This window comes from Vidua chalybeata, chromosome 6, assembly GCF_026979565.1.
Source record: "Vidua chalybeata isolate OUT-0048 chromosome 6, bVidCha1 merged haplotype, whole genome shotgun sequence".
NCBI classification, from domain to species: Eukaryota; Metazoa; Chordata; class Aves; order Passeriformes; family Viduidae; genus Vidua; species Vidua chalybeata.
The window spans coordinates 2,544,188-2,666,192 of record NC_071535.1 but is presented as its reverse complement, the minus strand read 5'-3'; the positions used below and the strand labels follow the sequence as shown (position 1 = coordinate 2,666,192).

Genomic DNA, 122,005 nt, shown 5'->3' with positions numbered 1-122,005 from the left:
GAGGGAGCTGGGAAGGGGCTGAGCCTGGAGCAAAGGAGGCTCAGGGGGGACCTTGTGGCTCTGGACAGCTCCTGACAGGAGGGGACAGCCGGGGGGGTCGGGCTCTGCTCCAGGGAACAGGGACAGGAGGAGAGAAAATGACCCCAAATTGCACCAGGGGAGGTTTAGATTGGATATTAGGGAAAATTCCTTCATGGAAAGGATTGTCCAGACCCCACCAGCCCCTTCTCTCTCCGAGGATTAGGCTGCCTCTGTTTGGTATAGGAGAACTCCAATCCTTACACCAGAGAAAAGTTGCTCCTCAAACTCAGAAGACACAAAATTCACCTCTCTGTGAGAGCTACACAGAAAATCCACCAGGATAAACGGTTTTAAACAGGTTTTATTCATAAACTGTTTGGGGAAAGGAGATTTACTGATATACAAAAAGTCAAGAAATGAACTGACTTTTGTTTGTGAATCCCTTCAAGCACATTTATAAATTCCCACCATAATTGCAAAGAGAACAACACATCTCTACACATTTTTACTGAGCCTGGGCTGTAATGAACATTGCATTTCAGAATTGTACAGAAAACACACTCCTGTAGCCAACTTGCAACTAGCATTCCCAAAATTACTAGCTACATGCTACACAAACACCTTACAATGATAATCAAGAGGAACATTATTTCTCTTTTTTTTTTTTTTATGCATTAACCCAGTAGGATGTGTACAATCAATCACAAATTCTATAATTTAATTTACACAGGTTTGTAGTCAAGCTTGGACTCCAGCTTCTTGGAATCAGCCACTTTCCTGACAGCTTTCATGAAATCTTCCTGAACTACGAAGTCATGATCAGCACGGATTGCAAACATCCCTGGGAGAGAGGATTTAACAGTGTGAAGAGACACAACATGAAGTTTCACTCAAATTCAAATGAAAACGGATCCAGGTTACACTGTCTGCACGACCTTCCCATGTCCTGGATGTTGGGAAGAGAAGGGAATTCACCTTTCTGAACTAAGGGAGTACTAAAAAGAAAACTTGTTTAAACTCTGAGTGTGCATTTACTGTGTTAATCAGCCTGCCCATGCAGGCAAACTCCACAAATTTTCATGTGAAAAAAGCATAAAATAGCATCAACTCTGCAGGTAAATGGGTACCAAGAGCCCTGAATTATCTCCAAAAAGGAGAAAAATGGGTACAATCCCTGTTTCTGGAATGTATCTGGTTCTAATGAGACACTGGGACACATCATGATCAGCCAACAAGTGGCTGGCTCAGATCAGCTCAAGTGAAATGTTCCAGTAGAATGTTTTTGAGCTCCTGGGTTTAATCCACAGAGGAACAGCTCCAAGATTCAGCATTATCCAAGATTTTGCACATCCAAATGAAGAGTTAAAGAATTACCTGCTTCAGTACAGACGTTTCTCAAGTCTGCTCCGTTGAAGCCATCTGAAAGCTTCACGATTGCTTCATAATCTGTTCACAAAACACCAGCACCCGTTAGGAATAAATCACCCTTCCCCTTAGGGATGCCAATAAAATACAGATCCAGCTACCAAACTTGGATTTCAGTGCAAACAGAGCTGCCCATTGGGCTGATAAATTAACTGGAATCAGCAGCTGTATCAGCCCTTCCATTAAAACAGAAATGTGTGGCAGCCAAAAGCTCGTGTTATATAATTAAATCCCAAAGTTACCAATTTGTGGTTACAAGAATCAACATGAAGTGCAAAAGCTCCATCAAGGCAATGTTCTTATCATTTAAATGCTGTAAAAAGCCAGAAAACTCATCTCCAAGTGGTCATAACTCAGTCCCTTTCCACTTCCAACACTCCATCTACTAAAGGCACTTAGTGTCTTAATATATTAAGCCTGATGTTTTATGCACATTTATTTCCTAAAAGAGTGGCCATGGTTATAATTCAGTGGAAATCAATTTCTAAACCACTGCTGAGCCTCCAGTAAGTTCTGATTTTTGCAAGGCTGCTTATTAAAATTATCAACTCCCTGGAAAACTTTTCAGTTTCCCTTCCGTATAAAATTCAAAACATTTGAATTGAATGTTTTTATCTCAAGAATCCAAAAGCTCCTAAAGATGAGTCATTCTTCAGCTGTATTTTAATTCCATGTAGTACAATGTCATATAAAAATTGGAAAGTTAAAAAACCTAAGTGAGGGGAATGAGCAAGGTTGAACAGTGCAAGGTTTGTGAGTTTAGGGTTTTCAGCAGACACCAGGTCTGAAGCAGGAGAATCTCATGCTTGAACCTGAGCAAATCCTCATCTTTGGATTTCAATCCAATTTCTACCTCACCCTTCCTTTTGGGGATCAAAGCTGAGCATCACAGTCTTTCCACATTACATGCAGGAATTTAGCAAGGACCTGACACCTCACCTTGCTGAACAGCAGAAGGAACGATCCCACCCTGCTCCACTGCAGTGCCAAAGACACGAGAACAGGATGGAGCAGAATTCCAGAATCCCACAATGGCTTGGGTTGGAAGAGACCTTCAAGAGCATCTCGTTCCAACCCCTGCCATGGCCAGGGGCACCTTTCACTTTCTCCAAGCCCATTCAACCTGGCCTGGAACACTTCCAGGGATCCAGAGGCAGCCACAGCTGCTCTGGGACAACTGAGCCAGGGCCTCACTGTCCTCACAGTGAAGAGTTTCTTCCCACCATCCCACCTCTCCCTGCCCTCTGGCAGTGGGAAGCCATTCCCCCTTGTGCTGTCACTCCATGCCTTGTAAGAAGTTTCTCTCCAAAAACTTTACCTCAGGCTCATGATTTCCTTTGAGCTCCTTCTCTCCTTAGCCTGCAGCCACGTGCAGGTTTAAGCCAACACTGCTGCTAAGAAAAGCAGTGCCCAGCCCTGGCCCTCCCCCAGCTCCCTCCTGCTGTCCCTGAGCTGAGCTGCAGCTGTTGATGCAGCCAGATGGTGACTGGGATCAGCTCCAGGGGCTGCAGGAATCGCTGCTGTCAGCACAGAGGGGGTGGGGGTGGCACAGGGCCCTGGGGCACTGCTGCACTCCCAGGCAGCCAGCGCTGCTTTAAAGGCAAATCCCAGCCCCAGCTTCCTCCAGGAAAGCTGGGAGGAGTGGCTGTGAAAGCAGGACTCTGGGCAGCTCAGAGTAACACAGTCCTTAAATAAACCCTCCCCGTTTTATCCTATTATTCTGCCCTTACACTCCTGACAGAATGATCCACACTACTACCAGACAACAATTTTGCTTATGCCATCTCCAGGATTTCTCCCTGACTTTTAAAGATTGTTGCTTTCAGACTTCTTCATTAGCAATATTTCTTTCATTGAGGGGTGAATGAAAACACTCTTTACTTGCACTAAGCCATTCCATTAGAAACAGGAAACTGCCTGATGAGAACCTTGTTGATTTTCCAGTTTCCAGCTGGGCTCCAAGGGTTTATATTCAGTTTTCCTTTTCAAAGACTTAACAACGGTTCAATCAGGATGCATTTAAAAATAAAACAAGTAGACTTCCAAGAGGGGAAGTTGTGTGGGCAATGTAAAGGTGGGAATACAATCAGAATCACTGTAACAACTCACCCTCTTCCCATCCCTACGAACAGCAGCAGGAATGACATCCAGGGAACTTCTACTTACCTATCTCACCATGTTTAGTGATAGGACCTGCATGAATCTTCAAAATATCTAATCTGGCTTGTTCATTTGGTAGATCGATATCTAGAAAGAATTAGAGCTTCAATCAAAGCAGAAACCCACAATTCCCATGGATTACATCCTCCTTCCAGCCACTGGGAAGCAGAAACTCACGGATTTTTCTATCCAGCCTTCCGGGCCGCAGCAGGGCAGGGTCCAGGGTGTCAGGTCTGTTGGTAGCCATGATCATTTTAACTCTGTGCAGAGTGTCAAATCCATCCATCTGATTCAACAACTAACAGGGAACAGAACTTTGGTTTTAAACAGCCCCAAATCTTCCCAGGTTTGTTTTCCTACCTAAGTATTCTTCAAGATGAAAAGCTCTGAAGTAAAAAAGAATCCTACAAGGCCTTGAGCTCCCTGAATATTCCATCCCAAGCAGTGAAGAGCTGAAGAGACACTGAAAATGCTTTGCCCACGGAAAAGGACATTGAGCAAAGCTGAGCTCAAACGTGAAACACTTGACTGAAACAATGAGGTAAAGAAAATATTGCAAGGACTGAAGGAGCCAATGGCTGCCTGACACATTTGGACTGTAGTGCACCAAGGCCAGGACATTCCAATTAGACTTGAAGAACAGCCTCTGGAATACTAATCCACACGCAGGAAGGCATTTCATTGTGAACACTCAAAGCACTTGCTCTTTGATCACAGTGATTTAATTCTCTATGGAAAGCAGACACATTCTTTTGAACCAGGCAAAATGTTTGCAAACACAGGCCAAGGAAGGTTCCCATTAGCTTCAGAATTCCTAATTGTCACCAGTGGTTTTAATATTCTCTTCACACAACCCAGTTTATCAAAGCAATGAATACAGAAACAAAGAAATACAAGTGCTCCTCCTAGCTTTGAAAATCCAACTGCAAGAGTCCAAAAATGTTATACACTGGGTGCCTTTGGGACTAAGAGAGACAGAAAGGGGGGTTCTGCAAACCTTCAAAGAAGCAGGGAGCAGCAGTAAGCAGAAGAAAATATCCCAAATCATTTCAGCAATTTAAAAGATTCCATTAGTCTCCACACTGAACTCATGACTGAGTTATCAGGATGTGCAGAACGTGCCATTTGTAAAAGCAGCAATTAGTTCACTTCTAGTTTAAGATTATTAACCCAGAAAAGGTACTGCAAAGCCAGATCCCAGGTAACAATTCACACCTGTACTATTATTTACCGTGGCTGTTCAGGCCACAGCCAGAATTGGACACTCACCTCCATCAGAGTCCTCTGAATTTCTCTATCAGCTGATGTGCCTTCGGAAAAGCGGCGCCCACCTGCAGCACACCAAACCCATCAGTTCTACTACTTGAATTTTGCCTTTTAAACGGGGGGAATTGGCTTTATAGCTGACTCCACCCTTAAAAGGAGAGCCCAGCCACCCCCCAGGCCACGAGCCTTACCAATAGCATCGATCTCATCCATGAAAATGATGCAGGGCTGATGATCTCGGGCATAATTGAACATCTCTCGGATCAGCCGAGCGCTCTCGCCGATGTATTTGTCCACTATGGAACTGGACACCACCTTGGGAAGGACAGAGGGCCTGGATGAGGAGACTGGAGAGAAAACAGACCCCATGTGTGTGGGGGCAGTGCTATTACACACCTTGAGGAAGTTGCAATCCAGCTGGCTGGCAACTGCTCTGGCCAAAAGGGTTTTTCCTGTGCCTGCATAAACAAGAGATTGAAGCTGTTTAATTACTGACTCAACACTGCCTGCCAGTGAGTTAGGAAGGAGGGGGGAAAAAGGGAAAGGGAAAAAAAGGGAAAGGGAAAAAAAGGGAAAGGGAAAAAAAGGGAAAGGGAAAGGAAGAGGGAGAAAAAGAAGAAAGTAAAAGAGAAAAGGGAAAGGAAAAGGAAAAAAAAAGAAAAAAGGGGAAAGAAAAAAGGGAAAGGAAAAAACAAAGATGAGATGGAGAGAGGAAAGGGAGAGGAAAGGGAGAGGAAAGGGAGAGGAAAGGGAGAGGAAAGGGAGAGGAAAGGGAGAGGAAAGGGAGAGGAAAGGGAGAGGAAACAGAGAGGAAACAGAGAGGAAACAGAGAGGAAACAGAGAGGAAACAGAGGAAAGGAAAAAAGGAAGAAAAGAGGAAAAAAGAGAAAGGAAAAAGAGAAGAAAGAAAATAGAAAAATTAAAAAGAAAAAAGGAAAAAATAAAAATTAAAAGGGAAAGAAGGAGAATCAAAGAAGGCTCTGGTCACAGTCTGAAAGCAACAACCAAACACTTGTTGCCCTTTGCTGAGACTCACCAGGGGGGCCGTACAGCAGGCAGCCTTTTGGAGGGATAATTCCCACACGCTGGAATAATTCTGGGTTTGTAAGTGGCAGTTCAATGACCTGTGAAGGGACAGAGAGCAAACTGAGCCTCTGAGTTTTAAAACAGTTAGTGGTGCACATGCCAGCCTGTTTTTCACCTATCTGCATTATTTATTGGCAGCATTTTTGTGTGAGAAACAGCTCAGTAAGAAAATGTGAGATCCCATGGATCAATCCACTCCCCTGCCCTGGCTCTGCAATTGCTGCTTCCTCTCAATGCTCTTTGCTCAAATCACATCCCTGCTGTCCTAATTCTATACCCCAGAGCAATCCTGGCAGTTTTTGAGCAAAATTCCAGCCTGCTTTGCTGGCCCTCCCACTTGACTTCAAGGCACTCCCACAGCCTAAAGCATCCTGGATCCTTTAAACCCTCTTCTCTAAAGGATCATCTTCATTTTAATCCCAGTCCAAGCACTTTAAATGAAACATGAAAAGCACTGATCTGAGAGGATCCTTGAACAGCCCCATGCTGGTGGAGGACAAACATCAAAGAGGTGGTTTTGCCCTGAAAAGCTTCACTGAGAGCATGGATCAGGATCTGATGGGGGTTTGAGGCACTGGGTACCTCCCGTAACTCTCGGATTTGTTCCGACAAGCCTCCGATCTCAGAGTAGGAAACATCTCCTGGGTCTTCATGAGACATGTTATAAACCAGTGGATCCACTTCCCTGGGCAAGTATCTGGAAAACAAGAGTTAAGAGGAGATATTTTTATGGTGTAGACACATTTATAAATTCATAAAGTTATTCCCATGCATTTTACAGCAATATGAACATTATTTCTTCTCTTCCCACCTCACCTGCTGAAAAAACAGAAAAAAACCCCAAACCTAGCAAACTTTTTGAAGTTTTAAAACACAGCTTAAAACATGGCTGAAAATACTGTAATTATTTCTCTAAAGAAAAACCAATTACTTTTTAAATCATATAAAACAGACACACAAGTCTTCCCTCAAAATAACTGTCCTTACTTAAGCATTGCTTTGCAGAAAATGCTCACAAAATATTGCAGAAGTGATTATTCAAGTCTTTGTGTAATGTTTTTCCCTCTTTTTATGGTGAGAAGAGCAGAATCCTACCTCATAATAGTCAGAGTGGTCATGTCCAGAGCAACTCTCGTCCCTGGCTTCAGCTTACTCTTGTCAAGCTAATCTCAAAAAAAAGAATTCTGTTAGAACCCCACTCCAAACCCTGATTTTAGCCAAAATGTTCACTGGAGTTTGCACTCCTTGCTCCATCACACACAAGAAAAAAGAAGGCTACAGAGTGACACATCAAGCAGTCATTACCTTACCTCCACCTCCTTTAAAACAAAGACTGTTTTCTGGTCCATCATTAATTTTTCATTTTACTGCTGTCAATCTGACTGCATCAGTGGGATCTAATCCTCTCCCCTCTGCTCCACACAGGAACAGCTGTTTCAGAATAACTAAACAACCCTCACAAAAAGTTTAACATTTTCCTGTGTCATTACTTCCCCTCTTTGAAGTCAGCTGTTCAATTATTACTCTTTCACCTTGGATGCCTCCTCTCCTGCCTCAGCAGTTTTTGTCTGCTTATTCCATTTTTATGGGATTTTAAAACACATTCCAGCACACCCTACTAAATTTTGCTGGAATTAAAAGAGGATTTTGACAATCCTTTTCCAGGACTGCTGGAAGTTTCCCACTGTCCCTGCTGGGGGATTTATAAGGTGCCTTGCCAGGTCCTTGACCCTCTGGAAGGGTTTAGGATCAAGCTGTCCCCTCTCCCTTACTCCAGTCACTACTAAGGCCTCTTTCCAGCTTCCTTATCCAAAAAACTTTATAACAACTTGGAATCTCTCAGATTCAACTCTGCCCAACAGACTGAAGTTATTTTGCAGTGAGAAGAAAACAAAGAGAAACCACTTGACCTTCTTAACTAATGCACTTGAGATAGGGAAGTTATTTTGCTCCCACTTAAGCAGCCTTGCTCTCCTCCCTCCTGAGCAGCAGCAGCTCAGCCAGGAGGGCTTTGATCAAAAACTTGTCCTTCTAGTCCAGAAGAAATTGTTTGTCTTTGATATTTTGACATTTTGAAAACAATCAGGGTTTTATTTTTTTTGAGCCTCTGGTAGCAAATCAAGGATCTTTTAAGATAAAAGAGTGTTTTTAGTGAAGAATAAACTCCAAAGTGCTGGTTCATCCAAGGACAACCTATCCCTTAGGATTCAGCTCTGTTTCAACATCAAGATTACCTCACATGCCCCATAGTGGAATTCATTTTACTTATGTCCCAAAATTCTGCAATGAACATCAGTTTCTCTCCAGAAAGAGGAAAAAAAAAAAGATATGGATAAAGATAATGGCTTTAAACAGACAGAGAGTAGGTCTGGATGGGATTTTGGGAAGGAATTCCTGGCTGTGAGAGTGGGCAGGCCCTGGCCCAGGGTGCCCAGAGAAGCTGTGGCTGCCCCTGGATCCCTGGAAGTGCCCAAGGCCAGGTTGGAGCAACCTGGGATGGTGGAAGGTGTCCCTGCCATGACAGAAGGTGGAATGGGATGGGCTTTTAAGGTCTCTTTCAACCCAAGCTATTCCATGATTATGATATAAGGTGAAATAACATCAAATCTAAAACTCAGCAGCAAGACAGCAACAGTCACAGCACAGCAACTGTGAAATTACACAATCAATTATCATCATAATTAATTTTCAGAGAGTCCAAAATCAGGCAGAAGGACAGAGTTTTGACTCAAGAAAAATCATAAAACACATGCAAGGTCCTGGGAATGCTGTGGATTATTTTGTCTCCACCAGAAGTTACACTGCTACCACTACAAAGGGAGAGGGGAGCAGGTACCAGTGTAAAATAGTGGTGTGCACATTAAAGAAGAGAAAAACACTCCACTAAGGACCCAGTGGATGAAAAGTAATGCTTATATTCCACAGGAAAGCAAATTTTAAATGAATATTGACACAGATCAATTACCTGACGGCGACAGCCAACCACGTATCTTGGTCCATTTGTAGCCTTCACAATGACTGGAGAAAGAAAATTAAAGAAAAACCCCAAATTTACTCAATTCACCCTCTGAGCTTTCATTCTGAATTAACCAGAAAGATTTTTGCCAATAATCTGATCACCAACACTTTAATTCTTTACTTCTCCATAACTTAAAAAGGATTTAAACTTCAAAAGCTTTTTGTTTTATGGCTGCCCCATCCCTGGAAGTGTTCCATGCCAGGTGGGACAGGGCTTGGAGCAGCCTGGGATAGTGGAAGGTTGGAATGAGATGCTCTTTAAGGTCTCTTCCAACCCAAACCATGCCATGGTTCCATGATTTCCAGACTCTCAGAGAATATAACAGTTGAGTGTACTCACACTTCTCCTCTGTCAGCTGTTTAAGAACCTCACCGACGATCTGTAAAACAGTAAATACAGCATCAGCCTCAAGGGAAATGAACACTGCAGGGCTCAGACACCCTGTAACCCATCCCTAACCCATCGGTTCCTGCTGTCAAAGCCCCTGTTTGTTTGCTCCCACTTCCTAGTTCTTGCTGCTAAAAATGCATGTAAAGGTTGCTGCAAGAGGCAGCACAGGATGCCAACACCTCGCTTCCCTCACGTACCTGCCCGACGCTCTGCAAGGCCTTGAGGTCATTTTCTGACTTCTCATACTGCTTGGTGAGCTCTTTCAGCTGTTCCCTTACTAGGAGAGGAAAGAAACACAGGGTTTTGGTAACCTTCAACCCCACAAGAGCACAGGACCAGACCCTTTTCCAGCAGCAGAGCTGCAGGTAGAGTGAGACTGGGAGACCAGCAAGGAGCCTTGAGCTAATGTGGAGAAGGGAATGGAGCTGGGAAGAGGCTGAGGGAGCTGGGGAAGGGGCTGGAGCTCCAGGAGAGGCTGAGGGAGCTGGGAAGGGGCTGAGCCTGGAGCAAAGGAGGCTCAGGGGGGACCTTGTGGCTCTGGACAGCTCCTGACAGGAGGGGACAGCCGGGGGGGTCGGGCTCTGCTCCAGGGAACAGGGACAGGACAAGGAGAAACAGCCACAAGTTGTGCCAGGGTAAGTTTAAACTAGATATTAGGGACATTTTTTTTCATGGAAAGGGTGAAAAAAAGTCCCTGGGGAAAGGCTGCTAAGAAAGACAGTGGAGTCTCCATCCCTGGAGGTGATAGTAAAAGGGTTCTAAAATCATGGGGATTTGGGGAGTTAGAAGGAAAATTAAGCTTAGTAGGCCCTGGGAAAATACCCTGGGAAAGTATAGGCCTTGTACTTGCTAGAACTGCACCTCTGTAGCTAGTATATGATAAACGGTATAATTGTTAGATATGATGATTGGATATAATTATTGTTTAATCGTGAGAATAATCATGAGAAACTGTGGTCAGGGGCTTGAGAAAGATCGCGAGAAACTCATGCTTGAATGAAGTCAATGTATATAATAGAACAATATAAGTTTAATAATTAATATGTAAGATAGAATATAAAATACGTTCGGCTCGAAAGCCATGTCGGAGTCAGATTTGGGTCTGTAGCCCTGATTCCCAGAGCTCTACAATAAAAGCACCAGCATATAACCACATTCCGTGGTTATGTGTGCTCCTGAACGCTAACAGAGGTGTCCAAGGAACGACTGGACGCGGCTCTCGGTGCTGACAAGGCGCTGACAGTCACGACTTGGTCCCGCTCATCCCAGAGATCTTTTCAAAGCTGAAGGACTCCGTGACTCTGTGACCCTCCGGAGCTCTCCCGAGGGGACCGGGACCCAGCGGCGGCGCTGGCCGCGCCCAGCCCCGTCCGCCCCCCGCTCCCCAGGGCCCGGCCAGGCCCATGACGAAGCGCGGGCAGCGCCGCGCTCCCTCTCGGGGGCTCCGCGGGGCGCTCAGAGGCGCCCACCCCCCCCGCCCCGTCCCCTCACGGCCCGCCGTGCCCGCGCTCACACTCCTTGAGGCGGCCGTCGATCTCCTTGTGCTCCAGCAGCTTCTTGCGGTAGTCCTGCAGCGCCTTGTCTCTGGGGTCCGCCATGGTGAGCAGCCGCGGCTCACAGGGAATGCCGGGAAGGGCCACGGCGGCGGGGCCGGCGCTCGGCGCCGCGCAGCGCCCCCTGCCGGCGCGGAGGACTGCGGCTGTCGCGACAGGCGGCGGCTGTCGTGAGGGGCCGCGGGTGTCGCAGACATGGGCTGCGGCGGGCACGGGCTGTGCCGCCGCTCAGAGCGCGGCCTAAAGGGCGGCCGCGGAGTGTGGGCGGAGGCGGAGGGGCGAGGAGGTGCGGGCAGAGCTCATGGAGGTTAAGGAGTCGTGGAATGGTTGGGTTGGAAAGTCCATCCCACCCCTTCCATGGGGTGTTCATCCCGCCCTTCCACTGCCCCAGGGTGCTCCAAGCCCTGTCCAGCCTGGCCTTGGGCACCTCAAGGATCCAGGGGCAGCCACAGCTTCTGTGGGCACCCTGCGCCAGGGCCTGCCCACCCTCCCAGAGAATTCCTTCCCAATCTCCCATCCATCCCTGCCCTTGGGAAGCCAAGAAAAACCTTGGAGTTTTGTTCCCATCCCTACGGCTCTGCCAGGGCCCTAAGTCACGAGCAGCTGCTCCCCCCAAATCCTGCTTTACCCCTGGAGCTCATCCCAAAACGTGTGCCGGGGCAGGCTGGTGGCACGGAAGCGCTTTTGGCTGCTGTGGAAAACGCACATTGCATGGCTCTCCGCAGATAGTTACCGTATGTATTATGTGGTAGTGATTTGTTGTGCTGTATTGACATTTTAATAGTATGGTGAATGTAGTTTTGTAGTTAAAACGAAGCTTTAGTAGTTAAAATAGAAACTATGTATGTGGGGTTTTTAAAACCCCTTCAAGGTAACAGTCACAGAACACCCAAATCTTCCAAAGAAGAGGAATTGATGGTTTTCTTATCAGAAGAAGCAAATTTCTTCAGGCCTTGCTCAGACTCAAAAATGCCGTGGGGATTAAAGGAAGCAGTTGAAATATAACAGAATTTCTTGTTTTAAGTAGAATGTATGCATAACCAGGAGGTATATCTGAATATGCAACAGTGTATGGTTTTAAAGGTTATTCCTTTGTTCACAAGGCATGCTTGTCGTGGCTGAAGTGCCCGAGAGCATCCAGACATCCGAATTCTTTGCTTTTTATTGTCTTGTAATTGTCCTAACTCTAAATTTTATTACTTTTAATTGTATTACTATTTTTTAATAACCGTTTTATTATTATTAAACTTTAAAAATTTTAAAAACCAAGTGATTGGCGTTCTTCACAGCTGCTGTCACTGCCAGGGAGGGGTCAGACACTTCTGCTCATGCTCTGCCTCAGAGTGGAACTAGTCTGGGTGAAACCTGGAAGGTTTGGTGTCCTGGCATCCCAGACTGATTTGGGCTGGAAGGGGCTTTAGATCCCATCCCATCCCACCCCTATCCCTTCCCCTATCCCAGGGACACCTTCCCCTATCCCAGGCTGCTCCAAGCCCTGTCCAACCTGGCCTTGGAAACCTCCAGGATGGGGCAGCCCACAAAATAAAAAGCTTTTGTAATTTAAGTCTGCTTAATGATTTTGAGGAGCAAAGAATTAAAGTATTGGTGATCAGATTACTGGCAGAAAACCACAGTGGATAGTCCCGAACCACACCTCAGAGGGCGAATGAAGTAAATTTCTTTTTTTCTCTAATTTTCTCTCTCCAGTCATTGTGAAGGCAAAAAAAATGAACCGTGATACAAGTGTACCGAATGTCTGGCTGTCGCTGTCAGGTAATTAATATGTGTGAATATTCATTAACGTTGGCTTTGGTCTGGATTATTGGCATTGCTTTTCATCCTTAGTGGGGTGAAGTGTTTTCTCTTCTGTGACGTGCACATCACTTTTATATTGGCACCTGCTCCTCCCTCCCTTTGTAGCTGGTAGTGCTGTAACTTCCTGGTGGAGACAAAACAGCCCACGACACGCTGGGGACCTTGCAGGTGTTTTACTATTTTTAATAATAAAAATTTGGATCTGATCTTGATCTGTCAGCCCCTCGGGGCTGCACCCCGAGCCCCCCTGGTTCAGAGTGGGGCAGGGAGCACTGCCAGCCCCTCCAGTGCTACTGTGTGACTGTGAAAAATGACCAGATGATATTGGCTTTTGCATTTATGTATTAGATTTTGCATGTTGTTAGTGATCATAAGTAAATTATTATTAGTATTAAATTAAATTATTAAATTGAATTAATTAAATTATTATTATAATTGGCAAAAAGTACCAGTTACAACTCTTTTTAGCTGCTTGTTAATATAATCTATCAGCTGAAGTACGCACTGTGTTGCTCATAGAAATAGTAGTGTAATGAATATAATATCTATGTATCACTTGTGGAAACAACAATGTGATTAATGTATTGTTCTATATGTGAAAAGGTTTTTGGGTAACTAAAACCAGTGTAAGGCCATCCACTGTCCAAGTGATAACCGTGACACAAACCAGAGCAATTACAGAACACCATGTTAAATTTAATTTAATTTAATACCAAAACCTTATCAGAGGATGTGAGGCAGCAGGATGGAGACACAAGAAGAAATAAAATACAATGACCTGACACCCAGGATCCCACGCAGACAAGCCGGAGTGTGAAGAAGTCAAACAAAGGAGTTCCCAAAACGACAGAAAGTCCGCAAGAACGTTTGAATAATGCATGAAGCTCATGAATATGCATGTGCCTCAGCAGTGTAGCCGGATAAAGGTGACAATGTGTGCTCTGCGGTGCGGGCCAGGAGCACCCCAGCTGGAAATGCTGTCCTTCTTTTAGCATGGGAGGAATCGGTCCGTAGAAAATCCTTAGACCTGATAGAAGGATTATAAAGTATGTATTTGTATATAAATTTTAAGGTAAGAGATCTTAATTTACAAATGTTATGGGATCGGAGTAATATTGTTGAGACGGAAATAGGAATAAGTTTTAAAGGATGGCCTTACAAAAAAAAAAAAAAAAACACTTTAGAAAAATAGAACTATGAAAGATACATTGTAATGAAACCCACAAAAAGGAATTTTAAATGATTAGCTTTAAAACATTTACAGTATGGTGTGGCAAAAACTGATAGGCCAAGAAACACTTATAGTGTATTATATAATGTAATTAAGAAATATACACTATAATATGTATAATATAATATAATATAAGTATATTATATACATACATATAATAATATACATCTATTATATTATATATTACATATATATACACATATATACATATAATAGTATATATTGTATGTTACATATATAATATTATATATTACATATATATATATACACACCTATGTAGTATATATACATATATATACATACTGGGATGATGTATTACATTACATTATATATTACATATTAATATATACGTATTAATATATGTATATATTATATATACATAGATATGTATAATATATATACATTAATATACTATAATAATATAATATAATATAATATAATATAATATAATATAATATAATATAATATATATAATATAATATAATAATATAATGTAATATAACATAATATAAAATAACATAACATAATAGAATGTAATAGAATATAATGTAACATAACGTAATATAATTTAATATGGTATAACATAATATAATATGGCATAACGTAATATAATATGATATAACATAATATAACATGTATATTTTATTGTAATTAAGAAATAATAAGCTTCTGATTGTAATGGCGTGAATTGTAACATCTGCCTTATCTCACCCTTCAAACGAAACTCAAACTAGAACGAAAGTTCTTAAAACGCCTCTGAGTCAAAAAAAAAAAAAAAAAAAAACAAACAAAAAAAAAAAAAAAAAAGCAGCTTGCTCCGCCCGGCTGAATGACCGCGGTTACCGCGCTGCTTAAGCGAGAAGCGGAAGGAAGGCCGCGCTGCTCTCAGGTGTCTCGGGCGCTGCCCGCGCTCCGTGCGGCTCCGCGCGTCGCCGCCGGGGCCGCGCCCCGGGCGGGGCGGTGCGAGCGGGGCGGCCCCGGCGGAGCGGCCGGGCCCGGCCGCGGAGATGGCGGCGCGGACGGTGCTGCCGGCGCTGCTGGCGCTGCTGGCGCTGCCCGCCGCGCTGCCCCGCGGCGCCGAGCGGCGCTGCTTCTGCCAGGTGGGCGCGGGGCGGCTGCGGGGTGGAGGCCGGGCTGCCCGCGGGAGGAGGGAGGGGGGATCGGGTGGGTTCGGTGGGCAGCTCTGCGGGGCTCAGCGTGGGAAGGGAGTGGAGCTGCTGCGGAGGGCGAGGAGATGCTCCGAGGGCTGCAGGAGCTTTCCTGTGTGGAAAGGCTGGGAGAGCTGGGGGTGCTCACCTGGAGAAGGCTCCAGGGAGAGCTCAGAGCCCCTTGCAGGGCCTGAAGGGGCTCCAGGAGAGCTGGAGAGGGACTGGGGACAAGGGATGGAGGGACAGGACACAGGGAATGGCTCCCACTGCCAGAGGGCAGGGATGGAGGGGAGATTGGGAAGGAATTCCTGGCTGTGAGGGTGGGCAGGCCCTGGCACGGGGTGCCCAGAGCAGCTGTGGCTGCCCCTGGATCCCTGGCAGTGTCCAAGGCCAGGTTGGACAGGGCTTGGAGCAGCCTGGGATGGTGGAAGGTGTCCCTGCAATGGCAGGGGGTGGAATGGGATGAGCTTTGAAGTCCCTTCTAACCCAAACCATTCTGGGATTTTGTGGTTCTCTTCCATGCCATCTTAACTGTATCCTCTCCCTGCTCCCATCAGTAGAGGGGAGTGCTCCAACTTTTTGAGCATTTCTTCCCCAGCTCCCCAGCTGCCTCTCCTGGGATGTTTCAGGGATATCATTGCTATCCCTGGCAGCTGCTTCATCCCCTCTCCTGCCTTGCTGTTCTCCCAGCTCTGCTGTCCAGGAGAGAGCGTGGCTGCCCTGGCTCCTGCCACCCTGCCCTGCCATGCCCAGGTGGGAGCTGGGCTGCTCTGCTCCCTAAAACTCTTCCAGGGTTAATTCCTCTTGTGTGCCACTGTGCACTCAGTGCAGCTTCTGCTGAGGTACAGAAATGAGAGAACTGGGTACAGTCAACCGAGCATCTGGGTTTAAGGAAGAGATCACTCTGCAGTTCCTTCTGACACCACTTTGCACAAGCAAAGTGGCTGCCCCTGGATCCCTGGAAGTGTCCAAGGCCAGGTTGGACAGGGCTTGGAGCAGCCTGGGATAGTGGAAGGTGTCCCTGCCCATGACATGGGGTGACATAAGATAGTGTTTGAGGTCCCTTGCAACCTGAATAATTCCTGTGATAAGCACATTTGCAAGATCAAGGAGTGAAGATGTCACAATGTCTTTAGTCCTTTATTTTGTTGCCTTTAAAAACAGGAAGCTTTTATAAAGGCTACTCTTGCTGTATTAAATTTCTAGCCCTTAAATGTGGGTCAGGAATTGAGAGTGGAGAAAGAAAACAAATGGAATTACACTCTTGGCTTTGGCTTTGCCTTCTGGGGTGGCTCTTGACACTTTCAGCATCCTGTGGAAATGGTAAATAAAAGCTCTGCTGATAAAAAATTGAGAAACATACATTTAGACTCTGGATCTCTGCAGGGTTTTTCCTTGCAGCTTCCTGTAAGCAGAGAAATTTGAATGTTGAGTCAGGAGTGTGGAATGGGACAGGGAGCTGTAACCACTAACTGAACTGGCATCCTGGCATGGCAGTGACTGGCAGGCTCTTTTCCTTGGGCTGGAGGAGCTGCCCTGGTGCTCGGTGCACTGCTGGGTTGTTGCAACACACTTTTCATTCTGTGGAGCAGCCTGGTTTTCCCTACAAATGTTTAGGGCAGGGTTTTTTATTGCCTTTAGGAAAAGGTGCCATGTAGGGCAGGATTTCTCACCCTCTCTAACCACCAAACCTTTTAAATCACACCCGAGGGCTGCCTCATCTTTTGGTTAAAAATAATCTGCTGATCTCCTTGTGCAGAGCTGGCCTGGTGGTTTTTATTTGCCACCAAAGAAAATACAGGGCCAGCCTTAAATGATCTGGTTTGCCCTCCTTTGTTTAGCTCCTTGAAGGACTGGTCCAGCTCTTGGTTTCCTGCTGTGAACCAACTCCTGCTGTCTGATGTGAGTGACTGGAAGAGCTCTGACTTGTCTGCCAGCCTGTGCTGGGACAGGTGACAAGGGCCACTTTTGGGAGCGCTGCTCCAGCAATATTCCAAGTGCTGACTTCAGCAGGCTGTGATTCTGGAATGGGTGTTGCACTCCTGTCTGCCTGCACCCAGGGCAATGCCTCACCTGCTTTTTGTCACTGTTATTTTACCTCCCTTCCTTAGAGACCAAGCAGCCCTGAAACTTTTATTAGAAACATCCATCTGTTGCTCCAAACACTTTTCAAATACTGTTTTCTGCTTCCCAGCCTCTGATTAACATTCCAGTATCAAAATCCCCTCAAATTTTACAGACAGCTCATCCCCCCCCTCGAGATATTCCTGTGTGCATCACAGCTTTAGTCAGCCGTGGATGTCTTCTGTATATTCCTGGTAATTATTGTTCATTTGCTGTTTACAGGCTGATGCAGCTGCATTAAGGATGTGCTGCAGGTGTTTGGCAGACGGGGATTTTGTGAAGGTTTCCGGTCTGGCACAGGGCTGGTTCCCTTTGGGAATGTTTCTGTGGGCAGGATGCTGTCATTAGGGGTGAGTCTGGCCATGGAGATTTTCCTCCTTGGCACCTGGGCAGGTTTTCAGGCTGTCCTTGTGTTCCTGTGGATTGGTGTTGCCTGGGCAGCCTCCAGGGCAGGAATTCATTCCTAGCACATTTCCCATTTCTCTGGGAAAGAGGAGGTTCCTCTCTTCAGGAGGAGCTTCCAGGTGGAGAGAAGCAGATTTTGGAGGTACATTCTGCCCCTCTGCTCTGCCCTGGTGAGATCCCTCCTGGAAAACTGTGTCCTTGCAGACAGGAGGGACATGGAGCTGTTGGAGTGAGTTCAGAGGAGGCCACCAAGGTGATCAGAGCAGCTCCCCTGTGAGGAAAGGCTGGGAGAGTTGGGATTGTTCAGCCTGGAGAAGAGAAGGCTTCAGGGTGGCCTAATTGTGACCTTCCTGTACCTGAAGGGAGATGACAGGAAGGATGGAGAGAGAGGATTCACAAGGGATGGAGGGACAGGACACAGGGAATGGCTTGCACTGCCAGAGGGCAGCGTTAGATGGGATATTGGGAAGGGATTCTTGGCTGTGAGGGTGGAGAGGCCCTGGCACAGGGTGCCCAGAGAAGCTGTGGCTGCCCCTGGATCCCTGGAAGTGTCCAAAGCCAGGTTGGATGAGGTTTGGAGCAACCTGGGATGGTGGAAGGTGTCCCTGCCCATGGCAGGGGGTGGAACTAAATGGTCTTTAGGCTCCCTTCCAACCCAAACCATTCTGGGATGCTGTGACAGCCCTTCAGGCCCTGTGGTTTGACCCCATCCTGAGGGTCCCACGTGAGATTCACTTCTGTGGGAGTTCTGGAAAACCTAGTCCTTGTTTTCTGGGCAGAAGATGGGGACAAAGCACCTGGAATGGCAGATAATGCTTCCAGAGCAGGTGCAGCAGTGACTGTCCTCAGCTGCCTGCCAGCAACTTGCTCCAAGTGCACTGGCAAGGATGAAAGGGAAATAATCTCACAGAACCGTAGAATATCCTGAGTTGGAAGGGACCCACAAGGATCATGGAAGTCCAACTCCTTTGTGCCAGGGAGCTTCTGCTGGGGGAACAGGGAAGGCATCTGCTCACCATCAGCCTGGGACTTGTCCAGAAGAGCAGGCAGTGCCAGGAAAGTTGGTACAGACTAAACCCCAACCCCTCAGCCTCTGTGGCATTCCCTTCCCTGTCCCCTCCCTGTTGTGGCTGTGGGGGGAGATGCAGGGAAAAGTTCTCCTTCTTTCCTGCCTGGCTGTGGTGTGGGACACAGCGAGAAGAAATCCCAAAATCCACTACTCAGGGGATGTTCCTGTGACACTCAGGGCAGCAGAAAGAGGTGAGAGGAGGAGGCTGGCATGGAGGGGAAGGAGGCTGAAGCAGAGGCCAAGCCCAGGGATTTCAGAGTCCCTGCTGTTGGTGTTCCCAGCACACGAGGTGGAGGCTGGATTTTGGGATTGCAGCGTTTCACCCTGGGAGCTTACTCAGCACCCATCCCGGCGCTCCCTTGCCTCTCTTCCCAGTGGGACAGCCCAGCCCTGCCCCTCAGCCTCCTGCCAGCTTCTCACACCCAGGGCAGGTGGAGCAAAACCCCTCAGCTGGGTGATTCACGGTGCCAGCGAGCTCGTGGCACGTGCTGGGGACTGGATCCATCCCTGCTTTGTCTCAAGCAGCTGCTCTCCTTGGCACAGGCTGAGGATGTAGGTAAATGTTTTGTTTGTGGGGTGGGAGGAAGTGTTTTGAGGTACCACCCACTGGAGGGCACGTTTGGTACAGAGCTCAGCTGCTCTGGCAGCAGGAGGTGAAGTCCCAAACCAAGTGAGGGCTGAAAAATGGGTTCTGGTGGGGTCAGGGAGCAAGAGGGAACCTCTGAAATGAAGACAAGTCCTGCCAAATGATCTGACACTGCCACTTCCCTGAGTCTTGACGTGGCTCAGCTTCAAGTGGGGGCATCACTGGAGCTTTCACCAGGGCTCTGAGGAGCCTCAGCTCTGGATGTTCTTGGTGCTGCTTCTCTTCTGTGCTCCTTTGGCTGGGAGCTTTGCTAGGCTGGGCACACACAGGCTGGGGAAATTGCTCATTTCTGGGCAATTTCTGACTGAAATCCTTGGAGGAAGAAAGATTGAGCAGATGTGGAGTTTTCCCAGCACCTTTCCCTTTGCCCCTTGCCCCCACAGGTGTGTTCAGGGTGACCCTGAGGCTGATCCCGCCAGTAAACTGGAATTTGGAGAGCTCCAAAGCACAACCCCCATCCAGTCCTAAGGATTTTGGGATCATCTGCAGTGCTTCCCTGCTGGGGTGAAGCACAGACAAGAGCTCCTGGTGGAAGAAGTAGTGCAGTGATATTATCCACCTTAATGCATTTATTTCCAGCTCCTCTTGCACTGTTGTCCTGTTTTCTGACATCTTTTCCTACTACTAAAAGACCAAGTTAGGTTAGAAGCTTGCAGCTGAAGCCCCAAGCTCAGATCTTTCAGGGTATAACTTTCATGTCTTGGGTCAGTGTTCAGCCTGCAAACTGAAATGATTTAATTGCAAACTGAACGATTTAATTGCAGGGCATGCAAAGCAAATAAAATTAAGTCCACGTGAGCTACTGTCATCTCTTTTGGCTTGACAAGAAGAAAAGTGATGTTAGTTTTGCATCTCTGGGTTATTTATATTCAGGATGAGGTTGGTTCTGGCTTGAATTGGTCACCAGACACAGCAAAACCAGACCTGGCCCAAAAGGTGCTTCCAGTGGGTGGGATAGTGGGAGCTCCAATGTTCCCACTTTTACAGGAATATTCCTTTGGAGTGACATCTTTGTCAAGCATGGAGAGAGGGAGCAGCTGAAGATTGTCCCCAGATCTTTTTTTAGGTCACTTTTAGACCCAACCTTTAAGCTTCCTGCCTTGAAGGATGCCAAGATTTCAGGAAATAAAAATGTGGTTGGTTGGTGGTTTGCTGTGTTTTGTTGTTTTGATGGTTTTTTTTGGTTTTTTTTAATGTATATATAAATTTGCAACAGCTTTAAATTGGGTAACTGGATTAGCAAATTGCTACTGTTTGTTTTTACAAGGGTGATTCAGGCTAGTGGAAATCTTAAATCACTGCTAATCTTCATTACTGTGCAAAATGCAGGACAGAATTCAGCAAATGTGTGAGGGTGACACACTGAGCTTCAGTGTAAACACTTAAAATATGAGTGAGCCTCCAAATCATGCTGCCTCAACAAAACAGAGTTGTTCCAGTGGGGTAGGGAATTCTGGCTATTTTTTCCCCCACCTCCCCATTTCATGTGACTCTGTGCTCCATTTCTGCCATCCTCCTCTCAGCTCCATTTCCTTGGTGGTAAATATCATTTTATTTAAGTTGTTGTGTAGCTCTTGCTGAATTGTGAGGAGCAGCTGAGGGAGCTGGGAAGGGACTGAGCCTGGAGAAAAGGAGGCTCAGGGGGGACCTTGTGGCTCTGCACAGCTCCTGACAGGAGGGGACAGCCGGGGGGGTCGGGCTCTGCTCCAGGGAACAGGGACAGGACAAGGGGAAATAACCTCAAGCTGTAGCAGAGGAGGTTTAAATTGGATATCAGGGAAAATTCCTTCATGGAAAGGGTTGTCCAGCCCTGGCAGAGCTGCCTGGGGCAGTGCTGGACTCACCATCCCTGGAGGGATTTAAAAGCTCTGTGGATGTGGCACCTGGGGACATGGTCAGTGCTGGGGGCATGGTTGAACTCAGTGATCTTTTCTAACCTGAATGATTCCAGGATTCTCTGATTTTCCCAAGGGCTCACTGAGGGTGTGGGGGAAGCAAAACTACTTCTGTGTTGAGCAACTTTGTCATCTGCCAGTAATGGATGTGTCAGGAAACCACAGCTGAGTTTGTACTACTTCTTTCTTTGGTTTTTTTTGTTGGTTTTTTTTTTTTCTTCAGGGCTTGCACAAAGCCTGTTGAGTTGTTCTGGATGATGCAAGAAGGATCCATCAGATGTAGAACAGATGTTTTTGTGCCAAATGTCTCTCTGAGGCCAGCAGAGGGACTGCTGCAGTTAATCACAGAATCATGGAATGGTGTGGCTTGGAAAGGACCTTAAATCCCATCCCATTCCACCCCCTGCCATGGGCAGGGACACCTTGGACACCATCCCAGGGTGTCCAAGCCCTGTCCAACCTGGCCTTGGGCACTTCCAGGGATACAGGGGCATCCACAGCTTCTCTGGGCACCCTGTTCCAGGGCCAGCCCATCCTCAGAACCAGGAATTCCTTCCCAATCTCCCATCCATCCCTGCCCTCTGGCACTGGGAAGCCATTCCCTGTGTCCTGTCCCTCCATCCCTTGTAAATCCTCTCTCCCCATCTTTCCTGTCAGCTCCTTCAGGCTCTGGGAAGCTGCAGTTGGGTCAGCCTGGAGCCTTCTCTTCTCCAGGCTGAACAATCTGAGACAGAGTAAAAATTTAACAGGGTAGAAACCTATTTAGATTTAGGTGAAATGTGCTGCTTTGAGCTTGCTAACATAAGTAAAATGTGCTGTTTAGTCTGGTAACTGCAGCACTAGCAAAACTGCCCCAGCTAAGAAAAAAGAATGCAAATTTCTAAACTAAAGAGATAAAAGATAAGAAAGACTCCTCAGACCTTGAAACAGACAGCGCAGAGTGACCCAGGAGTTCTCTCTGTACTTCCTGACAAAAACTGAGTACAAGTGTAACTAGCTGTAAGTGTAACGTGAAATCAGAAGAATGAATATGCATGAACCCATTGTGAAATTCTGTGAATATGTAAATTAGCTAGAGGAATTAAAAAAGATCCAGAGTTTTCAGGAGCACACATGTCCTTTAAAGGGAAAAAGATCCCTCACATGTGCTGTACTAAACACACCGTCCCTACAAATCTTTATAAGAATTGTGAAGTCTTAAATTTTTCACGGCAATTCAAATCCCAGCTCTCGCAGCCTTTCCTGAGAGCAGAGCTGCTCCATCCCTCTGATCACAGTGCTGTGGTTCTGACCAAATCAGAGCACTGCTGACTGACCACAAGGACTTTCTTTGGGGCTGGCACTGTGGCATTGTTGCCTGACTGGTCCCACGTGCAAACTGCTCCCTTTTATCCTGCAGGAATGGCTTCCTGAGGCTCATCCAGAGAGCCTGAGCTGGCAGCCCACGGCTCACTGCAGCCACATCCATTCTGCTTAAACTTAGGGAAAAGGAAAGAAAATGGTGAATTATTTTATTGTCTGCAGTGTTAAAAAAGTCCAGTGTTAAAAAAGGCTGAGTTGTTTATATTTGATTTCTTATTTTTGATGCTGTTGATTGTGATTTTATTGGTTTTTTTTCTCCCCCAGGTTACTGGTTATTTAGATGACTGCACCTGTGATGTAGAAACCATCGATGCCTTCAACAACTACAAACTTTTTCCTAGACTGAATGAACTCCTGGAAAGTGACTATTTTAGATACTACAAGGTGATTTTCTCTTACAAGAATTGTATTTATTTGTGTGCTGCTGTGTTTTATTAATCTCCTGTGAACTTATTGATGATCTTTTTAAAATCACACACCTGCATTTTGACCCTGTCCTTTAAGGGTGCAGTCAGTCAGTTGGACCCTTCTGTTATGAGGAGAATCTTAATAAGATGCAGTGTACTTTCAAGAGGATTTCAAAGATATTTTCTTATCTATTTTTCCCTCTTAAGCAACACATTAATGAGAGGACTTCCTTTGGTGAGCTGTGATTTAAAGATGCTGATGACCAGTGATCCATAATGAGAGGATTTCACATGGAAAACCTGCATTAGTTCCAGGTTCATTGATGGCTGTTGCTGCCAGACATTCCATGGACTGGATTCCATGAGGTGGATTCTGCTCCCATTCAGTCAGATTCCCTTTATGCCCCTCTCTTCCAAACCCACCACATCTTGTTAAAAGTTAATTGTTTTGGGAGGATGATACTTGGTACCAACTCAGAGAAGAGGAAAAATTGGGATTTGTTAAAGAAGCTCATGTCCTTTCCCCTTCCAGGGCTGGGATTTATAACAGAAATACTGAGATTGGTCTGAATGAAGCCTAGAATCCTGGAATTCCAGAATGGTTTCATCCAGTGCCACCCCTGCTGTGGGCAGGGACACCTTCCACTGTCCCAGGCTGCTCCAAGCCCTGTCCAGCCTGGCCTTGGGCACTCCCAGGGATCCAGGGGCAGCCACAGCTGCTCTGGGCACCCTGTGCCAGGGCCTCCCACCCTCCCAGCCAGGAATTCCTTCCCAATCTCCCATCTAACCCAGATGAAGCCATTCCCTGTGTCCTGTCCCTCCATCCCTTGTCCCCAGTCCCTCTCCAGCTCTCCTGGAGCCCCTTCAGGCCCTGCCAGGGGCTCTGAGCTCTCCCTGGAGCCTTCTCCTCTCCAGAGGAACATTCCCAGCTCTCCCAGCCTGGCTCCAGAGCAGAGGGAGCTCTGGCCCTCAGAACATTTTGGAATTATGGAAATGTCTGGGTGGGAAAGCACCAGCAGAAAGATCCAAGCAAGGATTCAAAGGATAACCTGTGCTGATAACAAGGTTATGAGTGATGTTATCAGTCTGGGTCACCAAGGAGTTGCTGGTGTGGGAACAAACAAGTGCAGAACATGGATTTCTCTTGGAAAACTGGGGAGTGGAAGGTTGCCTTGGCTGCATGGGGGAGATGTGCTGCTGAACAGGGTGATGTGTTATTTGCAGGTAAACCTACAAAAACCTTGTCCCTTTTGGGAGGACAGCAGTCACTGTGGAATGAGAGACTGTGCTGTTCAGCCCTGCCCCTCTGTAAGTACCAAATCCATTCTTTTACATGTATTTGTTTTTATTTAACTTCTGTAGACTAAGAGGAATCAGCAGACAAGTGTCAGAATCTTGTTATTTTAGTTAAAGCAAAGCTGTGGCCCTGATGGATTCTTTCATGGCCATAAGAAAGGCCAAAATACTGAATTCTGAAAGTTTCAAGACAGGCTGGGGTCTTAACAGCTGACCCTCTGCAAACAGCCAAAACCTTCTCCTGGCCTTTTGTTTATTTTTTCCATTAGTAAGTAGATTTTAGGGCAAATCCATTATTGTTTTTGTGTTAATTGACAGAATTTGACCCTGTTGCCCATGAGCTGCACTGTGATTTAGTTTTGGCTGATAAAAAATTTGACTCAGAGCTTTCCAGAGCCCTCTTCTTGTAGGAGAATTGGCTCTTCCAGCATCCTATTTCCAAGGGCACTCTTGTCCCTGTATCCTGGACAAAAGGGTTTTGTTCCCCCAGCTGTAAGAAAACACCCTGACTGCAGATGTCTGCCCAAAAGAAGGGGGTGAGAAGGTGAGGGAATCACAACTTGGTGGCTGGTGGCCCCTGTGGGGACATTTCATGTTTTGGTGTTGACAGCCAGCACAGACTGTCTTACTCCCTCACTCTTGGGTTCTAAAATGGAATGATGATTTTTTTTTTCCCACCTCAAAATAACCCTAAATGTTGTTTAAATACTTTTTCTTCCTTAAAAAAAAAAAAATCTATTTTTGGTAGTGATTATGAGTAATGTGATGGAGCTATGTTACAATTACCTAAGTTTTAGCTGAAAGTTGTTCTTATTTTAGGAACTGACTGTCCCTGCTGTTCTTAATTATTTTGATTTGGGTCCATTTCATCCTGAAATCAATAAAAATAACTCTTATTGCTTAATTTTTCTCTTTGCCATCACAGTATATGCTCTTGTAGCAGTGGTTCTATTGCCTTCCTGCTCCTGGAGAAAATGGAAGTTGAGGAGAATTTTGGGGCTGGTTGTGTGGGGCTGATATTCCACAATGGGATGGTCAGAGGGACGTTTGGAATGTCATGTGTCGGGGGCTGGTAGATGCAACATCTGAGGAGGCACCTGGGCTCCTGCCAGGAAGGTGATGCCAGACCTGGAGTCACCAGAGGCAGCTCCAGCTCCTCTGGAGTTTGTTTGGCTTCCCCAAATTCCTGCTTGGATAAGCAAAGCAGAACCAGATGTAGCAGCTGTGGAAAGCTGCAGACCTTTGGAGAAGAAGAATCTTGCAACAACAACAACAAAAAATCAAAATAAACCACTAGGAATGTTGCTTTCCCCTTGGTCTGGGGAGGAGTGAGGAGCTGGATGTGTTGCAGGCTGGGCTGAGTGCTGTGGTCACCTTCTCACCTCTGGCAGCTGTGGTGACACCCCGAACCTTCCCCAAAGATGGGGCTGAGAGGTCTCATCAGCCCCACGTGTGGCACATGCTTTGTTTTGTCTTTCAGGATGAAGTCCCTGATGGAATCAGAGCTGGAAGTTACAAGGTGGGTGTGGCTGAGCACAAAAGGATGAGGTTTATTTTGTGCTCCAGTTTTGTGCCATGGAAGTGACAAGGTTGGAAAAGACCTCTAAGACCATCAAGTCCAGCTGTCACCCCACCAGCCCCGTGTTCACCACTAACCTGTGTCCTCAAGTGCCACATCCACGTGGGTTTTGATCACTTCCAGGGATGGGAACTCCACCACCACCCTGGGCAGCTCCTTCTAATGCCTGGCTACCCTTTCCAGGAAGAAATTTTCCCTAATATTCAACCTGAGCCCAGCCTGAGGCCGTTCCCTCTCCTCCTGTCCCTGTTCCCTGGAGCAGAGCCTGACCCCCCCCGGCTGTCCCCTCCTGTCAGAGCCCCCCGAGCCTCCTTTTCTCCAGGCTGAGCCACTCCTGGTGCTCCAGCTCCTTCCCCAGCTCTGTTCCCTTCCCTGGACACGCTCCAGCCCCTCAAAGTCTTTCTTGTTATGAGGGCCCCAAAACTGCCCCCAGGCTTTGAGCATGGCTCAATAATTGTCAGGATGTTCTTTAGGCTTGAATTTTTTCCTCTCTTCAAGTGTTGGTGGCTGTGCTGGAGCCAGGTACTCCTGACATCTCTCCAAGAGCAGGTGTCAGCAGGCACACAAAGCTCCCGAGGCAGTGCCAGAGGCTGCCCCGAGTCCCTGCGAGGCTCGCCAGCGCTGCACAAACCTTTGGGTATCTGCAGACATCCTGTGCAAACACAGCAGGGCTGGATCATGAAAGGCTTTCTGGGGCTTAACCTGTGTGTGCTGGTTTGGGAACAAAACCAGTGAGAGACTCCAAGTCAGAAATGCAATTTATTAGGGAAAGTGAAAAAGAAAACAAAATGCATGCAATAATACAAAAGAAAAAAACACTGACAGATTCAGAATACAACTTGACACCCTTTTTGGTCAGGGTGTTCATAGCAGTCCAGATTGGAATGGCTGCAGCCCTCCTGGAAATCCAGCAGGAAAGGCTGAGTCTGGTGTCCCCAAAACCCAGATTGTATCCAGGTAGGAATGCTTGGCTCCTCCCTCTGGGTGGAGCATCTCACAATGGCATGCTGTAACTTTTGCAGTGACATTCAGTAGCCCGTTATCAGCAGATGTCTCAGGAGGGAGAATTGGTTGTGGAAGAGATAAGGAAAACTGCCCATTTAACAGAAGACAACTGCCCTACAGATGGCAAATGGAATACATCTTGTCTTGCAATCTGGGGCACTGTGTTAATAGTGAAGGCTAAATTAAAACACAAAAAAAATTTTCCTTTTTAATCCTCATCCCTCCCCACCCCTTTGCTTTCCAACCCAGTACTCAGAAGAGGCCAACAACCTGGCTGAGGAATGTGAAGAAGCCAAGAGGCTCGGAGCTGTTGATGACTCTTTGAGGTTTGACTTCTTTTGCCATAATCCTTGCTTGCCTTGAAGGAAAGCTGGGATCAGAGCCCTCTCTGAGAGCTTTCCCCCACGTTTTTTTGCAGCAAGGAAACACGGCAGGCAGTGCTGCAGTGGGCACAGCACGACGACTCCTCGGACAGCTTCTGTGAGGCCGATGGTATGGGCACCTGGGAGGGCTGCCAAGGCTTGCCATGGGATTTAAGCACTTCTGCAGAACTTTAAATCATGGAATAGTTTGGGTTGGAAGCTTAAAGCCCATCTTATTCCACCCCCTGCCACGGCAGGAACACCTTCCACTACCCCAGGTTGCTCCAAGCCCTGTTCAACCTGGCCTTGGGCACTTCCAGAGATCCAGGGGCAGCCACAGCTGCTCTGGGCACCCTGTGCCAGCCCTTGCCCCCCCTCATTCCTTCCCAATATCCCATCTAACCCTGCCCTCTGGCAGTGGGAAGCCTTTCCCTGTGTCCTGTCCTTACAGTTCCTGAGTGAGAGCTCCTCTCCCACTTCATGCAGCCTCTTCAGATCCTGGAATGTTGCTGTGAGGGCTCCACACAACCTCCTCTTCTCCAGGCTGGACAGCCCCAATTCCAGGCCAAAGTGTAATATTTCATCAGAACAGCATTTCTGCTCCTTTCCACCCCCATGACCTCAGTATTTTGAAAACAACACACAAATATTTCTGATACAGCTTCCTTGCTGCTCTGGGCCTTGCTGTGTTTAGCAGGGTGGGGCAGAGGTGGCTGGGTCAGCCTTGAAAAGTGTAATTTTCCCTGAGAAAATTGTTGTCCCTGAGCAGCACTGTGCTCCACAGACATCCATTCTCCTGATGCTGAGTACGTGGATTTGCTCCTGAACCCAGAACGTTACACTGGCTACAAGGGGCCGGATGCCTGGAAAATTTGGAACAGTATTTATGAAGAAAACTGCTTCAAGTAGGTGCTTTGGGGGACCAGTTCCACAAGCCTGAGGGTGCTGATTTGTGCAGAGGGGCAGAAATGAATCCTCATCCTCCTGTCTTTGCTCCAGTGCCTGTGCAGGGTGGGATACACCAGGGACAGGTCATGTGGCTGTCCCAGAAGAAGACACTTGAGTTTTCCTGCCTGTTTTTTCTAAAAAAAGAAGAAAGCACCACCAAAAGCCACATTTTGCTCTGTCTTTCCCTTCCTGAGCAAAGCTGAAGCATGGAAGTGGTTTTTAGATCCCCTCAGGCTGTTTGACTGAAGAAGTAGCTACTTCTGCTCTGTTTGTGTACACAAGAGACAGTAACTTATTTACATCTCTTACTTAAATGATTTTTTCTCCCCTCCTAGGCCTCAGAATGTAAAAAGACCTTTGGCATCTGGCAGAGGTGAGTCATTTATGTATCTCACTAAGTGGGTTAGTAGTGAACTGATTCCAGCTCCAGGAGCAGTAAATGTTCTCTGGGCTCCTTCCCCTGCTGGATCAGAAATATCTTGTAGCTCTTGACCAAGTGTAGAATTTTGTGGCATCTGGAAGTGGGGTTTTCTAGCATCCATTGTGGAAAAAGAATGTCTGATCTTCCAGTCCTGGAAAAAAGGTGAGTTTTGGAGGGACTGGGAGCAGGGCTGAGCTCTCCCTGGGTCCCAGGTGTCTGAACTTGGCAGTGCCAAACCAGCTGTGATGGATGGAAATGAGAACCTGGCTGGGATCCTCCATGGGAACCACCCAGGAGGAGCAGCTCTGCCCTAGAGCCAAGGCCAGGCAGTGTCAGTGAAAGCAGGGAAGGGGTTTGGAAACATGAGAACATCATCTACCTCCAGCAGCACCCTCTGCCACCATCTCCTCATTTCCCCCTAAACCATGGAGGTGTTTATCCCCCTCCTGTGACCCTGGTGTGAAGGAGTGGCTCTTCTCCTGCTGAAGGAGATGTGCAATGTCCCTGCAAATATCAGGTTTTACTTCCTTTGCAAATATTGATCCCTCCTGCTCTGGTCAGGTTACTCAGCAGCGTTGCTCATCCGGTGTCCTCAGTGCTGCACTTGGGGTTTCTGTGTTCAGAACATTCCCAAACCTCCCTGGAGAGGATCCTTCTCTTGTCAGAGCAGATGAACAGAGCAGTGCTTGTGCTTTGGGGCTTAATTGTGGTCGTGTGTAATGTTTTTGTCCTCTGTTTCTCTCTCTCCCTCCACCATTTGTGCTTTTTTCCCCCAGGAGATGACGGAGGTGAGTGGCACTGTTTGTTTTTACTGATAACAGAAACAAGTGGGGTGTCCTTATCCTGCTGCCACAGGCTGTGCCATTAGATAATGCACCTGGTTAGCAAAATTATTCATCAGGCAAACCAGGAATTAGAGTCATGGCATCATAGGAAATCCTGAGTGGGATCACAGAGTCCAACTCCTGTCCCTGCACAGACACCCCAACAATCCCACCCTGGGATCCCTGGGAGTGGTGTCCAAACACTCCTGGCAGCCCTGGGGCCGTGCCCATTCCCTGGGGAGCCTGGGCAGTGCCCAGCACCCTCTGGGGGAAGAAACTTTCCCAGATATCCAACCCAGACCTCCCTGGCACAGCCCCAGCCCTTCCCTGGGTCCTGTCCCTGCTCAGCAGAGTGAAGAGGAGATCCCTGTGAGCTCCCTGTCCCAGCCCATGTGAAGGGCTTAAAAAGGTCCACCAGCATTTTTTTAACAGCACAAGTCCAGTCTGAAGGCAGTCACTCAAGTGTGAGAAGCCTTTGGGAGCAGGAATTGTCCTGGGTTTTTTTCAGTGCCTAGTACTGGGAAAGCTTTGAACAGACTCAAAAGGAGCTGTAGGAGCTGGGTGCCCAAATCCCTCAGGCCCTGGGAAGGGCTGTTCCCTGGAGTTCTCCATTCCTCACAGCATCTTCCTGTCTCCAAACCATCCCCAAATCCTGACCTCCAGATCACTTCCATGCACAGAGCAGGGACAGTGAAACCCTCACCTGTGGGATTCTACACACTCGGTTGCACTCTGTGGTTTTTTGGCTGGTTGGTTTGTTTGTTTTATAAAAATATCCCTCTGCCCAGAAGAGGAAAGCAATCCCTGATCCTTGTTTTTCCCAGCACTGGGCTGTTCTGCTCCCCCAGCCCCCTGGGGAAAAGCCCACGTGCTGTTCTGAGCTGCTGCCATGCCGTGTTAGAGAAGCATCAGTCACAAGGATGGGCAGGAAAACTCTTTTCATGCTCTTTTAATGCTCCTATCCCAATTTCTGCAAACTGGAGTGGGCAGAGGGTCCTCTGGGGCCAGCCTGGAGGTGGATTCAAGGCATCAGGCTTGGGCTGTAGCCTCACTGATGTGTTTTCTTTTCTTTCCAGGGCACACGTTTTACAAGTGGCTCAAAGGTAATCCTTGCTCTGAGCGTGGTTGCTCTCCTGGGATGGACAGGAAATGGGAAATGCTGGGATTAGTGGCCACTCTCAGTGGGATTAGATTCCTGCCTCACAGCCAGGAGGACTGAAAATCCAGTGGGTGCTTTCAAGTGTCTTAAACTGCCCTTTTCTTTGCAGGGGTCTGTGTGGAGAAAAGAGCTTTCTACAGGCTCATCTCTGGCCTCCACGCCAGCATCAACATCCACCTGAGTGCCAGGTACCTCCTGCAAGGTAAATCCTCCTTCCTGCCCCAGCTTTCCTGCCTCACTCCAACGCTGACACTTCCATGGCTCTGCTAAATGCTGCTTGGAGCCTGTTCCAGCAGGACTCAGGCCTGTTTGTGCTCTTCCAGCACCCAGCTGGTGTAACAGGCTTAGGGATGCAGGTGCCACATGCCTCCAGGTCTGACAGGGGCTGGGCAGGGTTCTCTACCAGCACTTCCAGCAAATATTCCCTCTGTTCTTCCTGCAAGGTTGTTTTGGAGTGGGTTTCTTAGCTGTGGGTTGAGGCTGTCCCTTCCCAGCCTGGTTTTATGATGTCCAGCAATGACCTCACCTGGACTGGGAAATGCTTGGCTGGGCTTTCCCAAAGCCATTGATCCATTTCCATTTCCTTCCCATGCTTTGGTCCATAAACAGCTGTCTGAGAAATCCCAGTTTCAACCCTGGGCTTGAAAACCAAGGTGATAGCTGTTGGAATTTGGGCAAGCCATTTAGAGATTTAACTGAATAATTGTATTTAAGTGTCTACAGCCCACTTGGACCTCACCTGGGTGTGAGTCAGGCCAGGTTGGAGTTGGGAGATGGGATAATGTGGGAAACATCACAGGCAAGAGATGAGTTGGGGCTGCAGCATCAGCTTGGTATGACTTTTATATCTTCCACTATGTGTTTTATAGAATAATCTTAAATATATGGTAAAATGAGCAACAGAAGTGTTCTTTGTGGGCTTGAAAATGGAAAACAGAGGCCAGTTTCCTCCATTCTTGTTTTTCCATATCATCAGGAATTTTCCTAAGGTGTCCCTGTTTGTTAGGAAGTTTCAGGAATTACCTGAAAAAAAGTCTGCAGGAGTTTTGTGTTTGCTGGGGTTTGAATTGAGCTACATTCATGCCTCCCTTGAACAATTTTCAGCAAAATTTCTTCACTGGAAGGGTTGTCAGGCATTGGAAGGGGCTTCCCAGGGAAGTGGTGGGATCTGCATCCCTGGAGGTTCAAGGAATGACTGGATGTGGCACTCAGAGGTTGGACTCAGTCACAGATCTTGGAGAGGTCTTTTCCAACCTCAGTGATTCTGTGGTTTTGGGGCAGTGACTTGGAAAAGCTGGGATCTGCCTGCCTGGAATCCCATTCCACCATTTCCCTGGAGGGAGGAGATGAACCAGAACCAGACCCCTCCACCTCATGCCTTTGGGGTTTCTTTCTGTCTCAGATTCGTGGTCGGAGAAGAAATGGGGCCCCAACGTCACGGAGTTCCAGCAGAGGTTTGATGAAGTCCTCACCAGTGGGGAAGGGCCCAGAAGACTCAAAAACCTCTATTTTCTCTACCTGATTGAGCTGAGGGCCCTCTCCAAAGTGCTGCCCTTCTTTGAGCGCCCGGGTTTCCAGCTGTACACCGGGAATAAAAGCCAGGATGCAGAGATGAAACACCTGCTGCTGGAAATTCTCCATCTGGCCAAGTAATTGCACTCAGTGCCTGGGGACAGTGGCTCTGCCACCATCTCTTGAGTGTGCTTAACCTGACATGTAGAGCTCCCAGAAAGGCAGGTTCTGGGTTCTTCCTGGAGTGATTTGTGCAGTAGAATCACAGAAACGTGGAATGTTCGAGTTTGGGTTGGAAAATAACCTTCTTAAAGGTCATCTAGTCCAGCCCCCTTGCCATGAGCAGGGACATGAAGCCAGTAGTGTAGTTTTTCTGGGAGCACATTAATAATATCTGCATGCAAATTGCAGAATTTGGGTAATTAGTCCCACAGTTTAATTAGTCCCACAGTTTAATAGTCTCGGCTGCCTTTTGGATTTAGCAGAATTGAATTTAATAACTGCCTACGTGTCAGCCCTAAAATTGGCTACCTGTGTGACTCATCTGTGGGATACCAGGCCTGGCTTCGTGTTTGCAACTAGAAAAACATCCTAAATATCTTGGTGACAGAGGTTTGGGCTGTTGGATGGAGTTTGGAGTAAAAGGAATGGAAGATACTGGAACCAGACAGAAATAGGTGTCTCCTGAAGTGATCAATGTTTGATTTATCTCGTCACCCTCCTGTGCTTCTGTCTGTCAGCACTGAACAATTGCTGAAAATGTCTCCAAGATGAGATGCCAGCTCAAATTGGAAGAGAAAATGCAATCAAATACAAATTGGAATACAATCAGTACAAATTTGAAGAGAAAATAGAAGGGTGGTTTGGGTTGGAAGGGACCTTAAATCATCTCATTCCATTCCTTGGGATTGGATGTCAGATTAAAACACCTCCAGTGGCTCCCACCTCTGTTGATGCCCACTCCTGACTGCAGCCATACCAACAAGGGGGGCAGAAATCAAACTCTCATCATTCCCTTCCAGGTCCTTCCCGTTGCATTTCAATGAAAACTCCTTCTTTGCAGGGAATAAAAAGGAAGCTGCTAAACTGAAGGTAATTTCTGCCAAGGACCCCACTGCAGGAGGCTTTTCCTACCTCAGTCCCACTGAATTCCAGGATTAATTCATATTAATACCTGGAAGGAGCCCTAATTAGTGCACAACCATGACCAACATGAATGTCTTTTCCCCCAGGAGGAATTTAGGCTGCACTTTAAGAATATTTCCAAGATCATGGACTGTGTTGGCTGCTTCAAGTGTCGGCTGTGGGGGAAGCTGCAGGTGAGGTTTGTCAGCAATATCTGGGAGCTCTGGGGCTGGGACTGGTCCTTGGATACCAAACAGCTCCTGGATACAGCTCAGAGCTGCTGATTGCTCACCTGTGCAGGCAGCAGGAAGCAGCTGATTGCAGCTCGCTCAGCCTGGGAAACTGGGATAAGCCAAGAGAACAGAGGGGCTGCAGAGCCTGGGTTGAGTGAAAACCTCTTGCCTTGTTCAGAGGATGTGGCCCAGGTGGAGGGAGGTTTGAATGCTGCTGTTCAAAGATCCTCTTTGATCCCTGCACAGACACAGGGCTTGGGCACAGCGCTGAAGATCCTCTTCTCAGAGAACCTCATCGAGAAGATTCCTGAGAGTGGCCCTTCCTATGGATTCCAGCTGACCAGACAAGAAATTGTGGCCTTATTTAATGCCTTTGGAAGGTGAGTTTGAGACTTTCCCCTCTACTTTTGCATAAGCTACTGTGTTACATCCAGTCTGAGCTCTAATTTCAGTCAGTTCTCAGCAGTTTTGGTGGGGACTCTTGCTCTGGTCACAGTCTGATACCAGGTGTTGGTATGGAGTACAACAGTTGGAATGAATGAAGATATTCTTGGTACTCTGCATTTCTGTAAGGAATTCAAGGAAGCATTTATGCTAAGATACAAAGAATTTCATCATTTTTAAGGGACTGTGTGACTCTGCCCTTGGAGCACATTGTCCCAGGCAAGGGCTGCTGTCCTTAGGCCTCTCCCCCAGTTCATTCCCAGCTCATGATGGCATTTAACAGGAATCCATCAGTCCAGCCTCTCTGGATGGGGAGTTTTTGTCAGAAAAGGAGGATAACAAGGCCTTTATGAGGGGATTTCAGGACACTCTGATTATACAGGACCTCTTTGTGATGTTGAGAGACCAGGAGTTTCTGGCAAACAGGTTTTTCCAAGGATGAGTTCCTTAACATCCTATTCCACTGTGATTCCCAGTGTTTGCTTTAAAGAGAGGCAGGGGAATAGTGAAGGGCCTGGTTGTAACCTCAACCTAATTTAGCTGGAATTCCAAATCTTCTCTTCCCAAGAGCTGCTTGAAGCTTTGCTGGATACAGCCCCTTTCTCCCAGATTTTAAATAATTCACTACATGAATGTTGCTGTAACATTTCCCTTTTGCTTTCCTTGCACACAGGGTTTCAACCAGCGTGAAAGAACTGGAAAACTTTAGGAATATCTTAAAAAACATGAGATGAATTCAGTGGAGAAAGATTTGAGGACAAACACCATCATTCCACCACTCTGACTTAAAAACATGGAAACCACTTGCTGGGCCTCTTGTCCCATAATTGTCTGTAACCTGCTGAGGAGATATTTTGTACAAGGGGGAAAAAAAAAGCTATTTTTTTTTTTATAAAAGTGGGGGCTATATGTAAATTTTATTTTATATATTAGAAGATCATTTGGAATAACTCTTTGAAATATTGCTGTGCTGTTTGGATGGATCAGACCCATGGCCTTGCCTTTGGAAGCTGGAGGTAGGGCAAGAACTGTGCCATTGAATAAATTTGGGGGAAATTCCTTGTCTGCTCCATCATTCCAACCAGCCCCTCACTCACAGTGTGCCTACACCAACTTCCTGCTGCATTAAAAAAAAAAAAACAACTTCAAGGTGAATTCCTCCTCTTCTTGTGGGAACAGGCAGTTCCTGGTGCTCCTTGCACCCACGGGGATGGAGCCAGCCCTGACTGCACCCTCCAACATCCAACAGGGACAAAGGCCAGGCTTGGGTGTGGGCAGTGCTGCTGGAAAACAGCCCCTCCAAGCCTGGATCTGTGTGGAACCCCTCTGCTTTCCACCCTCAAATGTGGGAAGAGCAGGAGAGGCAGGGCGTGCTCCAGCAGAGCTGCTGCTCTCTGGCTCAAGGCCGAGTGGAGGTGGATAAACCTGGGAAAGGAATAAAGGAATCTCCAGGTCTGGAGGTGCTGCTGGGGCTGGGGGAGCCAGTCCTGGGAAAGGACAAAGCACAGCCCCTGGGCACAGGTGTCTCTTGGGTTTGAGCACATTGCACCTCACAAGATAGAGACAGGATCATGGCAGAGCCTCTCTGAGCTGGGAGGGGTCCACAAGGGTCACAGAGTGACCAGCACAGCTCCTGGCCCTGCACAGACCCCCCCAACAATCCCACCCTGGACATCCCTGGGAGTGTTGTCCAAACACTCCTGGAGCTCTGGCAGCCTTGAGAATGTTCCCTGGGGAGCCTGGGCAGTGCCCAGCACCCGCTGGGGGAAGAACCTTCCCCTGATTTCCACCCAAACCTCCCCTGGCACAGCTCCAGCCGATCCCTCGGGGCTGCAACCAGAGAAACACCAGAGGACAAACCCCCTGTGCCAGCCCCAGCTCAGCCCTCCGAGCCCACCCAGAGCTCCCAGCCCTGTGGCAGCAGAGCAATCGGATGTGCCAGGTCCTGGCAGGGCACAGGGGACCACAAGGCCACACCTGGAGCTGGCTGGGTCACCCTGGGAGCCATCCCAGCACAGAAAGTCCTTTTTTTTTTTTTTTTCCTTTTAATTTATTTCAACAGAGTAGTGCTTGGTTACAGTTTAGTGAAGAACAAATAGGTACATTCATTGGCCACAGCTCCTGGGGCAGCAGCTGCTGCCCACCTGCAAAGCCAGAACACTGTTAAACCGTACCAAAAAAAAACCAAAAAACAAACCAAACACCCACAAAAAAAAAAAAAAAAGAAAAAAAACCAGAAGAAAGTTTAATGAAAGGCAACTATGCATTAAAAAAGTCCTTGTAACTTCTCAGCTATAAATTACTTCAGTAAAACACGGGACCGGCCCCGGGAGGAGCGGTCAGTTGGGACAAAGGAGTAAAACCCAAACGCTCGGCCGGATGCTCAGGGGTCCATCAGCAACGAGGCTCACTGCCCTGACCTGCCATCCCAAAAAATCCAGGAAGATCGTAGTGTGGGTGTGTGCTTCAGTGCAAGAGGAACAATGAGCCTGTAGCCCTTGGATTTTGTAGGTTTTTTTTACTTATTCTTTTTTTTTTTCTTTTTTTTAATTTTTTTTTTTTGCACTACACTCCTTTCCCTCCAAAGTAAAACTTAAAGTGCTCCTAGTGCTTTGGAATTTAAGCAAGAACAGGGGCCACGAGTGTCACTTGCTGTCTTTGGAGGCTTATGGGAGCAGAAGGAAGGGTGACAGTGCCTGGCCCTTCACCAGCTTTGCCACAAGCCAAGCAGGGATTGAGATGGAGCAACCTGCTCCTGCCAGGAGACAGGGGAGCAGCCGGGCTGGAGCTCTGGGTCAGGGACTCGGGCAAGGGCTGTGCTGAGAGTTCCCATCTTTGCCTTCTCCAAAAAGGAAGCAGGACTCGCTGCTTTTTTGGGCCAGCAGGAGGTGAGCAGGGAGAGCACAGGCCACACACAGGGACAGGGCAGTGGGATAAGTGACACCGAGCTCAGCACAGCCCCAGGGGCGAGTGGGGCCAGGCTGGAGGAGAGGATGCCCCGGGGCAGGGGTGGCTCTCACAGCTCTCACCACTGAGGCTGCCCCGGGGTCCCTCCAGCTCCCAGCTGCTGTCCCAGCAGAGCACTCCCTGTCCCCCAGTGTCACACCGGGGCTGGAGCAGCACAAGGCAGGTTAAAAGCAGTCCCAGGGTGGATTTGCCCCATGGTCAGAGCAGCTCCCTCCCTGCACCGGTGCTTTATCCAAAGCTGCTCTGCTCATCCCCACGGCTGGCTCAGGGACAAGCCAGGAATAACACCAAGCCTCATCTCCAAAGAGCCCAGGCTAGGTCAAACTTGGCTATTTTGGTTAAGGAAAGACAGAGGGACCCGTCCCAGCCTGACCCAGCACTCCCACCCTGGGCACTCCCAGCTCTGGGAGGCCCCAGGTCCATGGGGAGGGCAGAGTAAGGAGCCCAAGGATCAGATCCCTGTGGTTTCTGCCCCTTCCTTCTGCAACAGCAACGTTCCACAGGCAGCCACACACCCCCTGCACCTCAGTGGGGACCCAGTAGTTCACATTCACTTCAGGTTAAAACTCTTGGTTATCTGCTAAATGCAATTTAATACTGAGGGGGACGAGGGGAGCCCCACTGTGGGCAAGGAGGAGGGGGAGCAGGGCTGCTCCCAGCACCCAGGGGGTGCAGCAGCCCTGGATTCACACACGTTCCTGCACACACACTTCTGCTGAGCCAGCTCCAGCCTCTCCCTGCAGGGAAAGGCCAGCCCTGTCCCTCTGCCATGGGCCAGCGGGGTCATCACGAGGCCAGCAGCAACACTGACCTCACTCAGCTCTGAGCCACAGGCCCAGGTAGGACAGGCCAGCAGCCAGGTGGGAACAGCAGGCAGGACAAGACCCCCCGAGCCCCGAGGCCTCACCCAGCCCTGCCAGGTGGGAATATGGCACAGTAAACTCGAGCATCCAGCGCCAGGGGCCCTGCCCGGACAGAGCTCCCCGCTCCCAGGGAGGCAGGATGCAGAGTCCTTCAGGGAACACGTCTTTGCAGAAGACAGTGCCTCTCCCAGCTCTGGATGTGCAATTAAAACAGTAACTAGAACAGTCTCAGGCCAAGCACAGCCCGAGTGAGATTCGTTCCTTCCAAGTGTGCAGATAAAAGTGCAAATATGCATTTGATGTTTCTTTTCTAGTGAGGAAGCTCTGGTGCATTTAGCTGCCAACATCTTGAAGACCAGACCAAGGAAAAAAAAAAAAAAAAAGCTTCCAGAGAGTTCAGCTTCACTTTGCTACATGGTACCTTAAAGTCACAGTTCTCTGACTTAACTGCCTGCAGCCCCGGGCTGAGTCCCGCGCGCAGCTGCGGCAGGTAGTGGAATGTTTGTGTCATGAGTTAGATGCTTCGGGGGGAGAGGAGGAAAAGAGGAAAACCAGGTTGCAATCCTATACATGAGCGCCACTCTGGGAAGAGAGGGAGCCTCCTCAGTTCTGTGGGGCAGGGTGGGAGCTGTGGTGGTTGATCTCCGAGCCGCCAGCGGCGCAGAGCAAGGGCGCGCTGTCCGCGGCGCTCCCGCTGTCGGTGCCAGCCAGGGAACCGTAGCAGCCCGAGCACTGAGGGGTGGCCAAGCTGCAGGAGAGACAGAAAAAAAAAAAACATGGACTTTTTAGGGATTCATAATTTGGCTCCTCCAGACATCTGCTCCCAGCACTGGTCAGGGGGTTGAAGTTTGAAGGTACAAAATCTCCAAAGAACTTGGCTTTGATGAGACAGCTACAAGGAGAAGAGCACCAGGCCCCGCTGGTCAAGAGGAGCCAGAAGCTCTGAACTGCTACACTACACCTCTGGGCATTTCTTTTATAGAATTATAAAAGAAAGGCCTTATGAAATCAGGCCTCGCTCTGCTAATATTGCCAAAGCTGGCCTGTCATTTCTTCTAAGTGCAGCTAACAAGCAATTTGCAAGTTCCCATGTGAAGCTATTTTGAGAATCCAGAAGTTCCTTCAACACAACAATCTATTCTGAGGGTGAAAAACAAATGCACCTGCGTAAATAGTAAGATTTGTCCCATGAGAACCCACAAAGGAAAAGTGCAAACATATCTAGAGAGAGAAAACTTGATAGACATATACAATAGCCCTTACTGATCAATGAACTGAGTTCCACTGCACTGCTGACCAATTAGGTTTAACACAGTGCTGGTATTTCCTATTACTATGAGCTCTGTGAGTAAAGAATTGGCTTTCTGCATGAAGAAAAAGGAGTCTCAACTGATTTATTCCAACACATGGTGACCCCAAAGACGTGACCGATGCGAGACAAAAAAAAAGGTGAAATGAGCCAAGCTGACCACAGGAGCGGACGGCGAGACGGGATTTAGAGATGGAATATACGAAGTCATGAAAGGAAGATTGCAGCCAGCCATGAGTACAGCTGAGGCAGCAGCAAACAGCAGCCTGCAGCAAGACCAGGCACAGCACATGGACACAACCAGTGCTGGCTGCAGGATCAGCACGAAAAGAAAACCAAGCAGCGAATACATAAAGTAGCAAAAGGCTACGGCTACAACCAGCCGTGGGATCAGCGCAGAACAAGCAAAGACAAGAGCCAGCTGGTGAAGCAGAACCCGGGCAGAGAGTGCATGGGGGCTGCAGGAGGCGTGGAACGCACAGAGATGAACACAGCTCCTGGGAGAAAGTGAGCACCCGGTGAGAACAAAACCGCGAGTCGCCGAACGCAAACGCAGCCCCCGAACCGCGGGAGATACGCGGCCGAAAGAGAGTCCTGGAAGGTGAGGCAGCCTGAGAGCTGCTGAGGAGAGAAGGGCCCAGCAAATCGTGGGGACAACAGTCTCAAGAATGGCGGTGAGTGAACGGCCAAGAACCAGAATTATGTCTGCTAAGGTGCAGGGAAACAAGTCACAGAATAGAAGCGTGCCCTGGAAATGGCACGTGGGAGCGGCAACTGCACGGAAACGTACGCGTCACGGAAAGAAAGCCAAGCTGGGAGTTAAGAGGCAAAATATGTGGGGAAAAGGAGAGAGAAAGTATAAGTATGTGCTGATAGCTTTGTTACTGCATTGTGTGGTCCAGAGGCTGGTTTCTGATTTGGCAAGTGTATTTAGTGGAGCCTGAGCCTACACTCCGGTTCTGGGACAGTGCCTGTGTGTGTGTCCCTGCGTGCGGGTGCTCGGGAGCATGCGGCCCCCATGTTGGTCATTCTTCCTTCTATCCCAGAGCAGGACTTGGCAGCAAGAGTCAAACTACGTGGAGAAACAAAGAAAGAACCAGGAGCCCAGAACCAGAACTTAGCTGTGTGCCCTTGCAGCCCCAGAGCAATCTAGTTACTCCCCCAGATGGCGCGGACACGCGGCGCAGGGCTGGCTGGCTTCCACTCTCTGGGGAAGTGTGGTGACTGCAGGTGGTGGCGTGGCAGCCATCTGAGCGGGTCTCATCCTCCAGCAGAACTCGTAAACCGCGGGACCAGCGGTGGCCGAGCAGTATTTTTGTAGCAAAGCTTCTTTCCAGACCCAGGGGCTCCACCAGGGCTGGGGCTCTTGGTCAGGGGTCCTGCAGAACTCGGAGACTCCAAAACAGAAGAGGAGAGCTGTGGTAGCTTGGTGCCTTTCTAGAATTTTCTACATTTGTCTTTTGGTATTCTTCCCCTTACGGTGTGCAGATTTAGGGTTTGTTTTCGTGCCTTTCCCCTTCCTCTTCTTCAACCACGAGTGTTTTAGGGAAGAGAACAGAGGTGCAGCAGCACAGGACAGAGCCACAGAGCTTTCCCTTCCCCAGCTGGTGGTGGAGCAGGGCAGCTCTGCCCTCCTCCCCCCTTTCTGGGGTGGTGCCTGCCCATCACTTGGGATTGGCTGATCTATATTTAATTGCTGCTCATCTAAAGGACCTGTTGTAGATATGGGGCGGCGCAGCAGGCCTCCCCCTGCCCTGGCACTTGGCTTGGCTGCTGCCCCTCTGTTCCTTTTTCCTTTTTTTTTTGTTTTTATTTTTGTTTGTTTGTTGTTTTTTATATGAAACAATGTCTAAGGGGCTTACTAGAAAGTGACTCTATGAAGTATTCTTGAAATCTCTATTCATGCACATACAAAATCCAGACAATGAAGGAGTCAGAGCTGCTGCCAGATCCACTCTCTCTGCAGATCTGGGATCCTTCACCTGGGGACAGCTACAGCAGCCCTTGGTGCTTCAGGTCTTCATAGGTCTTTTTATTTACTACATTCCCACTGGAATCCTCATATTCCTCCTCTGCATCAGGCTGCCACCTCTCCAAAGCCTTCTGCTGTTTCAGCTTTGCCCACAACGAGACTGGATCCCCAATCCGTGTGACGTTGGCAAAGTGTGCTGTGCTGGGAATGCCCAGGCACCGCATTCCATGGGCGTGTCTCCACTCTGCAAAGTGCCTCTGGAACGCCTTGGGCCCTCGGTAGGTGCAGTTACCACAAATCTCACAGCTGTAGTTGATGTTCAGACCATGGAGTTTATCAACCAGTATGGGATGGGATTCCCATCCCAACCAAGAGGCAGATTTTTAGGGTTATAAATTATTTCATTTTCTTCATCTTCACTCTTGCTCTCACTGACCTGCTCTCCCTCCTCCTCCTCCCTCTCTCTCCTCCCCTGTCTGTGCCTGCTTACATTGCATGTTCTTGTGGGTGAAGTGTCTTTGTTCCCCAAGAACTTCCAAGTACTCATAAATCTGAGCTTCCAGGAACGCAAGATCTTTTATTTCGTGAGGTCTCTTTTGCTTCCTTTTGTCTTTGGATTCTCAGCAAACAAGGAAGGATCAAGAGCTTCCAGGGATTTGCCTTTAGTGCTAAAAAGCCTCTGAGCACGCTCCTCCAGAGTCCCACCACACTTCAGCCCCAAAGCCAGCAAAGCTGATTTTAACCTGTCCAGTCCCAGGGAGGCCAATTCCTCCCAGGAGGAGAAGGCCGAGAGGTCCTGGTGGGCACCAGCATGGGCGAGGGCACTGCTGGTCTCTTTTGGCCAGCCCGGGAATGTGCCGTTCTCCCACCTCTTCTCAAACTTCATCTGAATTTTCCCAAAAAGTTCATTCTAGTCCAGTAATGGTTTCACTTGATCTGTGTAATCCTGCAGGTACTCAAGGAGCACGTCAAGATACCTCTTATATTCAGCATTTTTTCTCTCCTTGGGAATATCAAAGAGCCGGTCAAATGTGGGTAAGCAAGTGATATAACCCAATTTCTCTGATGATTTCAGGTTAGGGTACTTGAGGCAACAATCATGCAAATCCAAGTATCGTCCATACCCTTCCTCATCTGTAAACTCCACCAGATTCTGAGCTTCTTCACTCAGGTTGTCTCTGGCCTTCAGCAGCTCCTTAAACTCCACTGACATAGGAACACAGATCTCATTCAGGTGCTTCCGGTGAAATTCCTTAATTTGCTTCACTTTGTTGTAAAACTCCACAAATTCATTTGGCCTGGAAACTACACCGAGTTCTCCCCTACATGGGCCGTCCTTGTCATCGTACAGGTCCCGCAGGTTGCCGCTCACCTCCGTGTACCTGTCCTGCAGGGCCCGGGTGCGGTGGTCCGAGCTGATCTGGTCGTGGAGCGTGGAGTTCTTGGCGAGCATCTCCTTCACCATCACGTCCACGAGCCGCTCCCGCTCCTCGTGGTACCACCGCTGCTGCTCCAGGATCGCCTCCATCTCGCTCACAGCCCCCGCTACCCTGTGCGCCTGCGGCTCTCCTCTTCTCCCAGGATTATTAGCAGCAATTTGTTTTAAGTTCTTAACTCCTATACCGTTGAATTTTAGCTGCAGCAGTTCTTTAAGGTTGACATGATTGGCTCACAAATAAAATGTTACTGCTGAAGCAGACAAAGAATACTACCTGACACCCTGTGGATCAGGGTGGTGGCAGTAGTCCCATTAAATGGTGGCTCAGCCCTCCTGCAGTGACAGCTGTGCTTCTGCTGGAGCAGGGATCCTAGAGAAGGGTGGAGTTTCCCTCTGAAGGTCCAGTGGTGGTGTAGATAGGCCTGGTCTTCCTCTGGGAATGCAGTGGGAAAAAGCCTGCCTGTGGTGTTCCAAGACTCAGATTATATCCAGGTGGGAATGCTTGGCTCCTCCCCTGGGTGGAACATCTCCCCATGGGACGATGGAATTTTCTCAGCCATGCAGTGACACTCAATGGCCATGAACAGAAGAGATCTCCTGGAGGGAGGACTGGTTGTGGAGGAGATAAAGAAAACTGCCCTACCTGGTTTCAACAGCCGGCCCATTAACAGAAGCTATCCCCACAGAGTTATGAGGGGTGGGTCATGGAAGAGATAAAGAACACTCCCCCAGCTGGCTTTAACAGATGGTGATAGAATACATCTGGGTACATCTTGCATTGCAATCTAAGACAGTTAAATACTACCTTTCTACATTTTAAGATACAAAGCTGTTTTAAGAGATAAGATGACTGACTAAAACAGCTGTGATAAAACACTGATAAAGACTTATTTGTGGATAAAGAAGATAAAGTGTGTTCACCCTTGATTTTGTCGAAGATTCTATTGATCCTTACAATCTCTGCTGTTTTATCTTCCATAGATAACACAAAAGAGTCAGTTGTGATTCTACATTATGGCTGTTGTTGATTGTAAGCTGTTTTAGTGCTTTCCTTTGTTATATTTTACTGTCATAGGTACCTGACTGTTTAGAAAGGTGTTATCTCAACTTCCTAAGAGGGTTACCACAGATATATTGATTACATGATGTGAATTTAATGATTTTATAATAGGTATCATTCATAAGATGTTATTACTGTGTTTATTAGCTGGTTTCTTACATGCTTTAACATCTCTTTGTGTAGTTATCTGAAAGACACATGTCCTTTCAGGATCCCTCTTTTTTGTTCCCTAGCTGCTTATGCATCTCTTAGAGCAGCTGAGCTCCCTGGCTAGTCCCTGCACTGGCTCTGTGGTTTGACCCACTGCTGTCTCATAATTTTAAGTATTTTTCAGAGTTTCAAGAAAAGATATTTGGGCTTTGTTGAAAGCCTCCTCTGAACTGCTGGTCTTGTGGTTTTTCCCAGTTATTACAGAAGCACTCCAGCAGTTTGCTGTGTTTGAAGGATCTCTATCCTGAAGGAAACTTTGGAGGGATCCAACTATTAGATGGTTTGATTAGTCTTTAACCCCAAGGCCTTTATTCATGACTGCTATTCTTTAGAGCCTTGTTTTAAAATATATTCAGGGAATTCCCTCCCAGATGGAGCCTGGGCTGTGGCCAGGCCTTAGCTCTACCAGGATGGAGAATTTGTCAATAAACCCAATGTTTTCTGCATCAAAACTAGATTCAGGTCACTTGGACTTGGCAATTTGACCCCTTATATATGACAGCTGAACCTATCTTTAGAGTGAGCTTGGGAATTACTATCTGGAAATAATTATCCAAGCCCTCACTAAATTGAGGTTTGTCAGCTGTTTGCAGACTCTGGGATGATGGTGCAGTATTTCAGACATTTCTAATTACCTAATTTCACATGTATTATTTATTATGTGTATTATCTGAAGTAGTCTTAATTGTTGTACCTGACTTATTCCTGATTGCAGTCAGTTTCTTGTTCACTACATGTATTGTTTCGCCTTGATGTTTCCTCATGCTCACACAACCAAAGACATGCATCTCATTTTAAAAAAACAAAAAGGAGAATTTAGTACCTTAAGAGCATCCAAATAATGTAATATGTACATTAGAAATTTAGACAACAAATGATTCTGAATAATGCAATATTTACAGTATGAAGTCAGAAAAGAGATCATCAAATCTAAATCCCAATTGAGTGTGCCTCAATTAGCAAAGCCTAATTGACTCATTGACTTCAAGAGAGGGCGTGCTTGTGTTTTATCAGCAGCAGGTTCGAAGTGGTCACCTGTTTGTTCGATCAGACACCGATCACCTCTGGGAAAATGAGGCTCAGTGGAAAGAGAAACAACCTAATCACCCTGCAGCCCTCGTGGCCAGAACAGGAACAGAGGTAGGACTGCCAGGACTTAGCTGTGTCTGCAAACTACAGAGGCAATTTGCCAACAAAAGCCCCTTATGTCATCATCATGGTAGAGTGTTCCTAATAACCTTCTTCAGTCATTCCCTGTCCCAGGACCCAGGAGGACATTCAGTGATGTCAAAGATCAACATTTCCAGCTAATGAACTTTCTCCTGTGTCTCAACTATTTGGACTTTATAAAAGTGGTCAGTTATTTCCATTTCCCTAAGAGACATTGGGCATTATTCTTTTCTCATGCTGCGAAACCCTGTGTCAATGACATGATAGAATTTTATAAGTTTTGTTGATTGTAATTGGTCTTTTATCCATCTTACCCCTTATCTAATAGATAACCAGTGATAACCTTAATGAGATAATACCCTCACAAGAATAAGCTGTTTTAACATCAGAACAGAGCCTTTTTTAAATTAATGAAAAGGGTGAGATGTCCTAGACAGGTGGAAGAATTAAAAAAGAAAGGACTTATGAACTCAAATTGCCAAAGCTGGCCTGTCATTTCTTCTAAGTGCAGCTAACAAGCAATTTGCAAGTTCCCATGTGAAGCTATTTTGAGAATCAGAAGTTCCTTTAACACAACAATCTATTCTGAGGGTGAAAAACAAATGCACCTGTGTAAGTAATAAGATTTGTCCCATGAGAATCCACAAAGGAAAAGTGCAAACACATCTAGAGAGAGAAGATTTGATAGACATATACAATAGCCCTTACTGATCAATGAACTGAGTTCCACTGCACTGCTGACCAATTAGGCTTAACACAGTGCCTTCTGATATTTCCTACAAACATGAGCTTTTTGAATAAAGAATTGGCCTTCTGCATGAAGGAAATGGAGTCTCAGCTGATTTATTCCAACAGTGAGGGACTTGGAAGTGAAGTGTTGCAGGCCGGGTAGGACTGGGCTTGGAGCAGCCTGGGATAGTGGAAGGTGTCCCTGCCCATAGCAGGGGGTGGAACAAGATGGGCTTTAAGGTCCCTTCCAGCCCTAACCATTCCATGATTCCATGGTGACAGGGCTACCAGGAGGCCTCATAGGAGTTTTGCTGGGGATACCTCACCATTCTCCCCTCACCAGCACTTCCTGCAGAGCTTTGTCCCCACTACCTTCTAGAACTTCACCAGCCCTCACTCCCCAGTGGAGAAACCCCTCTGGAGACCATTTCAGAGCCCTCTGGAATGGATCCCAGCCCTCCTGGATGAGGTCTCCTGTCTGCAATCACCACCTGTGAGCACCATCCAACTCTCTGAGCTGGTCACTTCTGCCCAATAAAAACAGCTCCTTGTGAGCTGCACAAGGGAACAAAAAAAGCCCTGTCAGAGGCTCCCTGCCCCATCTACCTTGCCCAAGCTGCCTCTTCCACCAAAGCTTTTCCTAGGAGCAGAAGGCAGGATCTCTGTTGCTGCCCCAGAGGGCAGCAGAGCAGCAGCACAAGCCTTCCTTACCCTCCTTCCCTGGCCCCGAGCCGTGACAAGTCATCGTCGCTGTCGTAGCGTCTGGGATTGTCAAAGAAATAGGCCCTGGAGCTGTAGCTGTGGCTGTTGACCATCCCTGCTGGAGTCTGCCAAGGAAAAAGGAGTTAGGCCAGAAGCAAAACATTCCCAAAAGTCATCTCAGGCATCCTCCCAGCACAGGGGGACTTGCTCAGGCCTACCAGGTTCTGGCTCAGTCTCTGAGCGCGGAAGAACAGCACCACGAAAGTGGTTGGCACCAGCTCCCAGAGGAACAGGACCACTCCAAACACCACGTACTCCTCGCTGCTCACCTCCACGTGCACCTGTGGGCACAAGGCAGAGGGGTCTGTGTCATCCCAGCCACCCACAGAGCCCCCAGAAGCTGGAACTGGGAGTGCAGAGAAACCTTTCCAAAGGCAGGAGTCCCCAAAGCAGCACAGTGACCTTCACCTGGCTGCTGCTGCTGGTTTGGGTGAGCTGGTTCTGCTCAGAGGGTGCTACCAGGGCACTGGGAGCTCACTGCCCACACCAGTGACTGTCCCTCACACACAGCCATGCCCGATTAAGCATTGCTGTTCTGCTCTAGTTGAGTTGTTCCTCCTCTCTCTCAAAAGAAGAGTTGGCAGGCTGAAAGGGGCAGAGCACAACAGGAAATCCTTCCTGAAGAAGTGGCTGGGGAGAGGAGGACTCAGGTTTGCTGGGTGGAGAGAGCAAGCAGAGCAGAAAGGCAGCTCGTGTGGGGGTTCAGCTACCCAGACACTCCCCGGAGCCCCCTGTTCACCCTCACAGGATGAGGAGTGACTTCACTTCACTGGCTCTGGACTGGGGGCGGGGGGTCACACACTCACCTTGTCTGAAAGGTTGTCCCAGCCATAGTTAAAAGGACCAGGAACATTGTCTGGAGATATGGCCACAGCTACCAGGTTATAGCAAGCCCTTGAGGAATACAGGAGGGCCACTACAGATCCCACCAGAATAGCCTGGCAGACAGATGTTCCCTAGGACAGGAAGAAATAAAGAGAGTTTTAATACAGAGCTGTGATGTTCTTCCCCGTTCCCTTTAATGCATGAGCAGCTGTGCAGGCAAGAATGACCCAGAACATTTGTATGTTGTTGCTAAAATATTCAGAGCTGGGTAAGAGCTTTCTCATGTGATGAGTTCATTGCAGGAGCCACACAGCCAGAGCTGCCTGGGAGCAGGGAAGGATCTGAGGCACTGGAGTGTCCCTGGCAGGACTTTGTCAGTCAGCTCCAAACTGGGGGTCCAGGGAGATGCTGTTCCACCCCCTGCCTTCCCCTGGGAGTCTCCACAAAGCCAACAACCAACCAGCAGGAAAATCAACTTCTGCTTTACAGCCCAGACCCTGCAGGGGTGTTCACCCAGCCCTTTCACTTGCAGCCACCCAGCACCCCAACACTGCACACAGTGTTTGTCTAAGAAAGAACCTCAAGTATTTGGGGTGGGCAGAAAGACCCAGAGCTGGAACCCCAGTACCTGAAGGGAGGCCACAGGAAAGATGGAGAGAGACCATTTCCAATGGCCTTTAGGGACAGGACAAGGGAATGGCTTCAAACAGACAGAGGACAGGGTTAGATGGGATACTGGGAGTAAATTCTTGGTTGTGAGGGAGCTGAGGCCCTGGCACGGGGTGCCCAGAGAAGCTGTGGCTGTCTCTGGATCCCTGGAAGTGTCCAAGGCCAGGCTGGATGGGCTTGGATCAACTGATCTAGTTAAAGGAAACCCATGGCAGGGGGTTGGAACTGGATGGGATTTAAGATCCCTTCTAACTCAAACCATTCAGGAATGCTGAGACAAACCAGGTTTTGTTAAATCTATCCACTAATCCCTTTAATGGCTGCTGGGAGGCAGCAAGTCACAGTGAGGGACAAACACCCTTCAGCACCTGAGCTGCCTTTGTGTTTAAGCAGAGAATCTGCTGAGGAAGCTCATCCCACTGGTCTGCTCCACAACCCAGCTCTATTTTCCTAGATCTGGAGCTCAGGACAGTGTCTTGACAGCATCAGCAGGAGAGAGGTGCCAACAGACAAGTGACAGCCCTGAAGCCCAGCACACATCCTGCTGCCACTGGAAGCTGAGCCTGTGCTGCTCAGGCCAGCACAATGAGGCACAAAGGCTGCTGAAGCAAATCTCCAACTCCCAAGGACCCCAGGACAGGAGCTGGCTGCATTCCAGCCTCCTTCCCACAGCTCCAACGTTCCCACCTTCAGTGTGGAGGCAGCAGCCTCCAGCCCTGCTGTGTGCCTTTGAGGTCAGGGGCGGGACAACCTTCTGGGGCATCTGTGTAACATTTCTGCTCATCCCCCAGCCTGTTTCTGCAGCAATTTCCCAAACACAACATCAGAGGATGCCCCCAAGGCAGGGGAGAGAGGCAGAGACCTTCAGCAGCCAGCCAGGGTGAGTATCCAAGTGGAGAGCAGAGGCTTCCCTGGAGCATGTTGTACACAGCCCAGGGGCAGCCTCAGGCATGTGAGGAGAGGAAGTTCCTGCACTGGGGGAACTGGGTGAGTTAATGAGTGTCCAGAGCCAGTCAGAGCTGGATACCAGGCCCAGGCCTGCAGGGATGTGAGCAGCTTCTCTGCCCCTGCCTCACTGCAGATCTGGATGCAACCTGCAGCCTCTGGACAGCTGTCACAGGAGCCAGGTAGGACACCAGAGCCAGCCCACACATCCTGGATTCCAGGAAGCCACTGATGCCCTCTGCTGCTTAAGGAGCCAGCCATCTCCTCCAGAAAGGCTCAGATTCAGCTGGCTGTGCTCAGGTGCTCTGGTTTTTCCTCTGGATGTTTCCAGGCACTCAAGTGGACACTGATTGCAGCCTCCTCCTGCCACACTGCTGGTGGCTTTTCCACTTTCCTATCTGCTGGAAAAGAGCTGTGTGTGTTCAGACCCTCACCTGTCCTGCTTTGGGACAGGACCTACAGCAACTTCTCCTCCCATTCCAAAATGCTTATCTCATCCAGGACATCCCATCCTACTCAAGCAGAGTCCAGCTAAAGCTGGATTTCTGGGGGATCCCCTTTGCAGGGAATCGTGACACACCTGCTACAGGTAAAATACACAGCAAAAACTGCATCTGCTGCTCTGAGAGAACTCTCTCTTCATGGCAAACCTGGAATTTTCTATGCCTGAAAAGCAGAAGCAGCTCATAAATCTGGTGTGCCAAAGCTGCAGACAAAGTATTCCCCTAAAACATGCAGGAAACATCACTCCCACAGCAGGAGCATGCACTTTGTGAAAAGGAGGTATCCAAGAGTTGCCGCCTCCACACTGGAAGGAGAATTTGAGCAAGAGCAGCTCAGGTGCCACCAGGCCAGTGCTGCCCTGAGTGAGCAGACCCAGATCCAGCCGAGCAGTCCCAGTGGGAATTCCCAAGGCATTTACCCACCTTGGACTCGAGGTAGACGTTGGCTGAAGACATCTTTCCCAGTTTGCACATGCAGCAGGCCAGGGAGATGGCACAGAGGATGAAGAGGCTGTCGTTGACCAGAGCCCGGGCCAGGACCGTCCACCTCAGCTCCTTCTCCGGGACCTCGCCGTGGATCAGCATTGCACAGGTTAAATTCACAACGAGGAACAGGAGGCTGGTGAGGATGGAGCCCAGGTACAACAGGACCCTGGAGAGACGGTGAGGGGAAAAATGGTCAGTGAGAAGAGGTTCATTCTGCACCTCCCTCCTGTCTCAGCAGAGCCTCCCAGTGCTCTGCTTGCTGGGAAGCTCAGGCATTCCAGCACATTTCAGGGGTTGTATTGGCAGCCCAAGGCTGCAGAGGATTTGTCGGAGCTGCTCTCATAACACATGAGCAGCGTAAGCAGTCATGAGTTACAAGACTCATCTTCTGACAGTCAGGTTCTTATCTTGCAGATTTTAAGTGTTGCTCCAGCTCTGCATTAACTCCAGTCAATAAGCCATGAGTCATCACAACCACTGCAACTCCTTTATTGAGAGCCACTGGAGCTTGCGTTTTCCACCGTGGGTTTCCCTGGGAAGCACCTGGGCTGCACAAACCTGGGGCTCACCCATTGCTCAAGCCTTGTTCTGCAGATCTTTCCTGGGCTGGCACAGCTCAGAGTGACCCTAAGAGTCCACCCAGGGGGAACTGGAATGCTTGAGCTCCCCTGGCACACCTAAAGCTCCCAGTCCTGCTCCAAGGTGCAACTCTGCTCCTTTCTCAGAGCACAGGTATGGAATTCGAGCTCTGTTCAGCTTTTTGGGCCTGACCCTCCCATTCCCAGCCAGTTCCCCTGGGACCAGCTTTGAAGGGAAGGTCAGGACAGCAGCACTTACTTGTACTTGTTGAATTCAGCTGCACATTTCACTTTGAATATGACCTGGAGGAAAGATTTGCACAGGGTTACTTTACACAGCCTACAGTTTCCTTCCAACTTTGTCAAGAGATAAACAGGGAAATCAGAATCCAGCTGCACATCTCCAAGGAATCTGGATTATTTATTAGCACCAAGCCTTGCTCTGGACCCAAAAGAATGGTACTTTTTCCTTGTACAAGCCTAGCCCAAATACATGTTCCCAACAACCACAAACGTATTTAACACCCCATATGTGACAAATACTTTAACACCACACCTTGAAGACTTCAAGAAAAGAAGGGAGTTTAGCACTTTGAAGTCCTTCAAAAATACACCTCCTTTTCCTAATTTTTTGGGCTGTTTGAGGATGTCAGCCATGTTGTATTTCCCTGTGAGAGGAGCAGGGACAGTTTAGGAAGGTGCAGATACTCCCAAGTCACAGCTCAGATGTGAATTCCTGCTGCAAAGGCACAGGGAACCTGTGCTCACACTGCTCAGGAACTGGGCTGTGTCCAGCTCCAGACCCCACCAGGAAGGATCCCAGAGCTGGGGTCACATTCAGCCACAGGCAAAGCTCATATCCTGACTGGAGACTTTGAAGGAACTTGGGAAGAAGCACAGACACATCCAGAGCAATCCCACCTGTACTTGTGGGATCACTGCACAGGTGTGGAGGTTCAGTTTCTGTTCTCCCACAAGGAGCCTTCCCTGTCAGCAGTGAAGGATCACTCATCTCCTCCCAAGCATCCTTAGGCAGCTTTTATCCTGGTGGGATTCCTTGGCTCCTGCTTCCAAGTCAGCACTGAGGTAGAAACAGCACAGGAGCTTCAGGAATCAGGCTGCTGCCAAGGGGATTTCCAGAGACATTTCAGGACCTGAGGGTTGTCTGAGCCACTGCAGTGGTTCCAAGCATTTCAAAGGACATTGGACAGCTTCAGTGATTCTCTTCCAAGAGCCACTTCCACTGCCTGGCTCCTCTTCCCGAGGCTGAGGAAGGATGAGCTTAACTTAGTGAGGAATGAGACATGGTTCTTCAGCAGAGGGAGGTCTCCAGCCTCAGGAAAGTTCTCTGCCCCCTTGTCCTGGCACACAGAAGAACAGGAGGGTGGCACAATCCACTCTGAGCCCTAAAATTCATCGCAGCTACAAGAAAGTGGGCCTTGGAAGGGCCACGTGGTGACACCAAAACAGAAATATCCCTGAATCCTCCCTTGTTTGCTGTGGGTGACATTCAGGCACTTTGGGAGTGTCTTGGAATCACTGAATCACTGAGGCTGGAAAAGCCCTCCAAGGTCATCAAGTCCAACCATTAATCCAGCACCACCACATTCACCACTAAACCATGCCCTCAAGTGCCACATCCACAAGGTTTTTTGAACACTTCCAGGACTGGGGACTGCACCACTGTCTTGAACAGCCTGTTCAACACCTCACCACCCTTCCAGTGAAAGAATTTTTCCCTAACATCCAGTTAGGATCTAAATATTCCCTGGCACAACTTGAGGCTGTTTCTTCTTGCCCTGTCAAAACAGGCATTGGTGACATCCAGCTGGGAAACTCCTGGTTTAGCACCCATTCCAGCAGCATGGAAATCCACTGAGGAATCTGCACTCCTGCTATGACTCCCTCTGTAACCTCAGCCTCTGAACAGCCCTGCAGAGTCCCTGGCTTGTATTCCAGCTGGGAATGTCGTGTTGTCAGCTGAGAACAGCCCCTCAGCTGAGCAGGGAAGTGCCCCTGGCTCACAGGAAGATGCTGTTTTGGGCAGGACACTCTTCCCAAACCCTCCCCTGCAGCCCCAGGGATGAAGGCACACAAAGCTGAGTCAGGGTTAAGAGTGCAACAGCAATTTGAGCCTCATGCTTGGCCCGCTGCCATGGAAAGCAGAGGGAGACCACAGCTCCAGCCTTACACTTTTATTAGCCCCTGGATAGTTATTCCTAAAACTTCAGGAAGGGAACAGCCACCACTGCTTTGGTGGTTTTGGTTTTTAAGGCTGATAAGTTATCTGAAGGTTGCTTTTCCTTCCCAGGGACTGGGTCAGGAGGTGCCACCAGCAGTGTGCACAGGGTGCCTCTGGGTTCTTATCCTTGAGACGAGCTCTGAGCCTCCTGCACGGGGCTCTGCTGCTCTCAGAGCCCAAGGACAGCTCAGGCAGAGGGTTCTGCTGTGAAAAATCCAGCACAGAGAGCTCTGGAGCAATCCTGTTCTTCAGAAAAACAGGAAAAATAGACCCCTGTGCTGCAGCAGGTGCATTAGGCCAAGCTGTGAGCAGCAATCCTTGCAAACTGAATGGTTCCTTCAAACCTGAGCTGAGCCCAGCTCCAGAAATCAAGCATGACAACAGGGAACAGAGGTCACAGCAGCACAGAGCAGCAGGACTGGGAACATTTACTCTGGACAAGTCTTTTACAACAGTTTGGAATACTCAGGTGCCTTTCCAGAGCCATGGATCCCTTGAGCACTCCACATCAGCCAGAAGGTGAAGCTGAAATGAGCTACAGGCCCCTCCAGCTGTGACGCTGGAGGCTTTTGGGTTTGTGATGAGTGGATTTATTCCATAAAAGTGATTTCCTTGCCCACATCACAGCCCAGAGACTCCCTAGGGGTGTGTTCAAGAGACACACTCACCCTTAGAAGGTGCACTGGAGGTGTCACAGCTGCTGAGGGAAGAAAAGTGACACATCCCAGATCCCACAGATTAATCCAAGGACCACTCCCAGTGCCTGCACAAGGCAGGATCCTAACCCTAACAGTGAGGCACTTAGGCTGGACCAAAGCCAAGCTACTTTCCAGCAGATCTGAAAGATCCAGGAACTTGTTGTTGTCCACTGAAATCAAATTCTTTTTTTTTGCTTCATAAAGACAACAGGAGTTTGGGCTCTGCAGATACAGGACACAACCATGCCCTGCCCCAACACAGCTCAGCTGCTGGAGCATCCCCAGACAGATCCCACATGAGATAATGGGAGCACAGCACAGACTATTTTGGGATCACACCTTGTACCAAGTGTGCAAACCCCTGCTTCAATCCACAGAGGAAAAGCTGGAACTGCCCATGAGGATCTCTCACCACCCTCATATTAGTACTGAGATCATTCCATGCCATCATGAACACAGGCTGCAATTCTGCATGTTCCCTCCTTTCCTAGAATAGCTGGTCCCCAGCAGGGCCACCTGTTCATCTGGGACACACAGGAATCATCAGCCATGGGATGGAGCAGTTTGGAGTTTCAGTGATCCCTCACCAGCTGTCCCTCTGAAGCACAGGGCACTGCCAGGTGTCTGCTACACAGGCAAGGTGAAAGAGGGAAATGGAGGATGGAGATTTTCCCAGTTTTCCATCTGAGAAGGCAGGAAGATCCAGGACAGTGAAGACAAACCTCTCCCAGGCTGGATGCTCTCTCCATGCCTGTCTCCAGTGCAATTGGAGCAGGAAGGGATGAAAGGGACTGATGTCATCTCCTCAGATGGAGCACTAAGAGCAACCCAGGCAGGGGAAGGGCTCTGGCACACCATCAGCCCCATCCCCGTGCCAGCTGCTGATTCCCAGGACAACCAGGGGTGCCAAGGGCTCAAGAAGGTCTTTAAGATCAAGGTTGTTGTGGATGCATTTCACAGAATCATTTGGGTTGGAGAACACCTCCAAGGCCATCAGGTCCAAGCTGTGCCTGATTCCCACCTTGTCACAAGCCCAGAGCTCTGAGTGCCACCTTCAGGGGTTCCTTGGACATCTCCAGGGATGGGGACTTCAAACCTCCCTGGCAACCCTTTCCATGGAGAAATTTTCCCTAATATCCAATATAAACCTCCCCTGGCACAGCTTGAGGCCATTTCCTCTTGCCCCTTGTTCCCTTGGGAGCAGAGCTCAAACACCCCAGGCTGTCTCCTCCTGTCAGGGAGCTGTGCAGAGCCAGAAAGTCCCCTCTGAGCCTCCTTTTCTCCAGGCTAAATACCCTGAGCTCCTTCCATGTATTTCCATTTCCATGTACCATGCTCCTGACAAAGACCTGGGGAAGAATAGAAGTGGCAGACTCTTGGGAAAGGTGGCATTGTTCAAGCAGCTGGCAGCACAGGAGCTGTTCCAAAGGCAAGGCAAAGGAGCATCCTAGGTTGGACACCAGAGCTATTGAGGCAAGACTGGGAGTGCATCTGAGGAATTCTGACCTCATGGACAGTGAACTACAGATTCCCAGGAAAGGACTCCTTCTGGTACAAGCTGAAGTACAAAGGAAGAGATGCTCCCATGCTAAAGGGATGTTGCAGGTGGAAAAAGTAACCCAAGGGAGCCTAAAAGAGAGCTGGAGAGGACAAGAGCATGGAATGGAAGGACACAGGGACTGGCTTCCCACTGCCAGAGGGCAGGGATGGACGGGATATTGGGAAGGAATTCCTGGCTATGAGGGTGGGGAGGCCCTGGCACAGGGTGCCCAGAGAAGCTGTGTCTGCCCCTGGATCCCTGGAAGTGTCCACAGCCAGGCTGGAGCAAGCTGGGACAGTGGGAAATGTCCCTGCCCATGGCAGGGGTGGCACTGGATGAGCTTTAAGGTCCCTTCCAAGCCAAACCATTCTGGGACTCCATGAAAAAGAAACACACATCCCACACTCGTTCTGCCAGGTCTCTGCATCCCCTCAGGAATCTCAGGGACCAAGATGGGATAGGAAGAGGACAACCTGTCCCCACAGAAAGGAGGAACACCAGGCAGTTTAGCAAATTTGAATTTCAGCCCTGAAGCAGCCCGGAGCGTGAAGTAATGCCAGTTCTCCATGGGTTTCTGTTTCCTGCAGCTTCTTCCCCACCACCCCTCCATCCTCATCCTCTATGCTGCCTGAAGAGCTCTGTAAATCAAGCAAGAACTGCTCAAATATCAGCACAGGCCATTTTCTTGCCCAGATGCCATTTCTCCAGCATCTCCACAAAGGAGGCTCTGTGTACAGGGACAATGAGGCAGGCCCTCAGCACAGCAGCAGCCCCTGCTTTTATCTGAGGACATCTCGGATCAGGATGCCACCCCCAGGGCAGCAGAAGCTCAGTGTCCTTCCACAGCCTGCTGCCAAGTGGTCCTTAAAAGCTGGGAATGGATGGGCATGTTCTGCTGGAGTCACACCAGTAAACACACCAGTCACCTCTAGATCATGGGAGCCAGGAAAGCTCCAGAGGCTTTCCATTTTTTTTTCTCCAAACCTCTGGAGCTTCACCACTGAGATCTCCCAGAAACCCCACGGAGTGATGGACACCCCTCCTGGTTGTTCCAGGGAAGTGTCAGGCCCTCCCTGGAGCTGAGCAAGCAGACCCATTTTCGTAAGTCACTTTATCCTTCCCCACTCCAGATTCAGAGCTCTTATTTCCTCAGACAGGATTTCCCTTGGCTCTAGGTCTTCAAGGAGAAAGAAGTGGGATATAGGCAGAGTTCACTGAAAAGCAGATATCGTGGGAGGAGGAGAAGCCTGGGAATCTATTTGGATTTACTCTAAGAGGACCTTTAAACAAGCCTGCAGAGAGGCAAATCTGCTGTCAAATCCAGTGACCTAGAGGAAAACAGAAATCCAGCCACTCTGTGGAGCAGAGCACAGAATCCCTGCTTTTCAAGGGACACCAATCCCTCCTGGCTGGAGCAACTGGGAGGTCAGGCTCCCTTAATCAGACAAGATGGATTTGTGCACTCTATGCACCATTTGTTATTCCACTGCCACTCCATCAACAACACCTTTTGCAACAGGCAGCTCACCCCCAAAGCCTCCAGGTGTTTACTGGTGGGGAGGGGAAGAGAGGGGGGAAAAAGAACCAGAACAGCAGAACAACCCCACTGCTCCAAGTGTCATGTGAATGTTGGTGTCCTGGGGAAAATGAAATCATAACTCCCGTGGGTGACACATCGGAGTGATTTCTGTGTGCTAGCAATTCCTTTGTGAGGCTGGGGAACAGCTGAGAGCTGCAGAGCAAAGAATCCCAACAACAACAACAAAGCTGGAAGGAAAAAGTGGTGACTTGTTTCATAAATAGGCAGCGAACCGGGAGGCAGGCGAGCAAAGGGCTGCTCTAGAGAAACTGGAGCAGAAACGAAATATTCGGGAGGAGGATGGGGAGGGGAGAGCCAGGGCTTTAGGGGATAAAGGCAAGTGGAAGGACTAAGGAAAGGAGGCTAAAAATCACCACAGGAGTGATGGGAAAGCCAGAAAAGCAGGGACACAGCTCGGTGACAATAACAAGCGGCTCCGCACTGTCCCAGCAGCGATGCTGGTGCTGGGAAGGGGCCCCCCTCGGCTGCCCCGGGCTGTTGTGCGAGGGATCTCGGGGTTTTTTTTTGTCTGACAAGCTGCGGAACAACAAGCCCGGTTCGCAGCGGAGCGATGGAGGGAAGGAGGGAGCGCAGCAACAATAGCAGAAGAGGCTCTGGCTGGTGACGTAATGGTTGGCATCACTCCAGGCCAGAGCAGCCCCTGCTGCTGCCACTTTCTGGTCCCCTTTGCAGAAGGGGAATCAATTAAAAAAAAAAAAAAAAAAAAAAAAAGATGCAAAACAGTCCCTCAAGTGACGCCCCCTCGCCCCACACACACAAACACCACGCCGTGGGTCAGGGTTGCAAAGAGGAAAAACCCCACCTGGGAGCAGGGCATCACCCCGCGCCCCCCCAGATCCCAAATTCAGGGCATGTGGCTGTCCCCCACCGTGCGGGGTCTGCGGTCAGGGTACAGCCCTGCACCCCAAAGCCCTGATGCTGGGATTCTGGGCGCACTTTTAGCTCACACCATCCCCCCCAAACCCCACCCCGCCCCCCAAGCTTGGATTCAGGGCACAATCCCTGTGCTTCTCCCCAAGCCTGGATTCAGGGCACAATCCTTGTGCCTCCCCCACAAGGAGCTTGGATTCAGGGCACAACCCCTGCATTCCCCCCCCCCCCCCCCCCCAGCCCGTCCCGAAGTCTGTACCGAGGGCTGGATCCAGGGCACAATCCCTGCACCTCCTCCCCAGCCGGGATTCAGGGCTGCATCCCCTCAGGCTGTCCCGAAGCCTCCGCCGAGGGCAGAGCCCCGGGATCGCCTCCCGCCCTCACCTGGACGCTCACATTCCCCGTTGCCACCCCAAAGCCTCGGCTCCAGGGCGCTCCAAGTTTGGAGAGCTGGCTGAAGAGGAGCTTCCAGCCCCGCTGTCCCGCAGGGGTGGAGGCTCGGGGAAGGGAATTTTGGAGGGGTTTTGCCCAAAAGGCAAAACTTACCTCGGCGAAATAGAGGTTGAGGAGGCAGAGGCTGGAGAAGAGGAGGCAGCCGGGCAGGCAATACAGGAGCCAGTGGGCGAAGGGCTGCTGGAGGCGGAGGGCCTGCAGGGAATTCTGCAGGTAGAAGGAGAACAGGGTGGTCCTGAGGGCTGCCCAGAGCAGGCAGAGGAAGAGGCAGAGCGTGTGGTAACTCAGCCGCCGCTCGCGGTAGTAGAGCAGCAGCCAGAGCTGCAGGTAGGCGAAGAGGAAGAGCGCGGCGTAGAGCGCCGTGTGGAGCACGGTGAGCCCCAGCTCCACGGCGTAGGGCACGGCCGCCCCCTCAGCGAGGGCCATGGGGCAGCGGGAGGCACCGACCCCCTCCCTGCCTTCCCTCAGCCCCGGCTGGACACCCCCATGCAACAAAGGGGAGCCCCCCCCTCTTCTTCTCCTTCTCCTCCCGCCCGCCCGGCTGCACCGCCCGCCCGCCCGCCGCCAAACAACTCCGTGCCGGGCACAGCCAGCTGAGCCCGCTGATTTGAGGGGCGGCGGCGCGCGCTCCCCATTGGCCGCCCGCCGGCCACGCCCCTCGCCGCGCCCACCCGCCGCGCCCACTGGCCGGCGCCGCCTGTCAATCACCCGCGCGACGCCCCCGCCGCGCCGCCGCTTTGCTTGTTGGGTTGGCGGCGCCGCCCGCCCGCCATCCCTCCTTCGCGGAGAGGCGGCGAGGGGTGAGAGAAGTTCGGGGAGAGGGGAGAAAGGGACGAAAAAGATGGGAGAGGGGAGAGGAGAAAGGGATGAGAAAGATGGGAGAGGGGAGCGGAGGAAGGGATGAGAAAGATGGGAGAGGGGAGCGGGGGGAGAACGGATGAGAGGGGCCGTGAGGGGAGCGCTGAGGGGCCTCCCGGAGGAGGCACCCCGGCAGGCAGAGTCGGGCTGCGGGAACATCCCCGCTTCAGGCTCTGTGGGGCTGTCCGGGTGTCGCTGACGGACCGGGAACGTCCCCGTTGCAGGCTGGGCATGTCCCGGTGTCGCTCACGGACCGTCTGTTCCACGCAGGATCCGTGTGGATGCAGGGACAGCTGAGGGAGCCGCGCTGCCGACAGGGCTCGGCTCCGCTGCAGCCCCCGTTACCGAGAGGCCTCGCTCGGCTCAGGGCTCGCTTCCCTGGGCATCCCGGCTTTTCCAGCCCTGCAGCCGGGGACGAGGCAGGCCTCGGGCAGGGATGCTGTCCCAGCACCGCGGAGGGGGGATGAGGACATCGGCCTGAACGCCCGGGACACCAGGTAGGTGACAGCCCTGAGCCGCCCGGAGCTTGCTCAGTGGTGTGGCAGCTGCTTTCCAGGGACTGGTTCCTGTGGTAAGTATATTTCCGTTTCTCTTAGGATTTTTTATAGCGGTGTACAGAGAGAAAGAAGGAGAAAACAATTTTTATTTTTGTTTCTTGTTTTTCTGATGTGGAATGTGTTTGGAGAATTGTTTATTTGGGGTGATTGCTTGATTAGATTTTAGTGAGAATTGTTTGAGTTTGATGGTCAATTAGATTTACTTGTGTCTGGACTCTCGAGAACAGGGTCACGAGTTGTGAGTTAGATATGGTAGTTAGAAAAGTCAGTATGTAGTATTAATATCTTTCTTTAAATAGTATATTAATGTATTATAGCATAGTTATAATAAAGAAATCATTCAGCCTTCTGAACTAGAGTTGGACATCATCATTTCTTCCCACCAAGTTCACCTGCATTTTACAATAGGTTCCAAACAGACTGAACGGGGCAGCAGCAGTGGGTGGTGCTGGTTCCACCAGGGAAGTGGTGGAATTCAGCAGTACTGGTGATTCCAGCAGATGGTGATTCCAGCATGCAGTGATGCTGCCAGGGAAGTGGTGGATTCATTGTCCATGGGAAGGGTTCACAAACCGTGTGCGTGTGGCACTTGGGGCCGTGGGGCCGTGGTGGGCTTGGCAGTGCTGGGGGAATGGTTGGACTCCTTGGTCCCAGAGGTTTTCTCCAGCCTGTATGATTCCATGCTGCAGGCTGTCTGCTGTGCACGGGAATCAAAGCCCTCCTCTCCTGGCATGGGCAGAGGGAAAGGCTGCAGCGTGTCCCTCCTGCAGCCTTGGATAGCAAGTGAGACCTGGCTGCTGGGAAGTTGGGCCTGGAAACGAAAATGAAACTCCTCTGGAAGTGGCAGGATAAATGGCAGCATGGGAGCATCAAAAATCCAGCAAAAATCCAGGCAAAGCACACTGGGCAACAGGTTGGGATGCACTTGGATGCTCCCAGAAAAGATTCCCTGTGATTCAAGATGCTCCCACAGCTGCCCCTGTAGGCAGGAGGGAGATGCAGTGAGTGCAAAGGGCCAGTGGTTATCTGAGTCCCATAACTGCAGGCTCATCCCAAAGCTTTGGAAAAGCATCTCGCTGTTATTCTAACTCCAAATGCTGGGGAATTGCAGCTCTAGCACTCTACTCAAATCAGTTGTGTCCAAGAACTTGCCTTTGGAAAATTTGAAAGGAGTTGGGTTGAGTTCTGTGCCAGCTAATTGGGTAATGATAATGAACCTGTGATAATTATCATGGGGCTGTGATAATGAACGTGTCAGCTGTGTAGGAAAAGGAGCAAGGAAGGGATGTGTGTAGTGAAAAATATGAAAAGTCAATATAATTCCAGGCAAGGAATCATGGGTTGGGTTGGAAGGGACCTTAAAACTCATCCAGTTCCACTTCTGCCATGGCAGGGACATCTTCCACCATCCCAGGCTGCTCCAAGCCCCATCCAGCCTGCCCTTGGACATTTCCAGGGATCCAGGGGCAGCCACAGCTGTCCACAGTGGACAAAAATGCAGGAAGAGCTGTCAGTGTTCCTCTCTGCCTTGCATTTCGGAGCAGCAGCAGAAGGGATATTTGTGCTGGGACATGCAGGTGAGCTGGAGAGAGAACTTCAGCCTGTCCATCCTGCTGGAGCTCAGGGATTGAGTCAGCTCACATGGATTTGGGGTCTGGATTGTGCCCTCCCTGCCAGGAAATCTGGGAGAACAGCTCACTGGTTAAGTGCTGCCAGAAGGGCATGGAAGGCAGGTGAGAATCCTGCCAAAAAACCTGTGCCAGCAGGGTGTGGGGTGAATGTCCTGCTGCAAAGAGAGCCCTGATTTGGGTCAATCAGCACAGGAGAGCTTGAAGTGACTCCATTCAGGAGCATCCTAAATGTTCCTGGTTTAGGAACATCTACCTAGGGAGTTAAAACTTAACCAGCTGAGGCCTCTGCAGGCTGGGAGAGGATGGAATGGAATAAAATTAACAAGGAGCAACAGGGCAGAGTATTTCTGGGGAGACCCTGGCACAGGATTCCCAGAGCAGCTGTGATCCCTGGAAGTGTCCAAGGCCAGGCTGGACAGGGCTTGGAGCAATCTGGCACAGCGGAAGATGTCCCTGCCCATGGGAAGGCTGGAACTTTGGTTTTTAAGGTCCCTTGTAACCCAAGCAGTTCTGGGATTCTGTGATGATATTTGGACAAACCAAAGTGTAGATTTTACATTAAAGTCCAGGCTGGTGGTGTTTCTGCTGAGTCCAGGGAAGCCCATGGATGGTGGAGGTGGTACCAGCTGGCTGTGCAGTCCATAGTTCCAGTAGGACAGCAGTTCATCCTTGTCTTGTGAACCTTAAATCCCACCCCACAACACCCTCCTGTGGGATTATGGTTTTTTCTGACTTAGAGATGGGGTAATTGAGAGGTGTTTTAAAAACTTTTCATTTTATTTTTAGTTACATGTGAAGGGTAAGCTAACACAGCTGTTAATATTTACATTATTATAATTAGAAGCTATTTCTTAATTATAATATATTATAAATGTTTTCTGGCTTATTAGTTTTTGTTACACTATATTTGTAAATGTTTTAAAGTTATTTATTTAAAATTACCCCTCGTGGGTCTTACTACGATGCATTTTTTATAGTTTTATTTTTCTAAAGTATTTAATCTTATTTGTAAGGTTATATTTTGAAACTTGTTTCTGGTTTTATTTATTCTTAATAATGTTTGTTTTATTTTATGGTATTTTTCAGTTAGTATTTCTTATTTTAAAGTTTGTATCTAAATATATATTATATAAACCTTCTATCAAACTTTTAAAAATTTTAATAAATTTATTTCTTACACCCTCCCTTTAGGAAGCTCAGCTTCCTCAGTGATAAATCTTGGCAGCTGAGATCTGTGTGAGGAAAAGTGTCGTGGAAAGCAGCTGGGATCAGAGGTGATCCCAGCCCATGGATTCCACTGCAGGATTCCCAAAAAAAAAACCAAACTGATGTGGCACAAGCAATTTATGCCCCCACACGAGTTTGGGCTGGATATCTCTGATGGATTTGGTTTCACTTCAGGTCACCTACAGTGACCTTAACCACCTTGCCTGGCTCTGCCTTGGAATTATGGCAGTGGAAACATGAGGCAGGCCTGGCATTCCACCCGTGCTGTGCTAGGCTGTCCCTTGTCCATGGGCTTAAGGTTTCCCAGCAGTGACACAGAGCTGGTTCACACATCCCTGGTGTTTTCACACATCTCTGCCAATCCTGCAAGTGTCAGTGCTACGGGGTTCTGGCTGTTTCCAGCCCTAGGGGGTTAATTTTCCATTGATGGGAAAGAGGTGACAGAGGAAGTGGCCTAAAAGCTGAATATTCAGGTCTGGGTTGATGGGGAGCAGAGGGAAGCTGCTGGGCAGGATGGAGTGATGAGGAGGTGAGAGGACTTGAGCAAGGAAGGGGCGAGCACACATTTTTCACTGGACTCCAGAACGGTTTGGTTTGGAAGGGACCTTAAATCCCATCTCAGTCCCACCCCCTGCCATGGGCAGGGACACTTGTCACTATCCCAAGGTGCTCCAAGCCCTGTCCAGCCTGGCCCTGGACACTTCCAGGAATCCAGGGCAGCCACAGCTTCTCTGGACACCCTGTACCAGGGCCTCCCCATACTCCCAGGAAAGAATTCCCAGTTCCCAATCTCCCATCCATCCCTGCCCTCTGGCAGTGGGAGCCATTCCCTGGGTCCTGTCCCTCCATCCTTGTTCCCAGTCCCTCTCCAGCTCTCCTGGAGTCTCCTTAGGCACTGGAAGGGGCTCTGAGCTCTCCTTGAGGGCTGGAGTTATGTTTTAAACTGCTGACCCTCTCCTCCAGATATAATCCTGTGACATCCTTGAGTGCTTGGAGGCTGCTCCTCTTCCTTCCTGGACAGTAAGCTCTCCCATTTGACCTGGGTTGGTTCCCACGTGCCAGGATTGTGTTTATTTTTCCATCCTGCCATAGCCAAGTTTGTCATTTAATAAACATCAACCCCCCCAGCCTGATCCCTGTCCCCTCCATAAGCCAGGGGAACAGATGGGAGGGCATGGGACCAGAAATGCCTGGCACTGCCCAAAGCTGGAAAGGAGACAACTGGAGATTTTGAGATGAAAAGAAAAAAAAATAATGTATTTCCAGCTCTGTTGTGCTTTCAGGCCTGATCCAAACCCCTCAGCTCCTGGAGAAGGAGCCTGTGAAGGCTGAGTGTGCCTGTCAGTAGCTCCTCACTCCTGGAGCATGGCAGAGAAGCTTTCCCTGCTTGTTTTTGGAGTGTTTGAGCTTGGGTTGATCCCAGGGCAGCCGTGGTGAGCTGACAGCCTCTGCCAGGGTGTTGGAGGAGTGACAGCCCATGGACACAGGGGTGTTTGTTGAGGGAAGCAGCTGCAGCTCGTGATGTAAATTCTGCATGGATTCAGTCCCAGCTTTGTCCCTTTGTTGAGCAGGGAGCAGCCACGCTCCAGCAGCAGAGAGCAATCCCTGAGGAGCAGGCTGGGAAGGAATGGAGTGGGAAGAAGGTGGCTTCTCATCCTTTAACCTCCTCACATCATCTGCCATGGCCTGGAGTGAGCAGGATCCCAAAATCCCAGATTTAGTTGGGAGCAACCTTAAAGATCATTTTGTCCCATCCCAGGGGCAGGGACACTTCCCACCAAAATCAATCTGTTCAGGAAAATTCACACTTAATAAATGTATTCTCTGGGAAAGTCAAGGTAGCTGCTAACAAGTGGCAAAGTCAGTAGCCAGAAGCAGAAAAGATTTTACAGAATTCTTGTCTGGCTTACTGCTACACATATTTTAGGTCAAGGATAATCTGATTTTTAATTAATCTTTTAAAGGTTAAATTGTATAGAACGTCTGATCACAGAGTAAAGGAAAAACTCAGCAGTATATACAAAAATAGCATCCATTTAAGTTACATAAATCCTTATAAATATAAGAGAGAAATCAGTTATTCTATAAAAAAAAAATTCAGAACATGTGTTCCTGAAGCACCAGCAGAACATCCTCATGCTGAGGACTTCAGCTAGAAAATCTTTATAAATATACCTGCAAAATTCTTCCTTGCTCTGACCAGAAACAAGTGTCAGAAGATGCACATTTCTATTTTGCACTGAACAGGAGCTCTCCTATTTGAATCTCAAATGGCCATTTGGTTTTTGGCAACCACAACACGTCCCATCCCTTTGCAAACACCTTTCAGGGCCACATAAATTCTACTGGCATCCTCAGAGCTTTGTAGCAGGAATTGAGACAGTTTGGGTGGGGGTTTGTGGATGATGCTGTCACTGCTTTGATGCCTGTGCATGGAATTTTTGTTTGACTCAAAGGAAATAAAAAGGAGGGAGGAAAACCAGCCCTAAGCTGAAAGCAATGAGGGTCTGTGCACTTGAGGGTGCCACTCAGAGGGAAGAGAGTGGCCTCTGCTGTCCTCTTTGCAGTTGTCTGAGTCACCTGTGGATTGAGTGACTAATTCATAATATCCTCAAGATGTTTGTGTCATATTAATAATAATTTCCACAGTTGGAAATTACAGTCATGTAACAGAGACTAAAACAGAGAAACACTCACATATGTGTTTGTGTGTGTTTGTTTTTGGTTTTTTTTTTAATTTTTCTCCCCAGTTGTGACTCTCCTGTGCCTGTAGCTGGGAACAGTCATGTCAGCCCAAAAGGCCAGATGGGTTTCTTCCTTGGTTTTCCTTCTCTTCTGTGCCTCCTCCATCCCAAAATGTGGAAGTGCCAGCCTGCAGCAGGAGCTGAGCCCCCAGCACTATTTCAGTGGTTTGGACGCTGGAAAAACATCCTTGGCTTTTTTCACCCCCAGTGGTACGTGTTTAATGTGAGTTTCCATCAGCCTGGGGCTCAGCAAGGCTGGGTGAGAGTGGAACAATCACAGAATCATGGAATGATTGGAGTTGGAAGGATCTTAAATCCCATCCAGTGCCACCCCCTGCCATGGGCAGGGACACCTTCCACTATCCCAGGCTGCTCCAAGCCTGTTCCAGTCTGGCCTTGGTCATTTCCAAGGATCCAGGGGCAGCCACAGCTTCTCTGGGAATTCTATCTCAGCCAGGAATTCCTTCCCAATCTCCCATCCATCCTTGCCCTCTGGCACTGGGAAGCCATTCCCTGTGTCCTGTCCCTCCATCCCTTGTAAAGAGTCTCTCCTCATCTTCCTTGTTGGCTCCTTCAGGCACTGGAAGGCTGCAGTTAATTCACCCCAGAGCCTTCTGTTTTCCAGCTCTCAGCCTTTCCTCTAGCAGAACTGCTCCATCCCTCCAATCAACCTGTGGTCCTCCTCAGCGAAGGGGCAGTTCTTGAGGTTTTTAAACCCAAGGGGTTTTTGAAGAGCTGGTCAAGCACCGTATTTGCACAGTTCCAAGTGCTCCTGACAGGCAGAGACCTCTTGGGATGAGTTCTTTCCTGGCTGTGTCCTCAGGCACAGTCCTTCAAACATCTTCATTCATTTTCTGGATTATTTTCTCGAGGTACTGTGGAGGAGAAGGCCAATTTCCTAAGGGATTTTCCCCTCTTCTATAATACATGCTAGAAAAAGGGGAATCCCTTTCATGAGGGAGAACTAAAGGCTGTCATGGATTAGGAGAACACCCTTGACCTTGCTTTTGTTCTTCGTGATCCCCTGGGTGTGATTTCCCAAAGGCATTGGCATGGGCTGAGGAACATCTCCCACATCTCAGTGTGTGGCAGGAGGATGCTCTTCATCCTGAGGACTTGGAGAGGATTTTTTTTTTTGTGTGTGTTTCAGTTTCTTCTGGTGCCCAGCCCTTCTTGGAGCAGATAGAGAGCTCAGCTGAGGCCCTCCAGGATTATGGTGTTTCTGTGGTGAAGGTAAATGGGGCTCAGGGAAGCTGCTGGGTGGGATGGAGTAAGGAGGAGATGAGCAGGGAAGGGATGAACACAGATTTTTCATAGGATCATGGACTCACAGAACAGCTTTGGCTTTCAGGGACCTTAAAGCTCATCTCTTTCCACCTCACCTTCCATGGACAGGGACACCTTCTACTATCCTGGGTTGCTCCAAGCCCTGTCCAGCCTGGCCTGGAACATTTCCAGGGATGGAAAATCCCTAACTTCTCTGGGCAGCCTGTTCCAGTGTCCACGTTCCATGATGGATGAGGTTGGTTAACTTCTTTTCAGCTCAGTGTAATAAATATTTCATACAAAGGAGTTTTTAGCTGAAATTTCATGCAGATTCACGTGAGGGAATTACAAATTCAGGCAAGTGTAATTAGACTCTAAGAAGTGCTTATATATTTATATTTGGATTTATTTAGTTTCCTCCAGCTACAGACCAAGTTCAGTAAGGATACATTGATCTGTCACTTTGAATATGCTGGGGAGATCATGGGGTCTTTTGATCCTATCTCACCCAAATCAGCAGGCTGAGCTGGGAAACTGAAGTACAAACTCCACTCTCCATCTCTGTCTCCATTTTGGTGGATTTTCCCTCCCAGAAGGTTTGGAAAGGCTGGATTTACACTCTTGAATGGAAGAAAGCTGTAGGGGGTGTGTGTGGTCATTGTGGGGCTGAACCTGTAATTACATGTATTTGCTGTCCAGGTGAATTGTCCCAAAGAGGATGTCTCAAGATATTGTGGAAAAGAAAATGCATTAAGGAAAGCTTTCCTGTTCAGGTGAGGAGCATTTCTGGGCACTGCACGGGGATCACTTTCTAGTGCAAATGTTTGAAGGAAACACTGTCAGCAATCAGAGGTGTCTGTGGAGGAATGAGAGGAGCCATGAGGAGAGCAGTGACCTGCATAGTTTAGCCAAAGGTGCCCCCAAAATTCCAGCACAGGCAGAGGAGATGCTTTGTCCCAGTGTGAATTCTCCCATCCTGCCCCAAGTTCCTTGGAGCAGCAGAGGGATGAGCAACCACAGGAGAAACCCTCCATCAGTGTTTTGCTGTTCCTCTGGCCTCCCACCCCCAGAGCTATACTCAGGCCACAAGATTTTGGGTCTAGTCCAAGAAAGGAACACTTTCTGGTGCTCTCCTTGTTGGTGGGATTAACTCTTCTGCCCTGGATGGGAAGGTTCAGCTCCTGGTCTCTCCAAGGGTTGTCACATGGAAGCTTTTCCATGTATCAGCTCAGTTCTCATTGACTGTTATACTGATAATCATGGAATAATTAAGGTTGGAAAAGACTTTTAAGGTCATCAAATCCAACCATTCCAAAGACCTTTAACATCATTGAGTCCAACCATTCCAAAGACCTTTAAGATCATCAAGTCCAGCCATCCCAAAGACCTTTAACATCATCAAGTGCAACCATTCCAAAGACCTTTAAGATCATTGAGTCCAACCCTTCCCCCAGCACCGCCAAGGCCACCATGTCCCCAAGTGCAGCAGGAACCTGCTCAACCGGGCATAAACGATTCCCAACTGCAATCAAAGAATCTCAAGTGTGTTTGCCATTTCTCCATCATCATCCTCCCTGTCCTTCTGTGCCTGCCTTGGCTCCCTTTTCCCATGGATCCATGCAGTGAATCTCTCTCAGTTCCTTTGGTGACTCTCTTTTCCCTCCCCAGAGGAAACCGACTGATCCGAGAGTTCCCCACCGACGCCCTGTTCGACGTGAACTCCATCGTCGCCAACGTTTTGTTGTAAGTCCAGACCACATCCCACTCTCTGAAATCCTTTTCCTTTCTATTCCCACTAAATGCCAGCCCCAGGCTGATGCCTTGTGTCCCATCTGGGTCGCCAGAAACTGATGCCTTGTGCAGGCTGCCCTAGAGCAGAGGCTGGATGGAGTCACAGAATAAAGCAGGGATTTGTGAAAAGGATCTCCTCCATGGATCCACCTTGGGCAGCACCAGAGCCCAGCCAGGGCTGCAGCCAAGAGGAACCAAAATGGTCCCAAAATGCACGAGCGCTCCCGGGGGCTCTCACTGGGATCAGCTCTGCTCCATTTGCACCTTGCAGTTCATTGTCCCATTCCAGCTTTAGCCCAGGCACTCCCATCCTGCTTGTTTTTCTCTCTCCAGCCCACGCTGTTTGTGCTCCTGGGCCTGAGCTTTGGATCATTTGTCCTTGGTGCCCAGCTGGAGCAGGAATTGTTTTGTCTCCCTGCTCTGTGCAGAGAGCTCACCATCCCCTCATATGGAGCCCAGACCCACACACTAAAGCAGCATAGAATGGGAAAAATAGAAAAACTAAAACCTGAGGCATCAAGGTATTCCAGAGGCTGCTCTCAGTCAAGCTTCTCTCTTCATAATGGTTTGACCCTGGTAAAATTTTTCCCTTGAGACAACTCACCAGCACACACCTTGGCACCTCCAGTTGGCTGTGAATCCTTAATCTGCCAGCAAGAAGCTGGAATTTTACCCTGGTTTTCCCATCGTAGTTGTGTGGCTGCAAATTTACTCTTCAACCAGTTGCTAATGAGGTTTTTTCTGCCTCTTCAGTGCCCTGCTCTTTAATGAAGTTAAATATGTGGAAACACTGGCAGACCTTGAGAACATTGAAAATGTATTGAAAGGGAAGTCCAACATGGTCTTTGCCTATGTACCAGCTACTGGGACAGCAGGTAGGGATGCTCAGCTTTCTATCTTTCCTCTCTTCCCCCAGCCTTTTTTTTTTTTTTGGTAAAATATCCAGGAGCTGAGTTTCTGACCCAAAGTCTTGCAAATGAAAACCTGAAAGGGCCACCCAGCCACAAGATCTCCACTTCCATATGTCTTGCTTTGTTTCCAAAGGGAATCAGTTGCACCAGAACAGTTTTGCTGGGAACACAAACCTTGAGGGATGGACTTGGAGAGGGACAGCAAGCCAGTGGTTGCTGTCTTAAAAATAATAAATCCCCAGGCAGATCTCTGGCTCTGCAGTGGAATGGATTCTCACACAACACCTGTTTGCTGGGGATCAGGAATGGGATCCAGCTCCAGTTGCTCACTTCCCATCACAGTGTGTTTTCAGACAGACTCTGTGACATTGTACCAAGAGTTTCTGAAAGCCTGGGAATTGATTTTTACACCTGGCAAGGATGAAACAGGAGATGTGGGGGGAACAAAGCTAAGTTCACCTTGTCTTTCCCTTTCCAGAGCACAGAGCTGTGATGGAGGCAGCTTTTGTCTATGGGACCATCCACAAGTTTGTCCTGACAACTGAGGCAGCACTGCTGAAGGCCACCAGGTACATCCAGACACACCCCCACCATGGAGAGCTGCTTCCGTGCACTGTTTGCCTCACTCCTGGTGTCTCAGATTCCAAAGCAACTCTGGGATGGCATTAGGGTGTTGTGCCAAGGGTGGACAGTCAGATCTGTTTTCCAAAAGCTGCTGGTTGTGTTCCTTGGAGTAGCCTTGCTGTTCGTGGCTGTATTGGGTGGGATTTCACAGGAGAAGAGCTCTGTGTCTCCTTTCCATGGCTGATGGATCAAACCTCAGCCATGGGTTTCCAGGAGAGTTGATGTTAAAATCCCAAAGCACTCCCACCTTGTGCTGTGATATCCAAGAGCAAGAACTGTAGCACTGCTCGTGGATTTGGGAATTCCCATCCCATGGCCTCAGTGGCCACCCCCTTCCCAGGCAGGAGGAGCTGCTTTAGAACAGCAGGTCCTTTGTTGTGACTGCTGCTGTGACCTCCTGCAGTCAGGAATGTGGGGGAGGAGGTGGGAACATCACATGGGGTATTGCTTCCTCAGCCCACAGTGTGCCCAGCTGGCCAAGAGGCCACTGGCACCTGGCTTGTACCATCCTGTGGCTACAGAGCCAGGGCAGAGATTGTCCCCTGTGCTGGCACTGCTGAGGCCACACCTCACATCCTGGGGTGAGTTCTGGGCTCCTCATGACAAGAAACACTGAGGGGCTGGAGCATGTCCAGAGAAGGAAACAGAGCTGGGAAGGGGCTGTAGCCCCAGGAGAGGCTGAGGGAGCTGGGAAGGGGCTCAGCCTGGAGCAAAGGAGGCTCAGGGGGGGCCTTGTGGCTCTGCACAGCTCCTGACAGGAGGGGACAGCTGGGGGGTCAGGCTCTGCTCCAGGGAACAGGGACAGGACAAGGGGAAGTGGCTTCAAGTTGTGCCAGGGGAAGTTTGGATGGGATATTAGGGAAAATTTCTTCCTGGAAAGGGTTGTGTCAGAACAGGCAGTGGTGGAGTCCCCATCCCTGGAGGGATTTAAAATCCATGTGGATGTGGCACCTGGGGACACGGCTCAGTGATGGCCTTGGCAGTGCTGGGGGAACGGTTGGACTCGGTGATCTTGGAGGGCTTTTCCAATATTAATAACTCCATCATGAGTTACCTGGGATTTTGTCACAGGCACCAGAGTGGCCCTTCCCGAGGTGCCATTCGTTCCGTCCTCGCAGGATTTCGAGGAATCGTGCTGTGGCTCCCGCTAGATGGCAGGGTTGTCATGGCACAGGAATCGCCTTCATTCTCCTTAGAGCAGCGCCGCCCCCTCCCGAGCTGCTGAAATGGTGGGAGCTTCTCCAACAGGAACAGCTTCCAGCCAACCGGGGCAGCAGGATTTGAGGTCTTAATATTGCACTCTGCTCTTCCATGGAGAGCTCTTAAACCCTTACCCAAAGAAGGTGGTTCCTGTTTTCGGGGTAGGGAATGGGTGCATCGGAAAAGGAAAGTGACTTCCCACAGTTACTCACAGTCTAACAGCAGTGATGGTGTCACAGCTAACCAGGGACACTTTCCACTCTCCCAGATTGCTCCAAGCTCTGTCCAACCTGGCCTGGAATGCTTCCAGGGATTCAGGGACAGCCACAGCTTCTCTGAGCAGCCTTCAACCCTCACAGGGCACAATTCCTTCCCAATCTCCCATCCATCCCTGCCCTCTGGCAGTGGGAGCCATTCCCTGTGTCCTGTCCCTCCATGCCTTGTCCTCAGTCCCTCTCCAGCTCTCCTGGAGCCCCTTTAGGTCCTGGAAGAGGCTCTGAGGTCTCCCTGGAGCCTTCTCTCCAGGTGAACATTCCCAGCTCTCCCAGCCTGTTCCACAACCCTGCCAAACCCTGGGCTTGAGGATAATCTGTGAAGCACATCAGCAAACCTGCTCCTTCTGTCAGGACACTTTGAACCCCTGCTCAGGGTGGGTTTTGTTTCCTCTCTCACAGCCACGATGACCCCGATGTCTCTTCTGCCTGGCTCTCGTTCTGCCACTGCCAGCGGGCCACAGAGCCAGCCCAGCCCTGCAGGAGGACAGCCCTGGCACAGCCCCTGACCCTGCTCAGCATCCACAGGCACCTCAAACTCATGGGGGCTCCCTTGGTGGTAGGACTGGGAAGGAGGAGCTGCCAGGGCCCTGGGTGGGAGGGCAGGGTGGGGATGTGAGGATGAGGGAGGTGAGAGAAGAGAGAAAGGCTGGGGGTGGGAATCTGCCCCTTCCAGGTTGGGTCCAGGCAAGGAGCAGGGATCACCTGGTGCAATTCAAAGCTGGCCAAAATGTAAATAAATTATTGAGGGCATTTTCCAAATGATTCTTGAGCACTGCCCAACTCAATATGAAGCTTGTTCCAGTGCTTTTGGTAAAGAAACCTTCCTGATGTTCTGTCTAAACCTCCCCTGATGCAGCTTTGAACCATTTCCACATGTTCTGTCCCTGGATACTCTGGAGATATCAGTGTTTCCCTCTCCACATCCCCTCAGGAATCTCTGGAGAGCATTGGGGTCATCCCTCAGCCTCCTTTTCTCCAAACTAGACAACCCCAAAGTCCTCAGCTGCTCCCTGCAGGAGTTTCAGCACCCTCTGGAATTTGATATCAGTCCCTCACACCCTGGTGATCACAAGGAACAGGAGGTTCCCTCCTATTTCCTCCTTCCACGGGGCAGAGAACTTCAGCAGCCTCCTGTTCCCCGTGGTCATCCCTGGCCATCCAAAAGGATGAGTAGATGAGCTGGGAATGCTCCTTCAGCCATTGTCCTGGATTAGGCCCATGGAGGGAAGGCTCTTCATCAAGCACCTCCGTGCTGCCATGAAGCAGCACATCCAAGGCAGGAAGGGAAGGATTCCAGCTCTTGCATGTTGTGGCTGGGATTTTCAAACTGCCCCAGGGAGCGGATGCCAGCTAAATAAAAATGAGTGGAAATTTGACTTCTGGAATTGCTAAACCACAAAAAAAAAGCCCCACAAAATAAAGCCCAGGTTTTTAACAGGGAAGGTCATGACATGCTGGAACAGTTTAATTGCAGTTGTGTGGGTTCTGCTTCCATGGATGTTTTAGAATTGGGGTTGGAAGCTTTTCCCTGAGGATTTCTGTGGCTGGGGAAGAGCTGAGGTACCTTCAACTTGTGGAGCTGTGCTGCAGCATAACCCTGGCTGTTCTCCAGACAGAGGTTGCTGAGGACCCAGAGAAGATCTCCACTGTCCACTTGCAGCTCGGGCTGCCCCTGGTGTTCATCCTGAGCCAGAAAGAGACCTACGAGGCTGACAGGAGGACAGCAGAGTTTGTGGCCTGGCAGCTCTTGGGGAAAGCAGGAGTTGCCCTTTTGTTCAGGTATTTCTCTCAGGTATTTTGGGCTTCTCCTTGCTTTTTGTGGTGTTTCTGAGCTGGGTTACCCCAACACCAGGATGACAGTCAGTGGACTCAATCACACTTGGATGAAAGGCAGTAAAGCCAGGCTATATCCTGTGACAGGGTGTTTCATATTTAAGGATTTGACCATAGCTGTATTAATTTGGAAGTGTTGCTGGTTTAGGGGTGGAAAAATACTCAGACTAAGAGAGATTTTGGAGAGGAAACTTAGCACTGGTAGAATTAGGGCAGAAAGAGGAGGGGTGACCTTCCAGGTTACACCATCTAATGTTGACTTTGTGTTTTGGAAGGGACCTCGTAGAGCTGAACGTTCTGCACCGGTCAAACGTCGCCCTCAAGACACCAGATGAGGTTGGGTGCTGGATTTCTTTATTGGACAACTCTTAGCTCTGGAGAGGGTGGTGGGATATTGCTCATCTCTGGGATTGATTTGACAGCATTCCCTGAAGCTCAAGGGGAGGTGTCTTTCCACAGAGAATTTGTGGATTTCCCATCCCTGGAAGTGTTCCAGACCATGTTGGACAGGGCTTGGAGCAACCTGGGATAGTGGAAGGTGTCCCTGCCCATGGCAGGGGATGGAACTGGGTGATCTTTAATGTCCCTTCCATGATTCCATGATTTGGGTGCTGCAGAGCCATTGTGCCTGCTGGGAAAGAGAAAACAGTGAGTTTATTTTGAGTGACATCTCCACTACCCCTTAAGGCAACACGAGGTTGTGAATTCCATCCAAGTGCAAATTCCCCAAAAGATTTGGACTTCTGAAGGCCTTAGGAAAGGTGTGAAAAGATGGGAGAGGGATTGAGTGTGAAACGAAGAGCAAACAACCAAAGGTCTGTGCTGAGCTTATGTAACCCAGTGCCTCTGGCAGTGAGCTGGGAGAGGGGCAGGGTGTGAGTTAAATGAGCTTGATCAAGATAAGTTAAACTCTGGAGGGACCTGACCCAGCTTGTGAGGCAGGCTGGAATTGGGTGCTGGCAGATGCCAGGGAACACACGATGCCCCAGATTATCTGAACTGTCCTACTGGTGATTTCAGGTGCAGGATCAGACCTGAGCATCCCCTGAGGGCTTCCCGTGGCTTGCTCAGAGATGTGCACGTTGGGTGGCTCTGGGAGGTGCCAGCACTTTGTCATTTCTCTCAGCTCCTGATGAACTTTCCATTTTCCCTCCAGTGCCTTTGTCTGAGCTGGTGCCAGGGCTGGTTCTAAGCTGACAAGGTCTCATTTCTGAGAAATCAATGTTGCTTTTTTGCTTCTTTCCATGGGTGGCCAGTCCCTGTACACTTGGGAACATTTCTCCTGGCTGAGCTCCATGAGATAAAGGATTTTTTTGTGCTGGTTTCCCAGGCTGTGATGGGCTCCTTGGACCCAGCCTGACCCCTCTAATGAGGGGACATCTAAGTGGCCCCTGTACTTCTCTGCTCTCCTTCCCTGCTTGGCCACTGGGATTTTTCCTGCAGTGCTGGATCTGAGTTAAGTTGCTGGGAGATGGGGCTGGTGTTCACTTTCACCACAGGATCCCTCATAGCCACATTTACTTACATAACCACTTTTCATTCCATTTACAAGAAAACATCAGTCTGGAGTGAGAAAAACTCATGCACAGGAGAAATTGGGTCAAAGAAGCATTACCCAGACACTCCCCTGTTTGGCAGCTTCAGGGATCTGTGACACATCCCAAAAATAAGGAGTTGGGAGATGGTGCCCCATCAGCCTGGAGTTTGGTCTGCAGACAAAATAAGCAGAGGGGAATGTTGTGCTCCCACTGATTTATTGTTTTCCTCAGGGAATGCCAATCCAATACCTGGTCTTGGAAGACACTGATGAAGTTATAACCCTGGTGGAAGATAAGAACAAGGTCAAACAAATCCAAGAGGATGAGCAGGAGGAGGAGGAAGATGAAGATGAGAAAGAGAATAACAATCAAGGTGTGCAATTAATCAAGTGAAAAGCTGATTGTCATCAGACAGAAGGTGCAGTCAGCATCAGACATGGCAAAGCATTAGAGAACACTTGCAAACCATCACAGTTACTTCATGGTGGCCACAAAGTGCCTCTTTCATTCTCTGAGGTCACTGGAATATGAGAGACAGGTCTGATTTTTAGTGGAAACACCAGAGAGAAAAATCAGAGCTGTTGGAGGAACAGTTGCTGTGTGAGGGACAGGAATGTGCTTGGATGCTCCAAAGGCATGGGGGGGGGGTTAAAGTGCTCCCAGCACTGTGTCCTCTACAAGCATCTGAAAATCATCCATCCCCTTGGAAGGGTTTGAGACACGTTTTTCTAAGAGCAGATCCAGACTTGCTTCCTCTAGGGAGAAAACTCTGGTTCCTGCAATGCAGAATTGGAAATGCATTTGTTCTCTGTGCAAAACTGGGGGTGTTTTCTTAAAAAAAAAAGGGGGCAGGATCCTAGAGGAGCTTAGAGTATTGTTCCAATCAAGGGCAGAGCTGGTGTGAGGTGGGATTGGGGCATTTCGGGGGGTTTGTCTGTGTGGCTGTGCCTCCTCTCCCCATACAAGATTTTACTCACTCCACATCTTTGCTGAGAGGTTCTGCATTACATAATCATGCACTGGGGTGGCCCAGGGAGCTGCAGTTCCCCCTGCCCTGGACACACCTGTGGATCCTTTGCAGATATTCAGGATGACCAGGTGGTGGAAGCAGTTTCCAGGGACAAGAAGAGAGAGCTGCCCCTGGAGCAGATCCTTGTCCTGACAGAGGAGAACTTCCACTCTTCCCTCTCAGAGGCTGCCAGGACAGTGGTGCTGTTTTATGCCAGCTGTGAGTATGAAATGTGGCCTGCCTGTCCCTTCTGTAACTTTGGGATGTTCTCTGTGCTTTCCATGATCCTGGAGAGATCCTGGAGACAAGTTTTGACCATTAATCTGTGCCACATTCTGTCTCATGGGCACTAATAACAATCAGATTAAATCAGTTCTTCTCACTGGCTGATAACAGCAGATATCAATCTGATATTAAGAGATTTTTAACCTACATTTTATAGGAAAAAATGTGGGACAAGAGGGGAAATTAATGTAGCATGGACTCATGGGTTGGCCTAGACATAGGCAGAGACATGAAGCATAAAGTTAAATTTTCCTTATTTATTTCAAATCTTCCAGAGCTTGAAGCACCTCAGGATGCAGAGATTGATAGTGTGACATTGTCAGGGAGCAAGGTGGGGCTGGCTGTCCCCTGGCTGTCCCTCAGGGCTGTGTTTCCCCTCTCCTGTGTTTCAGGGGAAGCTGTGTCCCTGGCAGTGCTGCGCTCTTACTCCGAGGTGGCCGCTCACCTGAAGGGTAAGGAACCTCAGGGCTCAGGGCTTCACCTGCTCCTCTTGGCAGGAGGAACCAAGACATGGGTGGTACCTCATTCCCTCACCTGGAGCACACTCATTTTTCCTCCTCAGACTCCTAAGGAAAGCCATATCCACACCAGGTTGTTGAGGAACACTCCTTCGTGTCTGATTTAGGGATCTTTGCAGAGTCTCTGCTCCCAGGGAAAAAAACACAGGATGGGAGGAAATGGCCTCAAGTTGCACCAGGAGAGGTTTAGGCTGGATATTAGGGAAAATTTCTTCATGCAAAGGGTTGTCCAGCCCTGGCACAACTGCCCAACCATTGGTGGAGTCCTCATCCCTGGAGGGATTTAAAAGCCTTGGGGACATGGGACAGTGGTGGCAGTGCTGGGGGAACAGTTGGACTCAGTGATCTTAGAGGGCTTTTCCAAGCAAAACAATTCCATGATTTTATGATCCTGGAAACATTCGAGGCAAAGTTGGATGGGGCTTGGGATAGTGGAAAGTCCAAATTCCTCTGTGATCGCATTTGCTGGGCACAGTGACTGCATCAGGGAGAATTTGGGAAGGGCCAGGGGGTGACACAGAGCAGCAAACAGCAGGAACTGTGACCTGGAACATGGAAACAGGGTCCTGCTTGTGCCCCTCAGGGCCCTGTCCTGCCCAGGCCCAGGAGATGCCCTACACAGCAGTGTGCTGGGTGGCACCTCAGCTCTGCTGGAAAAAGGAGCTGTGATTATCCCTGGCTTTGGAGGGAAACAGGACAGACAGGTGTGGGCAGGACAATGTCACATTTACAGGGATGGTGCCTCCAGGGCTTGCAGTCTGCCTCAGTTGTGGGAACTCTCACAGGTGGCCACAGAACTCCATAAATAACGCAGGGATGGTGAACAATCAGCAGCACTTAGAGACAGCACATCAGGGAACCTGGGAGCAAAGGCAGGAGGGAGGGATCCTTCAGGAGGGTCTGTGCAGTGTAAGCCCCACGTGCAGGCCTTCAACCCCATCCCACTCTGCTTTTTGGAGAGAGGTGGGTTCTTACATGGGCTGAATCTCTTCCAGAGGTGCCTCTTTTCTCCCCTTGGCTGCAGGGGACACTGAGGTGGCTTCATCCCACTGTGGCACAGTGGGGAAGTCACATGGATCTGGGCAAGAGCTATTCCAGCACCTCTGGAGGTGGCTGGTGCCTTCTCCTGGCACCATCATTTTTTTCTCTATCAAGGCTCATTTCTCCTGGTGCTGGCAGCCCCGTGGGATTGGGCACCGTGTCCTGCAGGATTCAGCAGTGGGGACATGAATGGAGTGTGCAGGGGACCCCACAGTTTTCTGGGAAGCAGCTGCAGTGGGAGTTGCTTACAAGAAGCTGTCCTGGGAATGCTGCAGGCAGTGCTGAGGGCTGGAGGAAAGCAGCTCTGCATTCATGGTCTGCATGAAGGGAAAGTCACCAGCAGCTTTGATCTGGACTGAAATCCCAGGAATAAACAGGAAGGGACAGGAGAGGTAGTGGTTGTTGTGGGGTTTCTTTTGGACTTCCCCAGCAGCCAGACCAGCTAAAGGAGCAACACAGGAGAGTCTGTGGGTAAAACCCAGCCTCTTCCCAACCCTTGGTGGGTTCTGCAGGGACAGGATTTCGCCATGTGTGTTCTGAATCACTTGATAACAATCTTGGGGCAGGGAAACAGCCACAGACAGATTCTCAGCAGAGATCATGAACTGCCTGGGATCAGGGCCTTTCCCCTGTGATCACTCAGGTCTCTCCAAAGACCCTCCAGGCCAGATGGAACGACTCCAGTCTGGTTTCCCTGCCATGACCTCGGAGCAGACACAGAACAGCTGCATTGGTGGATCTGGAGATCCTTTTTCCCTGCTGCTGAAGGAGTTTCAGGGAACTGGGAGATCCAGCTACCAGAGGAGCTGGAAAACCTCAGAGGATGCTGTTCCCTGGGCTCTCAGTGATGGCTGGATTAGGAAGAAGACCTCAAGCTGTGCAGGACTGAGAATAGAACTTGGGCTATGGCTTGGGGCACTCTCAGTTCCCCAGAAGCACTGCCTGCTCCAGGGTGGAGCTTCCTTCCCAAGGGCTGGGAATCCACAAGCAGCTGTCTGAGGAGTGAATCACCCATGCTGGAGGCACATTTTGAGTTGCAGAACCAGGTCTTGCTCCCCATGCCAATTCTTTGTGCAGAGTGGCACTGAGAACAGGCCACGTGTGATCAAACACACGGGAATGGAGGAGGCTGGAGGCTGCAGTGACCCCGTGAGTCATCCCATTCCAGATGCTCAGCAGATCCTCACCAAGTGAAGTTTCCAGCCCTCAAGTGTTTTCCATTTGCTGAGAGATCCAGTTTAGCAGGAGACAAAGAGGAGCATCTCTGCCTTGCTGAACTAAGCACGTTTTCTATCCTTGGAGCAAGAATTTTGAAGTCCCACTGGGGCTCACTGCTGCACCTCTGGTTTGCTTTTGCAAGATGGGAATTTTTGGAGGCAGCAGGGTTAAGAGCAGAGGTGAAGGTGAGACAGTGCTGAGCATTTCCTGGGTGGGTCATTGGCCTTTTTTTGCAAAGAAGAGAGGAAATCACTATCTAAGAAGAGCAATATATTGTGATGAAAAATGGTTCTGCTTCCCTCCTCTGTGCTTGTGGGGTCTTCTTGACCAGGGGCTTACAAAGACGGGGTGAAACTGCAGCTCAAAGGCAGGAAAATCAGCTGCATGATTTAGCAATTTATATCCATGGAGCCTAATGCTGGAGTGAAGGTTTCAGAGTTTATTGTGTGATGTTTTCCAGGTAGATGTTCCCATTCTGTATTGGATTCTTCCTCTGGAAGTGCAGCACTTTGTACATAACTTCTCTTTCATGTTGTGGCCTTTGGACCAGCTCTTCAAGTGAGCTGGTTTTTTAATACAATCATGGAATTGTTTAGGTTGGAAAAGCCTTCCAAGATCATCGAGTCCAACCATTCCCCCAGCACTGCCAAGGCCACCACTGTCCCATGTCCCCAAGTGCCACATCCACGCGGCTTTTAAATCCCTCCAGGGATGGAGACTCCACCACTGTCCTGGGCAGCTCTGCCAGGGCTGGACAACCCTTTGCATGAAGAAATTTTCCCTAATATCCAGCCTAAACCTCCCCTGGCCCAGCCTGAGGCCATTCCTTCTCCTCCTGTCCCTGTTCCTGGAGCAGAGCCCGACCCCCCCGGCTGTCCCCTCCTGTCAGGAGCTGTGCAGAGCCACAAGGTCCCCCCTGAGCCTCCTTTTCTCCAGGCTGAGCCCCTTCCCAGCTCCCTCAGCCTCTCCTGGAGCTCCAGACCCTTCCCCATCTCCATTCCTTTACCTGAACATGCTCATGCACTGTGCTAGTCCTGCCTTCCAAATAATTATAAGTTCAAATGATTATAAGTTCAAGGGATTCCTGGTTGTTCTTGTTCTCTATGGCATTGATGGTTTGTCTTTTCCTGGTTTTCTAAGACATCTAGGGCAGAGGTTCTTCCTGTTGCTGGGTTTAGTAGCACCTGAAACCACAGGGCAGGATTTTGTGTTCCTCTTTCACCTTTATTCCCACTCAGCAGTGACCACAGGGCTGGACAGTCCTTTGCTGAGTTACTCAGTTCCTGAAAGTTCTGCTTGTTCAGTCATAAATGAAATGGTGCAGGTTGGGGTGGGAGAGGGACCATCCTGTACCAGGTGTTTTTCAGGCCACATGGGGCTCCTTGAGAGCTCATGGTAGATAATTCCCTGACCTAATATCCAGATACTAAAATTCATCTTTGAAAGAGCTTCAAGCAGCCTCACAACTCGATTTTAACAGGACATCAAAGCCCCATTTCCATGGAATTATTTTCCAGAGTTGGGCAAGACACAAGATGATGTGGTAAGAGATGATGAGAACCAGCTCCACTGGATCAGAGGTGTAAATCTGAGGTCAGGCTTTCAGTTGGAGATCTTCTTGCAGAGTCTGGGAATGACACAAACCATTTCTGCTCTCGTGGAGTGTTTTGACAATTGCTGCCTGTCTGAGTGGATTTGTAGGCCCTTCACTTGTGCTGCTTCCTGCTTTTTCTGCACAAGGGTTTGACACAAGGCAGAACAGCAGCAAACTCCTCGTGTGAACTGCAGTGCAGAGCCTCAAATGAAGGGTGCAGAAAATGGTCCTGTGGGAGGCCAAGGATAGAGGGACAAGGAGTAGGAACTCATGCTGAGGTCACCTCTGCCTTCACCCCCTTTACAAAATCCTCATGGAATCCCAGAAGGGTTTGAGTTGGGAGGGACCTTAAAGCTCCATCTCATTCCACCCCTACCATGGGCAAGGACACCTTCCACCATCCCAGGCTGCTCCAAGCCCTGTCCAACCTGGCCTGGAACCCTCCCAGGGGGTTAGGGGGTCCACAGCTCCTCTGCACAACGTTTGTGCAACACTCAGCTGCGCTCAGTTCTCAGGAACTTGCTTTAACATTTGGTCAGCCCTCCCCACCTTGGCATGGGCTGCTGCTTGACCCTTCCCAGTGATCTCACTGCCCCTCAGAGCACCCCTGACGTGGTGTTGTTAGATTTTATTGTTTCTTTCTCGCTGGCAACTTCCAGGCAAAACTTGGTTGGGTTTTTCCTCAGGAGGGAAGTCTTCCAAACTGCTCCAGATTCTCATTTGCTTAAACCATTCCAAAAACGTGTTTCCCAGGCTGACTTGCTGGGCTCTCCAGAGGTTTCACCAGGACAGAAGAAGAGAATTTTCTTCCCATGGGCTGCAGATGCTGTTGAGTGCCCATCCCTTTCCTGCACTACTGGTGGTACATTTGCATCCTGCTTCTCCTCATGGAATGCTGCTGTCCTTACACTTTGCCCTTCATATTGCTTTCTGCCCCTCTAGGCTTGAGATCAAAACCAGATTGGATGTGTTTTGATCCATCAGCCAGGCCTTTAATGAAAATAGTGATGAGAATCAGACCCAGGACAGGGAGAGAAGAAAGCTTGGCTGGTTTCACTTGAGAAAACCTCATCATCTGCCCCAGCCCTGGTTTCTGGAGGATTCTTGGCCATGGTCTGCCTCCATGTGTGTACTTGTCTCTAGGTTTTATCCCATCTTTCCCATGCTGCTTTTGAGTCCTGTTCAGAGAAGGATTTGGGGAAGGAATGAAGATTTCTGAGATAGAGCATTCCTGCCATGGGCATGGACAGCTGCACACTGTCCTTGGTCAAGCCCCTGAGGCAGCTCAGGTGAGGCTGGAAGCCAAGGGAAGGGAAGGAGTGAAGCTGCTCAGGATTTAGGTCAGGCTTAGCCAAGGACCAACAGCAGCCTGTGCTGGGCTTCACTCAGCCCAAAGATGAAAGAAAGGCTGATAAGTTCCCTGGAAGTGTTCCAGGCCAGGCTGGACTGGGCTTGGAACAACCTGGGATAGTGGAAGGTGTCCCTGCCCATGGCAGGGGGTGGAATGGGATGGAGCTTTAAGGTCCCTTCCAACCCAAACATTCTGTGACTCCATGATTCCTTGCTGAAGGAAATGCTGGAGTTGTACAAATCTTGGGCTCGTAGAGAGCACTCAAGGAACCAACTTTTAATTTGTTTTATTTCTTACCAACCTCTTGAGTTTCTTGTGTTGGTGAGACCCATAAAAAGCCTTTCTGGGACATTTCCCAGGACCTACAGTTGGACTGACTGCTCTGTAATTCCCAAGTGCTCTTCCCTTCCCACTCTCTTACTTGTGAGATGACTTTCTTAAGGTCCTACAGATGTCTGCTCATGGATTGGGTGGGATCACAGAAAATCCTGAGTTGATCCTCAAGGATCATCAAGCCCAACTCCTGGCTCTCAGGATGGCTCTAAGAATCCCACCCTGTGCCTGAGGGCAGTGGATGGGAGCATCTCTCTTCCATCCCCTTTAACTGGTCCATGTGCATTTGGCTTCATGCTTGAGGCAGAACAGATATTTTTCAATATTGAACAGCTTAATAAATGAAAAAAACCTTGGCTGCATCCTCCTCCTCCATCATGCCAATCTTTATTTTCCCTCTTTCCTGTAAGTGAGTGTCTGCATTATTTCTTTCTCTTGGCCTTATTCCTGAGGTATTTCCATCACCTTTCCCTACTGCCCTTTGAGCTCCTGGACAGATGTCTCAGGAGTTTGTGGTGTTGCTTGGAGTTACCAGTCCAATGTGAATGTTTCTGGGAATGAGTGATTTCAGAAGGGAGATGGGCTGTGTTCAAAGGGATTGTGTATTTGGGGCTGGATTTTGGTAGATTTCTGTCAGCATAAATACAAAAATAGACAATCATATCCACTGAGCTAATAAAAAGCTCTCTTTTCCAACCAATTTATTGTTGTTTTTAGTTTTTTCATATCATTCATGAGTATTTCTTTTCCACTTTAGGAACCCCAGGGGTTTTGCTGTCCCGGGTGAACTGCTGGGACTGGCCTGGCCTTTGCTCCCAGGAGAATGTCACCCAGTTCCCCACCATCAGGATTTACAAGGAGGGACTGCAGCCAGTGACATATGGTGGCATGTGGGGAACCGAAGAGCTGAGCAGCTTCATCCTGCTGTGAGTGACAAATCCCCAGTGGGACATCTGCCACATCTTCTGTCACCATCCCTGTCTTTTTGCCTGAATTCCTTCTCTGTTATTTTTAGTGGAGCTCCCAAGGCTCTCAGTTTGGCTCAGGCTGTTCTCTCTCAGCTCCAGCACCTCTCTGGTGATAATTATCACCTTCCCAGATGGGTAATTTTTGTCTCTAATGAGGTGTCACACTTGTCCCATTGTGATGGGGCCTTGTTGGATTGAGGTTGCCCTGTTGTCTCTTCATCCCAAAAGCAGAGAAGACAACAGCCCAAGTTGTTTCTCTGCCTTTCCACAGGAGCCAAGTTTCCTGCCCGCTGAAGCTGGCCACGATGGATGAAGCAGAAGGATATTTAAGAGGGGAGTTTCCATCTGAGCTCTCATCCCACCACCACACCTCACTCCTGGGAGTTTTTAGCTCAGCCACCAGTGAAGGTTTGTTGGGATTGGTGTGTTAAGCACTCTCATTCCTGGTGGGACTGGGCAGCTTCCAGCTGTTGGAAGTTCACAACACAGCCTGCCTGGCACTGCCTTTTCCAGTTGTACAGTGAGAGGGGAGCAGGTGGTTCCAGGTGTGGGATTTCAGATCCATAGCCTGGCTCAGAGGACATTCAGCTGCCAGGTGGGTTTGCAACACCCACTGTGGGAGTAGAAACTTCCCAAGCCTGTTGTCCCTGTTGTACCTCCTGGCCCTTACCCCGAAGAGTTTGGCTCTGTCCTCTTTATGAGTCCCTTCAAAGTAGTTGTAGGCTGGCATTAAATTCCCTTTAAGCCTCTGGTTTAGCCCAGATCCATCAGCCTCTTCCTGGAGCCCATGTACAACATGTCCCAGAATATTCTTCCTTAAAAAAGCAGGAGATCCACTCTTGGATCTTGCTGATTTCTCCTGAAGGAGCAGTAGCCCCAGTTCTTGTAACACACAATCCAAAAACATTTATTTTTTTGTTTAAAACAGAACAGCAATAAGGTAAATATTTAAAAGAGAAGTTTCCTGCATCAGGAGGAATGAAATGTGAACAACTCAATGAAATCCACTTGTGGATTTTGGAATAGATGGACACAGAAATGCAATGTGTTACCAAGGGAGAGGGAGTAAAGCCAGTCTGGAGAGAGAACTTCAGGCAAATCACAGAATCATGGAATGGTTTTGGTGGGAAGGGACCTTAAAGCTCATCCCATTCCACCCCAGCCATGGGCAGGGACACCTTCCACTATCCCAGGTGGCTCCAAGCCCCATCCAACCTGGCCTGGGACACTTCCAGGGATCCAGGGGCAGCCACAGCTTCTCTGGGCACCCTGTGCCAGGGCCTCACAGTTGGGAGCTGAGATCTTCCCACCCCACAGGCTTTCAGTTGCCAGCTCCCCCTGGGAATTGCTGCCTTAAAAATAGGAGAACTTCCTGATCTTGCTTAAGATCAAACTTTCAGACTATTTTTCATTTAAAAGCTCCCTTGTGCTCTAAACTTTGGTTTAATGCAAACCAAGCTACTTTCTCACTTGAGAGGGTCCAGAGGGAAGAGGGAAGAACAAGACAGGATGCCTGGAACCAACTAGAAAACACTTGGGCTGTGTTCCCTGAGCCAGCTGACAGCCAATTCTCTGCCTTCCTCTGGAGATCTAACCTGGTAAATACAGCAGGAAATCCTACTGACCCCAAAAACCTTTTCATCCAGCCCAGAGAAGCTGTGGCTCCCTGGAAGTGTCCAAGGCCAAGGTGGACAGGGCTTGGATCACCCTGGGATGGTGGAAGGTGTCCCTGCCATGGCAGGGGTTTGGAACTGGATGGGTTTTGGGGTCCCTTCCAACTCAAACCATTCTGGGATTTTACAGAGTTGTTGTTCATTTCCTTCCATGCAGACAAGAGCCTTGGAGGTTTCCAGACAGCTTTTGTGGATGCTGTAGGGTTGCCTCTTCCCTCAGGGCACATTCCATCTGCAGTCCAGCATGGCATCCTCAGCCTGGGGTAACTCAGCCACAGGGAGGTGAAATCTGGGATGTCTTCTCCACCCACTTCCCGAGGGTGCTGGAACTGTGATGCAGAACAGCCTGAGGGAGCAGGAACCTGGAGGCAGCTGTTGTGGCATCAAGCCTTGCTGGAGTCAGGAGAACCACATTGTTCCTATTATCAACCTGCAGATTTATCTGGTATTCCTAATTATTTTCTCATGGCAGAATTCCTGCTCTAACCCCAAGCAGCAGTGAGTGGGGTCATTGTCATTTCTAGTGAACTGAAACAGAGCAATGTGATGTCCTGCTAAAATCATCCTGGATGTTTTCCAACCCTTACCCTCAGGACTACGTTAACAAGCCCTTTGTGGGGTCTGAGCTAAAAGAGGTCTGGTGGAAAAATCCTAAATAAAATTTACTTGGAAGAGGCGAATGTGTTATGAGGGCAATGAACGAGGTTTTCCTGGAAACTCAGAGAACTCTTAGGACAGAAATTTGGTTTTGATGCAGAAACTGGAAGCATCCTATGAAATAAAACTGTCCTACACCCTCAGGGATATTTGAAAATACTGAAATATTTGAACATATCCCTGAGCTCTGGTGCCTCACAGGGCTTGGCAGCATCAGTGGAAGCCAAGTGAGGAAGGCAGGAGAGATGCTACAGGAGCTGCTGTGCTGGAGAGCATGGTCAGAAGATGCCTCCTTCCAGAGGGATAAAGAGTGGGGCTCAGATCCTGCTTCCCAAAACTCTGCAGGGATTTTAGACCCTTCCTCATCTGGCAGCTTGAGTCCTTCTTGTTCCCAAAGCAGTGAAGTTGTGCTTGTGCAATTCAGGGCAGCTGGGATTCCAGCTCAAGGATTGTGCTGCAGAGCATGGGCAGCCCCCTCAGGGAATTAAAATCGTGCTTTCAGGGGGACAAATTTCCTAGGAAATATTTAAGTAGTTTTTTTTTGAAGTGCTTTCTGTCTGCAGTGGAGCTGTATGAATTTGTGGGGGGTTTGGGTATGAAGCAAAGAACCTGGAGAAATATGGGCTGGTGTGTGGCTCTGGGTCTAGTGCAGCCAGAAATAGGGGAGAATTTGGAAGTGTGATGGGGAGGGAGGACAAAATCAGGTCAAAGAATAAGCCTGGTATTGCTGGAGGTTGTCCTGACTTAGGAGGGAATTCCTGCAGCCAGGGCTGACCCAGGGCAGCACTTGAAGACAAGCTCATATCTCAAGTGAGGATTTAGGGCTTGGTGGAGGAACTTGAGATGGGAACTTTTCTTTCAGCACTGATAAAATCAAGTAGCCAAACACCAGAAGAGCTGGAAAGCAACATCCAAGAATGATTTCTCTGTAGCAGCTGGAAAGGGACTTTGGACAATGGCCTGGAGTGACAGGACACAGGGAATGGCTTCCCACTGACAAAGGGCAGGGATGGATGGGAGACTGGGAAGGAATTCCTGGCTGTGAGAGTGCTGAGGCCCTGGCACAGGATGCCCAGCTGTGGCTGCCCCTGGATCCCTGGAAGTGTCCCAGACAAAGTTGGACAGGGCTTGGAGCAGCCTGGGACAGTGGAAGGTGTCCCTGCCCATGGCAGGGGTGGCACTGGATGGGATTTAATGTCCCTTCCGACCCAGCCCATTCAGAGATTCTATGATAATGACTGAGCCCTCAATGAGCCACTCCTTAAGGAACTCCTTCCATTTAAAAAGGAAAACAGTTTAAACGAAAGTTTATGGGCCACGTGGGAAACAGTGGAAAATACAGCTTTGAGTGTGACTGCAAAACAGGAATTAAAGAACCAAAAAGGGACCAATTGTGAGGCAGCTCCATCTATTGAGCTCTGAGTCACTGCTCCCAGGGGCTTGGGCTGGCCAGCTGTGCTGTGACAGTGAACGTCCTGAGGAACAGTCCCTGGTGTGGGACAGCAATTTTTATCATGGCTGTATCTGAGATACCCCCTTAATTCTCAGGAGAAGCCTGGCTTCTCCAAAGAGGGAGATCTCTCCCTCTCCTTGGGTCAGAAGAGCTGTTTTTGTTGCTTTCAGTTGCTCAGTGCAGAGGAGGAGGGGGGTGGTGGTGTTGAAATCCTCCTCCCTGTTCTCACCCCACCTTTGGCAGCAGCTGTCTGGAGCTCTGATCTCTGCATTTCACAAGCTCCCTGCCGTGCCTTGCATGTTCCCACAAAGCTTGGCTTTCCATGGATCCACTGCCTGAAACCACAGCCAGGCTGGACAAGGCTTGGAGCAACCTGGTCTGATGGAAGGTGTCCCTACCCGTGGCACGGGGTGGAACAAGATGAGCTTAAGGTCTTTTCCAACCTAAATCATTCTGGAAGTCTGTGAAATTGGAGGGTTTTTTTATAAGGGAATAAAGCAGCTCTGCAGTCAGCTTTGTTTTGGAGCTGTGTTCTCAGTCTCAGCTGTGATCAAGAGAGCCCAGCCTGGTTTTTCCCTATCCTGTAACAGCCCCAGTCTGCTGGGAAGAGCTGGATAAACCAAGAGACACTTGAGGGAAAGGTTGGTTTATCTCCAGGCTCTTAGCCCTACTCCAGTAAAGCCATCATCCATCATTTCTCAAAGGTCACTGGGATTTATAAGATTTCTGTTTAGACTTATAATTGGTCTCCTGTTTCCAAGAACGCTTACAGACTGTAAGTCCTTAAAGACATTTCATTTTCCAGCAGTGCCTCTGTCCTGCAGATCATGGAGGCTCAGTGCTGGTGGCTGAAGAGCAAACACTGTTCTCATAATGGGAATTTTCCCCTAATCCTTGCTCTCTGCCTGCTCCTCCTCCCATGGCCTGCAGCCCTGAGCTGCAGTAATTTCTTGGGAGCCTCTAATCCTGGTTTAGTTCCTGAAAGTCTGCTCTGGCAGGATGTTATGTGTGCAGGCATCGATCAGGTTTCCAGGAAAAAACCTCAACGCTTCTCTTCTTATTGTTTATTCTTGTGTCTTTGTCTTTTTCCAGCCAGAGAAGCTTTTGAAGAGGCAGGAAACATCCTAAGTGGCCACGTAAGGATGGGGATGTATTTTGAAGATGATGCCTTGGCTTTGTAAGTGGTTTCTCTTTTTCTTTGGGAAGAATTCAAGCTGATCTGCACTTAGTGAAAGGCAGTGCCTGGAGCAAGTGTCAGTGTGCTAAGGGACAGCTACAAGTGACTTTTTCCTGCAGGGAGAGGGGTCAGGACTCATCCAAAGGGAATTGTCACCTTGGCTCTGCCACTGGTTCTCAGCCTGTCCTTCCTGCTGTTCATATTCCCTTTCATTTTCAGTCCTTCAGCCCCCATGGATGTGGTGGTGTTCCTCACACAAACAGGAGCGAACCTTTCTGAAAATAAATCCACCATCAGTGTGTGAGGGAGGAAAAGTCCTGCCTTTCTCTTTCCATGAGGAAAAAATGATGGATGGCCACTGCAGTGCCTTCCCTTGCTCTGGTGGTTGCCCCCAGTTGCCAAGAACAGGCAGAAAAGAAGCTGCTTGTGGCTATTTGGGCTGGGAGTGGAGTGGACGTTGAGTCTGGGTGCTGGAAAAGGCTTTGGAAGCTGGGAAATCAATGTTGTCTTGCCATGGAGCTGCATTCCTGGTGGAATTGCATCCCTGACTTTAAGCCAAGTGGGAGCTAATAGGATCTTACCTGTGTCATTAAGACTCCAGCAAGGGACAAAATCCTTTGGGTTGGAGTGTGAGAGGTCCTTCAGTGCCTAGAAAGGCAGCTGGATCCAGGGGGAATCTCCAGCTTGCCCTGGCATCTCATTTCCATCAGGAATGAGCTATCAAGGCAGAGTTCAAAATCCCAGGAGGTCCTTGGCCTGTTTTCCAGGTGTGGGTTTAACAGCCTGCAGTGCAGCAGGGAATTATTTTCATTAGTTCCTCAGAGGTGTGATGCATTCCTGATGAGACACGGATGTTTCTGTGGTGAGCACAGAGAATAAAAATGCAAATACCTTGGGAATACATCTCTGTTAACCAAACTGCTCCAGGCATCAGTTAAGACTTCTCTTCCCTGAGGATTTCAGCCCAGCTGAAATAGAAGGAAAAAAAAAGCAGAGGACAGGGTGATATCTCAAGGTACCAGCAGAAGAAACCTTTGTTCTCTCAGAGTCGACACATGCAAGAATCCACCTCCCTGCTCCTGGAGTCTGCAGCCTGCTTCTGTTTAGCAGGAATATTTAGTGCAGTTTATATTGATAGTCCTTCTGCCAAATTTGGATTTTGGCTGTGATTTGTGGGTGAAGCTACTGTAGCTGATGGACTTCAACTGTAAGCAGAAAGTAAACACTTACAGGAATTCCTTATGCAAGAGCCAGGCTCACTTCCCTTCTTCAGAAAATGAAAAGCCATTCTTGAGCTCAGTGCCCAAGGAGAAAATATTTATGACTACTATGGGAAGCTGATTCCCCTTTTGTGCATTCTGTAGACGTTTTCCAGATTAAAAACAGCTACAGGATACACAAAGGTTGTTGTGAGCAAAGCTGTTTGCTCAGCAGGCACCTGCTGGGCTGGTCACTAATGAAGGGGAAAAAGGCATTGAGGAAGAAATGCTTTGCATGAGGTCGTTATTTATTTCCACTTTGATGTCAGAGATTCCTGCCAAGTATTTGTTTGCAGATGGTTTTGATTGAAATGCAAGACTTGTGTTACCCACTGAATGGTCCTGCTGTATAAATAGAAAGCTGTGGTGAGCAACAGCACAATCCCTCAGCACCAGGAAGAGGAGAAGGGATTTCAGGACAGAGTGTAGCTGGGGAATTTGGTGATTTTCTGACAGTATATAAGATATTTCCTTATAGAATCATAGAGTAGAACCCCAGAATGGTTTAGATTGGAAGAAATCTTAAAGCCCATCCAGTTCCACCCCCTGCCATGGGCAGGGACACCTTCCACTATCCCAGGTTGCTCCAAGCCCTGTCCAGCCTGGCCTTGGACATTTCCAGGAATCCAGGGGCAGCTTCTCTTGAATCCTCTTCCAGTGCCTCACCCCCTCACAGATGTTTATCAAAGGCTGCTGAACAAGGTGATGTATTTTAGATACAGGGAACAAGAGTCCTCACTCCTCTGAGCCATGACAAGGCCAAAGAATCTCCTTAAATCCTATAGAAGTTTAATAAGTTCAAAATCCCCAAATTAAAATTTTTTAGGGTTTTGCCAGACTTAATCAACTGTAAATACATCAGCTCACGGTGAGGTTTGCAGTGGTTGTGTTTAGTCCCAGACAGATAAATGCTGTGATGGAAGATGGGACAGGCCTCCATAAGAGTAGGACACCATGGAGATGAATTATCTGCAGTTCCATCCACTTTTGATGACCTAAAGAAATTCCTCCCTGTGAGGGTGGGGAGGCCCTGGCACAGGGTGTCCAGAGAAGCTGTGGCTGCCCCTGGATCCCTGGAAGTGTCCAAGGACAGGTTGGACAGGTCTAAACTGGGACAGTAGAAAGTATCCCTGCCCATGGCAGTGGAGTGGAACTGGCTGAGCTTTAAGGTCCCTTCCAACCCAAGCCATTCTGGGATTCTTTGATGTCACAGCCTTTGAAAAATTGCCAGGAGCCTTTGAAAAAGTAATCAGACGTGACCCCAAAAACTGCACAGGCAGCTGATTTCCCCTGTCACACCCTTCCTCTGTGCAGTGCCATCTGGAGCCTCCAGGGCTGAAGTTCCTCAAACTTCCAAAAAATTGCTGTCCTGGCTTGGTGTCCCCCCTGCCCTTTCTTTGCTCAGACTTCTCCTATTTTTGCTTTTCCCACTTTCTCAGCTTTTCTTTGAGTACCTTGAACGCTCTTGCCAGAAGGGCATTGTGAAACAAAGGATCATCTGACTACTCCACCAAGAGTTGTGTGGGTGCAGCCTGAGTGTGTTGCTCCAGTGTGGGGCTTGGACTTCACCAGCATTTTTGGGTTTCTTCACTGAGACAAAAACTGGATCTCCTGGAGGTTGTTTTGTGTGGGTTGTGTCCCTTGGATGGAATCTGAGACCTCTGTTTGCCTTGGCTGGGGAGGCAGAGTGAAGCCCTGGGTGGGTTTTTCCGTCACCCAACCATAGGTGTGAAAATGAAGGGGAAGTAGGAATAAAATCCCAGAATCCCAGGATGGTTTGTGTTGGAAGGGACCTTAAAGCTCATCCCATTCCACCCATACCATGGGCAGGGACACCTTCCGCCATCCCAGGCTGCTCCAAGCCCCATCCAACCTGGCCTGGGACACTTCCAGGGATGGGACATGTCTCCAGGAGGATGCCAGCTCTGTGTGCAGCACATTTGGGGTGTGTCCAACCCCCCTGTGCCCATCCCTCTTTTTCAGATCCCGAAAATACTCCGTGTCCCCCCCTGCCCTCCTCCTGGCCCGGAGCGGTGGCCGGAGCGTGGAAGGCATCGCTCTGTCCAAACACAGCGTGCAGGACATGGTGCAGATGATCAGATATGAACTGCTGGACATTTTTGTGAGTAAAAATAAAATCAAAATGTCCTTTTTCCATTGCAGTCATTTGCAGAGCCCTGATTATAGCGTGGAGTTCTGCGGAACGGCTGTGTCCGCTTGTTATTTTTATCGTGCCGAGTTTGTTTTTAAATTTTACGACTTGGAGCAGGGAGTCTGTACAGAAATCTACTCTTTGCTGTGTGGTCTTGGAGCAGGAGACCCTGGAGTTGAGGGACTGGCCTCAGAGTCACTCACCTGCTAGTTGTCACAGTTATTATTGGGTCTATTCCCTATTCCCAGGGTTTTTTCCATGTGCCTTTTGGCTCACATCCCCATCTCCAAGCTCACAGCTGCTCCCACAGACTTGGTGCACTTGGGTTGGGCAAAGACATCCCCAAGTGCACCAGAATCCCAGCCCTCTTCCTGTTTCCCACATTCCACACAGAGCCTGCAGCCTTGCTTAGCCCCTACACCCTCATATAAGAGCAGAAATTGGAATTTTCTCCTGTTTTCTCCTCCCCATAACCCCCAATTTCTTGTTTGTGACGTCCTGCAGCCAGAAATCACCGTGCCAAATCTGCCCCAGTACTTGCAGCTCGGAAAGCCCTTCCTCATCCTGTTCAGTGCTGGTGACATCAGTCAGGTGGAAAGCAGGGAAATGCTGAAGCTGGCAAAAGGAAGACCCCAGCAGGCGTTTGTGGCTTGCTGGTTGAACCTGTGAGTGTTTGAAAATCTCTTCTTTCCATTAACTCGCTCTGAGCCTTGCAGGAAAAAAAAAAAACAAACCAAAAAAACCTGAGGCTGCAATTACTGAGAACATGAGCTGGTAATGTGAATATTGGGTCTGAAATCATCAGGAGTTGGGAGGTCAAACCATTGAGCAATGGTTCACTCAGTGTTCTGGGCAACTGCAAAAATTGCCTAACAAAGTAAAATTAGTAAATTTTTAATTGATTGCAGAAATCATTTTCAATAGAGGAAAATGTTCTCCAGTGCTTGTTGTAGCTTGACGCTGGGTCTGGTGTTATTTGCATTTTTGTTGGGATGGAATGAAGTGCATATGGGAAGAAAAAAAAAAGGGAAACTTGCCCTCCTGGAATGTCTTATGGTGATTTTCCACCAGCAATTAGAGGGAATGACTGGTCATTGACTGGGGAAAGAAAGTTTTCATAAGAAGGTTCAACCAGAAGCCCCATAAATTCAACTTTAAAAATACTCAAGCAACAAAATTAATTTAAGACCTAAGAAATAGAAAATTGTAGGAAAGGGTTTTTTTGTTTTTTTTTTTTTTTTTCCCATCCTCCTCTTCTTAGTTGCATTTTGAATTTTTGGCCTCTGTTTGTTTTGCCCAAGCCCAGAGAAACTTCAGTGGCTTAATCATAACGAGCTTTGAAGTCTGGGAAGCGCCGTCCAGCGTGGGCTGGAGTTTAGCTGAGGGGGAAAATGCACATGTGCTCAGAGAGAAGGGGATTGGGCTGCCAGTAATGCACCAGAAACAAGAGCCCTGGAACTTCCCCACCTACACATCTGCCTTTGCTCTGCCTTCCTGAGACACAAAAAGCCTTCCTGTGCCAGAGCAAAATGGCACTGCCACAAAACAGGGCAGAACCCCAGAAGGGTTTGGGGTGGAAGGGACCTTAAAGATCATCTCATTCCAACCCCTGCCATGCCCAGGGACACCTTCCACTGTCCAGGATATCCCATCCAACCTGGCCTTGGACACATCCAGGGATCCAGGGGCAGCCACAGCTTCTCTGGGCACCCTGTGCCAGGGCCTCCCCACCCTCACAGGGAAGAATTCCTTCCCAATATCCCATCCATCCCTGCCCTCTGGCACTGGGAAGGCACTCCCTGTGTCCTGTCACTTCATGTCCTTTTCAAAAGTCCCTCATCCTGGAAAGAAGCCCTCATTCCCAGGGCAAGAGCCAGCTCAGACCTGAAGCCTTATAATAGTTCTGGAGTGTCTCAGCACCTCTGTGGGCTTGCTGTCCCTCTGTCTCAATGTCCTGTTTCCACTCTCTGTGTCACCTGAGCAATTTGCCTTTCCATCCCTGTGGAGCTGCAGTGGCAGCAGCTGGGCTGGAAGGGGCTGGCAGCTGTCCCTGCAGACAGGGTTTGACCCTGGGGGGCTGCAGGACCTGTCCCACTCTTCTCCCACCTGTTCTTAGAACCTTAAGGTGGAAAACATCTCCCACCTTCCTACAGAGTTTGTCCTGCTCAAGGATTTCTTCACACATCCAGGCTGTTGTCTGCTCTCTCTCCATTGGATCCTAACAGGTTCCTTAAGCACCAGGCTCATTTACAGTGCTTAGAATCAGAGAATCCTGGAATGCTTTGGGTTGGAAAGGACCTGAAAGCCCATCCTTGGCCAGGGACACCTTCCACAGTCCCAGGTTGCTCCGAGCCCAGTCCAACCTGGCTTTGAACACTTCCAGGGGTGATGCTTCTGCCATCCCACCAAACTGTGCTTGCTGGATGCGACCCAATGGCTTTGGTGGTTTTTTTTGCCTCTCAGTCCTGTTGTGCTGCCAAACCTGAATCTCCTCTTCCCAACAGGAAGAAGACTCCAGTGGGATATGGAATCCTGAGGACTTACTTTTCCACCACTCCTCCCTTGCCCGTTCTCCTCTGGGTGAACCTCCATGCCGGGGGTCAGGTGTTCAAGTTCCCCTCAGAGCAGTCCATCACTGAGAAGAACATCTTGTCGTGGCTGGAGAAGCTCCAAGCAGGACTGGAGATTCCCAGCAGTAAGTGGACACAGGTTTATAACGTTCCCAAGCACACACTGTGAGCTCCAGTGTGTTTATGAGAAGATACTACGTGCAATAAATTGTCTGCCCTGGAATTTAATGATGGAAAAACCAGCTCTGCTTGTTAGAGCTGCAGAAGTACAAATAGTCCAGCCAAGAGAGAATGCCCACACTCACAAGTTTGCTTTGGGACTGTTTAATGCTCAGAGCCAAACGCGGATAGTTTGGAACCAACATCTTTTCCCTGTGATAATCCCTAAATCTGGCTGTGTTTTCCCATTCCCAACTGCAGCTTGCTAATAAAAAACCTCCCAGCTGACAGTGTAAGAAGTAGCTGCTCTTTAGGCACCTTCCTGCATTTCTTTTGGGATGGGAAAGGGTGAGGAAGCTGGTGTTTAACTGGGGTCTTTAGGACATAAAGGGTTGGCTTGTGCTGTGAAGCTTTTCACTGCATCCCTCCTGTCTTGGTCAGCCTGATGAGGCTTTGGAGGAAGCCAGCATGGATCTGTCTTGCTTAAGAGAGCTGGAGAGGGATTAGGACAAGGGATGGAGAGACAGGACATGGGGAATGGCTGCCAGAGGGCAGGGATGGATGGGATACTGGGATGGAATTCCTGGCTGGGAGGGTGGGCAGGCCCTGGCACAGGGTGCCCAGAGCAGCTGTGGCTGCCCCTGGATCCCTGGCAGTGCCCAAGGCCAGGCTGGACAGGACTTGGAGCACCCTGGGATAGTGGAAGGTGTCCCTGCCCATGGCAGGGGTTGGAATGATGTGATCTTTAAGGGTCCCTTCCCACCCAGATTGTTCTGTGGTTCTATGATCTTTCATAAAATATTTTAAATGTTGTATTCATTAGAAAGGGGGCGGGGGGGGGGGGAAGCCATAATTCCTCAGGGAAATATCCATGGAGATGGGGCATAACTCTTCACTGCTAACTGGGACTGTCTTTGCTGCTCAGGTACCTTGTCTGAGGAAGACTGGAAGCCACCACTCCCTGCCTACGACTTCCTCCAGATGATGGAGCCATCCGTGCCTGAGCTGTCCCCCCAGCCTGGGGACACACCAGCACAGCCCAAAAGCCCCGGAGGGGACCCTGCCGGAGGGGACACTGCCAGCCGGGAGGAGCCAGCCCAGGAGAGCCCAGCAGAGGAAGTTGGTTCCCCTGGGAGGGGCCTGCGGGGGACGGCCCCGAGGCTGGCAGCGAGGGACAAGCAGGGCAAGAGGCACAGCGAGCTCTGAGAGCTGGGGTGGGGGGAAGGTGTGCGACTGCCCTGGAAAGCCTGGCACTTCCCCAGCCTTTCCTCCAAGGAGAGAAGAGGTTTCAGCTGTCAAGGAATGGTGAAAGGAAAGGCCACTCCCTGCTGCTGAGTGCTGGGGGCTTCTGAAGCCAGGGACGTGTCTGTACATCCCACTTGTTGTTCCCTGGCTGCTGTTGGGAGCTCATCAAGCAACAAGTTACACTGGAAAAGACAATTCAGCCCTGCTCTGTAGATTCCCCAAGTCTCAGAGTCACTTCAGTTGCCCCTGAGCAGGAAGGGGTGAGTGATTCCAAGATAAAAAGCCCATTTCTCTCCTCCCTAGCTGCAGGAGAAGCTCTACTGATGTGTGACAGAAAATCCTGCAATTCCATCGGCATTGGAACCATGTGGAGCCAGCATTCCACCACTCCAGGGCTGCTCCAACCAGCCCCCAGCTGTGTTTACACCTGACTTGTGACCCAAATTCATGAGCGTGCTCATCCTCGCAGGGGGAGAAGAGGAGGATCTCGTCAAAGCAGATTTATTCCAGGGGCCAGAGCTCAGGTCACACAACAGTCCTGAATAGCTGGGACAAAACTCTGCCAGCAAATCCCCAGGGTGGGCAGGTTGGGAGGTGGCTTTCCTCACTGCTGGCATTTTCTTGGTCACAAGCCCAGGGGACTATTTGCAGCCTCGATTTGTCTTTGCTCTCGGTGACAGCAGCGAGGTTGGTGCCTCCTGTGCTGGGAGCGGTGCAGGGAGCAAGGTCTGTGGAAAGCTGAGTGCTGTGGAAGAGGGGAGGGTGATGAAGGGCAAGGCTGGACCCTTCCAAGGTGGGGTGGAGCTGCTTCACATCCAAAACTTAAGTGGAGAGATGCAAAAGCTGGGGAAGTGGATTTCCAGCCTCTGCACATCTCCTGGGGACAAGAAATGGCAGGAGGTTGAAAGCAGATGGTCTTTAAAGTCCCTTGCAACCCAAACCATTCTAGGATTCCGTGACCATCCCTTCAATGAACATCTCCCTTCCACAGCACTGCTGAGATGTGCTGGGAGAGTCAGATCCTCTTCCAATCCTTAGGGCTCTGAAACTACTGGGAAGAGGAAAAAATCCTGGTAAGGGACTGCTGAGAGCATTGCAAACTCAGTATTTCTCATCCTGCAAGCAGCACACGTGGCTGTGAGTCTTTTGAAATACCCAGAAATAGATTATTAGTCCTGGGCTGTCCTGGAAACCCTTAATTGAGAGAGACCATTTTTGGACTGAGTGACAGGCTTTGAGCCAAAATGTATGTATTTAAAGGAATAAAGTGCAGCCTGCTGATCAAAGGCATTATTCCCAAGGGAAGGGTGTGAGCAGATCCTTCGTGTGTTCCCGTCATTCTTCTGCTCCATAAGGTCCTTACGCTGCTGATTTCCATGAACTGAACACTGTTCATTTCCCATGCCGTCCCTGATCATCAGCATCAAATCCCAGAATGGGTTGGCATGGAAGGGACCTTAAATCCCATCCCATCCCACCCCTGCCATGTGCAGGGACACCTTCCACCATCCCAGGTTGCTCCAAGCCCCATCCAAGCTAGCCTGGAACAATTCCAGGGATCCAGGGGCAGTCACAGCTTCTCTGGGCACCCTGTGCCAGGGCCTCCCCACCCTCACAGCTAGGAATTTCTTCCAATTATCCCATCTAACCCTCCCCACTGGCAGTTTGAAGTGCAATAATTGGGTTTTTCATTGCATCTTAAATAAACTCCATCTCCAGTAGGCTCCTCTGCATCTGTTTTGGGTGGTGGGAGCAGGGGGCCTCAGCAGCAGGATCCTTTCCTTCCCCAGGGTTTGTGGAAAACGAGGAGCATTCCCACGTCCCTGCTCTTATCCACGTGTCCCTTTCCAGGCACAGCCCTTCTCCGGAGCAGGACTGGGGCAGGAGTTTGTCAGTAGGGGTCAGTGCCACATCTCCGTTGTGGCTCTGCAAATCCCTGCCTCTCCCAGTGCTGCTGGATTGAGGCTGGAGCGACACCACTGGAGCGCTGGAGGTCAGGAGCAGCTTCCCAGTGGGATCCTGAGGGGCTGAGCCTGGATAGTCCCAGCTCTGCTGGCTTCATCCCCAACATCACCAGTGGGATCCATCAGCTCCAGCCTCCCAGGCTGGGCTGGGATGCCCAGAGCCCTGAGCTGAGTCCACCTTGCAGGTGCCAGCACAGAAACTTGGGGAGGGATGTGCTTATCCATGTCCCATCACTGCCAGAATCCAGCTGGACTGCCAGCTCTGGTTTTGCCAGCTCTGGATTCAGATCATGGTCCTGGACCACATCAGGTGGCTTGGAGTTTTTTGGGGTTTTATTTCTCAACACAAAATGTCTTTTCCACTGTGTAGCCCAAACAGGCACTCGGGGAAATCCATGGAGGCAGAAATGTGCCAGGTTATGTATGGACAGGGGGAAAATGTTAGGGATACTGAGGGCAGATTGATGGGGGTCTGCATCCCAAAATTTCCTCATCCTCTAGAGCAAATGCTCCAGCACCTGGCTGTTTCCAACATCTCTGGCTCTGGGGACAAAGCAGGGCGGAAAGAAACACTCAGGGTGTTTATGGAATCAGAGCCACAGAGTGGTTTGGGCTGAAAGGGACCTTTAAAGGGCATCCAGTCCAAGCCTGCCATGGGCAGGGACACCTTCCACTGGACAAGGCTGCTCTGATTCCCATCCAGCATGGCCTGGAATTCCAGCCTTGGGTGAGAAGTGAGGCAGAGGAGGCAGAGCTTGTGTTCTGGGGGACAACTGTGAGAGACAGTGATTCCCAGGAGGCTGGAGGAGCAGGATCTGTTCTGTCCCAGGAGGCTGGAGGAGAGGGATCTATCCTGTCCCAGGAGGATAGAGGAGAGGGATCTGTTCTGTCCCAGGAGGATGGAAGAGAGGGATCTGTTCTGTCCCAGGAGGCTGGATGAGCAGGATCTGTCCTGTCCCAGGAGGCTGAAGGAGCAGGATCTGTCTTGTCCCAGGAGGATGGAGGAGAGGGATCTGTTCTGTCCCAGGAGGATGGAGGAGAGGGATCTGTCCTGTCCCAGGAGGATGGAGGAGCAGGGTCTGTCCTGTCCCAGGAGGCTGGAGAAGAGGAATCTGTTCTGTCCCAGGAGGATGGAGGGGAGGGATCTGTCCTGTCCCAGGAGGCTGGAGGAGAGGGATCTGTCCTGTCCCAGGAGGATGGAGGAGCAGGGTCTGTCCTTCACACAGAAGCCAGCAGGGTCTGCATGCTCATCAACCTCCCTATGTCAATGCTGCTGCTCCAGTGAGGTGAGATCACCAGGGACTGATGTTATCAGCTCTCTCTTCAGCCATGTAACAATAAAAGTCATGTTTGGATAAACAACAGCTCTGCCTCCCTCGGGGGTGCAGGCTCAGCTGAAGATTTTGTGGCTGATACAGATCAAGTGCAGCTTCAAACCACTCTTCTTCTGGTGGGACTTCATTTCAGCAGATATTTGGATGTGCTTCAGGAGCCTTTCAAGGGGTGTTTAAATTATCAGAAGATAAAACAAAGATACACACACACACACACACACACACAAAAAAGGATTATGTGCTTGTCCTGAAAGCAAAACAATTTATTGTCCAAAACAACAGGAAATTCTCCATGAACTCCTTGTTGGCCCCTTCCAGATCTGGATATTCTGTGATTCTCTGATCTGTCCCCATCCTTAAGGAATCCCACAAAGGCAGGCTGGCAGCAGTGCTCACTCCAGGGCAGAGGGAATATTTAAAGTGTCTGTTGTGTTTTCCATGTTTAAAAGCTTTCAGAGGAAGTGGTCTCAAAACCGTGGGACATTGGAAGCAGTCATGGCATTCTTTCCAGGTTTTCCACCCTTTGAGCAGAACCAGGGTGGTGAGAGACAAGCCCTTGTCTTGGAATGTGGGTTTTCCAAATTGGCTGAGAATTTCCAAATTCCCAGCCCATCCTGGACCACTGATGGGCAGCCACAGTCCCTCCTGGGGAGCCTCATTCCATGGCTCTGGTCTGGGATGGCAGCTGCAGGATGGCAGAAGAGGTGGCTGCAGCAGGGAGGAGGCAGGACAGGACGTGATCCCCAGGAGGGAGATGCTGCCAGGCAGGAGCAGGGCCACGGGAAGGACAGATCTGCCTGGACAGATTCCAGCAGGATGTGGAGCAGGACAAGACCTGGTGAGCTGGCTCATGTCCCCTGGGCTCATCGGTGCCTGGGGCTGGGTGGGGACAGTGAGAACCAGTCCCTCCATCCCATCTGGTGGCTCAGCCTGGCAGAGATGCTTTCCCTGCGGGGCAGGTTCCTCTCCAGCGATCCCTGCCCTGGAGCTCCCGCCCCTGCCGCAGGGCCCTGTGTCCGGGAATGTTTGTCCGCAGTTGCCGGGTGAGGCTGGGCTGCTGCCGAGGGTGTCTGGAATAGCCTCCTCCAGACCCCAGCCCACCCCTGGGGACATCCAGGGTGATGCAATCCATCCTGGTGCCCTGGACGTGTTCCCTGTGCCCTTGGCATCGCCTGAGGGGATGGAGAAGGATCCCGCGGCTGCCTGGTGTGTCCCCACCCCAGCGTGTCACCTCCCACGCCAGCTCACAATGCCCCTGCTGCCTGTCAGTGTGGGGCAGCTGCTGGGGACCAAGCAGGGACAATCTGGGGACAGACAGACAGACAGATGTTGGTCCAGGGCTGGGATGGGAAGCAATTGAAGCCATAATGGCAGGGTTGGAGGTGGCTGAGGAGCTGAGCTGGGGAAGGGAGGGTGCAGGTGCAGGATGGAGCTGGATGTGGGATAAGGGGTGCTGGCTGGCAGGATGGGGTTCCTCACAGCATAGGGTGGTATTGTAAATGCAGGTGAACACAGTGGGAAGAAATGCTGATGTCTGACTCCAGTTCAGAAGGCTGAATGATTTATTTATTATAACTATGCTACAATACACTAATATACTATTTAAAGGAGATACTAAACACTACAAACCTACTTGTTCTAACTCCCATATCTAACTCACAACTTGTGATCCTCTCTTGACAGTCCAGACACAGGTGGATCTGATTGGCCACCAGGCCCAAACAATCCTCACCAGAATCCAACCAAGCAATCACCTCAGGTAAACAATTCTCCAAACACATTCCACATGGGAAAAACAAGGAGCAGAAATAGAAATTGTTTTCTCTTTCTTTTCTCTGTGCTACTCTATGAAAAATCCTGAAAGAAAGAAGAATGTCCCTGCGACAGGGTGGCTCTTCCACCTGGCACTTCCATTGCTAAAAATACAAGTGCCCCAGGAAAGTACCCCCAGCCCCCAACCTGTTGCTTGCAGGGTGGCCAGGATGAGGTGTCCATCCCTTCTGCCCCATGCCCAACACAGGCAGGAGTTGGGTCTCAAGGACACCACTGGCTCCATCCTCCTGGATGGGGATTGGGGTGGAGCTAGGAAGATCAATCCAAACCAGCTCCTCCCAGAACACCTCCTGTCTGTATTTTCCCTTCCCACAGACGTGCTCCACCTCCAGCCTGGTCTGGCACTGCACCCACAGCTCTGCTCTCCTGCTCCCTTCCCAAGCCAGGTCCATGCAGGGTTCTCACTGCTCGTGACTCACAGGCCATGGCTGAAGTCAAAGTCCAGGCTGGAAGAGCAGCAACCACCATGGACCATCCCATGGTAATCCCTTCCCAGGGCCTTTCCTGCTGTTCCCAAAAAGCAGGAGCCCCCAGGGTTCCGTGGGGCCGTGGAGGGAGCAGCAGTGGCACGTCCCCTTTGGGACATTGTTGTTCTTTGTGCATTGTTCCCTCTTGGCTCGGCGGAGCCGACGTGGAGACGGGGAGCGATAAGTGGGGAGAGGGCAGCGCTCGGTTCCTGCTCCCCGACAGGTTATTTCCCGACCTCTCCTTAGGTAAACTCAGCCCTTCACCTCTCTCAGAGTTTGCTTTGCTCTCCCTCACCCCTCCAGCACGGCGTGGGGCCCAGGAGAGCAGCCTGGCTCTATTAATAGCCCCTGGAATTGCCAAATCCCTCCTGTGTGTTGAAAGAGTGGCTGCAAGCCCGTGATTCAGCTCCGTGGTAACGCACGGGACGGTTCCCCAGCGTGGCTGTGGTGGGAAAGCTCCCAGCTCTGCTCCAGCCCTGCAGGGCAAGCTGGGCTCTCCAGTGTGGAAGGGAGATGGGGAAGAGCCCTTCAGCTGGGATTTCTTGGCTTGCTGGCAACACAGATAGCTGGTCCTATTGCTAAGCCTGGTGGTGTTCTCTGCATTGGCCACTGCCCGAGCTTGCTCTGCACAGGGATGCACAAAGAGTAAAATCCAGGAGCCTCAGGGAGGGCAAAGCCATGGGAATCATGGAATCCTGGAACCATTTAAGTTGGAAAAGACCTCTAAGGTCATTGAGTCCAACCATTTCCCCAGCACTGCAAAGTCCCACCAAATCATGTCCCCAGGTGCGTCCACTCAGTTTTTAAATCCCTCCAGGGATGGTGGCTCCACCACTGCCATGGGCAGCTCTGCCAGTGCTTGGCAACCCTTTCCATGAAGAAATTTTCCCTGATAGCCAATCTAAACCTCTTCTGGAGCAACTTGAGGCCGTTTTATCTTGTTCCCAGGGCTCTTGGAGTTGAAATCCATGGTGTCTCTATCCCAGCCTCACTCCAGGAGCAGTCCTGCCCGGAGGAGAGGGGAGAGCATCTCCTCAGGCTCCTGCTGAGTTTGAAGTCTTGGAGTCTCCTTAAGTTTGGCTTGTGAGTGACTCATGTGTGGGAGTGGGAGCTTTGCAGGGCTGAAGTGACTCCCAGTGGATCCTGGACCTGCTGTGGGGTCGTGGGTGGGAGAAGTGGCCCATGGGGAGAGGTGGGATCCTGGATATGGAATACAAGGGATGCTGCAGCTGGGAGAGTTCAGCTTAGCACAGGCAGGGAGCCCCAGCTGTGAGCAGGGCCAGGCACCAACACCAAGGCAAATATTTGGAAAGGCATTTGCTGCCCAAAAATAGCTGGAAAAGCTTTCAGGAGCAAAGCTGGAACAGTGTCTGTGGGCAGCAGCCAGAATCCCCCAGTCCAGGGCAGCTCCCAGACACAGGGAACGGAGATGGGAATGACCAGCATCTGTCCATGAATTCCCTTCCAATGGCAGTGAGGGGATCTGTGGGGCTTCTTTTGGAGACATCCCATCCCATGGACCTGGAAGCTGAATAGGGGAAAAGTAGCATCATCCTCCTTGTCAATACAGGGATGCTCAGATGTGGGTACCAGCATCCAGATAATCTCATTTGCTCCCAGGAATTAGCACCTTTGGATTCAAAGGGGCTGTGTGCTTTTGGAGGGCACAAGGTGACAGAGGGATGGAGCGGATTCCCCACTCCAGACACCCCTTGGAAAACACCAGCTCAGAAACATCCACCCACTCTTGGACACCCAGCTCAGAAACCTCAGCCCGCTCCCACTGAGCCAGAGCTGGGTGTGAATCCAAGCAGGCAGCAGCAGGGACAGGCACCAGGCACATCTGGGTGGGATTCCTTGCCAGGTGAATGTGTCCAGAATCAAATCCTGCCTCTTCCTGAACCATCCCTGGAGTCCTGCATTTCCCTCCTGCCGAATCCCACTGTCTCTCCCCGAATCCCTACACACTCCCCAAGAAGGGCACAGCCTCCAAAAGGACACAGGGTGGGTGACAACACCCATCTCCAGGTGTTGGCAATGAATTAAGAGGACAACCAGGGTGGGAATGACCGGTTTGAGTCACTTGGTCACTGCTGTCCCCTCCTGGGACCCCACCCTGGTGACGCTCATCCTTCCTCCTCCTTTCAAGAGGAGCATGAAAAAGATGAACTGGCGACTCTGCCACACCATCCTCAGGGACTCTGGCTCCTGAGGGACACCAGCTGAGGACCCCAGAGGGACAAATCCCAAAAGCTCCAGGTCCCTTGCCTCTCCTGCAGCCCCTTGCTCTTCCCCTCGGGCTGGGGAGGAGGCAGCAGTGAGGCTCCACAGGCTCCAGGTGCAGCAGGATCCTGTTTCATTCCTTCTCCTGCTCTGAGGCCAGACTAAACTCCTCACCGGAGTCTTCCCTACCAGGGATGCACTCAAAGTGCTTTTGGAACTTAATTAAGTGCTGGCTTAATTATAGGGCTGGCTGTGACATTCCTGTGTCCCTGCATCTCACCTGGCAGTGCTCCATGTTCCCACTCATCCCTGTCCCTGGGGCATCAGCAAAACCCAAAACCCATAAATAAAAAAGCCACCAAAACCCAACCTGTCTGTTTATCCTCACTCCATGATTTCCCAGGAGTTGGGAATGTCTGTGGCTTCCAGCTCGGACATGATGCTGCAGCCTTGGGTTGGATGTTGGAGCAGGATGGGAGATTGGTCCCAAAAGATTTGGAGGTCCCAGTACCAATGCTGGGAATGGGGTCACCTCCTGTGTGGCACCATCACCATCCCCAAGGACACCAGGGTGAGGGTGGCATCGAGCTTTCCCTCTCCTTGTGCATCCAGAGGGACACCCAGTCCTTTCTCCCAGTTTGGAATTGGCGTGTGCAGCTTTCTGCACTGGGGCAGATGGGTCCCTCACTCCACCAGGACTGGGATGCCCAGCAGGGACTGTCCCCACTGCTGGGAGTGGGCAATCAGGGATCTCTCTCCCTGGGAGCAAAGCAGCTCAGGAGAAAGCCATGGAGAGTGAAACGGGAGGGTGGGAATGTGATTCAGGCTGTGTCAACCCAGGGCAGCGCTGCCCTGGACAGAGGAAATCCCTCCTGATTCATGGCCTGGGAAGTCCTGTGGCTTTTTGGGACCTCGGTGATGCCACCCCACAGCAGAGAGGGCTCTGGGTGACGGGGCACTGCCAGGTGCCAGCGTCGCCTCCCATCCTCCCCAGCCTCGGAGGATGCAGGAAGGCAGCGAGATTCCAGGGATGACACACAGGTCACCAGAATGCTGCCTGGGCTGAGTAAGAGGGAAAGCTGGAATTTTTCCCCAGCAGATTTCTCTCTTCCTTTCTCGCAGCCAGCAGCACGGTTTTAAGGAGTCTGCTCCAGCTGGGACAGGTCTCACATATTTTACTTTATCTGACTTGACTTCAGTCTGCACTCTGATTCCCAGGGAAAGGGAAAGGGAAAGGCTTCCCAACACAGTTGGCCCTGGCTCCTGATGGCAGAGCTTCAACTATTCCTCGTGTCCTGCCATGTCAGAGGGGCCAGCTGGCTGCAGCTCCCAGCTTTTCCCCCTGGGAGGACATCCCCTAGATCCCTTGGCCCCACAAGGTGTGTTCCCCACCCATGGATAAATCCCTGGATAAGCCCCCACGTGCCTTGGGGCTGGGAGTCCCTTCAGAAAGGGCTGGGTTGGCTTTTGGGAACCACGGTGCTTCGCCAGCTGAGGTTGTTCTGGCTTCCCTTGTCCTTGGACCTGTTCCCTAAATCCCAGCTCATGTCTGCTGGTGGAGACAAGCTACAAAGAGACTTTCAGTGTGAGCCAGCAGGGCCAGCCCTACACATTCCTGTCCCCAAAGAGCTCCCCAAGTAGATCTATGTCTTTAGGATATGAGTTAAAGCCATTTAATCACAATCCTCCTGTTGTCCATTTCCTTTGGACGTCCTCAGATTTCCATGATTTTTTTTTTCTTGAGCAACATCAGCAACATCCCTCTGAGATCTCGGGGATGGTTGTGAATTGAGTCATCAGATGCAAGGACTGTGTAAGTCTGCTCTGCTCTCTCCTCCTCCGTGGATCTTCCCTGACCCACCATAGTCCAAACTCCTCTGTGCTCCCACCCTCCTGAGCAGGAAAATCGAGGGGTGCTGGGAACATCCTGCTGCTTGGTATCCAGGATATGGAGCCAGGCTGGGAGAGCTGGGAATGTTCACCTGGAGAGGAGAAGCTCCAGGGAGAGCTCAGAGCCCCTTGCAGGGCCTGAAGGGGCTCCAGGAGAGCTGGAGAGGGACTGGGGACAAGGCATGGAGGGACAGGACACAGGGAATGGCTCCCAGTGCCAGAGGGAAGGGATGGATGGGAGATTGGGAAGGGATTCCTGGCTGGGAGGGTGGTGAAGCCTTGGCACAGGGTGCCCAGAGCAGCTGTGGCTGCCCCTGGATCCCTGGAATTGTTCCAGGTCAGGATGGGGCTTGGAGCAACCTGGGATGGTGGAAGGTGTCCCTGCCCATGGCAGGGGTGGAATGGGATGAGTTTTAGGATCCCTTCCACCCCAAACCATTCCATGATTCTGTGTGTCATGGTTTGATCATTTTTCTTGGATTTACAGCCAGGTGCATTTTCTTGCCCAGGTGGACAAAGGTGACTCTTTGTCCCTGCCAGCCCTCATTCCCAGCTGGCAGTGCTGACATTGGTCACTTTATTCTCTGCAGAGCTCAGCTCTTGCTCATCCCTCCTTGCTCTCCTGGCCATTGCCCTCTCACCGTGACCTCTGCGTGTCCTGTCCTGCTCTAACACCCCCAGCATGAGGCTCTGTGGGATTTTTCCAGACCACAACAGCTGTTAGTCTGCGTTGGGAATGTCCCACAAACTGGATTTTCAGCCAACTCCTTGTCCCTTCCATCCTGGCTGTCGTCCCTGGAATGTGGCTCCCTGTTGGAGACACTCAGCTCCCCTCGGCTGCTGCCATCCCCTACAGATCCCCAAAGAGGGACAGCGACCTCACAGCAGGACAAGGACACTCCCAATGGGCTTTAGACCCTCTGTGAGGATGAGGATCCCACAGTGACTCCCTACAAGGACAGGGATCACCCACAGGAGAGCAGGGTTAGGGTTTAGGGTCCTGATGGCAGGACAAGGATCTCCCTACAACAGGGTCTTCCCTGCAAGGATGGGGACCCCAAAGGTGTCCCCTGTTAGTTATGGCCCTGTGGGCTGCCAGCAGCCACAAGAAACTCATTCCTTCCACTCCCAGAAAAGAAACAGAGAATCCAAGCAGGAGTGAAAGGGCAATTAAACAGGATTTTAAAAATGCTCTGGGCACTGCTGTGTGAAGGAAAGTCTGACAGAAAACATGCCCTCAAGAAGAAATCCTCCCTAGCTTAGCACTTCCTTCTAAAAACACACAATGACTTCAGAAAAAATGTGAGAAAACACATTTTCTCTCCCCAGAGGGAGAGAGAAAAAATAGAGGAAAGTAGCAAAGTGGTGGTGTTTGGTGACTGGACCTCAATCCTTGTCCTGGCAGGGGGTGGGGAACGTGCTCCAGGGGCTTTGGGTGGGCAGGCTGGAGGCGTGGGGGCATTGGCAGCAGATATCCCTGAGAGCATCTCTGCAATGCCCAGGCAGAGCTGATCCCCCTCAAAAAGTTGTCAGGTGCTCAATATTTTCTCCAACGCTCCTGCACAGAAGGGATGTGCCACCCTCGGGCCCTCCAGCCCCTCTCGAAGGGAGATTATTGATGATAAACCTTGCAAATCCTGATTTATTCCAACAACATCCATCCCAGTCATGAATAATTAAGCGAAGAGCTCTTGTGAAGCTCTGGAGAAGTGTTTGGCACCGTGGCAGCACTGGCTGCTTGAAGCTGAGCCCAGTTCATCCGTGCTGCAGCTGGAAGTGGAGCCATGGCAGGAAAATGCCGTGCCCAGGGAGGCAGAGCTGGCCTGGTTTGAGCAGAAACTCCAACAAGGAGCAAAGTGCTGAGCAAACCACTTGGGGAGGGACCTCTCTGAGGGGGAAAGAGCTGCTTGAAGCAGCAGATGTCCTGCCCTGGATGTCCTGGTGTTTGGTTTTGATCCCTGAACCCTCTCAGGCATGTCAGGGTTCTGTGTTTTGCTGTCTGGGTTTGGTCCCAAACCCCTCGGCAGCACCAAGCCTCCAGTTCCCCGAGCCCCTTGCAGGGAATGCTGAGGTGTCTAGGGCTGATTGGCTGCTAAACTGGGGGATGCAAAAGGTAATGAATGGAGGGATGATGGCAAAATGCCACACTGAGAAACCAGCTGAGCACAGCAACTCCAGTGGTGAAACACACCAGGACAGAGCCTGGAAGCTTTTCCCTTGTCCTCATTACCCTTTTCCCTTCGTCCTTTCTTCTTTTCTCTTCCCTTCTCCCATTCTCTTCCCCTTTTCCTTGTCCCCTGTCCCCTGTACTCTTTCCCCTGCCCCCTCTTCCTTTCCCTTTTCTCTTGCCCCCCCTTTCCCTTTTCTCTTCCATTCCCCTGACCTCCTTCCCCTTTCCTTTGTTCCCTGTCTGTTGTCCCCTTTCCACCTTCTCTTGCCCCATTTCCCCTTCTCCATTTTTCTTCCCCTTTCCCTTGTCCCTGTCCCCTTTTCCTTCCCCATTTTTCTTCCCCTTTCCCTTGTCCCTGTCCCCTTTTCCTTTCCCTTTTTGCTTCACCTTTCCCTTGTCCCTGTCCCCTTTTCCTTCCCCATTTTTCTTTGCCTTTCCCTTGTCCCTGTCCCCTTTTCTTTCCCTATTTCTCTTCCCCTTTCCCTTGTCCCTGTCCCCTTTTCCTTCCCCATTTTTCTTTGCCTTTCCCTTGTCCCTGTCCCTTTTTCCTTCCCCATTTTTCTTTGCCTTTCCCTTGTCCCTGTCCCCTTTTCCTTCCCTATTTCTCTTCACCTTTCCCTTGTTCCTGTCCCCTTTTCCTTACCCTTTTCTCTTCCCTTTCCCCCATCCCCTTCCCTATCCTTTGTCCCTGTCCTCTTTTCCTTTCCCTTTTCTCTTCCCTTTCCCCCATCCCCTTCCCCTTTCCCTTGTTCCCCATCCCTTATCCCCCTTCCCTCTTCTCCTGCCGCCTTTCCCCTGTCCCCATCCCTATTTGAAGAGCTGCAGATAGGGAGGTTTGCAGAGGCTCCGTGCTCCTCCTCACCCCCATCAGGGTCATTGTCCCTGACAGGACAGGACAGGAGGAATTCCGGGATTCCAGGAACAGCCCCAGAGGAGCCTGGATGCCCGGGATGGGGATGGGGATGACCCCGAAGGAAGCAGGAGCACTCCACAGCTTTCCAAAGCTGATGCCTGACGTGATCATTCCAAGATGATGAGCAGCTTCCTCCAGCAGCCCCAGGGAGCTCTTGGCAGAGCCCCTCAGCAGGGCACGGGCTGCTCCAGCCTTCCCCAGGCACTGATTTGTTGGGAGGACTCATCCTGATGGATCTGCGGCTCGATCCGGCCTCTGCAGGGCCCTCGGAGAGACCTCACAGCTCAACTCCCAGCCCCAGAGGCATGAAAAAGGTCTGGAGCAGAGGAAACAGCAGCTGCTCATGACAAATAAATGTTGTCTCATGTACACATCCCCTGTCCATGACAAACCCCAGTGCTCTGCGGGGCCAAAGCTCTGGTAGCACGAATGTCCAGGGATAAACAGGCTCCAAACCACCCTGGAACAGCTTCTTGTAAACAGAGACTTTTCTTTTTAACTCTGTTCAAAACTCTGTCGGCTTTGATGTTTCACATCTGGGCTGGCCCTCACCATTTCCTCCTGCCCCCACAAGAGCAGATTGATAAAACCTTGTCCCTGCTGCGGTGTTTGGGATTGTGGGGTCCCAATAAAAGGCATCCATAGTGGATTTATCCATCCCAGTTCTGCCAGCCACTGCTGTGCTGCTTACCCAGCACCTTCCAGGTGCAGAGGGAGGAGGGTGGTGAGGAGAGTGGTGCTGGAATGGGCTTGGGGAGGGTGATGTGCTCAAGGAGCTCTGGGAGGTTCTCCCAAAACCATTTCCAGCACCATGGAGGGGAAACTGAGGCAGAGCAACCACAGAATCCCAGAATGGTTTGGGTTGGAAGGAATCTTAAAGCTCATCTCATTCCACCCCCTGCCATGGGCAGGGACACCTTCCTCTATCCCAGGCTGCTCCAACCCCCATCCAAACTGGCCGTGGACACTTCCAGGGATGGGACGTGCCAGACCTGAGGGCTGGAATTTTGACTATGGCAGGAGCTCACTCACAACCCAGCTGCTCAGAAAAACAAGATTTCCAGGTGGTTTTTCTGAGAGTTTTAAATCCAGCCACAAAATGGCACCTTCTGCCTCTGGGGCAGCCCAGCGGGAACCACAACGAAACCACAGCCGCAGCACTGGCACATCAAACCCCGCAAAGATTTATGGCCTGACTTGCTTGGCCACCCCAGGACCTTTGCTCTGCTCCTCACACGAGCTCAGCTGCTGATGGGGTCCTGCTTTTTCCTAAAAGTGTGGATTTTTTTTGGGAGAGGCCACAGGTTCATCACAGGGGGCAGGATGGTGAGAGATCCACCCCGCTCCACGATGCCCCGAAGCCTTTATGGCCCCTATAAAATCCAGATGCTCGATGTGAGTTTGACACTGTTTAGTCTCTTGGTTGGGAAGATTTAGGTCGCTTTGGGAACAGCAGATGGGCGGCATTTCCCTGTGGATTTGATGGACGTGGATGTTTGCACATTCCAGGGAAAGCCAGTTCAAAGAAAAGCAGCCCTGCATGGGAAACCCTGGCGATACCCAGGAGTGTCCCCAGCACATTGCTGTCAATCAGGGACACGAGGTGCCCCTTCCAAACCTCGGGAAAAGCCCGCGGGCACCGGGGGAGCGCGATCCCGCCCTGCCTGACGGATCCACGGGCCACATGGAGAGCGGGCAGCGAGGATATAAATTCCCTCACACCTCATCTGGATGCTCTTAAGGGACAGGACTTTCTCCGAGGGCGAGTGCACAAACAAGCCTTGGGCACCGGTCCCTCCCCGAGTCACAGCCGCTGTATTTTTAGCTCCACGTCCCAGTCAGGCTTGTAAAACTTTCCCTTCCTTCTGTTTCCAGCCGCTTGTGGATCAGCTCGGAGCTCTGGCTGGATTTTTCCCAGTCCTTCTGTTTGGTTTTCGGGTTGGATGGCCCCCAGCTGGATTGGGGGGGACTCTGGGGAGCTCTGCTCCATCCAGCCCTTTGCCTGTACGTGTATTCTGGATAAAGGATGGAGCAGGGAATAGCAGGGATACAGGGACACAGGGATTCAGGAATACAGGGATACAGAGATTCAGGGATACAGAGATTCAGGGATACAGAGATTCAAGGATACAGGGATTCAGGAATTCAGGGATTCAGGAATTCAGGGACTCAGGAATTCAGGGATTCAGGGACTCAGGGATACAGTGATTCAGGAATTCAGGGATTCAGGGATACAAGGATTCAGGAATAGAAGGATTCAGGGAGTCAGGGATACAGGGATTCAGGGATACAGGAATACAAGGATTCGGGAATTCAGGGATACAGAGATTCAAGGATACAGGAATTCAGGAATACAGGGATTCAGGAATTCAGGGATACACAGTTACAGGGATACAGGGATTCAGAGATTCAGGGATACAGGAATTCAGGGATACAGGGATTCAGGGATTCAGGGATTCAAGGATTCAAGGATACACAGATACAGTGATACAGGGATTCAGGAATTCAGGGATTCAGGGATATAGAGATTCAAGGGTACAGGGATTCAGGGATACAGAGATACAGGAATTCAGGGATTCGGGAATTCAGAGATTCAGGGATTCAGGGATACAGGGATTCAGGGATTCAGGAATTCAAGGATTCAGAGATTCAGTGATACAGGGATACACAGATACAGTGATACAGGGATTCAGAGATACAGGGATTCAGAGATTCAGGGATACAGGAATTCAAGGATTCAGGGATACACAGATACAGTGATACAGGGATTCAGGGATACAGAAATACAGGAATTCAGGGATTCAGGAATTCAGAGATTCAGGGATACAGGGATTCAGGGATTCAGGGATTCAGGAATTCAAGGATTCAGAGATTCTGTGATACAGGGATACACAGATACAGTGATACAGGGATTCAGGGATACAGGGATTCAGGGATTCAGGAATTCAAGGATTCAGAGATTCTGTGATACGGGGATACACAGATACAGTGATACAGGGATTCAGGGATACAGGGATTCAGGGATTCAGGGACACAGGAATTCAGGGATTCAGGGACTCAGGGATTCAGGGATACAGGGATTCAGGGATACAGAGATTCAGGGATTCAGGGACACAGGGTCCAGCCCCATCCCAAGATCCTCCAGCTCACCCTCCCGGCACACCCAGCTCCATCTGCAGGGAAAAATGAGCAGCAGGAGGGCTGCAGCTCCATGGAATCGTGGAATATTTAGGTTGGAAGAGACCTTAAAGCCCATCTTGTTCCAAGTCCTGCCATGGGCAGGGACACCTTGCACTGAGGCAGGATGTTCACCTCGTTGTTTTCGTGTCAGAGGAAGAGGAGAAAATGTCTGGGCACAGCCCTTCCAAGTGAGGAGGTCACAGCCACAGCTAAAATAAATCTGTGTGGCTTGAGAAATGGACAGTTTATGGTAATCTGGGGAAAAGTCATATGAGACCTTCACCCCCTGCAATGCTGAACCCAAAAGCCAGAAGGAAAATTTGTTATTACTGCTCATATATTGTAAAAAAAGCTTGAAAATTCAAGGCTCTGCTGGGAGAGCTGGGAGTGTTCACATTGAGAAGATTCCAGGGAGTCTTTAGAGCCCTCCCAGGGAGAGCTGGAGAGGGACTGGGGACAAGGGATGGAGGGACAGGAGCCAGGGAATGGCTCCCACTGCCAGAGGGCAGGGATGGATGGGAGATTGGGAAGGAATTCCTGGCTGGGAGGGTGGTGGGAATGATGCAGGCATCCCAGCCTGTGGATTCCACTGCAGAATTCCCAAGTAAAACTGATGTGGCACAAGGAATTTATGCCCCTAGAAAAGTTTGTTCTGGATCTCTCAGGTGTATTTAACTTCACTTCAGGTAATTCTGCCCAGCCCTGGTACTTCCAAAGTCTCATAACCCCTCACAATGACAGGGACAGAACACAAATTACTCATTTGGGGTCTCGGTGTTGGGCACCAGGCTCTGTTTTTAAGCCTGTGAAATTTGGGATGCCACAAACAATCCCCTGGAAAAGGCTGATCCCTCTTTCAGAACAGGCTCATTCTGATGTGGGGTGACCTGAAGGACTCAGAGGAAAGGTTTCACATGAATATGTGGGGATGCAGAGGTGCAAAACCAGCTGCAAAAGCAGAAGGCAGCTGTGGTAAAGCCAAATGTGACTTTTTCCTGTGTCATGGGAAGCCCTGGAACCACTGCGGAGCCAGATGGGAAGCCCAGCCATGCCATGTCCCCATAAGTCACTTCCTTGGCTAATTAATTAATCCAATTTAACATGGATCACACCCCTCTGGAGCCCAGGGAGGGTTCCTGTGCCTGGAAAGGCAGCTCTGCTTTGCTTCCAGCATCCCAAAGGACTGGAGCAGAAATTCCAGAAGTGTTCTGCAGGAATGGTGGGCTCAGACACACCACTGCACCCATCCCATCCCATCCCATCCCATCCCATCCCATCCCATCCCATCCCATCCCATCCCATCCCATCCCATCCCATCCCATCCCATCCCATCCCCACCTTTGCAGGGTGTTCCCAAATATTGCCCACATTTCCTGATCCCTCTGAAAGGGACTGAGGGGCTTTTGTGGCCCCCAGTAAAACCATGGCCAAAACAGCCCAAAAAACGAGAGTTTCCTCCCTGCTGACAGCACAGAAATGTGGGGGAGATGTTCCAAACAAGCCAGGAAAGGAGAGAGCAAGAGGGAAGTGCTTTTCCTTTCTTCCCCACTCTCCCAAAATGCCTACTTATAAAAAACATTGTGTGGCATCACCATCATTTGGGAATTGAGAGGGATTATTTAAGAGGTGCTGAAGTGCCAGAATAAAGGGGCTTTCCACTGACAGAGGTTTGATGGGATATTGGGAAGGAATTCTTCCCTGTGAGGCTGGGCAGGCCCTGGCACAGGGTGCCCAGAGCAGCTGGGGCTGCCCCTGGATCCCTGGAAATGTCCAAGGCCAGGCTGGACAGGGCTTGGAGCAGCCTGGGATGGTGGAAGGTGTCCTTGCCATGGCAGGGGTGGGATGGGATGAGCTTTAAATCCCTTCCATCCCAAACCATTCCATGATTCTATGGCAGATTTTGGACAAGATCCCCACTCCCTGCATCCCCCCAGGCACTGTGGAAAATCTCACCATTTTTAGGAAGTCTGAGGGGCAGCTGATGCCCTCTGTTGTCTCCCAGGAATGGCTTCTCCCTCCCTCCTCTCCAGCAGCAGATTCCCAGATGGAAATGCAGGATTAAAGACCTGCCTGGAGCTTCCCTGTGCCAGCAGGTTTCCGGTGTGGGAATAAAAAAGTCATTAAGGGCCGGCACAGACAATGAAATGAAACTTTGTCATCTTGTATTTGAGCTGAGCAGACACTGAGGGAGCCGACGAGAGGCAAATTAATTTGCTTTTTCCGAAGGCTCCTGCGTGACGTTAATAAAAGCAGCATTTTGTGCAGGCTCACGGCTCAGGATGCTGAGATTCACAGTCCTCCCTGTCCTCACAGAGCTCTGCTGAAAGCCCTTTTCTCCTTTGGAAGCAGGGAAAGGAGGAGTTTTTTGATTCCAGAGCTTGGGTGCAATCCCAGCAGCTCAGGATGTGTCCTGGCAAAGGGACTCAGGTTTAAGGGGTTCCTCTCCTTGCTTTTATTTTGGCATTCAATTTGATCCAAATCATTTCCCTGAGCCAACTTGCCAGGATTGCTGCCCTGATGGTCAGGAGAAAAGCAAAAAGCAGATCCCAGGGGATGGATGCTGGGAGGTTCTTTTCTTTCCTGATGAGGAGCCATAAACCTCCCAAAAAAAAAGAAAACCAAGCAGCTGCTCATTAGTGGTCAGCAGAGGAGCTGGGGGCTGGCAGGAGTGAATCCTTGGGTTCTGGGAGAATCCTCTGCCACGGGTCCTGCTGGGTTCTCCTCCCACCCTGTCACATTCCTTGGCACGCTGGTCCCTGCAGGATGCGACCTCCTTGCCATTTCCAACATTTTTCCCATTTTTAAAAAAAAATTTCTCTTTCTATCTTTTGCACGCCAGGCAGCCATTCCCTCTGGCTTAGAGGAGAGTTAGGCAACTGGTCCTGAAATTCCAGCGTGAGCAACCAGGTCATGACCATCCAGATAAATAAAGCTCAAGGACCCAAGGCTCTTCCTAAAGTTTTTGGCTCCTTTTGCAGCTGAGCACACCCAAAACTGAGCCCAGAATGTGCTGTTCCTCCTGCTCTGTGCACGGATGAGGGAATAATTTTGGGAAGGGACAACTGGGCTCTCCAAGTGCTGGGTGGGATGGTGCCAAATTTGGGTTCCCAAGGTTTAATGACATTCCATGGGTGTGGGGAGCACCCCAGCTTCACCCCCATGGGCAGGCACATCTGGAAACCCTGTCCCTAAAATTCCACAGCCCCCCAGCTACAGGGTGCTGCCAAAAAACTCATTTGAGCAAGAGCAGCCCCTGCCTGACATCTGCCCACACGCATTTGGGAGGCCAGGAAACTTCCTGTGGGCATTGGCTGCCAGACAGAAGTGACCTCAATTCTGCCTTTTTTTAGGGTGGGTATTTTTGGGGGTGGTGTTTTGATAACAGGTGGGAGCTTTGCCTGCCTCTCCCTGGCTGTGGGATAGGCAGGTTTTAGGGAAGAGCTCAGAGATGGGGGTGGAGGGGGGGAGGATTTCTGTAGCTCCAGTAAGAAATTCTACATTCTACATCTGTAAAACACAGCTTATTGCCACTTCTCAAGAAATTGGAAGCACCCACTTCCCCCTGCCAGCTTCTCGTGCTGCCCTTTCCCCCCATTCCCATGGTTTCATCCCACATCCAACACATTTCCTCCAGGAGCCAGATCTACCCTGAGGAGCATCACAAGCACAAACCCATGCATGATTCAGCAGGCTCCTTTGAGAGACATTTATTATTTAAATAATAACTCTTTTTTTTTTTTTTTTTTTAACATCACCTCGACTCACAAACCACGGAAAAGCCCCAAATCTGGGCACCTTTGGGCTCCCTGAGCAGAGCTGCAGCTCCCAAATGAGACTCCACACTGGGAATTGCACAAATGCCACTGGGTGTGTTGGGTGCTGCTCAAATGGGAGCCGCAAGAAAATTCCTAACGGCAGTGGTGGCCTTGGGATGTGGAGTTGGATGCTCCTCATCCCAGTGGGAACAATCCTGGAATCCCAAAGAGCAAGAGGAATCCCAGAAAACAAAACAGTGGTGTTGAAGGATGCTGCCCAACGGGGCAGGGTTGATGACCTGGATGGTTTTGCAGTTGGTTTTTTTTGCTTTTTTTGGGGGGGGGGTTTATTTTAAATAAATATTCATCCCAGTCAAGAACAAACCCAAACCCCACCAGCAGCACCACCCTGGATGTGGGTGAAGCTCATGGCTGTGACCATTCCCTGGTCAGGCTCTTTGTTCTTTTTGTTGGCAAAAATCACGGGGCAAAGGGAATTTCCAAATGGGTGCTGAGGAGGGGCTGCTCTGCTCCATCACAGCGCCAGGGAAGTGCCAAAATTTGGCTTTTTTAGTACTTTGGGGCCCCTCAGGGACCCACCAATGCCTAAAATCTCAGGGGTGTGGCACAGACAGACAGACATGAGCACACAGACCTGCCCCTAAAAAAGTGCACTTCTTTAGGCAACCAGCCTAAAAAAAGGGAGAAAATTGGAGGATACACTGATCCCTTCCTCTCCTTCCCGATCCCTAGGGATCTGGGGGCCCAGATGGGTGTTTGCAGCCAGCCAGCCCCATCTCCAGGAGCTGCAGCCCTGCCTGCATCCCAAAAACCCACGGAGTCCTCGCTGGGAAGCACACCAGCAGGAACCTCTGCTTCCCAACACCCCCCCCCCCCAGCCGCGGGGTTATAACAAAACCCCCCCAAGCTTCACCCCCAACCCTCCCCAGCAGGGCTGAGCCCTTCTCCAGCCCTAAGGGTGACAGCAGCACGCAGGGACTCACCAGCCCTTCCAACCTGGCACTTTTGTCCCTGTGAGAGGCCGCGGTGACTTCCCAGGCGCCACCTGAGCCACCCGGGGCCAGGCTGCAGCCGCCGCCGCCGCCTCTCCATGAGCCCTTGGGGCAGAGCTTCCTCAACACCCGTCAGGAAGGCAGGATCCTCCTGGAACTACTGCCCGCAGAGGTCCGGCCGTGCCGCCGGCTTTGTCACAGCAGAGGACACAGCGCGGCCGTCCGGGGCCGTGGGGGTCACCTGGCAGCAGAGCACGGAGCGCATGAGGCGCAGCACGGGCGGCCGCAGGATGGCGAAGACCCAGGGATCCACGATGGAGTTGATGGAGAGGAAGCGCAGGGCCAGCAGGTCCCACCCGTGGTCGTCCTCTTCCCGGCTGAACTTGTTCACGTAGGCACGGATCTGCCAAGCCAGGGTTGGAAAGGAGATTAGAAATCACCTCGTTCCACCCCGCCCCCGGCATTCTGCTGTCCCAGGTTCATCCAAGCCCCCTCCAGGGACTTCACAGAATCACAGAATTCACAGAATCACTGGGTTGGAAGAGTATTGTAAATTCAGGTGAACCCGGTGGGAAGAAATGCTGATGTCTGACTCCAGCTCAGAAAGCTGAATGATTTCTTTATTACAACTATGCTATAATACATTAATATACTATTTAAAGGAGATACTAAACACTACAAACCTACTTGTTCTAACTCCCATATCTAACTCCCAACTCGTGACCCTCTCTGAGAGTCCAGCCACAGGTGGGTTGGATTGGCCACCAGGCTCAAACAATCCTCACCAGAATCCAACCGAGCAATCACCCCAGGGAAACAATTCTCCAAACACATTCCACATGGCAAAAACAAGGAGCAGGAATAGAAATTGTTTTCTCTTTCTTCTCTCTGTGCTGCTGTATGAAAAAGTCCTGACAGAGAAAGAAATGCGCTTGCCACAGAAGAGACCTTCAAGATCATCGAGTCCAACCCAGCCCCAGCCCCTCAACCCAACCCTGGCAGCCAGTGCCACATCCAGGCTTTGTTAAACACACCCAGGGATGGTGACTGCACCACCTCCCCGGGCAGAACATTCCAGAGCTTTATCACTCTTTCTGTAAAAAACTTTTTCCTGATATCCAACCTGAATTTCCCTTGGTGCAGCTCGAGACTGTCCTCTGGTTCTGTTAGCTGCTGCTTGGAGGAGGTGCATCCAACCTGGTCTGGAACCCTTCCAGCCACATCTTCTCTGGATAACCTGTATCAGGGCCTCACCTCTCTCACAACAAATAATTTTTTCCTGATATCCCATCTAAACCTGTCACTTTGAATCCATTTCTCCCTGGTTCTGTCACTCCAGGCCTTTGTAAAGAGTCTCTATCCATCTTCCCTATAGTTCCTTTCAAGTACTGGAAGGTCATAATTAGGTGACCTCAAATCCTTCTCTTTTCCAGGGTGAACAATCCCAATTCTCCCAGCCTTTACTCCCAGCAGAGCTGCTCCATCCCTTTAATCAACTTGATGCCTCCTCTGGACTTGCTCCACCAGTTCCAGGTATTTCCTGTTCTAGAAGGACCCCAGAGCTGGACACAGCACTGCAGTGGGATGTCACAACCTCCCTCAACCAGGGAGAAATCACAGGAAGAAATAATTCCGAGCCTGGGCTCCCAAGACCTGGCCCCCAGGCAGCTCTTTTGGGGCGATTTGGGCTGTCACAGCAAATTTGCTGACTGCACGGGTTTAAATGAACTTTAAATGAAAGCCAGCCCCGTGCTCCGCTTCGTTCAGAGCCACAATTAAACCCGTGGCTGCTGGAGGAAGTGGTTCCTCTCACCTTGAGGCCACACGGGAGCAATAACCGTGGGAGACGGAGAGGATGAGCGGTGCCGGACCTGGCCGGTCCTTCCTGCGACTGCCGACTCATCGCAGCCCTCGGGGCTTCCTGGAAGGGTGACTCAGCACTCCTTACTCATTCGGGTCACTCGCCACCCCCTCGCTCCCGGCTGGGGAGATGCTTGGATGGGGCTGGAGCAGCAGGAGCATCCCCTCCCCTGCCTGGGATCCGCCGGCTACCGGCCCGGGATGGCGCATCCGCGGCGGCCGCGCGCAGCGCTTCCAGGCTCCGGTGTGTTTTGGGAAGGAATTCCTGGCCTGATGGGTTTGTGTGCCTGGGCTCCTCCCGGGAGGAGAGGCGGCTGCTGCGGGCAGCCGGGGACAGGAGAGAAAGTGTCACCCCAAGGAGGCAGCTGGGTTTGAGCCGCTGCCAAAGCGCGGCCCCACATGGGAGCCAGGCGATGGGAAAAGGGAAGCTGGCTCTGGATAAGGCCATATCTGCCACCACAGGGCCCATGGGATCCCGGCCAGGGCCGCTTTCCCAGCCCCTCTGCCCCCAGCACACTCACAGGGCCCTGCCCACGTGTCCCCACCGAGGGGTTCCGCTTCGAACTGACCACAGCAGCCAACCCGGGCTGTTTCTGGGACATGGGAAGCGTGTCCATCATGTGTGGGTTCGTGGCCAGGAGCTGGAGAGTCTCTCAGGGCGTTGATGCTCACAAACATCTGGACATTATTCCTTTGTCCTAAAAGCCTGGCTCGGCCGTATCCTGCGGTTATTTCCTTTTCCCTTAGGAAAACCAAGGGAGCATGAAGGGAAGGTAGAGTCTATTTAACACCAGGAGTGTGAAATTAGCACTGGTTGTGCTCCCAGCCTTGGTGGGGTCACTTCTTCAGGGGCCAACTGATGCCTGCACTGGGGGGCTCACACACCCGGGCTCTGGACCCATCGATGCTCCTGGTGGAAGAGCACTTGGATGGATGAAAAGCGGCCCTTGGGATGGGAGAGCCCAGACAGAGGCAGGGCACTTGCTCTCTCCACTTCTTCACTTGGCTGTTTTGATCCTGGATTTCTGCTGGAAGCCTCGTGCATGGATGGGGCACGGGATGTGGGGATGTCCCCTGGGATGACACGTGCTATGGCCTCTGCGCCAGATCTCTGTTCCCAGAAATCTCCCATCTCTGTGCCAGCGCCTCAGTGCTGTTGCAGAGGAGCAGAAACCTCTGTCTAACAGTAAGGTGGGTGCAGCCTCCCACATCTCCAGCTCTGTCCGCAGAAATCTGGGATAACTCATCCCGCCCAGCACAGATATCCACTGCCTCCGGCCCAGGGCAGCTCCTTCATCCCATCTCTAGAAGTGTAGTTGGTTCTTTTGCCATCCCTCACACCTCCACCATGAGTTCCTGGATCGTGGGAATTGCAGTGATGCCGTGTGGTCCAGGAGACCCCCAGGCTGTCCCTGCCTGAGCCACACAGCCTGGCCTCAGAGCCTCTGTGGGGTGGGAGGGCACCTCTGCTCCTGCCACATCATTCTCCTGCCCCCCCATTCTGCTGTCAGACCATTCTGCTGTCAGACCATCCTCCCGCCACCCCATCCTCCTGCCCCCCACAATCCTGACACCCCATCCTCCTGTCATCCCATCCTCCTGCCCCCCACAATCCTGACACCCCATCCTCCTGTCATCCCATGCTCCTGCCATCCCATGCTCCTGCCCCCCACAATCCTGACACCCCATGCTCCTGCCATCCCATGCTCCTGCCCCCCACAATCCTGACACCCCATCCTCCTCCTGGCACTGGGGACACAGGGAGTGATTCCCCCGCTCCCCAGGTGATGTACAAATTGCCAAGCTCATGCCCGAGCCGGGCTCTCCCGAGCTTTGACCTCAACCCTCGAGGTCTGGCCAGCAGAGTCGGGGGAAGCTTTACAAAGGCCGGGAGAGAGAAATGCGGGCGCTGGGGAGAGGGGAGGGACAGCCAGTGGCACTCACCGTGAAGGGCAGGGAGCAGATGACGAAGGTGATGGTCATGATGGAGAGCAGCAGGAGGTGGTCGATCTCCTCGGCCATGGAGAACATGCGCCGGCCGCAGCCGGTGGCCGCTCGGGGCTGCTCCGGGCTGGCCACCCGGCGGCTCCTCTGCCCGCGGCGGTGCATGCGGGCCAGGTTCACGATGACGCTCAGGTTGCAGAGCAGCACGGCGAGGATGAGGAAGAGGAGCAGGGTGGCGTAGAGGAGCGAGAAGGCGACGTTCAGCCCCGCCACCTCCCCGTTGCTCTGCTGCGGATCCAGGTGCATCTGGATGAAGCACCAGGTGCCGGGGCAGTACTGGACGTAGCGCCCGAAGCCCACCAGCGGCAGCGAGCAGAAGGCGGCCGAGAAGGTGTAGATGGCCGGCAGGGCCACCAGGCCCGTGCGGGGGCTCAGGAAGCGCTCGTAGAAGTACGGTCGCCCCAGGGCCAGGCAGCGCTCCAGCGCCATGGTGAAGAGGATGAGCATGGTGGCGAGGCCGAAGAAGCTCATGGCGAAGCCGAAGTAGAGGCAGATGTGCCCTCCGCGGGCCAGGCTGGTGAGGGTGAGGTTGCGGTGGTAGGAAGCGAGCACCAAGGGGCTGACGGAGCAGGTGCCCAGCAGGTCGGTGACCACCAGGGCCAGCACCAGGACGTGGAACAGCGCGGGCGGGCGCTGGCGGGGCCCGCGGCGGCCGCGCAGGAGCAGCCCCAGCGCCAGGAGGTTGCCCAGGAGCCCGGCGGAGAACATGAGGGCGCTGACCAGCGGGCGAGCCCCGGCCGGCAGCGCTGCCCCGTCGCTCCCGTGCGCCCGGCCCGTCCCGTTCATCCCGCGCCGCCGCCGCCGCACGCCCGACTGCGCCACCGCCCCCGGCACCGGCACCGGCACCGCCCGCCCCGACGGCACCGCCCCGCCCGCCGCCCCCGGCACCGGCACCGCCCGCCCCGACCGCACCGCCCCGGGCCCCCGGCACCGCCCCGAGCTCCCCCGGCCCCGCGCTCGCAGGGATGGACGGAGCGGAGGCGGGGAACGCGCACGGACCGAGCCTGGCCGGACCGAGAGTCCCGGTACCGGTGTGGGAGCCACGGACACGGCCAGTCCCGGCGCGGGTCTGAGAGTCCCGGTACCGGTGTGGGAGCCACGGACACGGCCAGTCCCGGTGTGGGTCTGAGAGTCCCGGTACCGGTATGGGAGTCACGGACTCGGCCAGTCCCGGTACCGGTGTGGGAGCCACGGACACGGCCAGTCCCGGTGCGGGTCTGAGAGTCCCGGTACCGGTATGGGAGTCACGGATTCGGTCAGTCCTGCTGACCGAAGGGTTCCGACTGGGGTTCCAAGAGCCCCAGTGCCGGGCCGGGAGTGCTGCCCGGGATCGCTGGGACAGTCCCCGGTGTGACCCAGCCCCGGCTCCGGCACGCCCAGCCCCGCTGCCCGACCGGGAGCGTCTCTTACGATCGGCCCCGGTGCCGGTCCAGGAGCCCCGGTGCCGGTCCAGAAGCTCGGTGCCGGTCCAGGAGCCTCGGTGCCGGTTCAGAAGCCTCGGTGTCAGTCCAGGAGCCCGGTGCCGGTCCAGGAGCCCCGGTGCCGGTTCAGGAGCCCCGTGCAGCTCTGAGAGCCCCGAGGCACGGCCAGTCCCTGTGCCAGACCGGGAGCAGCTCTCAGGGCCAATCCCGGCACGGCTCCAGCCAGCCCTGGTGCCGGTCCAGGAGCCTCGGTGCCGGCCTGGGATCGCTCCCACGGCCAATCCCGGTACAGACCCCGGAGTCTGTGTGTGGCTCCTGGAGCATGGAGTCCCACTCTGTCCCGGTGCTAATCCAGGAATATCAGAGCCTGTCCAGGAGCCTCTCACGTGGTCAGAGATTCCTGGTGGTGCTCTGGGCCAGCTCCAGCCTGCCCTGAGAGCCCCAAGGCACAGCCGGTCCCGGTGCTGGCTCCAGAACCCCAAAGCCCCCTGAGCCCGGGGTCCAGCTGAGCCCAGGCTGTGCAGGGAATTCCCATTGCTCCAGAGGAACCCATGGAGAGCTCCCTGCCCCATGGCTGGCACCATGCCATGTCCCCATTGTCCCCCTCTCCTATATGTCATCAGAGGTCCCCAGGGCGGTGCAGCCTGTCTGGCCATGACCTTAAAACCCATCTAGTCCCACCCTCTGCCATGGGCAGGGACACCTTCCACTATGCCAGGCTTATGGAACACATCCAGGGCTGGGAAATCCACAAGCTCCATCCCAGTGGCCTCAGATGCTCCCTCCATCCTTCAGGACACCAGCTGTCACTCAAGCTGCCTTTATTTAAGCAGTTGGTGCTTCACAGGTGACTTCCAGAATAAAAAATCTTTTACCTCCTGTGGCCCTGGGGCTGTCCCAGCAGCTGCAACAATTTAATTTTTAATTTACTCCGTTGCACCTCAGCGCAACGCTGCAGCAGGGGTGACTCCAGCAGGGACACAGCAGGTTGCAGACACACGAGTGGCCTTGGCTGTTATTTTAAAAACCACGCTTTTGCAAC

At 50.6% G+C, this 122,005-nt stretch overlaps 5 protein-coding genes and 1 pseudogene across 8 annotated transcripts; 2 read left to right on the top strand and 4 right to left on the bottom strand.

Moving 5' to 3' along the window:
• Positions 1–364: 364 nt before the first annotated feature.
• Positions 365–11,001, bottom strand: PSMC6 (proteasome 26S subunit, ATPase 6). The gene is made up of 14 exons (XM_053944653.1): positions 10,881–11,001; positions 9,565–9,644; positions 9,317–9,356; positions 8,924–8,976; positions 7,054–7,121; positions 6,541–6,655; positions 5,909–5,996; positions 5,269–5,330; positions 5,064–5,187; positions 4,876–4,937; positions 3,784–3,904; positions 3,613–3,693; positions 1,396–1,467; positions 365–862 (listed from the first exon to the last, which is right to left on the bottom strand). The coding sequence occupies exons 1-14, from the start codon at positions 10,963–10,965 to the stop codon at positions 744–746; spliced, it is 1,170 nt and encodes a 389-aa protein (XP_053800628.1). The 5' UTR covers positions 10,966–11,001; the 3' UTR covers positions 365–743.
• A 227-nt stretch (positions 11,002–11,228) lies between these two features.
• ERO1A (endoplasmic reticulum oxidoreductase 1 alpha) lies at positions 11,229–34,989 on the top strand. 2 transcript variants are annotated; one of them, XM_053944640.1, is made up of 17 exons: positions 11,229–11,654; positions 12,628–12,693; positions 22,880–22,999; positions 24,247–24,330; positions 25,799–25,837; positions 27,152–27,228; positions 27,321–27,394; positions 28,049–28,169; positions 28,548–28,585; positions 29,410–29,421; positions 30,534–30,560; positions 30,726–30,818; positions 32,019–32,265; positions 33,151–33,220; positions 33,361–33,447; positions 33,733–33,866; positions 34,604–34,989. In XM_053944640.1, the coding sequence occupies exons 2-17, from the start codon at positions 12,673–12,675 to the stop codon at positions 34,662–34,664; spliced, it is 1,305 nt and encodes a 434-aa protein (XP_053800615.1). In that variant the 5' UTR covers positions 11,229–11,654; positions 12,628–12,672; the 3' UTR covers positions 34,665–34,989. The 2 variants fall into 2 exon arrangements, with proteins under 2 accessions (XP_053800615.1, XP_053800614.1); XM_053944639.1 differs by lacking the exons at positions 11,229–11,654; positions 12,628–12,693 and adding an exon at positions 14,968–15,066.
• A 2,481-nt stretch (positions 34,990–37,470) lies between these two features.
• GPR137C (G protein-coupled receptor 137C) lies at positions 37,471–58,281 on the bottom strand. Of its 2 annotated transcripts, none has more exons than XM_053944641.1 (7): positions 57,913–58,281; positions 50,676–50,719; positions 49,776–50,004; positions 47,217–47,366; positions 46,569–46,691; positions 46,360–46,475; positions 37,471–38,508 (listed from the first exon to the last, which is right to left on the bottom strand). In XM_053944641.1, exons 1-7 carry the CDS (start codon positions 58,243–58,245, stop codon positions 38,364–38,366), a joined length of 1,140 nt encoding a protein of 379 aa, XP_053800616.1. In that variant the 5' UTR covers positions 58,246–58,281; the 3' UTR covers positions 37,471–38,363. The 2 variants fall into 2 exon arrangements, with proteins under 2 accessions (XP_053800616.1, XP_053800617.1); XM_053944642.1 differs by lacking the exon at positions 37,471–38,508 and adding an exon at positions 44,506–44,537.
• On the bottom strand, positions 40,981–42,569 carry LOC128789111 (splicing factor 3A subunit 3-like; annotated as a pseudogene).
• Positions 58,282–58,549: 268 nt separating the features above from the next.
• Positions 58,550–96,226, top strand: TXNDC16 (thioredoxin domain containing 16). Of its 2 annotated transcripts, XM_053944636.1 has the most exons (21): positions 58,550–58,619; positions 58,948–59,174; positions 64,843–65,046; positions 65,987–66,069; positions 66,802–66,875; positions 67,771–67,845; positions 68,647–68,768; positions 69,283–69,373; positions 71,303–71,459; positions 72,516–72,682; positions 73,012–73,072; positions 74,506–74,647; positions 75,356–75,502; positions 75,961–76,020; positions 82,381–82,549; positions 82,863–82,999; positions 87,467–87,551; positions 90,794–90,932; positions 91,467–91,627; positions 93,467–93,657; positions 94,617–96,226. In XM_053944636.1, exons 3-21 carry the CDS (start codon positions 64,878–64,880, stop codon positions 94,895–94,897), a joined length of 2,511 nt encoding a protein of 836 aa, XP_053800611.1. In that variant the 5' UTR covers positions 58,550–58,619; positions 58,948–59,174; positions 64,843–64,877; the 3' UTR covers positions 94,898–96,226. The 2 variants fall into 2 exon arrangements, with proteins under 2 accessions (XP_053800611.1, XP_053800612.1); XM_053944637.1 differs by lacking the exons at positions 58,550–58,619; positions 58,948–59,174 and adding an exon at positions 59,227–59,248.
• A 19,404-nt stretch (positions 96,227–115,630) lies between these two features.
• PTGER2 (prostaglandin E receptor 2) lies at positions 115,631–120,328 on the bottom strand. Its single transcript, XM_053944643.1, has 2 exons — positions 119,483–120,328; positions 115,631–116,081 (listed from the first exon to the last, which is right to left on the bottom strand). Exons 1-2 carry the CDS (start codon positions 120,326–120,328, stop codon positions 115,836–115,838), a joined length of 1,092 nt encoding a protein of 363 aa, XP_053800618.1. The 3' UTR covers positions 115,631–115,835.
• Positions 120,329–122,005: the final 1,677 nt, after the last annotated feature.

What these genes read in the sequence shown, in the direction of transcription:
- PSMC6 (XM_053944653.1), bottom strand. Translation starts at nt 10,965, where the DNA reads ATGGCGGACCCCAGAGACAAGGCGCTGCAGGACTACCGCAAGAAGCTG. An exon ending in CGACGGCCGCCTCAAGGAGT is followed by an intron (nt 9,645 to 10,880) that starts GTGAGCGCGGGC and finishes TTCCTCTCCTAG; the next exon opens with TAAGGGAACAGCTGAAAGAG. An exon ending in CCTTGCAGAGCGTCGGGCAG is followed by an intron (nt 9,357 to 9,564) that starts GTACGTGAGGGA and finishes ACTGTTTTACAG; the next exon opens with ATCGTCGGTGAGGTTCTTAA.
- ERO1A (XM_053944639.1), top strand. Translation starts at nt 14,974, where the DNA reads ATGGCGGCGCGGACGGTGCTGCCGGCGCTGCTGGCGCTGCTGGCGCTG. An exon ending in AGCGGCGCTGCTTCTGCCAG is followed by an intron (nt 15,067 to 22,879) that starts GTGGGCGCGGGG and finishes TTTCTCCCCCAG; the next exon opens with GTTACTGGTTATTTAGATGA. An exon ending in TCAGAGCTGGAAGTTACAAG is followed by an intron (nt 25,838 to 27,151) that starts GTGGGTGTGGCT and finishes TTTCCAACCCAG; the next exon opens with TACTCAGAAGAGGCCAACAA.
- GPR137C (XM_053944641.1), bottom strand. Translation starts at nt 58,245, where the DNA reads ATGGCCCTCGCTGAGGGGGCGGCCGTGCCCTACGCCGTGGAGCTGGGG. An exon ending in GCTGAATTCAACAAGTACAA is followed by an intron (nt 50,005 to 50,675) that starts GTAAGTGCTGCT and finishes CCGTCTCTCCAG; the next exon opens with GGTCCTGTTGTACCTGGGCT. An exon ending in ACGTCTACCTCGAGTCCAAG is followed by an intron (nt 47,367 to 49,775) that starts GTGGGTAAATGC and finishes TTCCTGTCCTAG; the next exon opens with GGAACATCTGTCTGCCAGGC.
- TXNDC16 (XM_053944636.1), top strand. Translation starts at nt 64,878, where the DNA reads ATGTCAGCCCAAAAGGCCAGATGGGTTTCTTCCTTGGTTTTCCTTCTC. An exon ending in ATGGTGTTTCTGTGGTGAAG is followed by an intron (nt 66,070 to 66,801) that starts GTAAATGGGGCT and finishes TTTGCTGTCCAG; the next exon opens with GTGAATTGTCCCAAAGAGGA. An exon ending in CTGAGCAGCTTCATCCTGCT is followed by an intron (nt 82,550 to 82,862) that starts GTGAGTGACAAA and finishes GCCTTTCCACAG; the next exon opens with GAGCCAAGTTTCCTGCCCGC.
- PTGER2 (XM_053944643.1), bottom strand. Translation starts at nt 120,328, where the DNA reads ATGAACGGGACGGGCCGGGCGCACGGGAGCGACGGGGCAGCGCTGCCG. An exon ending in TCTGCTCCCTGCCCTTCACG is followed by an intron (nt 116,082 to 119,482) that starts GTGAGTGCCACT and finishes CTGGCTTGGCAG; the next exon opens with ATCCGTGCCTACGTGAACAA.